Source organism: Cheilinus undulatus, linkage group 17, assembly GCF_018320785.1.
Source record: "Cheilinus undulatus linkage group 17, ASM1832078v1, whole genome shotgun sequence".
Classification (NCBI taxonomy): Eukaryota; Metazoa; Chordata; class Actinopteri; order Labriformes; family Labridae; genus Cheilinus; species Cheilinus undulatus.
This window is the reverse complement of record NC_054881.1, coordinates 29,274,353-29,418,531: the sequence shown is the minus strand read 5'-3', so window position 1 is coordinate 29,418,531 and position 144,179 is coordinate 29,274,353. Positions and strand designations below refer to the sequence as shown.

General features: G+C 38.4%; 4 protein-coding genes across 11 annotated transcripts; 1 reads left to right on the top strand and 3 right to left on the bottom strand.

Annotated features, from left to right (window-relative positions):
- The first annotated feature begins 61,372 nt into the window (after positions 1–61,372).
- Positions 61,373–63,214, top strand: si:dkey-242g16.2 (uncharacterized protein LOC336380 homolog). The gene is made up of 2 exons (XM_041810321.1): positions 61,373–61,503; positions 62,185–63,214. The coding sequence occupies exons 1-2, from the start codon at positions 61,490–61,492 to the stop codon at positions 63,212–63,214; spliced, it is 1,044 nt and encodes a 347-aa protein (XP_041666255.1). The 5' UTR covers positions 61,373–61,489.
- Positions 63,215–71,081: 7,867 nt separating this feature from the next.
- Positions 71,082–72,256, bottom strand: LOC121525524 (phospholipase A2-like). Its single transcript, XM_041811562.1, has 4 exons — positions 72,121–72,256; positions 71,900–72,047; positions 71,670–71,803; positions 71,082–71,400 (listed from the first exon to the last, which is right to left on the bottom strand). The coding sequence occupies exons 1-4, from the start codon at positions 72,167–72,169 to the stop codon at positions 71,282–71,284; spliced, it is 450 nt and encodes a 149-aa protein (XP_041667496.1). The 5' UTR covers positions 72,170–72,256; the 3' UTR covers positions 71,082–71,281.
- Positions 72,257–75,072: 2,816 nt separating this feature from the next.
- On the bottom strand, positions 75,073–83,534 carry prkab1a (protein kinase, AMP-activated, beta 1 non-catalytic subunit, a). 8 transcript variants are annotated; one of them, XM_041811319.1, is made up of 8 exons: positions 83,438–83,534; positions 81,914–82,095; positions 81,621–81,790; positions 81,189–81,282; positions 78,838–78,952; positions 78,422–78,555; positions 78,080–78,148; positions 75,073–76,914 (listed from the first exon to the last, which is right to left on the bottom strand). In XM_041811319.1, the coding sequence occupies exons 2-8, from the start codon at positions 82,061–82,063 to the stop codon at positions 76,837–76,839; spliced, it is 810 nt and encodes a 269-aa protein (XP_041667253.1). In that variant the 5' UTR covers positions 82,064–82,095; positions 83,438–83,534; the 3' UTR covers positions 75,073–76,836. The 8 variants fall into 8 exon arrangements, with proteins under 8 accessions (XP_041667253.1, XP_041667248.1, XP_041667251.1 ...); XM_041811314.1 differs by having other exon boundaries at positions 82,756–83,528; XM_041811317.1 differs by having other exon boundaries at positions 83,085–83,528.
- An 11,469-nt stretch (positions 83,535–95,003) lies between these two features.
- phf24 (PHD finger protein 24) lies at positions 95,004–143,787 on the bottom strand. Its single transcript, XM_041811448.1, has 8 exons — positions 143,518–143,787; positions 121,905–122,323; positions 118,203–118,388; positions 112,304–112,382; positions 109,971–110,173; positions 107,492–107,652; positions 99,441–99,518; positions 95,004–96,390 (listed from the first exon to the last, which is right to left on the bottom strand). Exons 2-8 carry the CDS (start codon positions 122,319–122,321, stop codon positions 96,294–96,296), a joined length of 1,221 nt encoding a protein of 406 aa, XP_041667382.1. The 5' UTR covers positions 122,322–122,323; positions 143,518–143,787; the 3' UTR covers positions 95,004–96,293.
- Positions 143,788–144,179: the final 392 nt, after the last annotated feature.

Below are 144,179 nucleotides of genomic sequence, written 5' to 3'. Positions count from 1 at the left end.
AGAGTGCATAGCACAGAGTCTAGCTCTATTGTAAAGGTATCAACATGGTTTTTAGCCACTTTCATCAGTTTGACCTAGGGGTTTAACGGTTTACAAAGGTCCCTGTTTGGTTTGTCCCTCATATTTGGGGTCACAGTTCAGTTTGGGATGGGTTTAAAAACATAAAACTATTTTTATCCAACAAATTGTGAAGTCCTCTGATATTTATCACTGATTAAATCAAGCAGCCATTATAAACTAATATGATTTCTTTGTAGTTAAATACTGATTTTATTTCTGTGACTGGTCACAGATGGTGACAATTATACGACATAATATGAAAATTGAGAGCTATACCGTGTGAATTTATCACATTAAAAATAAAATTAAGGTTTAACTGGGGCTGATTTTGAACTAGACTAAGAAAGACAGACGTGGTAGGCTACGTTGATCTCATTTTGATGTAGGCTATATCCCAAATTTTTGCAAACAGATAACAACCACATAGCGATCTTTTTAAAGATTAGCTAAAGAAATGAAACACTGAGTAGGCCTGCAGAGGAACAACTGATCTAAAGCCTCATATTAACAAAACTTTTCCATGTTCATTCAGTTCACATCCCTCACTGATGAACCAGGCTGATGTGTGCCTGCAGGCTCTGCTTTGTCTACTTGAAACCATTATAAATGAATAAAATAAAAGTAATCGATGTATGACCACATATCAATGTCAGTGGTCTGCAGTGTCTTTAGGAAACAGTACAGATCTCTGTCCAGTCCAAATGTCCCTTATTTAAAAACACATATTAGTCTTTTTTTCCCATTTTCATCTGTTCCTCAAAGAGCAGACAGCCGCTTTGCCACTCAGCCTGGCTGAGCAGTCGTGTCGCACACTGAAAGTGACATCATTCCATACCCTCAATAAGAAGCAAACCAGAAATAACGGCCTAATATCTCCTGATTTGAAAAATATAAATAAACAGATCATAAAATGCAAATCAAAATACATGCATATAAGAGAAATGTATCATACATGATTTATGAAATGTGCAATGACACCTTTGGTGGTAAAGAGGCAGTGCAGTGGATACAGACTAGCTCAAGCAAACACAGATTTAAGTGCTTAAATACACACATTAAGCTGCTATTCTCTACTTCTACAGGTCTGTGCATAGTCTTTAAAATGTAACAGCATCTGTAAGGTCTTCAATTTTGGCTTTTGCATCCAGATGCTTGTTAAAAACAGCGGGGAGATGAGGAGAGAGAGAAGGAGCCGGCCAGTCTCGCTTCCCTGCTTCTCTTTTCTTCTTTGTGTGTTTTGTTTTGCCAGCTTCTCTCTCTTCTTTACTGGTTGTTTAATAGAGGTTAGCAAACACTGGGGAACATAGCTACTCAGATTGGCAGGGAAACATCACATTTGTTTTCTTTTTTTTTTTTTTTTCTAAGGTTAGGACGTATTCATCAGTGGCATTCTTCCTCCTTTTGTATTAAAGTCAGCATTGTTCTAAAAAGAGCCACTTTAGCTCTAAAGGCACACAACACATGACTGTCCATTCACTATTATGCCATTGCTCATTTTTACCACCGTGTAAACAAATGCTATGCTGCATGCTGTCATATAGCAATGTGACCACATTTTTTTCTACTGGGAACACAAGTCAACCAGTTATTCAATCTTTTTGACAAGTTTGAATAGTCATCACAAGGTTTGCTGTTGAGCAGGCTGAGACCACATCTGTGTGGGGATATCTGCTTTATTTGGAGTCAATGTAAAATTGGTTGTCATTATCATTTAGGTGGGATTTGCCTCACAAAGAAAAAAACAGGGTATGAAGAGGACAACACTGATCAAATTAAATATTGTCACTATGTTTTTTAAACAAAAGTCATGACAGCTATTTTTCACTGCCAGTGAAAATCTAAGTTAGCGTAAAGACTTCATGAAGTCCTTTGGTGCATTTTGAGTTAATACATGTCCAAGGGACTCTATTTTACCTCTCAAAGGCTCCTTGCTACTTTCTGAGTGTTAGGTTTGGACTTACAGTGCAATGCATTTGTGACTGATTGAAGTACAAGCATTTAGAAAACTCCTCACAAATATGCAAAGTTATTTGCTTTATCTTCATGAGTCACTGGGTGTCAATTATTGAGATAACACTGGTCTGAAGGAACTTTTATCTCCCTGTTTCAGCTGTTTTTAGCACTACAAGTCCCCTGTGGCAATGATTAAAAAATGAAGCTTTTGTTGATATTTGTTCATTTTCTCCCTTTGATAATCAATGAAAGCCTGGAGCATCCCTACGACAATGTTGATTCACTCATGGACAAGAGGCAGTGTCAAAATATCCACCAGCTCATCATTTGATCACACCTCTGACCTAAAAAGTCTACCAAATGTATCATTTATGCATGTCTTTTCATGTATTTATCTTTTTCCATCAAAAATTAACAGAGGGAATGCAAACTGCATCCATGAGCCTAACAGTAAAGAAGTTGATTTGCTTTTAATCACATTTGAGTGAAAATGAAAACCGTATTTACCAGATCATTGTTTTTCACATGAAAGCCAATTCAGGAGTCTGTAGTGGTACACATTTTCTATTTCATGTCTTTCACTGAGAGCAGACCATTTCATCACTTATTTAGCTTGTTTCTGGTTCAGCATCTGTCCATCTCCCCCTGTCTCTTATCTCTCTCCCTGGGTGTGCTTGCAAGTTTGAGTGTGTGCATCGGAGCGGCTGTGATTCACCAAAAGTTGTCTTTCATTTAGTGCCCTTTTTATTTATTCTATGGCTGCCTTGTTCTGGAAATTCACTGCTGTCGGGGCTTGTGAGTCCCTGGTGAAATGTTTTTTTTTATCTATTTTTTTTTATTCCAAAGTCAAAAACAAACTCAATATCCTAGCTTGGAAGGAGGGTTGAACTCGTGTTAAGATTACCTCTTTAACTCTTTCAGCACAACCAATCCATGTTTTAACATCTTGATGCTTTTACCTAGTGAGAACAACAAATGAAATAGCTGTGTTAAACACAGCCCTAAATATAACATTCTTTATCCAACAAAGGTGGTAAAATGACCATATCATCATTCATCAGACACAGACAAACAGCATGTACCTGCAAAAGCATTAACATGAGAATGTAGGTCAGTAACTGGGTCTTGTAAACTATAAAAGTAGGAGATGGTTGCCTTTTTCTGGAGCTGTGAATGGATGTTAGCCCACACATTGACACTGAAAGTGGCCAAGAGATGTTCAAGGGCTTTATTAATGTTTTTGAAGTATGCAAGGAGGACATTGTTTCTTTTTCAAGAGATAAAATATGGTTCAACAAGCTTGTTTACAGTCTCAGGGGAGGTAGAACTGATGGTGTCTGACTTAATTACTAAAAGTGTATGCAGGACAATAAAAATATACTTGCATTACATTTATTTCCACACTCCATTTCCATTTTAATGTCTTCTAGACCATTCATATAAATTAATTAAAACACATTTTAGATGTGGCATTGTGTCTTTTTTTTTCACCAACAATCTCCCTGTTGCTGTGGTGCAACATTTATGATTGTTTCATGTCCATATCACCAAACTGCCACACACAAATGTATTAGACCACCTGTCATATTTGTGTCAGAGACCATCCAGCATCATGAAGTGCTTTAATGCGGACTCTTTCATTATCAGTGAGCTCGCCAAGATTTACCATTTTGAACAGGAATGAGGAATTTCAAACTGAATTCACCTTTTTTAACCAAATTAGAGCCGGCTCACTGGGCTTCTCTGTGTTATCAAGCATAACATTCAACCACTAAAACTCATTTTTCTGTTCAGGAATGAAAGTAAATAACTATTATTTGACATATTAATCAAGAAATAATAATGTGCTTTGCTATTTTTTCATTCTTTTTTTTTTTTTTTTGTAAATCAGTAAATTTGAGAATTCATGGATAACAATAATAATTATATTTTAGAGTTAAAAATATCATCTGGGTTAAAGAGCTTCTACATATTGGTGTATTAACCATTGCAGAAACATAAAAAATGATTTTGGTAATTACCAATGCTGTTAATTTAGGGCAGCTGTGGCATAAACCTTACTTTGGGTGGTGGTCTAATAAATCTGTTAAGCACTGTATATCTTTTGAAAATGTTCTGGAATTTTAAATTGAATTTTATAATTAAAATTTAGGCTCTATAATAAAGTTTCATTGAAATATTTAAGAACTACTTGAAGAAATGTGGGGTATTTTTATGACAAATATTTAAAAGATGATTGATATATTTTAACAGGTTTGGTAGTTTCTTTGAAATTTTAGGAAATTTGTGTTGAAATTGAACCTCAATTTTTTGTCAAAATTAATTCCTGTTAAAAGACAAAGCTGATGTTTTAAAAGTTAGGTCAGGTTCTAATTATCCCAGGTAAGTGGAAGAAACTAAAAATGCATTCCAAACAAAACCTCAGGTCTCAAGAGGTTAACATATACACTGTTTATGCTAAACCCAGCATAAAATGTAAGGGGATTTGTGTATGGCAGACTATTTCTTTGTTGTAATGTTTCTGGGCAATAAATCTTTTACAGTTGGAAAGTCTGTTTATTTCCCCTTTGAATGAAGCCACGTATGCAAGGAACATGCATTTGTGGGATGAGCAGCAGAGCTGAGTATGTGGGTTGTGCCCATAAATATTTGTCAGATCTTCTCTTCCATGCCAAACAGCTTATTTTACTGTCACTATTGACTGTTGTTTTGGTACCCCCAGGTGCTGACAATCAATTACCTAATCTGCACATGTTATGTTCAGCAATGAGTCCAGATTCACCTCTTGGGTGAGTTCAGTTACATCATATTTGACTTGCTTGGGACTGGTTCACGCCAAAAATGCAAGGGAATTTCCTCCCCAGCCCAATCCTGGTTCCACATAACAGTTCTTCTTCTTCTTCAACGGATCACAGGAAAATCTGTCAAGATCATTTTAAGTACCCTCCGAGAACTGTGCCTTTTCTTTTTGGTCAGGAGACAAAATCTGGTTGAAAATCAGCACAATTATATGGTAGTGTCTTCCAGGCTTTAGTTAAAATACTATTCAAATGCTGAAACTGTGAGGGAAACACCTGTTAAGTATAATTAAACAAGGCAGCATATTTGTATATTATGTGTTTCAGGTCAGGTCAGTGAAATGACTACTGCTGATGTAAATAAAATGCCATCATTATGAGTTCAGAGGTAACGTCAAGATAAGAAAGTTTAAATACCAGTGAGAAACTTAGATAGTTTCTTTAGAGGTGGTATTTAATTGTTTGCTGAGCAATATAAAATAGCTGAATTTGTTGCATAATATGACTGAGTTGGTGTTCTGTGACTATTTTTTTTTTTTACTATTTTCTCAATTTCATGAATCATCAAATTGTTGAATTGTCCTTTCTATAGGATACAAGCTGCATTGTTCCTTTGCACGTTTTTGTGCTGCTCTCCAGAGCAAAGAAAGTGCTCTTTCTATCTGGTTATGCTGCTTCTTCCAGCAAAAAATACAAATGGTGCATCCCTCTATTTCTTAATGTGAAGGTCAAAATGGTTAAAGTTTTTTTTTTTTTTTTTTTTTTTTTTTTTAACTAAAATGAATTGTATAACTATTAATCTATATGCTCTTGTACTGGACTGTTTCAGAACCAGACACACAAATATGCAGACATACAAACACACCCACACACACACAAAGATGGACAGAAAAAATGAGCCCTGGGACCCTGCTGCAGGAAGAGATCCACTGTGCTCCCCTTTCATTGCGCCCGAGTGTTCCTCCAACCTGTCTCCTGTCACAACACTTATTTACCAAGGGAGAAATTGCACCTGAAAGATCTTCCAAAACAAAGCCAAGAAGAGCCCATGGGTGGCAAGAGACAATAATAACAGGGGGGAAAATGAAAGAGATACAGTGAAAGAGGGAGCAGAAGGGGCTGGGGTGGAGAAAGCAGGAACAGAATTGGCACAGGGAGACAAAAACAGCTTGGGAGGCAGTGCAGCGGAGATGCTCCCAGACCCCTGGGGATGGGCAAACTCAGCACCATCCTAATTTTCATTTCTCGGTGTGCAACCCCAGATGATTAGGGTGTAATGATGGTTATTCTAATTGGCCCTTTGCTTCCACAGTTTCACATGATCACACGGGCTTAGAGGAACATTAGCATACACACATGAAATGACACTGATAATTCTCCAGCAAACATTACTACAGGCTCTCACACCTTAGAGGTCAGGATGTTAGAAAACACTGTTAGGAAAATTGTTCTCCAGGGAAACCTTTAATAAAATTAATTGAAAATGTATGTTTTCCATGAAAAAAAAAAATCCTGCCTTTAGGATTCACTGTAAAAACAACTCAGAGGAGCCAAGGGTCGTACATTTTACTGAACTGCTTCAGTCGAGTCCTTGTAGGTGTAATTTGTCTCTTTTCCCATGACCATATCTGCAAGGCCAGATTAATCTCATTCATTTTTTTGTGAATTCTTTTTTGCCAGGCTATTTAAACCATCTAGTTCAACAACTAGCAAAAATACATTTAAAAAAAAAAATCATTTAGTTAAAATTGTTGTCTGAAAATTCAGGTTGGCCTGGCGGGTACTGTCAAACAGTAGTGTGTGAGGGATTTCAAAATGAAGGCATAGCTTAGACATGAGGGCATAGATGTATGTTTTGACTTTCTATAAATCTGATTGGATATTTGATCAACCAATTCATGTATCAGTTTACACCAATATGGTTACACCCATATAACGCTCTACTTTCCAAAATGGACAAGAAATTAGAAATTAATGATCAAGCAATGATTCAGTAGGTCACGAACCAGTATGAGGATCAAGTATTGTAATCAGTCCTTCGTTTAATGTCTCTGTACTGTGAAATCCAAAATCTGTGTCTTAACATACTACAGAACGTTGGAATAAGGTTGCTGTAAACATGTGAATTTTGGATTTTAGATCATCAGTACATTTTTTTGACTCTGTCCTGGCTTGGTTTGATTTGGGTAATACAAATTTAGCAGCCTATGTGATCACGGGGCGGTATGGGGAATTACCCCACCCCAGGCCCCTGGGCCATAAGCCTTGGAGGCCCCCCAACAACCACCCCATCACACACCACCCGTCCCTTCCACCACACATATGTTGCACAGATAACTGTATGAATTGCAGCCTGTGGTAATACTTGTAGTTTATACAGGATTTACACACAAAGGTTGAGGTTGTGATCAGAGACTGCAGCTGTTGATCACAACCTTCAAGACAACACCTGTACCTGATCTGCCGTACAGGATTTACTCATGTTTGCAGTGATACTGTCCTTGGCTAGCCGTAACATCATCAGTAGTAAATAATGCACACACAGCTAGCAGGAATGGAGTGGAAAAGAAGTACCCACTTCTTAATAGGTTAGGCCTGGCTACACTCCTTTTTCTGCCACATCCTACCTGTGTTAGGTAGAGTTTTTTCTGCAGGATCATCGATCAAGACAAAATAGATATAAGCTCTGGACAAAGTGTGGCTCTTTAAAAGCTGCAACCTGAATTTAAGAGGATCTTTCAACAAACTAAGCCCATACAAGTAATGAAATAAGCCAGACTAAAAGTATTAACCTTCTAGGGAACATTTTTATGACATTATTAAATGCTGAGGAGTTTGTCCACTTACTGGGTTTATTTAAAGCTCTAATGCTTTTACATGCCAAAGATTTGGAATGCATGCTGTGTCACTTTTCAATGCTTCCACTTTAAGTTTAAATGTGGGATGCTGCCTTTTTAGTTACTATGCACCAATAATATCTAGCTTTTATCTTGGCTTTGTGACTATGACACAGTGTCATGTGAGATCTACATTTTAGAAAGCTTACGAATGTTTTTATAGATGGTGAAAAAAATTAAGAGTTTTTCAACATTGGATTCTTACTTTTAAAACATTAATACTTCTGCTATCCTTAAAGTGCCTTTAATAACATTTGATTCAGAGGATCAATGTGATTGATTATTGAAAGTCAGCGGGATGTTTGGGATATTTTCCTCTCACTATGAGATCAACAATTGCATAAAACCGCGTTAAATACAGTATGAGACAGTAACTTTTAGTGTCATCAGTCAGTCACACCTCCTAGCCTCTTTAACATCACTGATCAGACTGGAACAGTCCCTCTGTTGTCTTTTCGTCCACTAAATCATTTCACTCTCTAATGTCAGATTGGCATGCATGTCAATATTATGGGCAGATCCACTAGGATTATTTGCGCAGACTTTAGCATTATTTTAGTTTTTAAAAATAAAATATGATAAAATCAAAGGCAGGATGACACAGTAGGCTGGGCTAGGAGGCCCCCCTAGAGGTCGGAGGCCCTCGGGCACAATCAGCCCGGTGGTAAATCTGTGGCTGCCCCACCCCCTTAATGCTACGATATAAAATCACGCTGCTGCTCATCTTGATAGTCTGTTGTTAGCTGATGTCACTGCCTTCACTGAAAGTTAAGAGCCAGCTACACGCTGTGATTTTGTTCATTGTGAGGTACATTTCCCAAATGTATCAGCCATGGTGGCCTGCAGGTCATTTAAACTATCATGACATAAATTGAATCCCTAATTTCTGTCTCTCTGCTCTGGCACAGAGCCAGGCAGCTGTACCCTGGTCATAGTTCACTGTAAGGTCAGGGGGAAGGCTAATTGCTGGAGTGCTTGTCTATTTTTCACTTGAACCAGATGCAGCATGATCAAACATCTTACCTGCTGAAGGCATGTTTTAATATTACTCCTGTCTTTAGTCCTGGATAATTAACAGAAGAGGGCTGTGACTGTCTCTCTCCAAGAGGTCACGGTTCAATTCCTCCCAATTACTCAGAAAATGAACTTTAATATAACAAGGGTTGAAAACAAACTGAGAAAATTAAACAAGGCTCTAAACTGTCTGCCTGTCATTACATAAATGTGATTGTGTCTCTGGCAGCTTTAGAAGAGAGTTGTAACATAACAGAATAGCAGACAGATGATTCCTCCATTCAGGTTGAAGCTTTTTTTTTTTTTTTTTTGAGAGGATTATATTTCTTGTGAGTGTGAGTGAGTTACTGCTTGCAAAAAGTAACTGAGTTTGTAACTGAGTTACTGCTTTGTAAAAGTCACTAGTTACTTTAAAAAGTAACTTAGACGTTACTTTTTTTACTTCAATCCTCGTTATTGTACACATCACATTAGTTTGTGTTGGGAGAGGAAATAACTCTAATGCCATATAACATTGTAGCCATTATCATTATGTTGGAAAGTGGTGAAACAATAGAACTCAGTAGAAATGTTTCTCAACTTTTGACACTGTTTAAGAAGTCTAAAACAGCTGTACTCTATTGACAGTGTGCAGTTTAAATCCCAGCTGCTCTCTAAATGCCTTTCTGCACGGCAGTCCTATCTCTCCTCTTATCTCTTTTTCCTCATTATTTCTCTGAAGGCAGCGGACTCTACAGCTGATCTCAGAAACATGTCTTTAACAGCATACCTTGCTATCAGTCTGTTAAATGCTGCCTTGGTGGCGCACTCTGCAGTGGGCAGTGATTTAAATCCAGCCTTGGTTGTTTGGATGGAGTGGCTCCTCCTTGGTCTGCTGGGCTAACGTGAGCTGTACCTGGGTTAGTGGTGTTAGTAGCATCGGGCTCTCTGGAAACTAGCTTAGCTGAAGTGTGTGTGCTACTCGATACCTTTGTTAGGTTGGAATAACTGTTCTTGGTGGTGGACAAGTTTACTTCCCGGTTTTACTTCCTCCTTTATCCAGAGGAGGGAAAAATAATGCTTGTTTTACCAAGACAAAGATATTACGCTTGAGTGCTTAGCCATGACGTGTGTGCGCGTTTCAGTGCCTGTGTTTGTTTGTTTCTGCAGCGGCTGTTCTCCACCAGAGGATGTGCTTAGGGTCCCGTCACGTCGTCCGCCAAACCGGATGTTTTCTAACCTTCATCAATGAGTTGTCAGTTGTAAAAGTAATGAGTAACGTCTGATTTAAATCTCAGTAATTGTAACGGCGTTAATGATTTTAAAAAGAAACTTGTTACACTACTAGTTACCATAAAAAGTACAGAGTTACTGTAACGCATTACTTAATAATGCGTTACTCCCAACACTGCCTTTCTGTATTGAATTATAAAGAACTACAAAGTGTAATCCATTTTTTATTGTTCAGTATTTTACAGCCTTGATTATTTTTAGAAATAAATGATATGATCTGTGATCTTCTCTTATAGTCCACATTGTATTGTTTGGTCTTCCTGCTGTATTGAGCTTGATTACACACTTGCAGGCTTGCCTGAAAGGGTCTTATTGTCCATTGATTTTGTTTCTGATAATGGCCAACCCCAAGTCATCTATTCTGAAATGTGAAAGGTTGTGGATACTGGTACCAAAACATGTCATAAAAAAGAAAGAAAAAGACAAACAGCAAGGTACTGTGGATCAATTCAGCTGGACAGATACTTATTGGTCCTCTAGGATTTCTGATGGGGATGTTGTCTGACTCTGCCTCTCTGAAAAATCTGATACATTCTGAGAAAAACCCTGTTGTCAACATTTGCAGTAAGGTATTCTCTGCATATTCAGTTTTCTTTCCACCTAGCATGTAAAAAATCACAGCCACAGGCGAGTAGAAATGCTGGATTGTTGACGAGCGGCACACAGAGTCAAGTTAATCCCACACCTACAATCATTAGAGCACAGTGTCATATGGAAGTATGCACTAAACTTAATGGATACTAGTTTTACCATGTGCACTCATGCAGTTGATGCACTCTCTTGGGAGCTTGTTACACCAAATGCTGTATAGCCATGCACATATGCAGTGACTGGCTGTGCAGATATTTGGCTGTTTTTTATTCAGGCTACTGTTTTTCTCCAGTACACTGCATTGTTTTCAGGAGCAGCTGCTTTTCTGGGTTCACTGCTTTCCAATGATGTAGCCCAGAACACATCACCCATGAAAGAGGGAGCCGAAGTTGGCACTGCCAAAGGATGCCGAGTAGGCGCTGGGCTCGGGAGCTGGGACTCATCTCTGTGATGTTCTAGAGGCCTCCCAGTCCTTCATCATGCACAGGGGATGAAACCCCGGCAGACTGATGGGAAAGGAAGGCTATCATCAGAGGATGCATTTCATTTCCATAAAGATGACTTTGTTTCCTAATTAATCTCCTGGCTCCGTCTCCCCGCTTTGCTCCTGTCACTTCCTCAGAGTGAAACATGGCCGGCAATTTGTTAAATCAATTATTCCGGGGAAGAAGCAGGGCTTTCGGCGAGCCGGTCCTCACAAAAGTGCTTATACACACTCACTGACATGGAGATATATATGAGACAGCAGAGGGACCCTGATTGTGGAGATGCAGACTGGCCTTCAAGTAAAAAGGTGGAGAGCATTGTTGGAGTCTGAGATCTGGGGAATAAGAGAGAGAGACAGTTTGTCCTTGTTGACATGGCAGAAAGCTTTATAAACACTTGGCTGACGAGGACTCTCCTTGGCCTTATGCCCTGAACTCCTGCAGAAAAACAGGACTACTGAACCCCGGGGGACAAGATACACAGTGAGAGAGGGAGGCAGGAGGAGTGAGGGCGATGTGACAGAGAGGAACATGAGCAGGGAAAGAGAGGAGGCAACAGGGAAAAGATGGATTTCACAGGGGAGAAGAATCAGAGTCAGTGATAAAAGTAGAAGGAAATCCTTTCCCTCTTGTTACATCTACATCAATAAAGGCTAAATCCTGACATTCTTCATTTTATTCAAGGCTTTCAGATCATTAAAATGTTGGTTTACACTAAACTTGTTAAAACCTGACATGCTGATGCTGCACGGGAGCAGATGAGGCTTAGGCTTAAAACAAAAACAACAAAACACATTTTAGATCCAGTTTGACTTGTCTATGATCTACAGGTCCCCAAAACAGAAGCATTATTCATTTCAGGGTGAGACAAGAGACAGCGGATTGGTTCCAAATGAAAAAGCTGACTTTCAAATAGGAAGACAAACAGAGAGGGACCTGATGGTGGCGTCGGCTTTTTCTGGCTGTATTAGGGCGAAGAGGAATAGCATGGCAGGATGTGTTTAAATCAGAGCGCTCTATCTTGTAGGGGGACACATTTCATTAAGCCCAGCAGCTGGGGCCATGGCTCCATGCGTCCACACATCTATCATACAAATCCATCAGGCCCGTCTCCATCCTGCACTGACAGCATGTGTGTGATAGAAGCCCGTCCTCTTGATCAGACGACTCACTGACTGCCTGCACTTATTCATTTCCACTTCCATCTTCCCCTGTCTCTGTTAAGATTTCTTATTTGTGCTCTCCCTCTCTCTCTCTCTCCCTTTCTTTCTATGGAGTACTCGTTCCCCCTTTCATCCACCTTTGTCCTTCATTTCTCTTAGCCCAATTCTTTTAAGGGGGACAGATGTTACCCAACTCCAAATGGATTCTGAACCCTGCTGTTTGGTCTCTGTTTCATTTCATTCTCTCATGTGTCTCCTATCTTTTATTTCTTTTTTATATCAAGTGAAAATAGTTATATATTGATACAGTTATGATATTAAACTAAAAGTCCAGGGTCTTCCAGTCTTTATATTATGTACAGTGGCAGAGAAAAGTATGTGAACCCTTTGAAATGATCTAGTTTTCTGCATTAATTGGTCATCAGTTGTGATTTGATCTGCATCTAGGCCTAAGTGTGGACAAACACAATGTACCTAACCAAATGCTACACAGATGGTTGTAATATTTTACATCTCAATTGAACACAGCCATTAAACATTCACAGTGCTGCTGGGAAAAGTAAATGAACCCTTCGGCTGATCCAAAAAAGAATTGGAGTCAGGAGTTAACACACCTGAAGTCAAATCAATTTAATGAGATTTGAATTCAGTTCAATTTAAAACACTTTAATTGTGATGCTATGACGCATGAGCAGGTGCTGTGTGAAGCTCTCTGTCAGGATGGATCCAGTGGGATTTTAAAGGAATGACGGAGCAAGAGGCTCGCAATACTAAACAATTTGCCACATTCTATGAATTTTCGTAGTGAAGGCAAATAAAAACGCCTCGGACTCTGTGTGCAACGTCCGAGCCTGTGACATTTTTTGGATTACAGACCCGAAAAAACGCATCAAAAAATAACAGACTGAGTGTGTAAAGACCTTTAGTCTGTGACTGTTGAGTTGCCATCAGAGTAACTCACTCACCAGTCCACAATTAGACAAACTGTCCACAAAATGAGACGATGCAGTACAATCGCTACACTCTCTAGAGGTGGGCGCCCAGCCAGGTTGACACTAAGGGCACAAACTGGTGTTTTTAAAAAAAGACCCCTAGAATAACAGCTAAAGGCTTAAAGAAACCATTGGAACAAGTCAACATCTCTGTTCATTTTTCTACCATATGCAAAAGATGAACAGGTGTGATGTCCATGGCAGGACACCATAGAGGCAGCAGCTGCTTGTCAAAAAAAGATCACTGCATGCCTGAAGTTTGGCAGGAAGCACCTTGACACTCTACAAGGCTACTGGAAAAATGTTTTGCGAACTGATGAAATCAAGGTTGAATTGTCTGGGAAGAACATGCAGCACCACTTATGGTGTAAAAAGGGTACTGCATACTAACATAAGAACATCATCCTCACAGTGAAGTGTGAAGGGCCTGGGCCGTCATCGACAGGAAAATGAATCCTCAAGTTTATCAAGTTATCCTACAGATTAATGTCAGGGTAGCTGCAACAAGCTGAAGCTCATAAGTTAGGTGATGCTGCAGGACAATGACGACAAACATTGAGATAATCTAACACAGCATAGCTTCAAATAAAGGAAAATTTACCTTTTGGAGTGGCCCAGTCAGAACCCAGACCTGAATCCTACAGAGGAAAGACGTAAAGAGAACTTATACACTTACACGTATACCAAAAATGAAAATTATTCAATTACTCATTCCACTTGTGAGTTATTATAAATAACAGTTTGCCTTGAATGTGTGGACTCTACTGTCATTCTACAGCTGAGTTTAACTGGCTTTAAGTTGAATGGTTAAGTAAATGAAAATATAAAGGCTTTTTTAATTATTGTAATTATTGTAGTATTTTTGAAAATGTATTGTAGAGCTGGAAATTTGTACTAGCTACAACTTTAATAATTGCAAAGCCCACATTTGTAATGTAAAAATGAAGTTACATATAACCCCTCTCTTGAAGACCATTTGAATTACTGCATTTTGTCTCCTTCTTCTTCTTCATCTCCATATTTCTTTTTATCTTTGCACCAGTGTCTGATCCCCAGTTTCTGCCTGATCTATCTGCAGCTCTCTGCTGTGCTCAGCAGCATGGCTGTAATCGGAATACGTAATGCAGTCTGAAGGGGAAAAGTAGCCAATTAGGGGGCTCTGGTCTGTGAGCACTGGGGTGAGGGGTCACAGTGTAGCTTGCTGTCACGAGGTTGCTCTTTCTGGCAGTGTACCAAAACAATATGAGCCACAGAGATTGTAAAAGCCTGATATATACTGCCATGACTTTGCATATGAAAGACATTTTGTGCATCAAACACTTGAACTTCAAACTACTTATAAATGCTGTTGCTAATGAACTATTAGGATCCTACAAACCAGTAATGAAGACACTTATGGAAACATTATGGTAAATGAATAGACACTGGTGTTTTTAACTAGCAGCTATTAATGATTTTTCCCATTTCATCTACTGAACTTCACTCTACTAAAACATACAGAATGTGAAACATTTTCTTTTACACATGCATGACCGTGCATGACACATGACCGTAAAAACTTGTCTCTGGACTTCCAGCTACTAAGGCCGGCCTTACACCTGATGACTTTTCCTCCAAATTCAAAGACGCAGACAAAATTCCAAAGTTGCAGCTCGCTCCTGTTGTCTTAGTTGTTAGGCTTAAGGTGGTCATAAGACTCGATTTTAGCCATTTTAAGGTGGTCTTTCTTCAGTCTTGGTGTTACGGCAATATCAAATGTGTTTGATATTGACATAAGTCTTAAGCTGGTAATATGCAAATTGTGTTTCTCAGTGGCGCATCCATCATCCATGACCAATAGAAGCCAGTGTTATGCGTGAGCACATTAATTCACTTAATTCTTCAAAATATGAACATGAGTGTAGATCAATCTAGAGTTCTGAATGTCCACGCAGGGCTCAAAAGATTAAAAAAAAGTCTGCTAAGAGCTGCAGTCAGATCTCTGCACCTATGTGTTTGTGTGCCTTGTCTGTCAGTTCATTCCAGGCTGGCATGACAGGTACGGTAAACCGCCACTTGGATTTTCAAAGTAAAAGCCAGATCAGATTATTTCCATGGTGAGACAACTCTTGTTTCCATATGGTACTTTTTTTCTGAAGTGTTTCCAAGATAGTTCCTTTGTTGTCGCAAACATGCAAAGTTGCTTCTGTGTTTAACTTTCCTTTCATTTCTACTCAATGGAAATGATTCAAAAACATCAGATTATAAGAAATATTAACTAAAATGCAATCTCCATCTCCTTCTACATCTTGTTCTCTGATCAAAAGATGCTGTTGTGAATTTCCATCAGATGCATGATGGAAAATAATCTCAAAAGGAATCATATTCTAGTCTTGTAAAAACAGAAAGTAAGGAAATTTGTGTTCGGTACATTATTTCTTTGTTGTAACAATGCTTCTTGGCAATAAATTTATACTGTTGGAAAGCCTGTTTATTACCCTTTCAAATGGTACCACATTTGTAAGGAACATGCATTTGGGGGATGAGCAGCAGGGCTGAGTGTGTGGGTTTCGCCCATGAAAAATGTGCCAAATCTTCTCTGCCAATGCCGAACAACTTATTCTGCCATTGACTCTTGTTTGGTGTTTGGTGGATTGGATGCTTGAAGTTTGAAGAAACAAGACATACTGACAATTTACCACTTTATTCATTTAACAAACAGGAGCCTCAGTAGCGTGTGGAACAACCATACACAGCCACAACAGCCTGGCACCTCCTCCTCATGCTGGTCACCAACCTGGTCACACACTGCTGGGGGATGGCATCCCATTCTTCATCCAGCATTTGTCGCAAGTCAGCCAACGTGGTTGTGTTGGTCACTATGGCATGAACAGCACGCCCAAGCTGATCCTACAAGTGTTCAACAGGGTAAAGTTCAGGACTGGGAGGCCATTCCATCCTCTCCACTTCCAAATTCTGGAGGTAGTCTCTGATAAAGCCCGCTCTGTGGGGTGAGTGTTGTCATCTTGGAGGATAGAGTTCTTGCTGACAGGGTGAGAAAACAGTATTCTTGGGGCATTGTCTTCTTGGGACGCCCACTTCGCGGCCTGCCTCTGACATTCCCGTTACATGGAACTTGGCCTTCAGTTTGGAGATGGTACTGGGGTTCATTCCAAACAATCCCACAACTTGGTTTTGCGGAACATCAGCTTGAAGTTGCCCAACCGACGGGCCCTATCCAGATCAGTCAAACGTGGCATGCCGATTCTTGAAACATTAAGAGAGGCCTGTGGCAGTGGCATCTACTGACCACTGTAGCAGGGCCCATGTTCACAGGTGCTGCCAGTCAGGCACCTGATTGGCTGTGCCTGGGGGTACCAGAAGCTCAAAACAAGAGTCAATAGCAACAGCAAAATAAGCTGTTTTGCATTGGCAGAGAAGATTTGGCACATTTTTCATGAGCGCAACCCACATACTCAGCTCTGCTGCTCAGCCCACAAATGCATGATCCTTATCAAATGTGGCATCATTTAAAAGGTTAATAAACAGATTTTTCAACGGTATAAGATTTATTACCAAGAAGCATTGTTACAGCAAAGAAAAAATGTACCAAACACAAATTTCCTTACTTTTTGTTTTAAGTTTAGTTAGTGACCACCAGTCTTTGCAAAATCTCAGTCTGAGACTAAAAACTCAACAGCTTGCCAATAAATTGTCTTTAGATATGAGAGGGTTTCAGGTGTCAGTCTTTTTAGTCTTTAAAGAGTTTTAGAAAAGTCCTCTAGTGTAAGGCCGGCATTAGATGGTGTGCCTCTTCACTCCTCTAGACTCTGGGACATTGTTTTCCAAATAAAATATGAATTTTACTTTCATCTGAAACTGGGCCAAACAGCAAGAGTCTTTTTCTCTCCTTAGCCCAAGTAAAATGCTTCTGATGTTGTCTCGGGTTCAGGAGTGGTTTAAAGGCAGAAGACTGACACTAAGAATGTGTGCCCATTTGTGCATGGTGGCTGGCCATACACCTAACGACTGTTCCTCTGATTTCAAAGTCGCAGACAAAATTCCAAACATTGTTTCAGCACTACCACTTCCATGCTTTGTTGTGGATGTTATGCATGGTGCTCAAAGATGTTCTCTTTTTTGTCTGCAGACATAGACTCTGTGATTTGAACCAAATAGTTCAAACTTGCTTTTGTCAGTCTTGAATGATAGATAGATAGACAGACGGACTCTCTTGGTTCTGTACGCACACTGATCACTCACCTCTCTTCTACTCTCATGAACGAGAGCAGTAAAATGTCATTTTCTGCTTTTTCAATGTTTTGATTCTCGGTATGAACCTGCTAGCCACCAGTTGGTAAAATAGGTTTGGGCATGAAAATCTGCAGACTGGTGTTCCCCTCAATTCTCAAAAAAAAAAAAAACAAAAAAAAAAACAAACAAACAAAAAAAAAAAAGAAGTCTGTGTTTATAGCAATGTTGACAACTTCAGATACATATCATAAATATCTTAGAGAAATATGTCTGCATGTGTGGCAATGTCAGAGTCAAACTGAAAAGAGCTGTAGCCAGCAGAACACCAGGGAACCATTCATCCTCTCATTTTTGATCACGTGCCCCAGTAGAAACTCTGTAACTCAGGCACACTTTACATTCCTGTGTTCAATATTTTAAAGAATTTTAATTTTCTTTAAAGTTAAAGGCTGCATCCCTTCCTGGTATTAATTAGTGAAAATTCATGTGCAGCATATTGTGTACAAATCAATTTTTAAATAGCAGTATTTCATGTGTGGGGTAAGTGACTGAACTCTTAAAAATTTCCTTATTTCTTGTCTTTTGTTGTAGTTTAGTTACAACGTGACATGGAGTCAGCTAGAAGGTGTTAATAAAAGGTATGTAAGAAAACAGGAAGTAAAGAGCCCCAATCACAAGACAGTACAAAAAAAAAAACAAAATAAATGATGGCTTTAATATTGTTTAAATGTGAATATTGTTTGACATTGAAACACTGGGTATTTGGATGGGGCTGCAGCTAGGTCATTTTTGAGAAGTGTTAAACAAGGGCCAAAAAAAGCCAGAGATTTTTTCCCCACTCAAGCCCAGTCAAAAAATGAGTAGCAGGATATAGAAACAAAAAAACCTACAATAAAAATTAACCATCTTCCCTAAGAATCAATGAAGAGTCCTGATAAATAATCATGATCTCAATAATGAGATCCACTATAGTACAGCCCTACTAGTAGGAATCAACTGCAGTATCTTGTGCATCTAGGTCAAACTGCACAAGTTTTGTGTCACCTTTCGTGCATGGTTGAATTCATTTAATCTGCAACCTGACCCATCTCTCTGGCTTTTCTGCCCTGCTGCTCGGCTCTCGTTTACCTCTGGGTCACAGAGGTTAAAGTTGAAGTCAGATTCAGACTCCCTTTTTTCCACCGTGTAATCCCTGACCGTCTGTGGCCCGATTCCTTGTGAGCGGCAGATGTGAAGCTCATCTCAGACAGCCCCGACACGCTCTCTGCCTCCATCTGTCTCCAAACATGTCTGCCCGGTGAGCCGCTGTATCGCTGTAGTGCTTTATGAGGAGGATGGGGTTTTAGTGATCTTGAGCCAATCAGAGGATAAAACACAGCATCAACACCCCGAGGGTGAGGGCTATGGGTAAGCTTCCTGCTGAAAACTAAAGTGATCAGTGTTTTGAGGATTGAATTAAACATTTTAAAACAGTGTGGAAGAGATATCAGAGTGTTTTAACTAAAAGTAAACAACCAAGGATTTCATACCTCAGAGGATAACAATGAAGTGGTGGTTTATCTGCAGCTATTATGAGTAATCTTATTTAAATAAAGGCCTCCACAGTTCATTTCATGTACAACCAAATAACCTACCTCTGGTTGGATGCCATCATAAAATGTTAAATTGAAATTGCATGCATAAATACCTCTGTTGTGCTCTTATTTCTCTCTCTGTCCTCCTCTCAGTAGAGCCCTGACAGTGTTTGTGCCCTGATCTCAAAGGAAGCTTTGCCAAAATAACAGCATTGAATAACAAGTTTGAAATAATTCTATTTAATCACTAATAATTTGTGAGATTGTATATTAAAGCACCTCTGATTGCATTACCATGGTTTTGTTTTATTGGCTATTTGTTCAACAATTGTTACAGAAGACCGGACTTAAAAACAGCAGGTTTAGGGTCAAGGTCTTTTTTTTTAATCAGAATAGGAAATAAAGAAAGCTATTGCAGCCTCCACCGCTTGATTTATTCAAAATCGTGTTTATTGAAATGGCATACTAAAAAATTAGTGTTTTTCCCCTGTCTACCCTTTAAATTGTAAGAAATTTGAGGTATAAGAAAGCTTAAATTTAGATCACCCAATCACAGAATAAAACCTCCAAATTTACGTATCTGTGGTATAATAGATGTAGTCTACACAATCTGCCTCTGGTTTGAAAAGCCTGCACATGACAGCCACGTGAGGACTCTATCTCTTCATTTTTCTCCTATCTGGCGCTCTCAGTGACTCTCTCAGCCCGAATGAATCATTATCTTTCTCCCTCCCTCTCTCCTCAGCTCATGCTGGGGCAGTATTATAAGACTACGTTGCCCTTTCAGAGAGGATAACAAAATCCCCACTGGAGATGCTTGAGTAAATGACCGTGGGAAATGGGTGTACTTTAGAACACAGTGATACTCGGTCCACGTGGAGGGGGAAGCCTTTGCAGGCTAAATCCTGTCATCTGTTGCCTGGTGTTTACCCCTGGCACCATATCGCTCTAGATCTAAAATCCTAACTATCCTCAAAACCTCATGACAGACGCTAATCCCCAGCCGTGCACACTCTCCGCTCTCCACTAAGGGAGGCATTATGGCGGGAGTGAGTGATTTCATTTCCCCTGAATCTATGCAAATATTCTTTGTGTCCAATATTATCATGCATACATTCTGCCTTTATCCTCAAGTCTTAATTTTACACATGGCCATACATTTCAGTTTTCGTCACCGACAAGCTTGTTTGTAGGGTTTTATGGAACAGCAGGGTGCTGCTACATGTAGCACCACATGCTGTAAGCTGCTGTAATTGTGGTTAAACAATAAACTGTGAAAAAACATGATAATGGGAACATGATAATCTGTAAGTGGTGAGGTCATTCTGTTTTCTACATACAGGACCTGAGCAGAGAAAAAAGAGTGAGCAGTGATAGAATATACCCTTGGGGCTGGTACGACTCATTTCTGCCAGATATATCTCAATGGATCTTGCCTTGGTGAAAAAAAAGAAAAAAAAAAACGTCTGATAGAAAAGGGGAAACACAGTATGCGCGACAGAAAGTGACTGTAAACACAGAGATGTGGAATTGTTGAGGCTGAAAACAAGTCTGCAGATGAAAAGATGCATTCAGCATTTGCACAAAATTCTATGGCGTTGTCAGAAGCAATGCCAAAGCATGAAAGCAATTGTCATCGAAGGCAAGACAGGCGAAGAAGTGCTCTCAGTTTAAGGCTGTGTGCTATCTCAGATGGCACAACAGGGCAATGCTTTTGGATTTAATAAGGCAATTGAAATAATGACAGTGAACCAGAAATAGAAGAGGGAAAGCTGTTTTTTTATATATCACTTTCAGAAATAGGCTTAAGGATAAGACAGGGAACTGAGTTCAGGCGGCAGAGTCAGATATAATTTCTACAATTAGGTTGTGTTCTGTACTAGGCTCAATTTTTATTCAGACATGAGAGGAAATCAAGATAAGTAGCCCACAAAGAAATTACTCATAAGGAGCGATTCCTGTTCCATGGCGGAACAGTTTTATGGTCACAGGGGCTGAAGAAATGAACGTGTATGGGGAAAATAAATGTGTCTCCTGACATAGATATCTTTAGCAGTCTGACTAAGAGCTGGAGTTAAGGCTCTCTCTGTGCTGCTGACCTCAGGGGAGAATGATGCACATGAACTAAAGAAGAACTAACTTTGTGAAAAAGAAATCACTTTCTGCTCAGCCCAAAATACTGTAGAATTCCATGTGTTCATAATGATAACATTTTATTGAAGAAGACAAAATATCAGGGGGTTTAAATTTTATTTTTTATTTATTTTATTATTTCAATTCTATACTCTTATATTACTGCTATATTCTATACTGTTAACCATTAAAGATCCTGTAAAGTAAAAATAAATCTGTATTTAGGTTTTTCGTATGATGGATCACTGTGTTATGAACCCTCAGGTCAAATTTCACTCACATAAAGCATCTCCAAGTTTTTAAAATTAAGCTTCAAATCATGAAAAATGAGGCAGTAAAATCTGCTCCAGGATAGTGTGGGCGTGTCGGTTGAATGAGCTGAAACCACGCCCACTCAGGACACATGTAGTCAGCAGCATTAACCCCCTCACTCATGGTGTCATGCTTGGAAAAATATTTTCCCCTAAAAACATGAACCAATAAACAAAACATGCATAACTATAACTTTGCAATGAAACATGAACATTATAGAACGGTACAAGAGTACAAGAATGAATTCCTTTGCACAAAATGAAGCAGAAGTCCCTGCTCCAGGTGACTGCTTCCTTCCACAATATTGTAGTGTTAGAGGGGTGGGGTCATTCTCTACTGTGGGCTCATGACATCGTGAGCCCACATACTGGCCCCGCCCACATGAAACCAAGCCAGGAAAGAGATGAAATGGCCTAAATCCAGAATTCAGTCTCATGTAGATCTCAGAGTTTTCACATGTTTACAGCAACCAGATTCCAACATTTCTAGAGTGTTAAGACAAAAACTTTGGATTTCACTTTACAGGGTCTTTAAAGAGTTGATGAATCAGCATTTATTTTTTTAGACATTACCAGTTTTGCCCTCAGTGTGTTATGAAGAGTAATATTCCTTTTAAAGTTATGTTGTCCCTTGTTGAAGTATACGTATGTTTTTATATGAAACCAATGAAAAGAGGGTCCATCTGACAAAGGACAAATTTATTAGCCCCCCTATGAAAGTTTAATTTTATTAAGTATTTCCCAAAGGCAGTTAAACAGAACAAGGAGGGTTTTTTTACAAAGCTTATATTAACATCATAGTTTCATTTGACTTTGTATAAAAAAACAAAAAAAAAAAAACTACCTTAAAATACCAAATCATATCCGGGTCCTAATCTGCCATCGGGTGTAGCAGTACATTTTGATAAGTAACCACCGGGTCCAAATAAATGCTGAGTGTAATTTATTTAATGCTCAGGTATGTGACTTTCAGTGAGAACCATACAGGATAAACTTTCAACTCCCCCTCCATTCTTGTTCTTCTCTGTGTTTGACTCATGGTTTGACTGTTTGAGCTCCGTAGCACCGCCCCTCTCCTTGCATACCTCCTTGGGGATGAAAATGTCCACTGAATTGAATACTGATGGTGGCAAAGCGCTCGTGGAGTGAGTTTGCTCTGCTTTTCCACTGAAATCAATGGCTGAACCACAGGCAAGAAAACACTTCATCTCATCATGAACAAATTCTACACAGGACTGAACACTGCTGTATTTCCACCATTGAATCAGCGTCTCACTGAGCTGAGATACGGAAGCTAAAGAGGACAATAGGAATGCTCCCTCTGACCTGAGCCTGATTGGCTGTGAGTACTAGCCTCCTTGTTCTTCCCAGCTACAGTTCTATACTGATTTTAATTTGATATATTTGTAAAACATACATTTTATAATAGATTATGTAACCCAGACTATTTTCTGTATTTTACAAAATCACAGATGTTCCCTAAAAGCATCTCAGATTTACAAGTGTCCTTGATAGCACCCCTTGTCCATTTTAAAGATTAAAAAGTCACTTTAGTGGAGCTGGCAATGAATTTGGTTACCTTGTTGGAGACTGTCACTGGCAGAAACTTCACGGGTGTTTTCTCACCTTCATCCGAATTTCCTGGTGAGTCAGCTGCTGAAGCTAGCTTAATAGCATATAAACTTCATAGTCAAACACGTAATGTTCTATTTAATTTAATTTTTAAGGGTAAAATAGTTATAAACATCTGGGTAGTGGTGTGTGCTTAATATGCTAGTCATGTTTAACCAGTGTTGGGAGGAACGCGTTACTAAGTAGCTGACGTGTTACAGTAACTCTGTTACCTTTTATGGTAACTAGTAGTGTAACGCATTCCTTTTTAAATCATTAACACTGTTACAATTGCTGAAAATTAAAATCACAAGTTACCTGTTATTTTTACAGCCGACAACTTGTTGATGAAGGTTAGAAAACATCCAGTTCGGCGGACGACATGACAGGACTGAAGTACATCAGCATCCTGTGAGAGAGAATAGCCTCTGCGGACACACAAAAACAAACACAGGCACTGAACCGTGCACACACCTCATGGTTGAGCACTCAAGCATGAGCTCTGTCTTGGAAACACCAGCATTGCTTTTACCTCCTCGGGATAAATGTCGACAAAGAACAGGGAAGTAAACTTTCCCACCGCCAAGAACAGTTATTCCAACTTTACGAAGTATTGAGTTAAACACACGCTACAGTTTAGCTAGTTTCCAGACAGCTGGATGCTACAAACACCACTAACCCAGGTACAGCTCACGTTAGCCTGGCAGACCAGGGAGGGGCCACTCCATGTAAACAACCACGACTGGATTTTAAATCACTGCCAGCTGCACACTGTGTGCCCTCTGCAGCACTAACGGACTAATAGCAAGGTATGTTGTTAAAGAAACACTGATATAAGCTATAGAGTCTGCTGCCTTTAGAGAAATAATGAGAAAAACAGATAAGAGGAAAGAGGACTGTGATGCAGTAAGAAATTTAGAGAGCAGCTGGGATTTAATCTGTACTCTGTCAATACAGTACAGCTATTTTAGAATTATTAAACAGTGTGCAAATGCTTTAACAGTGACAAAAATTGAAAGACATTTCTACTGAGTTCCATTGTTTCACCACTTTCCAACATATTAATGATGGCTTCAATAGAGTTTTAATGAAAATAGAGTTGTTCCCTGTCGCACTGCCACAACAACACACATGGATGTGATGTATAGGCTACAATGAGGATTGAAGAAAAAAAGCAACGCCTGAGTTACTTTTCAAAGTAACGAGTTACTTTTACAAAGCAGTAATTCAGTTACTAACTCAGTTGCTTTTTGCAAGCAGTAACTAGTAACTGTAACCAGTTACTATTTTTCAGTAACTTTCCCAACACTGTTTAGCCATGTTGTGTTGTATTTTGTTTCTGCGGTCTACGACTATGTGCTAAGCTAATTGCTATGATGCTATCTGTCTCTTTAGCTGTGGTTAAGCTAATAGAGGAGTACTGATGATGTAAACTAAATTGAGATGTAAATATTAGAGCCTGACCGATATGGGATTTCTGGGGCTGATGCCGATGCTGATACTGTGGGCTAAAAAAGCCGATATCCGATATATCGGCTGATATCCGATATATTGGCCAATAAGTTAATAGCTGCTGCCTACCTGCCAGAGCTTACCCCTGGAACTTCCCTGGACTTAAATATGAGAAGCTTAGCAGTAGGCATGTACTAGGAACAGTGCAGTATGGCAGGATTGTTTTTTGTTTGTTTGTTTGTTTGTTTGTTTGTTTTTTGTAGAAAATGAAAAAAGTGGCATGTGAGCTGTTGAGGGTTGTCCTCACCTAAAACTACTCAACCAAAGTGAAAAGAGGCTACATATCAAAGCACAATATCTGCAAAGAGGAACAGAGGCTGCAAAGCTAGCTGCTCATGTTTGCCATGCTCTACAGAGTATCTCAGACTCACATCATACTCCCTGACACAATGATGAATTTGACTGTTTTGAAAGTATTTACTCCACTTTAGACTAGTTGGTTAAATGCAGTATAAATATGGAAATAGATGCCAGGGAACATCCTTAGTTTCTAGCAACTTAAGGGTTACTAATAGGGTTAAATGACAGTTTTTTTCACTTAGAAAACATGAAAGCAACCTTTGAAGGATAGATATTGAAACCTAAGACATTTTGATTAGTATAATTTCATTTTTGCAACAACGGTATAATTCACAAGTGATCAACCCCACAGGTTGTTTTTTGTCTTTGTCTGAATAAAATTTCTTTTTTGTACATAAAGGGACATTGTTTTCATACTGAAAACACAACTGTGTTAAGAAAAATATTGAAGCTAACTATTCAGTATGTTTCCTTCTGCAGACATCAGTTTCTTGTGGGTTTTCTGGAGGTCATACTGCTTCTCATAGTGCTGGCTATTACAAATCTCCTTAACAACCTGATGGACTGAAGATCCTGAAAGTGAACTTATCTGTTTTACTTACTTTACTTACTTACTTTACTTACTTTATTCACCCCCCTCCATGAGAGCCGGCATGGAGGGGGGTGGCTCTGGGATGCTGGAGATCACTGTTCAGCCCTCTGGAGGTGTCGTGGGACTAACTGGACGAAACACTGACGAAGGAGGGTTCCCACTTGACAACCCCTGCGAAGTGCAGGTTTCTTTCTACCCATGGGTCTGTACGGTTGACTTGCAGAGGCAAATAGTAATGGATTAGGGATTTCTTCACTGAGCGCTGATCCTCTTTATAGGGCACAAGTATCTTGTGTTTCTTTCAAATTACAGCTGAATTTAGACATGTTTAGATACTGGGATCTATAATATTTGATCCAGAATAATTTATCTTGATCTATCCTTCTTTATCCTTGCCAAGGATAAGCCCCTCCACCCTGTATTAAGGATGTAAATGTAAAAAGATGTAAATAAGAAAATGTACACAAATCCTAAATTGACGCACATAAACTGGGTACCACATACATTATAAAGGATCTGGATCATTTAATATGTGAATCTATAGGCCTCTAAAGAGGAGCGTGAATGGATGTTTGTCTCTACATGTCAGTTCTGTTATTGACTTGCCACCAGTCCATGGCGTCAGTACCTCGCGTCTTGCCTGATGACAGCTGGGATCAGCTACAGCCACCCCCCACCCTGAAGGGGGTCAGCTGTAGAGATAATAGATGGATGGATGGAAGTTGTCTAAGAAATAAGCTCAGTTGAAGTTAACAGCAGCTTTGTTGGCCCTGAAGCCCTCCAAAAGTGTGGGAGTGATAGATTTTTATTTGAACGCTGTGCTTTATGTGTTTTTAATGATTGTTAATGCTGCTGTTTTGGAGAAGAGAGGAAGCACTTTGCTTGAGGTAAAGATCCTAAGAACCATAAAGGCTCAAAAACCTGACCTTTAGCGTAGAACAGCCCAGCTTTCATCCTCTCAGGACTTCCTATGATTACCAAGAAGTAGCAGAGAAACAAAGGTTGATAATGTGAACTGCTCTTTTCATTGTTTTAATTTTTTTGTATTTTTTTTCCTTAAAGACTGGGCATTTTTTATTTTGTATTATCTACAAATAGAGTAGTTTTGCAGTCAGCTACAAGTCACCAGTTAACAAGCTCACTAATCAAACCAATACACCAGGGGTGTAATGTTTATGTACAGAGGAAAACATTGAAACTAAGTACATACGTTCTGACCATTAGTGTTTAGTCTTGGCTGATCTAATCCTACTGTTGATTAGTGATGTTAATTTTATGTTGAAGTTAGTTATTGTAACATCTTCCTGTATTTTCACTGCTCCTTTTAAAAAATATGAACAAAAAATTGCTTCCTAAGCCATTTGCTATGAATTTTTCCAAAAGCGTCACAGGGTTATTGAAAAGTGTGAGTAAGAGGTTACAGAGAATCCAACTGCTCCCACACAAATGTTGTGTCCTTACCAAACAGTCAGCTATTCATGCAAATATAGGGAGTTTACCAGTAGTATATGTCATTGAAGGATCTTAAGACAGATTGGCCATCACAGCTAGTGATTTGCTTGACTTCAGATTTTTCAGCTCTCAGGAATAAGTGAATGAAGCAAATGGCACATTGAACTAATTCACCGGCATTCGAAGATCCTAAAAAAGACCAGTGCCCTCTGTAAACTGTAAATGTGCGCTGTCCTTATGGCTCACCAAATCTTCCAAAAAGTCTTGTTGATGGATGTTTTTACACTGATTGTGTGTTTTTTCTTGTGTTGAGCTGTCATATCTGTTAACTGTTTAAGCATTCATGCTTTTACACAAAGTTATTTGAATTTAATCTAAATTTAAATGAATTCATTAACTGAGCAGAAAACCAAAGTTTTTGTTTCAAGTGACAATTTCACATAATGAGGGAGAAAAGCATTTTAAAGCTCACCTCCTAGTAATCCTAGAATACTTTGTGAGTAGCCAGCACTGTAAATCCAGTGAAGCACTTTTAACAACTTTTTGCTCTCTTTTCAAATTCATCCTTAAAACCAAAATGTTGGTCAATTTTAAGTAAATACAATGTATGAAATGCAGGGTTTTCTTTAAAGGAATCCAAAGTTCAAAGAAGAGGTGAACTGCAAAGTTCAGGTGTGTCAAACCTGTCGTCTGTGAAAACAACAAGATGGGGAGAGCAGGAGGAGCGCGCAAGCCTGGGTGACAGAGAGAGAAGCTGATAGGTAGCTTAAACCTGTGGCTGTTCTCTGTATTCCTGCGGTAATCTACAAGAAATTAAACTAAAATGCAGCCAGCATTTGAATAGCGGAAAATCTCCATCAGCTGCTCAAACTCATCATATTAGCTGCTGTTGCTGCTGTATAGTAATCCTCCTCAGTCTTGGACAGAGTGATAAAAACTCTTAAACCTTGTTGTGAGTCCCGTTAGTTAAAATATCAATCCATCGTTGAAGTCTGCATTAATATCAGTGATATAACGCTGATTAGTGAGTTAAACAAGGTGGTATATGGTAAAATTATGATGTGTTTAAAGACATCTCAGACTTTAGAGTATTGAAGGGGGGACAAAGTTAATACCTTTTTATGATGTGTTTAAAAGTCTTGGGAGAAAATGGAATTTAAGGTTTTAGTGAGAAATCTGAATAAATCCAGTAATTTTAAAGGAGGAATATTTAATATAAGATAGATGTAAAGCAAGAGTTCCATTAAAAACATGTCTAATTTTTCTATCCTAAATACACAAATAATCCTGTTATAATATTAATAAAATTACCAATTAGGAGTGTGATCGCTAAGGAGTATTCATAAGAGTTTCAGTATTAATAAAAATCAATGATCCTCATCCTGGACTGGGATGTTTTTCAGTTTTTAACAACCAAAACTATGAAGGGTGATCAGGACTAAAATGTGACTAAAACTAAAAGTATTTTTGTCTAAAGACTAAAACTAAAAACGGTTGCTAAAATTAACATGGTCTCTAAGGCTACTCCACCATGGGGTCGTAGATGTTTGGTTTTGTTTGTGCACAACTGTTGTAAACAGCTGCTCTAGTCCTTTAAATTAAAAAGTTGAAGAAATTCCTGCATTAATAAAACATATCAGTGTAACCCACCTGGAAAGCTGGAATATCTTAAAAATGATTAATAATTTAATTTAATTTTGCTGTAGTTTTTAGGTAGTGGGGACATGACTAAAACTCGAGCACGGGCAATGGGGACTCAACTTGGACTTGGACTCATGTAAAGGGGACTCAACTCGGACTCACTATACACTGCTCAACTGAACTCCTGTTTACAAAGGGTCTGCCGGATGATGATGACTCAATAAATTCATTTCTGGGGGCTGATAGTTCGTCATGGCGTAACAACACTCTTACTTATCACATTTAATTGCATATCATTACAGGGCTTTATTATAATAATATATAACTGTTGTTGTCACTGCAATTCAACAGTAGAGGAAATATATGGGCAACATAGTTCTAAAACTAGAATTCCCATTCAGTTCACATTCTGTAGCGAAGCTTTCATCTCTGAAATGCATAGCTCCCCATTTTCCTGCGGGAGCTCACACTTATATAGGATCAACAGTTCCATACAGGCTAAGAAACAAGATCCACCTGCACTCTGATGCAACAAATGCCAGATTGAAATTTCTCAGAGACTCTTTTTTTCTACGTTTCCCTCCACACATTTCCATTACTTTGAGTGCTTTCTTATCCAAGTACTATAGAGGATGAAATACAGGAAGCAGTGTTCAAATTGGCACAGGATTGCTTGGAAAGAAAGGGGCAATGAACCAAACCATGAATGCCATGATTCAGGAATCAGATCATCAAACAAATGTTGTACTCATACAAAAGCTGAATGGCCGTAAGTTGTTTATAGATCTGTACTTGAATAGGTAGGGTTGTACACCAAATGAGAGATTCTGCCACCAAACCAATAATCGGTAACAGATGCAGTGAGGCCTCCTGGCTCTCTGCCCGTATCAGACCCCCTCTAAAGCCTCCTCAGGGGGCGTTTAATGGAACAACAGCTGTGCTGACGCTATTTCTCATTTAACTCACTTAGAGGCTGCCTTCTTATCACAGCCTGAGAACAAAAACACCAGGTCGCCCTTCCAGCTCTTCCCTCTTTCTCTACAGCTCCCTAAAGTGATTGTAAACTTTTAAAATTTAATTGTGGTTCTGGAGAATTGCTCTGAGAATTTGATCGAAGCCCCCGCTAGAAAGTAAATCTGCCAGTTTCCTTGGAGCAAAGCTCCCCCTGGCCGACCACCATCCCTGAACACAGCCACCACAGGAACACTGAGCACTTCTCACACATAATCATACACACGCCCAAGAGGGCACTCTAATATAATTAGGTACAAACCAATTATTCAAGCAATCAGTCTCAGTTTGATGATGTGTCAACACTCCTTGTCAGTCCCATTTCCCAAACTGTTCTAGAGATGCATCACTAATTTGGTATTTATACTCAGCATCCATAAAACCTTACACTCACTCCTCAATTTTAATCATTGTAGTTCGGAAATCAAAAGCGAGGAAACTGTTGACAAGAGGTCAGAAGTCGAGTTATGAAATATTACAAAGCGTGAATTTAAATGAGCCACTCTGCAGGCTATCCTCTCGCAGTAAATGCCTTAAATTGACCTCTTAAATGCATATTGCCATCTTATCATTGTGGGTGAGGAAGCTGTGCAGTTTTAAAGCAGGGCAGAAATTTAAGAGAAGAAAGAGTCAAGGCTTAGACCTGGGAAGAGGGAAGTCAGCTGTCGGTGATATATTGTAATGTACTAGTCAAAGAACAAATAATATTTAAAACAAAATGCAGCAAGCAGAGCTGGGATACAGTTCAAACTATTTTTCTTTTCCGTTATTTTTAAGAGGTTTATAGTCAATGCTTAAGATTTTTTGTCTGTTTTTTAACATTTTTTATTCATTAAGTAACTTAATGTGTTATTGCTACTCAATAGAGATTAAAAAAAATACAGGAAAGCTTTTTTAACGCTTTTACTTGAAACTTTGGCCGATCTTTTGAGATGTAACACAAAAATTCCGAGTACATCCCTGTAGGAGAGCTCCTGAACTTCTGAGCTCTTGCATTTTAAAAGCTTTTCTGCATCACATTAACATTTGAAGTACCGACACCTTAATGTAGAGTATAATGACAGTAAAACAAAACTTTAGATCCTAGTAAGTTCACAACTTTCCAATGTTGACACCCGAGCACAGGTTAATCCTTGGGTTAGCAGCATTTTGTGATACCATATTGAATGAGATGGTACTGCTTTATGCCGTTCTGTACAGGATTGAAGTCAGAGGTCAGCTGTCTGCAGATAAGAGTCTTGCTCAAGGACACAAGAAGGGGATGAAGCTATATAGAAAGGAGTGAGACAGGTAAATACATTTTTAACACGAACTGCATTCCAGTGTTTTTTTCTTCTCTCCATTTGTAGCTATGTTTCAGTTTAACTTTTTCTCTGGTGCTGTTGGAGAGTCAGCCTGTCTGCAGTACAACTATGACATGACATATGACATTTATTTGACATATTATTTAACCAGCCTCAATCCAAAAAGCCAATGCCAGTGTGCTAACAAGCTAATCAAGCAAACTGTAAGCAACTGTTAGCACAGTTATGTCAACATGGCAAATTATGTCTCCATCTGCTTACTATCATGGCTGTCTTGTTGGAAATGAGTGTAAAAATATGTCTGCAGTAGTTACAACAAGGGCTGAACGATTTGCAAAAATAATCAAATTGCAATTTTTTTTCCTAAATATTGTGATTGCGGTTTAATATGTGATTCTTTTTGGTTAATCTTGTGTGTGTTTTGACAAATATAAGCAATAAATAATTTCATTAATAAGACCATGTGTATTGAAAACAATGAAATTGTTTCCGAAGCAATGAAGCCATAGTAGCATGAATCTGACAATGGGGGCGCAACAAGCTTTAAGCTATAAAGGAGGTAACTGGGGTGGAGGAGGTGAAGCTGGCTACCAGCTGATCACAGCTTGGGTATGACTTTTGTGAACTAACACTAGGCTTCATCACTTTTAGATAGAATGAGCTAACTATTTTGGCTTGTATTGCAAATGTGATGTCACTTGCTTTGTTTAAGGGCATTATCATTTTTATGTCACTCATTTTGATTAAGAAAAACATACATAAAACACAAAAAGAAGGATTTTTGTAAACCATTACAAAAAAATTGACACTTAATGGTTTGCATAACCATATAAAATCTCTGCTGCAAAAAAAATTGATTTATTAAACTGTTTTTTTGACACATTTCAAGTTAAAAAAATATTGCAACCTCTGCAATTTGAAAATTGCAGCAGGCCATATTGTGATTTAATTTGCGATTAATTGCCCAGCCCTAGTTACAACCTTGAATATTTTACAAGCCACATGTTTGTGACCTGCTTTCTGTGAGCCTGGCCAATTATATCTTGCAAGCTTACTGCAGCTGACTCCCTCTAATGATGATGTTTATGAAAGCATTCCAGCAAGCCATGTAAACTTCTGTTTACATTCTATCCAACTAGGAAGTTATTAGCCCTGAAATAGGTTGCTTTTGAATCTCTCTTTGAAAGCATCCTCTTTCTCCAAGCATCGCATAACTCACCTGTCCTGATTTAGGAGCTAAGATCTTTTAAAAAGTTGTATCAAAGATTAAAATGTAAACCGACGAAAAGCAGCCAAAGTAAGCTTGTTGGAGTATGCTTGGTAACTTTTTTCAAACGAAGCACAGAACATGTTGACATCTGCTCTGGAACAAAGGTTGTTGGCTTTGTTAAGTAGCAGCCAGTTGTGTAGCCTTTCACAACAACTTTCAACAAGGTCACGTTGCATGCAGTCACTAGAGCTTTATTTTTTTTTTTTCTTGTGAAGAAACACCAGCACTGTCATCTGTTAAAGTGACAAGAGCACAGGATGACATATTTGTGCATATCATGGTGGGACTGTTGGGGGGAGTTAAAGCAGCTAGATGACATCAAATGGTCTTCCTAAGCCTTTTGCATTTTAGATTCTCATATGAAGTATAGGCAATGTTTGCAGCGTCTTCGCTGATAACATTTTAGGCAAGGCAAGGCAAGTTTATTTGTATAAACTTGCCCTGCTTTGCCTTTTAGACTACTTGCTGTTTAACTTCGTGTTCATGTATGTGACCTTACTTGACTGTGTACTGGAGGATAACTCTAGAGGGCCCAAGCTATATACAACCGCCCAAAGTGGAGGATTTAAACTAAAGAAATGCAACATTCAAAGAGGTTACTATGTGTTTGGTAAATTTTTGATTCTTTACATCAACATTAGAAAATTACAACTTGTACAAAATAAAGCAGCACGTGTTGTACTTTGCTGTGGAACAAGGACAAATATTTGTAAAATGCATGTAAGTCTCTGTTGGCTGGATGTTAAGAACAGACTGACATATTTGCTGATGGTATTCATCAGAAATATAATTACAAAAAAGATGCCAAACATCTTTTATAAAAAAATTATCTTTTAATTCTGAGACACATAAGTACTCAACTCAACAGGCTGCTGGTTATTTTATCTTACCCAGATCACTTTCTCAACGTACAGCAATATACAGAGCTATGATGGAGTGGAATGCCCTTCCATATTATGTTACACAACAAAAAAAAACATGCCAAATTTTGAAATAAAGCTAAGAGTTTATTACTCTACTCATAATTTCATCCATTAGTGCTCCCCGAGAAACTGTAGGGGTACCACTTGGGCCCATATTATTATATTATCATATTATGTCGTATTATATTATATTATCACTTATGGTGTTGCTCCAATTTAAATAATTATGTATGCTTTTGTTTTCTGTTCTTAGTGTTGGGTCATGGCATCTTTTGTGTGTGACATGATATATGTGTTGCGATGATTCAATTTAGGAGCTTGTAATTTTGGATTTCAGTGTCCGTCTTGAGTGTTATGTGTGTATTGGTATACTAGTGTGTGTCCTTATATGTATTTTCTTCTGTATGTAGTTTGTGTCACTCATGGAAATTGAAAGACCCCAGGAAGAATAGCTGCTGCCTTGCAAAAGCTAATGGGGATCTAAATAAACAAACAAACAAACATTTTGCATTTCTATTCCTCTAGCTAGTATCTTTTCATGAGCCGTGGCAGGTACCAGAGTGACTCCAACAAGCCACTTTGGCCATTGGAATTTGTCAGTGTCACAAGCTATGTTTCACGTTAACCATGCTTGTTTATTAGTGCCAGTGTTTGTGATTTAGATTCTTGTTGCAGTGAGGCAGATCTGCACATACAAGTGTCATATGTCCCCCAAAGTAACTGCAAAGTGGCTCAGTCTCTTTCAGCATTTGTTCATCTTCAAACAGCGGCAAGGACGCTCAAGGACGTGTTGGTAGTGCAGACTTGAGGCTTCACTCTTTTGAGGGAAAAACACAGACATACCTTCACCTCCTGCTTTAAAGCTCCTCTTTACTCATGGAGGACCATCTTGCAGCGCTGTTTCTGTGTATGTGCGTGCTCTCACTGTGTGTGTCTCTGTCACTCACATGAGCCAGGGGTGTGCACTATACTGAAATATTATTTGAAGGGGTGTAATGGTTCACAGAGGTCATGGTTTGGTTTGTACCTTAGTTTTGGGGTCATGGTTTGGTACGGGTTTGGTTCATTGGTAAGAAAAGAAAAGTCCAAGATTTATAATTCTAGATGCCACTCACTATTTTTTTTTCTTTTACTAGTGTAAGCGCAGCTAAAACTATTTTTTACATGTCTGAAATATACATTTCAATCAATCAATCAATCCTTTGTTCTATACAGTGTTATTTAGAACTATCAGTGATGGTTCATACAGCCTGTGATATATTAAGCATAAGGTTTAAAGAGGGAAAACATATTTGATTATATATTATATTTTAACACAGAAAACAGCCTAAAATCTGCTGATTTGAAATATTTAAAATAAATGTTGCAACAGAGTCTGAGCAGAGCATATAACGCACATTTGTCGTTGGTGTTTTCTACTTATACCTGTTAAGGTTTCGCCTTTAAATGTATTTTCAGCGGTAATATCTCCGAACCTCTCTGCTCTCACATCCTGAGTCTTTTTAAAAGCTGTGCTGAGATGAGGAGAGGGAGAAAAATGCAGCGGGTCCCGCTGCTGTGCCTCCCATGCAGTAGGAGCCGGGAGTCAACTTTTCTTCTTCGTGTGTTTTCATATGCCCACTGCTACTTCCTCTGCTGCCCTGGTGATTTAGCAAGCACCACTGCCACCAAGATTGGCGGGTAAATACTGTCCCATTTCTTTTTCATTTTAATGGTTGGATGTATTTGTCGTGGGACTACGTGCACCAAATTGTGACGGCGCAGGATGAATACAAAAATCGGTACAGCCCTAATTATTTGGTAATATTCCCTTAGTATTAAATGTTTATGGAGGAACACATAAATGTTAACACTTCCATATTAATCAAACATTATTAAAACATTTGGCACTCATATAGTTTCAAGGGATATTAGGAATTTGCTTTTTATTGATAATTAACTGATATAAAGAAGATCAGAATACTTAAATACAAGGCAGCGTGAAACTGAGGCAGAGGGAGAAGAGTCTGTAACTGATAACTTAGGGGTCAATGAGAATTCAGCTGAAAACAGTCATTAAAGTTTGTTTAAATCCTTTCAAAAGGTGCTGCGACTTCATTTTGCCCTGCCAATGAGCAACTTAATAAAAATTGGCCCACAACCCTTTTTGGGTCCAGATCCTAAGTTCAGGACAGGTTGTTCTAAAGGATAGGGATTTTGTCGAGGGTGTGACTGTTCTGACTGCAAGCAGGCAAGATGTAGCCATTAGCTAGGAAGCCACTGGTACTTTGTAGCTTCACATCTTTGTACATGTCTAGGTTGACATCTCCAATGTGATGACTGCCATCTATCAATTTTAAACATGCACTCCAGAAACCAATGGGAGACAATCACTGAGACCACGTCAATGTTTAGTGCAATGTATATGCAGATTATGAAGGCTATTCTCAGATTAAATTAAACTGAATCTGGCATTATGCTCATGGTTGTTTCCAATTCTTTGAAAAGAAGAAAATAAATCAGGATTTTGGAAATGCTTTGACCAAAAAAAAAAAAAATAAATCAAGTTGCTGACACAGACAGAGCATTGACATGCCACACCAGCAGTACAGGTGAAATGACAGTAGCTCCTCAGCCTTTTTGCACTACATTGTGGAGCCCTTCTATCAATTTAAATGGCTCAACCCCCTGCATCACCCATAAACCCCCTCAGCTCTCACATACACATATTCATACACACACTCACTCAGACCATCTCATAACCCATGCCCCTTTTGCCATTTCTCATTCCATTAAACCTTGAATTATTCAAAGCAGATGAAATTGATTTCTTGATAGTTTAATCGCAAATCAAAACCGAACCTTGGGCCCAGTTCGTTCCCTCAGGGCAATTTTTGACAATCAAATATTCATGGAGAAATGAAATGTTAGCAGATCATTTTTGCCTCAGGCTGATTAGGCAGACACAATGAAATTCAGATGGAGAAAGAAGGAGGCATGGAATTAACTTACGCCAATAGAAAAATTGAAAATGAGATATGATTTTCAGACTTGATTCTAGGATCCAGGGAGACTCCCTTCAAAGAAGCCTTGCCCCTTCCTCTTTTATCAAGCCAATTTGCTGTGAAGAGTTGCTTAACCCAGAATTCAATACATGTGAATCCAGCTTTGATTTACTTTGTTGAAACCCTTAGCTTTTATCAAAGGAATGATTAACAACAGTTTAAAAAAAGTAATTGAATTAGTGTTCAGTTTTAAAATGTTGGCTAGAGAAGTGCTTTAATATGGGAAAGAGCAAATACTCAGCAAGTTCTTCCCTGGAGAGTTTCCCTCTTCGTGACCTGCCACTGACCCCATTCCTAGCCTCAACTTCAGGATTAAACCTCATGTGACTCAGACCTTTATACATTATTCACTATAGTCTGTTGGCTACACTAGGCCACTCAAATAAAGATGAGATTTATCAGGAATGACAAAAAACTATTCTGGCCTGAATTTCAACTGCATATAGTATTTAGTAGTGCATCATACACTTGAAAGCATTTAATACAAGTTTTGCCATAAAATTATAAACTAATGAGTACAGGAACATCATTAGATTACATGTGCTTTTATTGGAGGCTCTCTTCCACAAACTTAAAAAAAAACACATGACCCCGACTCTCTTCTTTGCTCCCACAGTCCATCACAGAAGATTAAAAAATGTGCTCCAAAGCATAGAAAAAGTTGTAAGTAGGCCTGAAGTTGAGATTTTTTATTTTACTTTTTTTTGTTTCCAAGGTTAAAAAAGAATAGCTTTTCCACTCAACTAAAAGTTAAGCACCACTTTGTTGCACAAAAACTTTCTGAAGTAACAACAGTGCAGATTCCAATCGCAGAGTTAACTTCCTTATAAATTTGTATGCGTGTTCTTCAAGGCCAGAAACAGAGGGTGTTTCAGTGAGACTCATCTGTTGATTGCAAAAGTTGCAGATGTTCATTCTTATTTCATATGACTTGAGGGTAGACACACATGCATGCAAAACAACAAAAAATGGGGAAAAAGACAACTCTAAACACATGAAAAAAGTAGGAAACATTTTCCCACAGTTTGCAAATGCAGTACTTCTTCACCTTAACATAAGAATTATTTATTCAGAAAATATAAATGATTTCAAAACTGTCAGACCTTTTTGTTTACTGTAAAATACCATTTATTTGTCTCAATCCCTGAGCAGACCAGGCGTTTATTTGGGACCAGGCGGCAATTTGGAATAGGTGTTTAATTCTTTTCTCATAAAAATCTTGCTTAGCAAAAATTGGAAAAATATGGTAAATTTAATCAAAGTATTTATTAACACCAGTATGAATATCACCTTTACATTTTTAAGACAAGATTACAGTACCATAGTTATACTTTTGTCTTCTTCTGTCAACTCAACACTCTCTAAACACTTTAAATACTGGTAAGGAACTAAACAAACACAAAGTTGACGACAGACAGTTTAAAGTTAATGTCATACTTTTTATTTTTTCGCTGCACCAGGACATGGCACTGCTGTCTCACTTGAGAAAACCAGCAAGGGACGGGGGTGCCGCAGCCAATGAGGAGGCTAGTGCTCACAGCCAATCAGGCTCAGGTCAGAGGGAGCGTTCCTATTGGCCGCTGTAGCTTCCATATCTCAGCTCAGTGAGAAGTTGAATCAATGGCGGTGTTCGGTCCTGTGTAGAATTTGTTCGTGATGAGATGAAGTGTTTTCTTGCCGGTGATTCGGCCATTGATTTCAGTGGAAAAGCAGAGCAAAATCACTCCACGAGTGCTTTGCCACCGTCAGTATTCAATTCAGCAGACATTCTCATCCGCGAGGAGGCACGTAAAGAGAGGGGCGGAGCTATGGAGCTCAAACAGGGAGAAGAACAGGATGGAGGGGGAGTTGGGAGTTGATTCTATATGGTTCTCATCTCAGTCATATATCGGCGCTTTAAATAATTACACCCGGCATTTATTTGGAACAGGCATTTATTTGTCAAAATGTACTGCCACACCTGGCAGTTAATTGGGACCTGGGGATTATTTGGTATTTTACAATATCTCTATGATCATATTTGAAAACATATCTACTTGAAAACATATGAACAAATCAAAGTAGTAGATAGAAGTGAATGTTAACTGCTCTTTAATTTAAAGAACAAAATGTAGATTTTTTTTTTGCTGAAATGCTTTGCTCATGGTGGATCAGTGTTAGGTCTCTTTAAACAAGATAAAAAAGAGCATGGTCTTCTCAACCACTATCTCAAAATATTATAATATCACTAAACACCAGTCCAAAACAAGCTTTTATAATATAGAAATGTTGACCTTTGGGAAAATTATGCTCCTTTGTGCACTCAGTATTTGGTCGGAGCTCCCTTTGTACAAATTACTGCATGTATATGATGTGGCCAATCCGTCTGTGGCACTGCTGGGTTGTTATGAACCACAGGTTGCTTTGATAACAGCCTTCAGCTTGTCAGTGTTGAATTTGGTGTCTTTTTTTTCTCTTGACATTTCCCCAGAGATTCTTTAAGGGGTTCAGGTCAGGCCAGTTGGCTGGCCTATAAAGCGCAGTATCACCATGGTCGGCAGTTCCTGGTAGTTTCAGCTTCACTGTTGGCAGGTGCCAAGTCCTGCAAGAAAAGGAAAATCAGTATCTCTGTAAAGCTTCTTAGCAGATGGAGGCATGAAGTGCTCCAAAATCTCCTGGTAGACTGCTGACAGCGGTTACTCTGGACTTGATAAAGCAGAGTGGACCAACACTAGCAGATTGCATGGCACCCCAAACTATCACTGACCGTGGAAACTGAAAACACTAGACTGTAAGCAGTTTGGATTTTGTGTCTCTCTGATCTTCCTCCAGACTCTGGGGCCCTGATTTACAAATGAATTCAAAATTTAGTTTAATCTGAAAACAAGAGATCTTTTTCTCCTTAGCCCATGTGAGATGATTATAATGTTGTCTTTGGTTCAGGACAGGGGCTTGACACTAAGAACACAATGCTTGTATTCCATTTCCTGGACGTGGTGGCTCTTAGTCCACTGACTCCAGCTTCAGTCCACTACTTGTGAAGCACCCTTAAGTTCTTGAACCTGCTTTGAGTGACAAGTCTCTGAAGGATGAGCTCATCCCTGTTACTTTAGCACATTTTCTTACCACACCTCTCCCTTCCAGCAGACTTTCCTTGAATACAGCCTCTGAGAACAGCACTCTCCAGCACTCACCTTCTGTGACTTACCCTCCTTGTGAAGGGTGTCAGTGATGGTCCTCAGGACAAAAGCCAAGTCGGCAGTCTTCCCCATGATTGCAGTTGTATGTACTAAACCAGAAAGCAAGAATAGAGGCTCGGAAAACCTTAAATTGGACTTTTCCACAATATTCTAATATTTTGAGCTAGTGGATTTTAGATTTTTGTGAGCTGTAAGCTGTAATCATCAAGACTAAAACCAAAAATTACTTGGAATATTTCACTTTGAGATGAATCTAGAGCTGATAAAAGTATAACCTTTTCTAATAAATCACAGGAACAATATGAACTTTTATATTGGGATCATTGGGGAATGGGAAAGCAGAGAATCATCCCAGTGACTCACCATCAGTCTTGGTATCTTTTGTTTCTGTTTCAGTTGAGAACCCCCTGGTGGTGGAATTTACATACCTCTGAGGAGCTACATAAGACATATTTAGGAAATATCACAGTGATGTTGAGTGATACTGTACTGAATATCGTCACTGCTGTGATTCCATTGTAGGCATAAGCTGGCAGGCCAAGTGCCAAAGATAATTATAGCAGAGACACTATCCAGTACATCTTTACCTCTTGTGTGATATTACTTTTAAATATCAATTCCACAAACAGCAAATAGAAGTAATATCAGCCACAGATTATCTTTAACTACACTAACTCAGCTACTTCCACAATTTAACCAAACTGGATGGTTGGCTTGCAGCCCTTACTTTCTACTTTCATGCTACAGTGCTTACAAAAAGTATTCACCCCTTGAATGTTTTTCGTGACCTTTATATATCAGTTTTTACAAAAAAAAAAAAAAGAAAAAACCCAAAAAGAAGACTAGTGAAAGAGGCCACCAAGACACCCATGACTACCCAGAAGGTGTTACAAGTTCAGCAGCTGAGATTGGAAAGTCTGCATACAAACTGGGTCTGATGAAGTAACACTTCATCTATGAACCTATCAGTGTCCAGAGTGAACACTGTGAACAGTTACTTCGTCACTGAAGCAATGTTTTAGTGTTTAAGGCCTGCTCATAGATTTATAGAATCTATTTTATTTATAGAATGACATAAGCATTGTTTGTGGCGTAGTGATACATTTTGTGAAAAGTCCCAGCGATGATGTTTTCCTTTATCATCACACACAGGATGCCTCTTTGGAATACACATTCAGAACTAAGACTTGCTTAATGGAAAACTGAGTATTATTTATGGTATATCTCTTTAAAAAGGTTGCTTACTTTACTTGTTTTATTCTAGTGAATACTGAATCAGCCCCATCACCCTTTATTTTTCAAAGAGCAGACGAAATGTAAGTATGTGCTAAGGTGCTTATTAAATGAATGAATTACCTTTCCATTAGCAAACACAAGGAACCCAGGTAAAACTGGAATTACATCTAAGATGTGATTCATGGATGATTAGTCCATTTTAGATTCCTGGAATGGCACAAAAAGTCTGTGGGAATCAATATTCTTTCCTCAGATTTAGAAATTGAGAGCGAGTGATAAAGGTGATGAACGAGGCTACAAAGAATAAAAGGGCAAGATCAAACGGCATCACAGGGAATGAGGAAGTGAGGAGGAATTTTTAATACACTTCTGCTTGGCTAATTCATTCCCCATCTTTTTCAGCATAAAACTGTTCCATCTTAAAAAGGGCTGTATCTTCTCAAACTGAAGGATGGCTTACTCACATTGACATGGAGAGCAGCAACATCAGATGAATTAGTCTGACAGATTGCATTACTGTGTAGAACATACTTGTGTCCAGCTGCTTACATCTCTCTGCAACATCCCTCTCATCTGCCCCAGGGGTTATATTATAAGATTTACAGTATCACAATAATTGCTATAATTTTCATCTTGAGGATAGAAATAACTTGTTTCTATATGTTAAAGGAGCCACAAAACTCTTCATTAACCAGTATGGTTTTATAAAATAAAACACAAACAAGTAATAGTAAAGAAACATGTATGTAAGTGAAACAAGATGTCTTTTGTCCCTTTGGTTATATCATAGAGATAACCACTTATTCTATGCAAGTCCCCTTGAAATAAATACAATATTTAATTAAGACCATTCAATTTCCCCTCAGCATGAGGCTTTTGTGATGTAAGGTCCTTCAATAATGCAAAAATCTACAGGACCTTTGTAAGAACCTGCCATACAAAGCCTGTGGGATCATGACATGCATTAAAGGAAATAAGCTATCCCAAAGTGCCCTCTCCAAGGTCAACATACTGTATCATGCAACTGCAAATAGGCTGAAATGAGCAGTGGCACTTGAGACTTTTACACTCTTCTCAGTGCTTTGTGGGATGAGAATGCATTATTAATAGTATGTCCCACATGGGGACTTCCTTTCATGCAATAAATATTGTACGTGCATCCCTACTGCTGCATGTATGCACAGTGAAGCAGCAGTGGAGAATGATATGAATGCACTCGAGACTATGTATTCTACTCTATAGCACCAGGGGCAATGTCCCATACTTTTCCTCACTATCATACACGCGACACGCTCTGAGGTGCATGATTTTCTATTTGCATTATAGATTAATGCTCAGTCTATAAAATTAATATTTCCTTTTATGGTTCTGAAAGCAAAAGAAGACTCAAAGTACAATTATTACAATTTGAAAAAATCTGTTCTTCCTAAATGAGAAAATTTAGGAAATACAAAAGGGTTTGTTAAAGGCTAAGGAGCCCTATTGCCACCTAAAGTGCAAGTCCTGGTAAAGGACTAACAACCAGTTTAAGTTCTCAACAGCATATATCATTTGTTGATATTTTATCCAAGGTTACAGAAGTGCTTGCGTTTGTGGAAAGTGTTTCACGAGGCCCTATCAACTGATTGAGTCGAAGCCAAAGCCACAAACTCACCTGTGGGCTGCAGGCCAGTGCCGTTCTGCTGTTCATTATGAAGAAGGTACAGTGTTGCTTTTATTGTGCTGTGTTTTGTGCAGGAACTTAATGATGCAAAATGGACAAGAGGCTTTTGTAACTGTTTTGGCTGATACACTACTGCCATCAAGTGGAGCTGTGAGAGACTGCATGTAAAGGACAGTAGTTTCACTTTGGGTCAAACAAGTGAACACAAAGGACAAGAAGCATGACAGGGGTTGGGATATTTTTCACTTTAACTTTTGTTTGGAAGAATTTAACATTCAGCAAGACACAGAACATTAAAGTACATATGTTAATTAACAAAAATAAGGGCATCCTGCTGCAAAAGAAAATCTGCCCTTCCCTAGTCTTCAGCTTCCATCAAGATGCATCTAAAATTCATGGTTGAAAGCTGTAAAGGTTTGTAACTTTCACCTGGATTCACCTGACCGCTCCATTACCTGCCCAGCTGTGAAAGTACACCCAGTAGAAAATATTTCGCTGCTCACATCTGTTAAGTGAAATGGTGCTGCAATTTGCAAATTGGGACACATCTGGTTTTGGGATATAGCTGACCTTTAAATGAACTAAGCTCTCCTGATGAATAACTATTAAAGTTGTTCTCTTTTAGAATGGACAGGGCGATGTCTTGGTGGTATCAGCTTTCAAAGGCTGTGTTTTATCCTGCAATGTATTGAATTTATCAGGAGAGGGCTGTCTTCTAGGTAATGAAATCTGTAAAACCTTTGCAGTATAAAAGAAAATACAATAGGGACAGTGATAAGTAAAAGGTCAGATCAACTCATCAATCCTCAAAACCTGATAAGGAGCAGTTTAAGACCATTTCACTTCACTCAGATAAAAAAAACTAAGTTCAGATACAGTGCATGAGCATGTAACCTGCCAAAAAATTTGATTGGGCAAATGCCACGAGTGCTGAAGAATCATGGTGTGTGGCATGAAGAGAGGATGTGACATGTGCCTCATAAATCTATGGCTAAGTTCAAACACGTGACAGCGACAGTTGCACAGGTGACGAGTTCACTGGCATTAAAATCTAACATTTTAAAATGCAAGTAAACCCCCAGCTCAGAGCTATCTGCCCACTTCAGACTTTTGAAAAATGCACAAAAAAAGGCATAGTTTGGTACTGAGAGGAGGGAGGGGAAAAGGATGGGGTTTCCAGATGAGGCAGGAGTGATAGTGATGTCCCATCTGCTGCCTCAAAGCGATCTTCTGAGGTGGAGGTTTTTTCCCCTCCAGAGTTCCCTGAAGCAGGCTGTAGTGTGGTGGTGGACCATAGTGGTCCTGAACACTACCAGGTGCAGGAGAGGATGGGAGTGGCCTTTGAATGGTAAAGTTGGTTAGAGGCGGTAACATTCAACATTTGTATATAAATACAACCTCTTTAATGTGTAATGCTGAGATAATTGATGTGCTCGCGTATTAACAATAATAGACTGGATTTTTATAGCAGAAGAGTTTAAGTATCTCGGGGTCTTGTTCACGAGTAGGGGAAGAATGGAATAAGAGATCGACAGGTAGATCAGTGCGGCGTCGGCAGTGATGCGGTCTCTACAAACTCTGTCGTGGTGAAGAAAGAGCTGAGTCAAATGGCAAAGCTCTTGATTTACCAGTCGACCTACGTTCCTACCCTCACCTATGGTCATGAGTTGTGGGTTGTGACCGAAAGAACGAGATCACGGATATAGGCAGCTGAAATGAGTTTCCTCCGTAAGGTTTCTGTTCTGTCCCTTAGAGACAGGGTGAGAAGCTTGGCCATCCAGGAGAGACTCGGAGTAGAGCCGCTGCTCCTCCATGTTGAGAGGAGCCAGATGAGGTGGCTCGGGCACCTGGTTTGGGTGAGGTGCTCCAGGCAAGTCTCACTGGGAGGAGGCCCCGGGGAAGACCCAGGACACGCCGGAGAGACTATGTCGCTTGGCTGGCCTGGGAATGCCTTGGGATCCCCCGGGAAGAGCTGGACAAAGTGGTCAGAGAGAGGGAAGTCTGGGCTTCCCTGCTTAGGCTGCTATCCCCGCAATCTCGGATAAGCGGAAGAAGATGGATGGATGGATGGATGGTGGTCCAAGGACAGAGCCTTGAGGCACACCTTGGTTTACAAGGGTTGGGGAGAGCAGGACATGCCAATGGTGACAAACTGTTTTCTGTAAGAGAGGTAGGGCTGAAACCAGGAGAGAGCTGTTCAAGCAATGCCTAGGTAGTTGGATAGGCAGTTGAGGAGGACGGTGTGGAAGACTGTGTCAGGCTTTTGCATTACCAAAAATCCTAACCTTTTCGCAACTCATCCCACATGTTGGAGATATTGTTCAGATGGTACATGGTCAACTGTATGTCTTGCTTTGAATGTGTAGATACCACCATTTTAAGTGGACCTTTGGACTTAAGCTTGTATAGCCTTTTTGTAGTCAAAGCGCTTTTACACCACAGGTCACGCCTACCCATCCACACCCTTTCACCTTTTTCACTACATCCATATACTGATGACGCATTGGCCTTCATGGCCCCTGCAGCTACATGTTGATGTGACCAATAAGGAAAGACACTTACCCCAATTTGCTATGAGTTGTCTGATGACTAGAAAAGTGCGATACAAACTCAAGTCCATTTACCATTTCCACACACCAAGGCTTTCAGAACTGAGATCTTCATGTATAACATAAATATGTGAACAGCCTTAAGGTCAGAGTTAATGACTTTAAATGTTTCCCAGTGGAAAAATGGATGTGCCATTGTCCTTGGCATGGATGTTACTTTAGCTGCTGTATTGTAGAAAGAGCTTTAATACCACTGTAAGCCAAAAATATACTGTACAGCATAGTGTGTGTTAAATCTGCCAGAAATGAAGCTCTGCTCTAAATATCCTGAAAAGTAGCTCATTTAGTGACTTGTGTTTTACCATAACATTATAGGAGTGAATAATTTTGCTGTTTTCCATTCTAAAGCGAGGGCGGGTATATAGATATGTTTCATATCTATATGATGGTACATTATTTATTAGATACACTACATTATACATCATACATTAGTGTACTTACAAATGGCTCTAGGGAATTTCATTTATGCATCACTCTTCACAGTTCCACTGCTCCACATATGAACTTTAGGGAAGCTTATGCCGGATGTGTGGATGTGTGTACATGATTCAAAAGTAAAAGAGAATGCAGGCATATGGGTTCACCAAAGGTTCCTTTGTATAGAAACTCATTAACATAAGAAAGCTTGTTTTTGATTTACATCAGTATTTAAGGAGAGCCTCTCTAGATATAACATGCATTTCCTGTTTTATTTCATATATATGTTCACATGATATAATTACCTTTGAGTCCGTGGCTACATGTCAGGCTTTCTACCCATCAGTTTTCCTGTTACTGATTTAATTCTTTTAAAGAGATTCATAGCACAGAAATAAAGGTGTCAGAACATCCATCTGCAGTCTTCCCTCTCTGCTCTGCTGACTTTATTTTAATGCATGCACATAAAACTTTAACAGTTGAGATTTTTTGAAAAATGACATTATTCCAGTTCATCTTGAAATTATTCCATTTTTCCATGAATGCCTCAACAAGCATACAACACTTTTTGTCTCATTCTCAATTCAATTTAGGCAATATTTCAACAAAGCAATGTTTGCTCATTTAGGTGCCAATAAGAGGTTTCTGTTGGAAGGTCAGAGACATTTTAATGGATGCCTGATAACAGGCATTTTCCTACATTTTAGACATGTTTGATTCATATGATTTAGAGTTTGACAAGCACTAATTGCTGTGCATTAAGATTTCCATTTTGTCTTTCTCCAAAAACCTCCACATTTACTGCAAGCTTGATTGTTTCACCTTATATTGGATATACTAATAAGTCCTTTTCATACAGTTCTGTGCTAAATCTATCAACTTTCTTCTACCAGTTTGAAGAAGATGTCACTTTAAAGTCACACATAATGGTATGCACCGTACACTGAGAAAAATTAATCCAGGCAAAAGTAATTATCTGTGATATCAACAATAAAAATCCACTTTTCTAGGTTTACACAAATACACCTAAATATCAGAAGAAATCATTTCATTTTGTTTTTAAAAAATAATAATAATTTTATTTATATAGCACTTTTAAAAACAGTTGTTTACAAGGTGCTTTACACAGCAAGAGCAAGAGAGTGTAATATTTTTTTCCTAATCAAGAATAATTCAGGTAATGTAAGCAAACCTTCCTAATTTTATCCACATAACTAAGCCTGATCTTGTTATTTTACTCATTTCTATTCTGTATTTCAAAACTACAAAATACTACATTACCCATGAATCAGCGTCCCCTGTGGTACATTGTGGGTATTTTCAAATTAGTGATAAATAGCTTTTCTAACAGTTAGGAATAGCTGAACTGATGACTGAGGACATTGCAATCATGGTGGATCAGATTGGTAGAATTCAAATCTGGGGATATGGAGGCAGAGTTTCCCATGGTGCTCTGGGGCAGAGGGTTTATGTGTGTTTGGATGTGTTTAAATGTGTTCATGTGAGTTTAGAAGATATATGTTGAACAGAGATCACTGCTGGGAATCCATTGCTAACGTTTCTGATAGATTATTGTTGTTTTTGATGTTCAACACTTTTACACCATGAGTGAAGAGAGAACTTCCTGGAAATAAGTTTGACTGTTTTGACTTCAGCTAGTTGAGACAACCTCAATAAACTGGTAAAACTGAGAAAATGTTAAGCAACATGTATCTTCTACTTCAAGAGTAAAGTATGTGTGTACTGGAAGGGAAACAAGAATAACACAAGCTTAAGTTATTTCTATAACTCAGATGTAGAAAAAAGTTCGTGTTGCACATTGAATGTATTTCAAATGACATGTATTTCTAAGAAAAACAAAGTAATTCAAAACAACACTAATTACGTTCAATCTACCAAAAATATTTTAACAAATGTTACTTAGACATTTTGTTCTTGAACTAATAAAAATTAGTTGTTTTTACAAAGGTTAATCTGGTTAATCTACATGAAAAAAACATGCAAAGTGTTGCCTAAGTTTTTCAGATTAGGCTGGATTTAAACAAACAAACAAACAAACAAAAAAACTGAGAAAGCAGATCCAGATCCCTCCTATAAGAAACACATCTAACCGTTGGATAACACAGAAATTTGAACTCAAAAAACCCGACCTCGATATCGGGGTGAAAAGTTCCTAATTACATTTACTCAAAATACTGTGATTAAGTAGTTGTTTTATTTCATGTACTTGTACTTTTGAGTAAATTTTACTTAAGTAAATATTAGCATAGTAGCATGCATGTCAATATGAGGGAGCAACACACTTTATGCTATAAAGGAGGAGGCTGGGGTGGTGGAGGTTAAGCTTTGCCAGCAGCAGCAGTTATTAATACATCAGCATTAATGCAAGATGGGATCAGTGAGAAGTATGTCATGCATGAATACACCCCTATGTTGAGAGAAAGATCTGTGATTGGCTGTGGAAGCTGGGAGCTGATAACTGGGATCAGCTGTGAACAGAAATAGGAATGCCTGTTAAGAACGGTCATCGGGTTTCCCCATAAAATATACAAAATTGTCTGTCGACTGTGACCATTTAGTTAGTCCATTGACCCACATACTGTATGACCTTAAAAATCTCAAAAATGGTGCATAAGTTTCAGTCCTAATAGGTGAGGTGCTATGATGACCCAGCACAAAACCTGGAGGTTTTAAAACTTTTGTGTCAGATATGTGATGAAAGACAGGTTGGCATGTTCTAGTACTACATCCTGTTGCAGCTCCTACAACTGCAGAGTCTCAGGTGTCCTTGCTGTTGCTTTGACCCATACTGAAGACACTAAAGCACCCCCTGGCAGAAGCCACAGGAGCTAAAACCCACAGCTGCGCTTATCTCTGCACCACTCCTGTTTGAGCCTTGGATTGCAGCCTGGTAGTGAAAACATGGCAGAAAGCACAAATCTCTCGCTTCAATACCCCCATTGAGCCAGCTGCAAAATAGATTTAATATTTCAGATCTTGATTTCACTAATCGTTAGAAACCAGCCACTCAGCTATTGTGGGAGTGCAACAGTGCAAATCTCACCAGTCAATCTTGATTCGCCATCTCCTATTCAGCTAAAAAATGATGTGCAGGCAGTTGCTATTTTATTCAGTCTGCTGAATGTAACATGCCATGAACAGATTATATCTGTCAGATTGCAGTGATCATCACTAAGCTTTACATTTTTATGACAGAATGGTATCATGAGATCTTAGATCATAGGTTTCCTGACCCCAAGGAAGACGTTGATTATATTTTATGTCAGCGTGAAAATCTGCCTCCAATGACTTAAAACTCCCTTGGCATAAATATTAAATCAAAGTGTATGATAAGCTATATTTCATGTCTGAAGAAAATAATGAAGTTCTAAGCAATAGAGCCCTCTTCTTTTTGTTTTCATATTCCATTGCCTGAGTGAAACTACAATATCTTAAAGGCTGATATCATTATGAAGTTGATAGCAATGTCTCCTAGTTTTACATTACACTTCTTCTAATGGGATATACAGTGTATTCAGAGAGTTTTTTCAGTCTTGTTATGTTGCAGCTTGATGCTACAATTGTTTGTTTGTTTTTTTTTTCTCTCTCATTAATCTACACCTAGTACCCCAAAATGACAAAGTGCAAACAGAATTTTAGACATTTTTGCCATTTTATTAGAAATAAAAGAACTGAAATATCACATCGATACAAGCATCCTTTACTCAGTACTTCGTTGAAGCACCTTTGGCAGCAATCACAGCCTGGAGAACAAACAAGCTTTACACACCTGGGTGGGGGGATTTTCTGCCATTCTACTTTGCAAATCCTCTCAAGTTTAGCCATGCTGGATGGAGACCATTGGTGGTCAGCCATTTTCAGTTCTCTCCAGATATGTTCAATAGGGTTCAAGTTAGGCCTAAAGGTAAAGTTAGGCCTATGGCCTAAAGTTGATATGCCGATATATTTTTGCTATATCCCGATACACGGTATACACAATATTTTCGTAAATTTAATCTAAGTAGCTGTATGATGTTAAATTCAGCCCTAAAATTGTATGACAGTGTGTAAAATGTTGGCATGCTGAGTGAAAGCATTTCTTATTTGCATAAAATATGTATTTTTGAGAATTTTTGTAATATTGAGAAAATTGTGCTTTATGGTGCAGCCCTACTCAGCAGGGCTACTGTCATAGACTCAACATTTCAAACAAGTAAATAAGCATTTCAAAGCACCAGTCTTTCCTAAATGGCACAGTACTAAAATCTGTAAACAAAACAAGCCACCAAAAGTGACCCACCCATCACCACACTGCCTTCAGCTTGCCCTAGAAATCCAGGTAGTAATGGTCATAAATTTTACGGTTCAAACACGTGAGTCAAGGAAAGATAAATGACTCAGCACAACTCGCATAGTCTTTAAGAAACTCAGTTAATCAGAAGTCACCAGTGACAAATCCACATCCTTACAGTTTCTGATTTGATCTCTTCACACGCAATAAGGAATACTGGGATGCTGTCTCATAAATTTAAATATTATGAAAATTTCTGTATTTAACTTTTTCACAACAATCTGACTCTTCTTACAAAATCACTGACAATTCAAACACATGTTCCAAGAATTACAGTGGTCATAGCTTTCAGTCTGACTTGTGCATAGGCTTGGAGGGCAAAAAGAGTTTAGGACAGTGGCAGCTACCAGTGACCATGTGGAGCTGCTGCTCAGACTTTTTAATCATTTTAATTCAGAACTTGATCACTGAACTGTTTATGTGTCAGGCTGTGTCAACAAAAAGCACAGAAAGCATTATATATGTTGCTGTTTGAGTGAATAATGCTGGTGTTTGACAAGTGAAGGGCAAGTAATTCTTCCCCATCAAAGTATAGAGGGATGTTGATTAGCTAACTTTAGCTAGTTAGCACTACTTATGGAAAGTATCAGATCACTGTAGCATTTTGATTTCAATCTGCTATTTGCCCCACTCTGAGTTTTATTTTTGTCAGATGGGTTTCTGAAGAAGTATTACTCAGCCTTGAGTCTTCATTGGGGAATGCATACAGCTGAACACCAGCTGGCTTTCAGTTTAAAAAAAATAATAATAATTTGTGATAAGAACTGTCACTGTCAAAAACCAGTCCTCCTTTCTTTAGCCCTTTAATGAAATAAAACCTGATGTTGGCTGACATCTGAAGCATTAACCCTGATAGCTTTGTGTTCTTCCAAACAAATCACTAACCTGACACGCCAGATGGGTTAGTTTCATGCATCCATCTGGAGAACCTTCAATACTAAGCATTTAGGAAAGGGCAGAGGATTTTGAAAAAAACTCAGTGTGACTGGATGAACGTTCTGTCTGTCACATTTTTGTGGGCCAATCAGAGCAACAAAACACATGACGTAGCCGTGACCGAGGTGCACGTGCGCAGCTACCAAGAAATAAGGTGAACCATGGTGACTCTAGACATGTCAGTACTTGACTTTTGTTATTTTTGAAAGGAAAAACAACTCAATGCTGTTCTTCATTCTTCTTTTAATGAAGAAATGTTGTCAAGTTCTGATGAAACTAGCGTAACTTCAGCAGCATCCACGTTAGTCTCTCTGCCATAATTGCGCCAGCCTCTTGTTGCTGCTTGCACACGTCATGACTGCGCCGCGCCTTAAAGTACTGCCCCTCGTCGCTGATTGGTAACAGGCATATCCATCTGCTTTGCAAGGTTAACAAATCACTGCATTGCTCTAAACTTAAACACCCTGATCACACACAACTCAAACACATCCAAAGATGAAACATAACTAATGACAAAGACGAGGAGTTACTAGAAACAAGTTATGCCAGGTGATTAAATATGCCCTGTTGATACTTTTATTGCAGGCAGAAGAGAACATCACATGCTAAAATACTGACCTATCTTTGCAGTATGATTAGAAAAATCAAGATGAAAAACTTCCAGCCATAATCGACGTATAGCTACATTTATTCATAGCAGAGATCTTCAAGGATGAAAACTTGCCTTGAAGCTATTCAATAGTCTTCTGAGTTTAATTTTCCCCAACTGTGAGTGAAAAGTTAAACATTGTTTATTGGACTTTGTGGACATTTCTTTTAATATCAGATTTATTTATTCATCTAAAAACATGTGACACACGTCACAGTGGTTGAAGAAGATATGTTAGAAGATATGGACATTCTCAGCAAAATTAGTATAATTTGCAGGTTATTTTCTGTTGTATTAAGCAATTTAACTACATTCAATCATTAGAAATTAACAAATGTGTTAATGTGAACTGTATTTTTTCTTTAGTCTGAGGATGCTTCTTGTTTTTTTGAAATCATGATTATAACACAGAGCCCTTGAAAAGCATTTTACTGAAAATTTCTGGGAACATACAAATGCACATGGGATTTCTTTCAATAGCTAAAGCTCAGTATGTGATAAATAAGAAATTCAGGAAGGCAATTTATTTGGGACAATAAATCAAGTTCTCAACGCATTTGCTGCTTTAGTGTTTTAAACATCTCAATGACTTAGAAATATACATCTTTTTTTCTGTTACATATACAGACTGCAGTAAGCCGTCCCCTCAGTGAAAAGGAGTCCTCCCCTCTCTTTCCACAGGAGGGTGCTCCTCCCTCATCCCTTCTGGCTGTACAGGAAGTCAGCAGAAATGAAGATGGAGGTCCTTCAGGGTGCTATCTTGAGTGAGTATAGGCTGGTAATAGGGTTACAGTGTGCAATTTGCTGCTTCATCCCTGCAAGCTTACATCAGCCTCTCTCATCATTCTTCCTGAAAGAAGAATCCTAATCGTTTACCCAGCAGAAATACAGTTTGGGCTTTGAAGATGTTATCCCCCCCCCAAAAAAAATGAAGTTTTGGCTTTGAAGATCCAATTGTTATAACTATATTAATTTATTTTCCAGAATGAAAATAACTCTTAAAAAGTGGCTGAGGCATTTTTGAATCTAAATTCAAACTTCAAATGTATTTGAACAGCCTATCTGTAGAGCAAATTTGCAACAGTTTAAGTAGTTTTTATTTTAAGATGATAAATATATTTTTAAAAAATATAATAATGATAATAATATATTAATTTCTGAAGAATTTGAATCAAGAATCCAAAAGCAGACCAGTTCAATCTTTAGGTTTCATTTTCTGTCTTAACTTTTACTTCTTTGTAATCTCATAACTACCACTTTTTCCATTAAAATGCTACTATAAACTTTAAATAGGCCTCAACCTATCTCTCAGTACAAACAACATTAGCAAAAGACAACAATTTTGAGACTGATCATTTCTGCAGAAGGATTTTTTATCCTTATGTTGGACCACAAAGCCGTAATGGCTTGACAGAGGTGGCTTCTTTGACATTAATTTTGTCATTAAGCCAAGTTATTATTATTATTTACCTATAAATTTATTCCGAATAACAGTTGACTCTTCACTAAGCCCCTCCCTGAAGCAGCCGTTGTCTAATCCTACTTTAACAGCTGGACACTATTCATGGGAGGCCTGTCAAGCTTTCAACAGAAGCTAGTATGCTGAGGCTATGTGCTCATGGGACCAGACGATACGATACCAAAGGTAAAGAAGGAGGAGCTGAACTTTTCATCTTCCCAGAGCTGAAAACCGCTGAAGGACGGATAATGGATATCAGATATAAATACAACAGTGGAGGACTTCATGAACAGCAGAGGCTGTTTAGTTCAGCTACTATGGGCTAACGCAGCGATTTTATTTATTTATTTTCAAATCCAAGTCACACATAAGTTCAAGCCAAAATCTCTAGGCACACCATCTTCATATACATGCAAAGTTTTCTCTGTATCTTCAGTCACCGTTTGTAGTAATACTGCATTGCTGTTCAAATTCGCAATGCTACACCATTTGGGAACACCCAAATAAGACTAATACATGCTAAAATGTATATTTTTGTAGTGTACATTATCAGCCTTATTTCCAGCTGTTCATGAAAGCAATCTGCTGTAGCAAAAATGAAACTTTTTGCTCCCCATACACACTTTTTCATTGCCTGTGAGCATGCTTAGGAGGCTTCTTGTAGGTGACATCATGAAAGTTCGGAATAAAAGCAGCAGCATTGGACCCTTTCACAATATTGTAAAGCGACAAGAGTAAACTTTGAAACAGGAAAATCGACACACCAGTTGATGTATTCAGCGATTATGGACGCAGTACTGCTGCACGTCTCCGCATGCAAATGAAAGTGCCCAAGGGGGAAGAGATAGAGAGGCTGCCAATAATGAATCATGGATGGTGTGTCTCTTTTGGATGTATAAAACGATTAAAATCAAAAGAACATGAAAAGTTTGCCTTTTTTCCATCAAATTTACAATGCTACAGTGATTGGTTGTTAACGTCAGTGCACTCAGTTTGCGTTTATTTTTGATGTGATTAATGAATTGCTATTTTTGTGTGATTAATCAATCAAAATTAACACGTCATTTTGACAGCACTAATGATAATAATTATAATATGATGTAGTCATTCACAACACATGAACAATAACACATAGCCTTAGCTCTCAGGTAGCCTGCTAGCACTAGCTACTATAATACAGCAGCTTACAATAGCCAAGTATCATCCTCCACAGAAAACAATAACAAATTGTTGCAACAAATAGCTGACCAACAGTCTTTAAATGTTAGACACAACATCACAACATTTATCATGGTGTTGTCCTCTTGTAGCTTGCTCATCCCATAGCTGAAGTTAGGTTTACAGCTGCTGCTTCGAGTTGGAACAGCCACAATGCCCTGAGCAAGTACACATACCTCCAGCTACGTGAAATTATGCTCATAAGATCCGTGTTGTTCTATATGACGTGTTTCTGCGTTGAATATTGTTCCACTTTATCTGAGAATCACTCATAGGTTTCTCTGTCTTTAAAGTTCCCCTACAACTTTCGTCACAGCCCCAGGATCAGTTTCCTGATAGTCACAGTGTGGCAGTGTCCTGATGGCCATAGTCTCATCTGATTGGTTAATTTTTTTTTCCCCGCTATAAGAGATGCCAGTTTCAGCTGGCTTTCCCTGTGAAAGAACCTAAGTAGTTTACAGCCACTGTAGTTGCATGTAACATTTAGAAGAATGCTTCTTCAGTTACTATAAAATTAGAAATCAGGAACATTAGGGATGACAGCATTGGAGCAGAATAATACCCTTAACTCTCTCACAATGTGTTTTATTTACATGACATCAGTCTAAAAAGTGGGGAACCATGGCTTCCCTTGGCTTCCAGAGGAAAATACCTCTGCCAACCAACCAGCTAATCTGATTTTTTGCAAACTATAGTCCTTCATTGTTTAAAAGATGACTGTGGATCAGTAAGTAGAGTCTGCATCTTTCAACCGCTCCTGCAGTAACATGTAGATGTGTCTCAACATGACCTGCACCCATGCATCAGTGACGTTGAAAGAGAAGCTAAGTGTGATCTGGAACAATATAAAGCCTGTGAGTCTTTGACTTGGAGTTGTCAGACAACTAGAGAAGCAGGATATACCTTTTGTTTGAGACCTGGTTTTGGTTGGCAAGCTCTCTAAGGCACACCTTTTCAGTGTGAATGTTTTCACAGTTGTTAAACATGTAATCATGCTGTTCAACATGCAGGTATTTCAAGTCACGTGAAGGCTTGCGTAGCAAAGTAGGGCAGTCTTGAGTCATCTCATAAAATTCAGCAGATCTTGTGGTAGGATAAACAGCAATAAATGATGGTGAATAAAGCGATAAAACGTGACTGTGTTGTAATATTGCTTTGAATTTCAAGTGAAAGACTAAACATTCATATTCTCATTAGCTGGGTTATCAGTATGATCGTGTTTTGGAACTGTATTTGCTGATTGTAATTACAGCTCTAAGGCTGTAAAAGTGCATTTCTTACTGCTTCTATCAGCATTCAGTGGAACAAATGGGAAAAAAAAAGACTTAAACCATTGCTAATATCACTGCCAAATATTTTCATACTGTAAGTTTATACATGTAAACTGAGGCACGATTGGTTTTGTCCTGTAAGCATAACCTCAGACAGCTCCCTGCTGTATAAGAGCAAATGGCTCAGTTAATCTACACCCATAAAGTGTTATAGACACATTAGCGACAGGAGGTGTGTTTATAAGGCAAAGGGAGTGTATGTACTATCCTTCCAGTGTGTAAAGTCCCTCCTTAAAGCTGCTGTAATGAACCTATTGTAATGACAAACTTCACAATGAGATTAGGAAGAGAAAGAAAGAACAGTAACAGCTGCAGACAGACAGATAGTTGCCTCGAAACTGCGTTTAATGATGCATGCTCTCTGACTACGTGAGCTCATTGAACATCTGCATGGAGCAGACAACAGTCAGTGAGTATGCATCATGACTTTTGGCAGCAAGTTCTGACTGGAAGCTGTCATTACAGACCCATTTATGGTATCACACACTTTACTTGCTTCTTTACCGGAAATGTTGTGCATGTGAGGTAAACAAAAATCCAGCATCAAGATAAGAGAATGGGACAGATAACGAGCCAAGCCTTTAAAACAAAATAAAATGATTTAGATGAACGAATACAGCATTTCATATGGCAGAATCTGACAAAAAAGTTTATAAAGTGTGTGTGGTTAATAAGAAAATATCATCTTCATAATGATATACTCCACTGTGAAGATTAATTATGAAGTTGATTATGTCAGTGTTTTTAAGTAGTGGAAATACATTTTTGAGTACTCAAATTAAAATATATTATTTACTCTACAATCTCTGATGAGTTAATAGAAATAAAAACATTAGGGATAACTGGTAACATAAAATTCTAAGTAACTGAAAAAAACAGTTTTGTTTAGTAGCAGGTATTTAAACATTTTGAGTTAGATCAGCTCAACAACTCATACATTTATATGGGTTATTGTAACTCTCTTTTCAATTAAACTACACTGTGGAAACTTTATTACACTTAAAAGTTCTGCTTAAATCCAACTCAAAACAGCATTTTTAAGTATTTTTCTTAAAGCTATGTGTTCTTCACCAACTGCAGTTTTGCAGTGTTTCACTTTGGTCTTGAACACTAATGCCACTTTATGCCAACTTCAGTGACTTCAAGTGACAATAACCGAAAGATGCACACTGAACCAGGAAGTCCTCATCCATCATGTTCAGCATACTATCCAGACAATGTTGTGGTTGCTCCCCATAGGTGGTACTCCTCTGAGTCAGTGGCCCAGTCTAAATGTCCACACTCACACACTCGCTGACTTTGAGGCGTGTTCCTGCTAAAGTCTGTGATGGCTTAGGGCACCATCAAATCATAAAGTCCATGAGAGATCTCTCGCAGACTTTTTGAGCCCTTCATGCACGTGAGTTGGCACATCTACCAAATTACCCATAGTTCATAGCATTGTAATCTATGACATGGATTCCCTGGTGGACACTTTAGTAGCAAAGTGAAAAGAGAAATATGCCTATGGGCGAGGCATGCTTGTTTTTATCTCTGTGAAATGCTGTCAACAAAATGCACTCTGTAACATATCAGGCTGAGTCAATTAGGCCCACTTATAGGTTTGAGGAGATGATTGAGATTTAATGAGTGACTTCACTCATGGCGCAAAAGTGTTTAATGCTCAAAGGCATTCAGGGAAAACGCTGCAGATTAAGGAAAGATTTTCAAATAATTTTTTGCAATCACAAAAAATACTTTGAAGTGATTGAGTACTTTTCATTTGAAGAAGAAATCCTATCAATTCAGTAAAGTTGCAGTGGAATAACTGTTTTGGATTTAAATGTTAACAATGTTTTTTTTTTTTTTTTTCCCCTTACAAATTCCAACTGCTCAGGCTTACAATGAGAGACTGAAAGGTGCACTTTGCCCAGATTCTCTTCCACAGAGTTAAATCCTTGTCATGTTGAGGATCTTCTTTTGATTTTCTGGTAGACTAGATGCAGCCAAGGCACATTGCTGCCCTCCACAAGTCTTTAGCACTGGTAAGTCAGCACCTTGAAGTCAACTCAACATCCAATGAAGATAACAGCTTTCATGTCATTCCCAGCTGCAAAGTGACATAAGTGAAGTCTTTTTGATTCCAGTTGCTTGCATGATGGTTTTCTCATTTTGAGGATGGTCCCCCAACCAGGACTTAGCTAAGTGAGTTAGGAACTTCAATCATGGTGCAAAAGTCTAATGCTCAAAAGCATTCTGGGAAAACTCTGTTGATCAAGGAATGATTGTCAAATAATTTGAGTAGAATGGTAAAAAACACTTAGTGTGATGGATACAGGTTACTTAAACCTAAAAATATGTTCAATCAACTCATAAAATTAGAGCTGAAATAGGTATTCTGTCTTCTAAGTTGACAACCTTCTACCGTTTGTTCTTACAGTGTGTACACTAGATGTGAATTACTCTCAATGAGGGGGGTAATCTTTGTTATCAAATGATAAAAAGGGAAGTATTAATTTCTGCAATTTTGCCAAACTAATTTCATGACTTGTTAAACAGTTGGGTGGTCATGTGTTTAAGTTTAAAGACATAGATCTGCTTCTTTCAATTTCTAGCATATTTTGAATATTCCTGTGTAACAGTCTTTTTTTCATGAACTTAACTGACAACCATCCCATGATAATTTATCCTTAAAAAATATCAAAGGACAAAATGCTGACATGCATTCTGTACAGTACTGAAATAACCAAGGGGTTCTTTGGACTTGTAGGGATACTGGATTGCAGTCAATGCAACAAACCTGCAGATGGATACTCTGACAGCAGTGGAATACATGTGCAAAGACTTATTCAAAGCTCACCTCACATCAACTTGCCTCGCCTCAACTCACCTCACATGGGAAAGTCTACAAGGGCACATCAGGTTGTTGTTTTCTGCCTGCATAAACAATGAACTCTTCATGACTCTTGGCGCTGCTTTCTCTGAACAGGAAAACAATCTTTATGCATACAGCACATAGACTCAGTGCCTGTGAGGAAATACACACCATTAGGTGTCTAAATACGACTTGTTTTGATTTAAAAGGTTAGCTTAAGTGTTGACATTAGTGCTTTACACAAACAGTAGCATGCCATGATTTTACAGTATGACCACAGAGATACAAGATATGATAATCCTGCATAGAGAGAAGATACACGTCAGTGACGGAGCCAGAGGAACCTGCAGATGCTTGTTTCAGGTTGGAATATTAAACATATTCATGAAAGATTGTGTTTACTTCATAGAGCATGACTGTTTTAACCCTTAAACTGTTCCTGTATCTGCCTTTGGCTGCTCCTATAGAAAGAAAGCTGATGTGAGTTTCAATCACTTGTTGAATTGTGTCCAACATACATACAGTGAAAGGATTTGTCTGCCAGAGGTAGTGTGAGGAAAACTCCCAAACTGGTCACAACTTGAATTTGAGCCCTGCAATTTAGATATTTTACTTTCCAAGAAGAAAAAATGTTAATCCTTTAATCTGCACAACAGCTCCTAGCCAACATTCATGCACATGTGGGTCTGGCTCAGTTGGTTGCAAGTGTCCCACATACAGAGGTGAAGTTCTTGATGCATCATCCTCAGGTCTGACTCATGGTATCTGTCCTTAGATACATGTCTATGTCACTTTCTCCTCCTCACACTTTCCTTCCCTCCAAAACCAGGCATTTTTCCTAAAACACAAAAGGCAAAAAGGAAAGGAATTATCAATTATATATTAGTCAAATAAATCAATCAACACAGAGGAGAATAACAGACAAGGACTGATTGCAAACTCATGTCCCAGGAGCTATGGTTTAAAAAAAAAAAACAAAGAATGAAGAAAAAAAAAAAACAATACTGCAAATTTTAAAAGACACCCAAAATAAATGTAGAACAATGTGCTAAACACTAGTAAACAAATTTGTCAATTTGAAATGCTTACTTCTAAAAGCTATATTGTAACTGTTTAATGGTTTTTACTTAAGGAACACTTCATTTTGTGTATTTTTTACTTGGCATTTTTATTCTGTGCTTCTTTTCCCACTTAAATAAGGTGCCACCAAGGTTATAATATTAACCAAAGGGGCTCAACATAAGGGAAGGAAAGGAAAAAAAAGACATGTGATCTCTGACCTTGAAATGCCTGCTCAAACAAACTTGTAGTAGAAAGTCACTGACTAAGTGGGCAACATCACTCATGGTGCAAAAGTGTCTAGCAACACTTAAAGACCCTGTAAAATAAAAATAAATCTGTATTTAGGTTTGTTGTATGATAGATAACTGTGTTTTCTCCAAGTTTATAAAATTAAACTTCAAATCATGAAAAATGAGGCAGTAAAATCTGCTCCAGGATGGTGTGGGCATGTCTGTTGAATGAGTTGAAACCATGCCCACTCAGGACACGTGTAGTCTGCAGCATTAACCCCCTCACTCATGGTGTCATACTTGGAAAAATATTTTCCCCTAAAAACATGAACCAATAAACAAAACATGCATAACCATAACTTTGCAATGAAACATGAACATTATAGAACGGCACAAGAGTACAAGACTGAATTCCTTTGCACAAAATGAACCAGAAGTCCCTGCTCCAGGTGACTGCTTCCTTCCACAATATTGTAGTGTTAGAGGAGCCGGGTCATTCTCTACTGTGGGCTCATGACATCGTGAGCCCATATACTGGCCCCGCCCACATGAAACCAAGCCAGGAAAGAGATGAAATGGCCTAAATCCAGAATTCAGTCTCATGTAGATCTCAGAGTTTTCACATGTTTACAGCAACCATATTCCAACATTTCTAGAGTGTTAAGACAAAAACTTTGGATTTCACTTTACAGGGTCTTTAAACCGGGAGTACACTGCAAAACCAAACAAGCTGAAAATATTCACAGTTTTTGCTGATACTAATTATGTCAAAGTTTTTAAGTGGTGGAAATTCCTTTAGTGATCATTTCTCGGCCATTTATGTTTGGTTAACTTGTTTTTTTTCCCACTTAAACTATACCATGGAGACTTAAAAATTATGTTTAAATCCAACTCAAGACATGTTTAAGTATTTTTCTTAAAATGAAGCATTGTTCAGCCACTGCAATTTGAGGAACATGAAACTTTATGAAAAATATATGTTGTTTTGATTTGGATGTAATCAGAATCATTAAGCGTAAGAGAGTTTCCACAGTGTGGTTGAACTTAAAAAAGTTAAGTTAACCCAACATAAATGTTTGAATAAAATTGAATTGATTTAGCTAAAAATGGCTACGTACCTGCTACTAAGCAAAACGGCTTATTCAGTTAAATTTTGTGTAATCTTTTACCTCTAATGTGTTGATTTTTGTTAACTCATTGGAGGTTGTAGTGTAAATAGCATATTTCAAGTTTAGTCTAATCAAAAAGGTATTTCCACTTCTTAGAAACACTGATGTCATAAGTTTAAACTAATTCTTTGAGTATTTTTAACTTGCTCAGTTTTACAGTGCAGCAGAGCACTCTGGGCTTTGGAAGTTCTACAATATTTATTTAGAATTATATCTTATTTTCTTAGTCTGTTAATTGATTTATACATTTTCATATTCTGTTTTAGTTTCAGGATTACCTTTCTACTATTTTATCCTTTTGTTTTAGCATTTTTATTGTGGTTTTTTTAGTGTTTTATATCATTATTTGTTTTATCTTACTGTAGTTTATTTTATTGTAGCCTGGCTGCTGGAGATCATCAGTGAATGTTCCCTTTCAGTTCATCACACCAAAAGATGCCTTTGTCTGCAAGAGTGAATCATAATGTCAGTTGTGAAAAGTGGAAAGGCTTAAAAGGGGGAAAAATGCTGAGATTTGAATTTAACTCTGATGGAGACAATTTTAATAGAAATGTTCAACCTTTCTTTATAGTCTTTATTTCTTATGGGTTTTAATGTGCACAGTTTATGATTTGAGTCTGGTTCTCAGTGAATAAAAGCCTTGGTATGTCCAGCAGATGTGTGATTCACTTTCTGTCAACATTACCTCAGGGGCAGGACAGAAACAGAGTACTTTCACTTCATTGGCTGAACTCTGCTTCTATGCAAATATGGTGTCTGAGAAAGTTCGGCCTTATTTCTGAACCTTGCACATAAGCTCTGTGAGAGAGTGGCAGCTCAGAGCATCAAATCTTTTCTCATCATGAAGACCACTCATTTTTGGGGGGGGAATAGCTGACATCCAGGTAAAGCGGCTGTTTTATTAAACCTGATCCTGCCTGTAGATTCATCTATGTCTACTGCAGCCATCTGACAAGGACAGGAGACTCAAAGTAGCTCTACAGTTTGAAAATGCATTGCACAAGGTAAGTTCCTGTTCTAAATGAATTCATTTTAATGTGTATTTACCTGAGCTACTGGTTTAACACAACACTTTAGAAGAGGATGATAGGATAGCTTAATAAGTGTGCCACTAAATGAAAACAATGATGTTTAAAATGTATTCATTTATTGATTATGATATATCTCAATGTGCTTTTTAAATGTATAATATATTTTCAATAATTCCTTTTTGGATTTATATGCCCGTTTCTCCCATAAAATTATTGTGTTTTTTTCCTCATGCTAATGTTTTTTTATACTGCATAATTTTATTAGGTTTTAATCTGTTTTTCACAAGATTAATTCCTCTGACATGACATTTTTGAATTAATTGATTAGAGTAATCCTTAGATTTCAGTTTGTGAAAATGTAGATTTATCATCAAATATTTATACATAAACACATTTGGAATAACTCAGCAAATTACCAACGAACTTACTTAAACAGCAGATATTATTAAATATACAAACAAATAAAAACAAACAAAGTGAACATGAATAAAAAGGGAACAAAAATACATTCATAAATAAAGGTAATATCAAATCAAAAATGAGAAATAAAGGAATTCCTTACAATAAAAAACAAAGAATATAGTCATGGGTATACATTTCTATCACTTAATTACTGAAAGTTTACATTTTATGTTTTTGTTTCTCCCTTCTCAGAGTTCTCAGTGCCCTTGGGAGTCACCCCCAGCCAGGTGTGATACCTGTTGACCTGGTCATGTGTCTGAGCCTCAGCCAGCATCAGCCTCTGTATGAGCTGCTGTCTAACGCTTCTCTGAGACCAGCACAGCAAAGCTGTCAGCCAGCTCACCGTCTGCAGAGAGCTGTCAGCCTCCGCTCCTTACGCCGCTCCCCCTCTCACCGCCATGCCTCACCTTCAGTTCTGCCCTCCTCCCAAGTGTCTTCAGGGCCACGGAGCTGTTTCCGCAGAGACAGCAGCGGTCAGACAAAGAAGCGTGTGGTGTTTGCAGATGCTAAAGGACTGGCCCTCACTGCTGTGCACCTTTTTATCCCAGACTCCTCTTTCCCTACTTCAACTCTTGTGAAGAAACCTGTCCCAGTCAGATTCCAAGGCCAACAGTCGCCCTTAAACAAACTTTCGCAGCAGTCACCTTCAAACAAACTGCAGAGCTACAAGCTGAGGCTGGGTTTCCCTCAGCCAGTTCTGGACATTTCTATAGCACGCTTAAGAGAGATGCGTGTACAATTACAAAGCTGCCACATTTCAGAAAACTCACTGAGTGGCAGAGTGCGTGTCTCCCATGTCAGTACTGAAAAGGCTGTGCATGTAAGGGTGACCTTTGACTCTTGGCGCAACCATCATGACATTCCCTGCGTGTTCCTGCAGCAGCAGCGTTTTAATAGTTCAGAGGTGGATGTGTTTGCCTTTGACTTAAACTTACCCAAGAACATAGATCCAGGGGAAAGAATCGAGTTCTGTGTGTGCCTCAGAACTGAAGCAACAACACATTGGGATGACAATGATGGACAGAATTACAGGGTTTACATCGAAAAAGACAGAGCTCATGCTAACAAGGACAATGCTAACTGTTATTACTCTACGCTGTCTAAATATCAGCCAACATCTTGGCCTTCACATGTGTCCCTCAGTATGAAGAACTATGCTGACCCCCAGAGTAGCTTGTCAAGCAGGGTCCAGGGGATTGGGATGCTGCATTCAGATAGTTAATTGGTGCGGGATGCCAAAACAGAGCTATGTGAATATGTAAATAATGTGAACATTGTAGTTTATATATGCTGGAAACAACTTTTTTCCTGAAAGTTAAGTTTGAGCTTTTGTATTATCAGGTGAAAGAAAATTACCCACCTGAGTTAAACCACCCTGCTAAAATGTGAATAAAACATACCACGTTTTATTGCTGCAAGTAAGGCCTGAGTAAACCTTTTACTTCAAAGTTAACTTTCCATTCTCCTATTCTGACTCTTTTAAGCTGTGGTTGATAAAAATATAGGGGTGTTAAACATTGTTGAGCAGAATGTGTTTCTGGTCATGTGATCACAACACTAGCAGGGTAAATTAATTGTGTTCAAACTAACTTCTCTGGTTACAACCAACCCTGTTGATGTTTTGATTAACCCCTTCTATCGGATAGGTTATACCATTACATTTCAGTCTCATTTGGCCCATTTTTTCAAAAAGAGGTTGAACAAAAAATACAATATCCAGTGGTAACTTGAAGCTGAGATGTGTTTGTTGGTCAAATAACAATAGAATTTTTGGGACTCAAATACTTTTAACATTATCAAAAAAGTGTTAGATTGTGCCCCACTCTCCTTACCGTTCATCTATTAAGAAAGATGTTAACTTCAGTAGAAGTTAATTATTGAACACACTGTAAAAACTGCCAGTAGGGTGCTCTCAGTCAAAACAATAAATGAATAATAAATGATGGCGAGTAGTGAGAAGCACTGTTCAGCTTGTCCATCCCCACCCATCTCTCCCCACCTCCACTCATGACTCGTTTTTAACTGAGGACTCTAAACACCAGCACTTTTAAAGCTCTAAACAGTGCACTTCCTGGTTTGTGCTGCAAGTGATCCAAGAAAGCTTATGCAGCATAAACTCCCAAAAAATGGCAGAGAATAATTGTGGTGAATTACAACTAAGCAGCACAAAACATGAAGCGGCAACAGAAGGGCAGGACCACTTCATAAAAGTAGTTTCTAATGCTACATCCAGTGTTTCCATGGTGTCGATAAACAAGTCATATCTGTTATGGTGGTTTTGTCTCTACAGCTTCTGTAGGCTTATAACAATTACATAATTAAGAATTTTCTTGTGTTGAAAAATCTTGGAAATATTAGGTGTAATGTAAGAAATCAGTCTTCACTTGGGGCGAGCAGATGGTTGAGGGGTCAAGGTGCGCACCATGTATGCAGGCGGCCTGTGGCCCTTTGCCGCATGTCTCTCCCCTCTCTCATCCCTGCTTCTGAGTCTATCCACTGTCCTCCGCTGTCTAATAAAGGCATGAAAAGGCCCAAAAAGAAATCAGTCTTCACTCTTATAGTGCTCCAGAAGAACATAAATTTATGTAAGTCAAGAACTTTTCACTATGAAAGTATCTTTGGCAGAGACATGCGTTTTGGCTGGTTATTCACTAAACTCTAAAAAACAGCAAACTGCTGCTTATAGATAGTCTGCAGTCCATCTTATCATAAGAGTAGGGTTTGGCTGGATTCTTCTTTTTTAGGTTCATAAATAGACTGGCTAAATCTGGTATGCATTGGTTTGATAATGTTAACAGAAATAACATTTAACAAAGGTTAAAGGTTTCAGTAATCACTTTTTCAACTTAATGCCCTTGTTAAAAAATATGTTTAAAAAAACAATGATTAATGACTAACAGGTTAAAAGAGCTCTGCTGAGATACTACTGTAGTGCAACATGTATGTGTCATAGAGTCAACACAAGGACCCTGCAGGGAAACTGGGAATATGAGACGTGTTTTTTGAGAGAAGCTCAAGCATGAAATGATCCTATCTAAAGAACCTTTTGAACTTTTAGCCTGTAACCTTTTGTCTGAGCACAGAGAAGGCACAAATCTGTTTTCTTTGCTTGTGGTGTGATTTCACAGGCATTATTTCTCTTGGCTTAGGCTCAGATCCCAGTGTGCCTTTTCATAAGTTACATCATGCATACCAGACAAAGTATGTCAACAAACAGACAACTCTCCTGGGCAAAGTGGCTCATGTGATTTGCATAGGAGGGCCTGTTCCAGACACTTCCTCACCTGATGTAAAAAGGGGAAGAACACGCTTGAAGTTGTCTCTAGTTATCAACATGATCAGTTTGGCGAAATAGTAACTATGGCAACATCAAGGCTGGCATGTGCTCAGGAGACTGTATAGGCTTATGTTTATAGGCAAGGGTGGAGTCAGCATTAGATACTGTGCCGGCCAAGGTGATAAATCCCTGTCTGCTTCTCATTTTCCACTCCCTCTTAGTCACATTTCAGTTAGACTTGTTTTTCTTTTTATTTCCTCAGGCATGAATCTCACCTGCACTACAATCTGATTAGACACATTGCATGTGAGTGCTCGGCACATGTAGCAGGTTAACACACTTAAAACAAGGAAGCCTGGCTTATTAATAAGACTCAACAGGAAAAGCTGGACAGAACCCCAGAACAAGACTTAATCCCAACTACAAGAAACTGTACAATGTAAGTTTTCAAATGAAAGTAGGTCTTCTATAAAATTCCAATAATGAGTCCTTCAAAGGAGAGCCTGCAACCACAACTATAACCACATAAAAATCTTAACAACAAATACAAAGCTTTATTGAAGTTTATGTTCTATATGGACAAGTACTGGCCAGTCATTCTTGTGAAAACATATATTTAATTAATTTGGTAAGTTTTATTCAGAAAAAACTCTTATAGAAAACATCATCACTTTAATTACGTAAACACAAAGTTATTATAAGAAGCATAATAGGGTCAATTGTAGGCTAATTGTTGGGCTGTATACCCCATAATTGCAATGTACATGGCAGGAAGCAGAGCTGCATGGTGGTGCAGTGCTTCAATGCTTTTTTTCTCACAGCCAGAAGTTTTCTGGCTCAAATCTCTGTTGGACAGGGCCTTTCTGAATCTGTATCAGGTTCTTCGGGTTCCTCCTATTGTCCAAAGACATGCTTGTCAGGTTAACTGGTGACTTTTAATTGTTGGTAGGTGTGAATGTGAGCATGACTGGTTGTTTGCCTCTTTATGTAAGCCCTGTGACTGACAGGGTGACCTGTAACAGGGTCTCTCTCAAACTATGCCAGCCCCCAACAACCCTCAGCAGGATTATTTTTTCAAGATAATGGATAGATGGAAAGAGTCAAACCAAATACTTACATTTACTATCCTAGACCTATATCCCTCCTTCCATAATCCCTGTCTACATTTATACTGTCCTATCAAGTTAAAAAGTTAATAAAATAGTAGTCCCACAATTAATGTAGCATCTGGGTAATTTAACCCCCAGAAATCCAGATTAAAAAAAAGTCAAAAAGCATCTATTCAGGCAAACCCAGAACAAACTGAATGCTGTGTCTGAACCATTTGGAGTAAAAATTAAATTCAAGGCATCTATTGAAAGATAACACTTAGAGGTGCTTCTGTTATAGAGTAATATAACCATAACCATTTTTTCCCTGTCTGAATTTGTTGTGAAACAGAGGCCTGTAGATGACTGCAGCTGGAAGGTATTAGCTGGAAATCTCAAATGGACTAACGCATAAAGCGTTAGTCCATTGTCCATTGTCCTAGTTTAGGTTCAATAATGATAATAGAACAGAAAATGAGCGTTTTACCCACTTTAAGGCTTGTATGCACATCTGTGTACACTGAGTTTTTTAAGTCCAGTTGCAAATTCTCAATTGAGTTGAGGTCTGGCTTTGACTCAGCCACTCCAGAACATTCTGGCCACTTGTCTGATTTCAAGAAAGCATTATTTTTGAATTTTTTGCTTGGCTGCTTGGCCATAGAGTCTCCCACATGCCTTTTGGTGAACTCTAGTTGAGATTAGTGAATTGTCTTCAACAGTGGCTTTCTCTTCGCCACTCTCCCATAAAGCTTTGACTGGTAAAGATCCTGGGCAACAGTTGTTATATAAAGTCTCTACCATCGCAGCTGCTGAAACTTGTAACTCCTTCAGAGTAGTCATGGGTGTCTTGGTGGCCTCTCTCACTAGTCTCCTTCTTGCACAGTCACTCAGTTTGTGAGGACAGCCAGATCTAGGCAGACTTACACATGTGACATATTCATTCCATGCCTTGATGATGTATTTAACTGAACTTTGGGGGATGTTCAGTACTTTAGAAAATTTTGTATTCATTCTCTGAGTGATACTTTTCAATAACCTTTTGTCCAAGTAGCTTAGAGTGTTCTTTTGTCTTCATGGTGTAATAGTAGCCAGGCATACTGATTAACCAGTGACTGGACCTTCAAGACTCAGTTGTTTTTATATTACAATCAGTTAAGGCACATTCACTGCTCTCAGGTGATCCCCATTTCACTAATTGTGTGACTACTAGCATCAATTGGCTGGACCCCTATCAAAATAGGTCAGTCCCTTTAAAGGGGTTGAATATTTATGCAGTCACTTATTAATTTTACCTTTTTTTTGTCTTAGCTTAATAGGCTTTGCTTTGTAGAAAACTGTTTTGACTTTGACATTAAAGAGGGTTTTTGTAAATGTTGTTTGTTAACAAAGCCAAATTATATTGTTAGCCTCATAGCGTAATTGCCAAAGTCTTTCTTTTTTTTTTTTTTTTGCAAAATTGTGATAACTGTCTAACACTACTGTCCCAACGCTACTGGTTCATTGTGCCTTATTGCTGTATCCTCCAATCAATCAGAGTGCTTGTTACAGTCCATAACCACTATATGCCTGAGTTTTGATTAATTAATTTTTGTCTATTAAGTCACTTTTATTTGTTATGTAGTCATTATTGGGACTTTTCTTTTTTAAGAAACTTGTTTACACATCTGGTAGAACTTCTGACAGTATAAATTTAAAAAATCCTATGTGTTTGGAAAATATATGTTTTTTTCTTTTTTTCTGAAAACCTTAAAATATGACTTATGTAATTATGCTTTGGGCTACTATGTACCTTGACTGATTTATAAAATCAGAAAAAAGTAAAACATCAAAGGGGTTGAATACTTTTTATAGGCATTTTAACAATCAGTATCACTGCCACAGAAATAGAGGGACAGATATGATAGGGTGCAATTTTGCAATTATGTGCATACATATTGATCTTAAGAAAAAGAATAAAATGAAGTTTTACGGTGGAGAAATAAATACATAAATTCTACATGTACATAACCTGCACTCATGTTTACATTACTAGAGCTATTGCTTACAAATTTTACTCTTCTTATGTAACTAGCTTCATGCAGAGTCATTGTATGGTTGGGGGCTGCTGGTAACATTACAGGCAGGCACCACCCTTCAACTCAGGCCCTCATTGGCTATTGTAGGCTCTAGACAGAGTAAGGACAGTCACTACTGATCAAATAAGGTGTTAATCTGATGGTCAGAAGTTGGTAGTCATTTTTCTATATGGCAATGCTAATGATTGCGTGGAAAAACATACAGTTAACTATTGAGAGCAACAGCAAATGCATTCAAATTATACAGCACTAGTCCATGGACCTTTATACATGCAATCATGTTTTTGAACTAAATATTTGATAGGATTTAGATTGTGGGGGCTCTGTCTGTGCATCAGGACTATTTTTTGATAGAATACGATGCTTCTAAAGGTGAGCAGTTGCAATTTAGGTTATGTCTTTATGGCACAATGTACAAGAAACTTTTTTTACAACTTCGGTATTCAGACAGAGAAGTTATTCATTGTCAATGGGACTGGAAGACTGTCTGTAATTCTCCCCTCAACTCCATCTCCATAGTTTGTTGCTTGGGAGGCTGAAAGTCTGTTTAAGGCAGTGTTTTCATTGTGTCGACTGCTGCAGGTTTTCTACAAAAGACGGTGTCAGTAACCCAATAGGTAACGACATCACTCAGACTTTGTCAAATATTTATGCAGTTAAAGAGTTAAACACTGTCGCACAAAACTACTCAATGCCAGCATCAATAGTAAAGAGCAGTGAACATCAAGTGGCAGCCCGAGGGTCACCACAGCTTCCAACTTGACCCCCAGAAAATATATATGAACTGTGTTATTTAGAGTATATTTTAAAGATAAATAAATAACTTTGAACACTTTTATTTGGAATTACTTAACATTTGATCGGTTTTACTGTAATCCACCTGTCAGCAAAAATACTGCTTGCTGTATTGTTTTTGCACTGAATTTGTGTAGCTGAAAATCGCTTCAGGTGAAACAGATCTGACTCTGTAATGACTGATATGTTGCCTGCGCCTTAGCCTGTCTCCATAAGAGTGAGAACAAAGTGTAAGTTCTTGTCAAGCATTAAGATTTATTGTTTCACATGCTGATCTCTTCTAATGTCATGTTTTATGCATGCCATTGTTTAATGTCATTTTTTTTCTTTACAGTCTAAATAAATACCTTTAACCTAACAAACTTCCAGTCTTTTTGGTTTTTTTGTTTTTTTGTTTTTTTGTTTGTTTGTTTTTTGTTTTGTTTGTTTTTTTTGCATAGTCATCAAACTTAAATGTTTTTGGAACATCCAAATATATATATATATGATGACACTGACGACTCATTCAGGAGGTCACAAAAGAATCCAGAATAACATCTAAAGCCCTGCAGGCCTCACTTGACTGATCCATGACCCCTGATTAAAGTAAGTTCCCTGTGACACACTTCTCAGTGCTTATATTGAAAAAGATAACACAGAAGACATGTCCCACTTTGCTGTTAGAAATCACAGTTTATTTGCTGTTATTTGTCAGTTGTAGCTGGTGGTGCTGCAAACATGTCCGAATATGTGTATTTCTCTGTGCAGTCAACAGTGTGATGCTTTGATAAAGCTCCAGGATGGATTGCGTAAATAAGTCAAAGCTTTAATGCTTCTCTTTTTGTGTTGTAGGCTGATCATTGCACTACGCAGCTGCAAGCAGACATTCTGAGCTCATATGCAGTTGTTGGGGGGGGCTTTTCAATGCAAACTGGCCTTATTTCATTAAGCTTCTAACAGTCAGGGTAAACATAGAAAAGACTAGCCTACTGTCTGTAGGAGCTGACAGAAGTAGGCTGCAGTTTTAATGAAGCATGAAGTTTTCAGAGATCAGGAGACAGTTCCACCTCTGTATGACTTTTAAATGAATAATGAAAAATGATGTGTAAATAATGGCAGTAAATATTACTTTGGCATTGCTATTATGAAGGCGCCTACATTGAAACAAATGCCTAAATGTGATGATACACCTGTTCCACAATCCCTGATTAAAGTTAGCTCTCTTTAAAGCACATTTCCATGCTCATGAGATAACACAGGAGGTGGGTCACACATTGCTGTTAGAAATCACAGTTTATTGGCTGTTATTTTGTTGGCTGTCCTAAAACTTTAAATAAGTCAAAAGGCACAGCTTTAATGCTCCTCTTATTGTGTTGTAGGCCAATCACTGCACATATGCACCAGCGGGCAGATACTGAGCTTTCCATGCAAATTGGCCTTATTGCATTATGTATCTAATGATGAGGTTGGTTGCTTTAATTAAATGCATTGTCTGTTAGCATAGGCAACTGACTGAAATAGTGTTCAAAAAACTGTGAAAAACTGTTTTACATACCAACATTTTCAATCATTGTGGAGCAGAGTAATTGCCCATCCACATATTCAGATAAACTTTGAGTTAAACAAGTGACACTCAAAAAAAGAATGAAATGTGTTGCTCTATTTCAAGGGGAATTCGCATTAAATGCAAATGTGTTACAAAACACAGAGGGGCAGATAACAGAAAATATCAAATGATGCATTTATGTTTTACAGTACTTCTGATTTCAGTCTGCAGACTCAGACAGAAAAGGTAGCATCTAGTGCCCTCTATGGTATCTTTAGTAGAGTTACCACTGTACAATCAGCCAAAGGTAAAGAACAGGTGATGACAGATGCAGAATTAACAGTGTTTATTCTCAGGAGAACATTTTCACAATTACTTCCTCTCTTGGATGGACAAAGGGGATGTTATTAAAATCTTTTTAACAAAACAGAACTCATGACTTTGAACAAACTGTTTTTTCTAATTTTTGAAAACCTAAAGTAATTCAGAACAAAGAATGAATTCCTAATTTGATACTATAGTTTGGCTTTTACTGACACTGGTCACTGGGCAGATGCTCATGCTCTGGGATCCAAGGAGATCTGCCAAAACACTCGGCGGCCTTCCTGTCACACTCACAGATGAACATCTCACATTCGTTGTTGTCTTCTGTAGCGAACAATTAGAAAGAGCTCAATGAAAAAAAAAAAACTTTAAAGGCAGCAGAAGTTTCTTATTTTGATTGTCTTCTTCAATAAAAAGTCATTAAAACACATCTGAGCTGTACTTTACCCAACTGCTATGGTATTAACCCAAGACATTAACAGTAGTCCAGTAAGGGTTAGGGTTCGGGTTAGGGTAAAACACATGCTAGTGCAGTTTTGATCAGGGATTTAAATTTCTAAGATCAAGTTTATGGAGAGGTTGTTAGCACTTACTGCCACAGGTGACCTTCCTGTTTGCCTCGTCACAGCTGTAGTCGTAGAATTCAGTGTAAGGATTGTCAAGGATGGGCCAGCACTCATCATGCTGCATGGCATCAGTGTAACACTGGTCATGGACTTGACAGCACCTACCGGTATAAGGTCAAACAAGACAGATTTTTAAATTAATGGTTTGTTTTTTTCCTTCAGTGTCATTTAAAGGAAGAAAGTCACTGAATTGTGACCTATCCAGATCATCCACAGGTGTGCCAGAGCCTCCTTTTCCACAGTAGCAGCCATAGTCAGCATAGTCCAAAACAGGCCAGCTGTCAGGCATCACACACAAGATCATATTTCTGAACTGGTTGAGTGCCTTGTAGTCCAAGGACTGGGCTGAAATAGTAAGAAAGCACAATCAGAAAAGTCCACACGTGCAGATGAATAGTTGTGGTTATGCTATACTCACCCAGAGAGAGGCTCAAAGCCACAAGAAGCAGAGTCTGGAGGGTTCTCATCCTGTAAGGTGACCAGCAGTCAAACAGTAGCACTCACCCATGCATCATGTTCTCTTCTTATATTTCAATTCAGGGACCTTGTGACTTGTTCTATCAGCTGTTCATGATACCAGAGGTCACAGGAGTCTTAATGCACATACAGATTATCACACACACCTCCACATGTAAAACGAAAAAAAACTCCCACACTATTTTTAACTTCTGAGAACTCTGTGAACCTTGAGTTCAGTCGTTAATATGTTTGATTTTCCTATCTGGAGTTACTCAACCCTGGAGATGGGCATCTGGGAAATATATGATGACAAAGAACCAATACGACTCATTCAGAAAGTTATGTATTCATTCCTTTTTTATTACTTCTGCTCTGTGTGGAAGAACCTAACTGGCTTTCACACAGCCTAATACTGTATTTCACTGCAGCTAGAACCATTTGAGAGAATGGAGATGCCAGGCTTACCTTCCAACACCAGCAGCTGACCTGTATTTCATTTGAGACAGACTGAGGAAAAAAATCAAATCTGTTGCCAGTTCAATGAAACCCGATGGAATATATGAGTGAATCATCAGACGATATAGATGGCAAGGAGGAATCTTTATTCGGTGTAAACTTGGTATACATTTCCTGGAAATATCTCTTTTTCAGAGTGATTAGAAGAAGAAATTGAGCATCCACATTTTATTATGCCTGCATGATAGCCAAGACTAGAGGCATTATGCTTTTAGTCCATTTGTCCAGGCCACTAGGGAAAAGACAATATTATGGTGTAAAAGTGTCTGTTTGCTACATCATAGTCATTCCTACAGTTGAAAAAGATGCAATTGAAATGGACTATAATAGTGACTGCTCAGATAGAGAGTACCAAGGCAAAACAGGCCATTGCCTGCTAGACTGCTGAATGATAAAGTAGAAATGACCTATCTGGAGGATGAGGAAGATTTTAACTTGACAAGTCCAGACCTACTCCCAGACCCTCTCTACAGTTATTTAATTGTTTTATGAGACTGTGAAATACAGTAATTGCATTGTTGTCGTTGTTGGTTCGTTTTAGTATGCATTGCTGTGGTATCTTTATGTATCTAATAACATTTTGGAAACAATTGTAACCATTCCTAGTTATAATATGCTACACGTTAGTTTTATCTTGATTATTTATGTGTAAATAGGTCAAATTGAAGAAACTGTGTAGATTTCGACTATGCAGTTTCCCACTGGCAACAATTGTAGTATATAACCTACATTTTCATTAACATAACCAACATGAAATGAAAAAAATCATGGATATTATGTGTTAGGGAGGAAAATTTTTGGGATAAACGGGTTAAGGGATGATTGTCAAATAGTTTTAGAACAACCACAAAAATACATTTTCAACTTATCTAACTTCCACTTTTCAGTTTTATTAGATAAAAAAATGCACTTCTAGAGAGATTAGTCTATCTTCCTTATAACGTAGTCGATTTCCACATGTGATTCATTTACTGAGTCAACTTCACTCAACCTCTGGGAAAACTCTGCAGATTAAGCAAACATCCAAGCAATCCTGAAGTCCAACCTGTGCTCATAGTTCTACATTAATGGAACAATTCTCAATTTCAAGTTGAAATAGCCCATAAAAGTACCCCACTGCCACTAAAGCACAAAACTAGATTAGATTTGTGCAAAATAATAAATAACTTCCACAAATACTCAAATACTATTTTTGGAGTGTGTGCATGGATTTAAGAATATCCTGTACATCTGTAAATTCATATCTATTTTTTTCAATCTTGTTTCTCAGATATTGTGACTTTTTAGGTCTGTCATATTCAATAAACATTGCAAAACATGCTTACAATAATATCTGAGATTGCTGTAAAATTATGATATTAATTACCTATGCTGATGCTTTGAACATCGTATGTCCTCATGACATTTGTTTTTGTCTATTTGGTATTTTAATATCCACAACATTCAAGAGATTAAAACTTAAAAATGTTATTGGTGATTGATGCTGGTCTTTATTATAGGGTATAGTCTTTATTATAATATCAAAGATTGATGCTTGTCTGTTTTAGGCCACAACTGAGTACGGCCTAGACCTGCCCTCTTTGTAAAGTGTCTTGAGATAACTTCAGGTTGAATTGGTGCTTTACAAACTATTACGGATTGATTCATTAGTTATGTCTTGTTTCCTAGTTCATCATAGAATCAATTGGTACAGTCAACAATTTTTTGTTCAGTCAATCAAACTTTGTTTAGTTCCTATCTATAACTAAAGTTATATCAAGACAGTTTACAAAGAGGGCATGTCTAGCCGGTACTTTTTTGTTTCGGTAATTGGAAGCTACAGCCTTCGCTCTGTGACTCAGGCACAGGATTTACTTTTGCTCTCTGTGCCCAAAGTCCGTGGGTAAAAGAGTTTCAGGTATGCTGCTCCTGCAGCCTGGAATCTTCTACAGGAAAATGCATGTCTTAAAGAGCTGGTCTCTTTAAATTGTTTTAACAGTAGATTGAAGGCATCGGAGGAAGATGTATCAGGATGTAGGTGCTTTGACTGATGACTTTCTGATCTGTGACTTGGGATTGGTTGATCTGTGCTTTGTAGTGTTTTTATGTTTAATGTTCTGTGTTTGTGACTCTGTGAATGTGCTACTTGTCTTGGCCAGGACATTCTTGTAAATGAGATTCATAATCTCAATGAGGCTTTCCTGGTTAAATAAATCTAAATAAATAAAAAATAAATTAAAACGTATTCTACAGCAGACACAACAGTATGGGAGAAATGGCTTGCCATTGCCTTTAACACATGAACATCCAAATATCTGAATGGTACAGACAGGTCACACTTTGGACTGCATCTGTGATAAAAAACAGTGTTTGTCCACCTTGTTGACCAAGAGAATTAAAGACTCAACCACACGTACATTTTCAAATTCATGTTTAATACAAATGTTTCTCAAAAAGGAAACTGTCTGAACACCAGCTTGGTTCAAATGATCAGCAACATTTTAAATGACACTGCAATTCATTTTAAATACAAGTATTTTTAGCATAAATACATTTAATATAATAATTATGACAAATCAGTGAAGCAGCCTTCTGCTGAAGAAATTGTCAGCCGCTACTGGCCTATAGCTTAAAACAAAAATAGATACATCATTGTGTCATTTGTTCATCAAAATTGCACCTTAACATAGGTGTGAATGAATCACTGATGTGAATAAATGCTACATGATTATTCATGAACTAAATGCACATGGACCAGTAAATATACCTTTTTGGGGAAAAAAGAAAAACTTCCAGAACTGCTCCAACTTGTAATCCTGTGCTGGTCCCTTCATTTGCTCATTTGTGCTCCAACTTTTCAAGCCAGTGTTTAATTCAAGCTTTACTGACCAAAAAATAGGTGACAATTTATCTGTTGTCTTTAATGTCAACTATGAGCTCATCTTAACAAGAAATCACTGCCATTAAGATTGACATTATTCCAAAGAACAACCAACAACTTCATATTGGCTTAACCATCTGCTGTAACGCTTAAATTACTCTCTTGTAATGTCAGTATAAAGAACACTTAATCTGTTTAGACCTTTAAAGGATCAGATTAATTCTCATGATTCATTACTGCGAGCAAACATACACTGTATGCATACTCTACTCTCCACATAAATGTTAACCATTCTAGTGCAAAACTAGTAAAGCATTTATTAATAAGGCCAGATTATTCTAAAAACTAAAATATTTGTGTTTTATCAATAATAAGCTTGGCTTAACACCCCATAATAATCTGCCGAAAAAAGTCCCTCTCAAGTCTTAAAGGAAATTGTTTTGACCACAAGATTGAATCTAAATATTTATTTTTAAAAAAAGGTGGAGTATTTGACACAAAATTAATTACATCATAAACCACGTAGAAAAAAATATACATCACCAAATACTTCACATATTACAGAAACTGATTATTGTGCGCTTTGTGATTATAAATAAACTTGAATTCTCAAGATAAAGATACAAATGAAAACAGTGGAGAACTACTTCAGTGCTTTTTCTATTCTTGGACCTTTTATATTCACAGTCTTGATCGTGTCGCTGCTGTCCCCTTTACCACTGAAATGGTTTAAGGACTTTCAGTCTGATTTCACCTGGACCAAACCCTTTCCAGCACATTTATGGCTGTTTTTATCTGAGACATTGAGTTCTACCTTACTACTGCCTATTTCTACAAAGCAAAGGTGTGTAGTTCTAAATGGCAAGCAGTGAACAAATAAAGGCAGAATATGCAGGGTTGGGGTTACTGAGTGAGTTTATCATCCTCAAGGGATGAGTATAACACCTGGGCATACACTGAGTGTACAAGATATATTCCAGATCCTCTGGATGGAGATGGATAGATTGAAGATTCGCATTAAGATGACTGGACTTCACAAGTTGGGATTAAAAAAATGCAAATTCCCATGCATTAAATTACAGGACACTGTAGTACAAGTCAAGAATGAAGTCATTTAAATGACCTCTAAAACAGATTTGTACCACTTCAAGTCATGACATAGATTCTTCAGCAGGTTTAACTCATGACCTGGATTTGCCTTCTTTCTCCATGATAGGGAGGGGGGAAAGCTGGGCTGATATATTGTACACTCAGTGTACAGTAAACCAACTTGGACAGGATTATAATGTCTCTCTTCATTCAGATAGGCTTGTATAGTAAAGTAGTAACATACTTCTTCTTGTATCGATGTGTTGCACTGAGCACCATCACTCCATCCTGTGAAAGGAGAAGATAACACAGAAAAGTGCTTTTTTTAAATATCCATTTTCTTAAGAACAATGACTAAATGCTTAAATCTAAGATAAAAGTGGGCTAAGAATAACAATGGTATCAGTCAAAACATGTGCAGTAAATATAGAGTTAACTGCAGAGATTAGTGGGAAGTCCACCCACTAATCTCTACAATATGCAGCAGCTCTACTTACAAATCCCAAACAACAATGAGGCAATATAGTGTTCCTCTCCTATATTCCTGTTCTTATTTTCATAGAAAGATGTATCTGTTGTTAGTATAGCAGTTGCAATGGAGCAGAGTTAACTGCTGTTCAGCAAATACGCATGACAAAATATCACCAAGACTTGACATATTACATTTAATACTTTGTTCAAAGGTTTTTCCAGCCACTTATTGTGACCAGTCTTTCAACAATCTGATTTATCACCTGATAACACAGGAGGTTAGAATTAGAACTAATTTAAATTCTAGCACCAAACAAGGAAAATTAGAAACTGAAGATCTGGCAACTGTTTAAAATAAACCTTAAATATTTGAAACCTGTCCTTAAAAATACTTTAACCAGTGAACAATACTGAAAGCACAGCAGTTGCATCATTGTTAGATGGAGGTCCATACCACATATTTTTTTAATAAAATGTCCTCTGTGTAATTGTTTCATCAAAGCTACAAAGCTCAGCCATATTTACCTCTGCATCACTTGAAGAGTAAATAACTGGCTATCTGACAAGGTGCAAAATGATGTAGAAAATAATGTGTCTTTTTACGAGAATCAAAGTGTGTACTCTTCATGTGGGTTGTCTTTTTCCAGCTAAATCATCCACTGTGGTTGCTATTTTAACATTACAGCTTGTTTTTCCAATAATAATGTGTGAAAAGAGGCAATTATCTGCAGTTCAGCTCCCCTTTTGCCAGCTTGTTATCATTGTCCGCACTCAATAGATACAATGTGTTCTGCAAGCCATGTGAAAGCTTACAAGCAGCTGCAGCAGCTCACAGTTGGTATTAAAAATGCTAACAAAGCTGGTCATTTCTCAAGTGTCACCATGGAAATTTTCCCACACCTCAGCAGCCACATGGTGTGTAAAAAAGGAAAAAGCAAACACATTTGTGTGTGGGTGCGAAGCAATTAATGTAGGGCCTTACCTTAATTGAAAGAGCATAGAGGTGGTTAAGCATGACATGGTTGGGCTCAGGTAGTAATGCAGGATCACACTATGTAGGAGGAAAACAGATTGTTTACATCTTTCTATGAGACACATTCACTGTGCATATATCTAAGGCTTTTAAATATATTTCCTGGCTAATCTAATAAATTCACTTTAAAATAACTGATGGTGTTGGGTTTGGTAAAATTTACTTTGACGGGTTACAGACAGCACCAATGATAAGGCATATGTGTGCAAGTAAGAGGACATTTTGAAGAAATACACATCAACACAACTATGAGTGAGAAAAGCTTCATGAGGCTGCCTCACAGCTACTTACAGAAATCCCAGTGTCTTTGTTGAGGATAACCTGAAGTAGGTGAGGCGGGAGTATGGGTGGAGACTTAAACTTCTCTTCTTGCTTAGGAACATAAGCGTCCTGATGATACGGCCCTGGAGGAGAACTGGAGAGGTCTGATAACAAGGAAACAGAAGAGTTTGACAGAGCTTTAAAAAAGAACAGCTTTTCATTTTAAAGTATGTTCAATGACCTGTTTAAAATCCAGATTTCTTTTCACACACAAGAAGTGAAAAGTGTGTTCCTTATGATCTCAAAGAACATGACTGACTTTTTACTGTGATGTGACTGAAGTGACCAGTGATTAAATATTGAGGAGTATTTTTGTACACTTTTCTTTTACACCTTAAAAAGACATCAAACAGGACTGATGCTAAAATGCTATTATAAGCACTTACCTGACATGTCAGAGCACTTCTGAGAGTCTACCATTAGAGCATCAAACACCTCAAAGTCAGTTTTCTTCACCTGGATGATGTTGTTGACTGTCCCCATCTGGCTTGTTACAACAGGCTGTAAGGAAATATAAGAAAATCATATTAAATTAAAGTGTGGGATCAACTGTGGGATCTGTGTTAACAGTAAACTAGGGCAATAATGCCTGTACAATCATCAGTCGACTCCTGGATTTCCACTGTGTCCTCAACAAATCACAATTTTTTTTTTTACCAAAGTTTTATACAACAGACCACGTTTTCACTCTGAGCACTGGTTATAAAACAAATCAACAAAAGCCAATTATTTCCCTGCTTTGTTGATTTTAAAAGTGTTGACTCTATTTGGCACAAGGATCTTCTGTACAGGCTTTCACAACATGGGATTAGGGTGAAAAAAGTATGACATTATCATGTCAGTGTACACAGACAACAAGTGTGCTCTAAAGAGTAGCAAGAGACATACAGATTTCGTTTGAATTCGCATTGAACCATCATTACAGAAATCTGCAGCATCCCCCTGTTAGACTCTGAGGATCTGGTGCTCCTCTCTCCAGCTCAGGAAGGTCTACAGCACACCTGGGCTCTGACAGTCAGTCTAACCAAATCCAAAATTATGATTTTCCAAAAGGTAAACACATCCCAGCTCCACCCATCTAAATTCACTCTAATAACAGTTAAAACTGAACAAACTAAAACTACACTACCCTTGGCCTTAACATCAGCACCACAGGTAACTTTCATAACGCTGTGAATGACCTGAAAGACAAGGCAAGACAGCAGGTTGCAAGGTCTGGTGTCCACTCACTGACCAAGACTTACAAAATGGAACAAACATCTGATCGAGACTCTGCTTCTGTTAATCCATCTCCTATGTCCAACCTAAAACACCAATAATGCATGCAGAGCAGAACAAGGATGATATACCTCACTCATCACAAAAACAACAAAAAAAAGCATTTCAATTTCATATTCTTCTAAAAGAAAACAAGCCCCACATGCTCTATAACAAAGCCCTGACCTTCAGAGAGACTGATAATAGCTTCCCCCTCTGACAGCTTGTACAGAGACTCTGTTCACCTGCAGTCCTCAGACACAAAGCCAACCAGCTTAAACCAAATATTTCATCAACAAAAAAGAAAACTATTTAACTCGCTGGCCAGAAACGCTAAAAAATAAAGCAAACTGGAGTGCTATTTGTCCCTTGATAGGGAATATACAGATACTTAGGCACTGTGAATGATCCACAGCTGAGGAAATGTTTGACCAGACTTACTGAACACAACCCCGCCATTAAGAGAGTATGCCACTGACAAAGCTGGATCTCTAAGATCTCTAAAAGAAAAGACTGTGAGCCTACTGCAGCCAACAGCAGGTGGAATCATAGCCACACTTTCTAACCACCTGCACGTTGTACAATGACATCAGGGACAAGTTCTGTTCACTTTTCACCAGCAAATAAAGAAATTCCCCAGTACGAACAACGAACAGAAACTTCCATATCGGCTGGGTGAAATCTGTGGTTGTTGAACATGTTTGTAAAACTTCGGGCTGCAGCCTGTTTTAAAACAAGATCAATACATCTGGGATTTCTTAGTTAATTTGATTCTAATACCATTTAAACCTTTTGCTTATTTTTAATGTGACAAATTATCATGGTACAGCTTGCAACATTCATATTATGTTGTATACACCGTTATAGACTACATATATTCACAGATTAACGTACCGTTACAACTCAAAAACATAGTTAAGCTGTAGTAAATAAAACAGCACTTTTCAGCTGAAAAAAAGATGTTTACTACTTATTCACTACTGATTTCTGTCACTCATCCTTTCTACAACTCAGCGGCTTGAATGGCAGACTTTACAACCCACCCACCAAGTGAGGGTACAGGTGTCTGTGGAAATGCAAACTATTTTAAGGTTTAGCGTACTGGACCATACCTAACCATACTCAATGAAACAGGACCACTTGATGGACATGCGGCTGGATGAACAATGATAGAACACATAATACATACTTTTATTTATTTTTATTTTCTTTTACAAAATTCGCTCACTGCTATTAAGTTAACACAACGTGAAGTGTACGGTAAATACGGTACGGTAAGGCAAACATAAACTTTAAATATACTCTTGTGCATAAAACCATAGGCAGAGGAAATTTCTGTTCAGAATATACAAAGACTTTGATGGCCTGTGCATGAAGTACTAGACAAAATCATAAATGCAATACCATTCCTGGCTTCATGGTGACCTGACTAAAAAGCTTGCGCAACAAAAGATTGCATAATGTGAGAATAATTACCAACCTCAGCAGGGTCATGGGTCCACTGGCCATCCACATAAAACTTGTACTGGTGCTCCCCTTCAGGTAGATCGACAATGGCAACAAAGGTGTTCTGACTTTTAAAGATAACAAGAGAGAGGGTTTGGAACAAAGGCAAGTTAACATAGTACTTTCCTTTGAGTCTATGACCTAGTCAATTACACGTATGCCCTCTAACTACTTAGCTGAATTTAAATAGCCTGACTCACAGACACTAGGAAATAAAACAGAGTTTGACCTTCAATAAGGCTTTTTATTCATGAATTGGTCTCTTTAACATTCTGAAAAACTGTATGTGAGTTGTAAAAGCCAATACATGGGGAGCAGCAAATTACTTTTTATTAATTTAGAATTATAACAAACAGTGACAAGGCACTGAAAAACCACAATCCTTCAGCATTTAACATGTCCTTACCTTCTTATAAGGGGAATCTTGTTGGCCCAGTTATTGAAGGATCCAGAGAGGAAAACCTCTTTGCCATCTCCAGTCCAGCGAAATACTGTTGGCCGATCTAAAGTTGGCCCTTTGTCATCTGCTTCTAAGTCTTGTTGCCATGCAAGGAACTCTTCTTTCTCTAAAGGAGCCTGCAATACCCATCAAACATCTATCATCAATTTACCTCATGTATAAAGGCTGACCATATTTCATTTTGGTAAATGACAATTTGTAAATTGTACGCTATAAAAAAAAAAAAAAAAAAAACTTACTTTCATGTCTTCACCATGAAAAATATCTGCATCCTCTGGACTGTCCATCAGGATCTTTGGCCTCTCTCCCTCCTTGTTTCCCCGGCTGTCCCTCCGCTGAGCCTTCTCCCCCTGGCCCATGGCAGCCCTCTCACTGCTTGTATTCCCCATGGCTTTGTCTTCTTGTATGGAAGTAAAGGTCACTGTAAGGAGTTTAAAAGCAAATCCCAAAACCAGAAAAGCCTTTACAGTATCTGACTTTTTTTTTAAAATAAGAACTCTAATCATTAATAGCTGTCATGTACACCAAAAGTTGGTTTAAAAAAGTCTATCACTGAAGTATGATAAACTACTCTACACCATGAACACTAAGCTCCTGTGTACAATGATTAACAATGATTGCAAAAGCAAATTAGATAACTCAATGTACAGGTAACAAAGTATAAGCAGCAGGGGTCCAAGGCTTGAACAGGCAATTTGCATATATACACATACACTAGGGTGTAAATAATGACTTAATGGGAAGGAAAAAGCAGTAGAAAGAAGAACATTTTGAACAGACCTCTGTGCATGAGATATATACTGTAGATGACACTCTTAACTGAAGCTCGGAATTACCATTGCTTGACATTAAATGATTTACCCACTTCTGAAAGCAGAACAACCCCGTGTTTAGGTACTTTTAAAAGTTATTTTCACTAAAGAATAAACTGAAGTTTAAAGAGCCTTTTCATTGAAGTACAATTCATAATATTACATGCACATTTTGATAGAGATATTACTAATGCAGCAGGAAAATGCACTTCCATAAGGACGTAAGATAACACAACCTTGTAAAATAAAGGCACACAGTAATGGATTACTTATTTTCCGGATGTTTGAAGCCAGTTCAAACTTGATAGTATGTTGCCAAGTGACCTGCAACCGACAGACGTAACATTGCAAATTATAGGCAAATTTGACCACAGTTTGACATGTGTTGTTGAAACTCAGCGACATGGCTAGGTTAAAGAGAAAAACCAGTCTATAACTTGCGATGGCTGACGTTTATTCCCTTTTGAGCGAATAATGGCTCTGTCGTTATTGATGAAGAACGGATCAAAACTAACGTAACGTTATACGAAGTTGTTATACATATAACGATACGATGGACCTGATAATAACATCACTGATGCTGCTGATATTAACCTACCAAACACAGTGCCCCTCATCCAAGCTAACGTCCCATTAGCCTGTCCCGAAACCGTCGTTCAAGAATAGAATTTCATTTCTGACGTTTGAGGGGTTGTATCTCTTTTCGAGCAAATAAATTGGGTACAGGGTACTAATTTAGCTCAAACCCCTGGTACCTGAGTGCTAATTACAGCAGCTAACTAATCTCCATTGCTAATGTTAGATAGCAGTTAGCATGACTGTGACGTGTAGCCGGTTGGATGTCCGGTCAACCAAACAGTGCTAATGACTGCAGCATATAAAAGCTACCAATTTAAACACTGAAAGAACAGACTAAGGGCAGTAATACGTAGCAGTCATTCTGCTTTTTACCTGAGAAGTGTCTGCCTTCGTGGATGTATCTGTTAGCTCAAGAAACCCATTTAGAGAGAGCAGAAACAAAACATTTCGTCATGCTAAACAAACCCGCCCCCCACCGGTGGGCACATGCGCAGTAGATTTGATATAGTAAGCACAATTTTCGAAGCAACTGGATAACAAACCCACTATCTCTCTTTAATTAAATCAGTCATTTATCATCTTCGTATAAATAATACGTGATGAAATGCCACAACACAGGTAAAGTATATATGACTATTAGTGAAGTTAATATTATTATTAATTGCTTTAAAGCCCCCCCAATGGAGGATGTAGTTTTAGATACTCAACACTAGATGGAGTCAAGCGCAGTGAAATGGTTTTTCAAGTATGAAAAAGGTAGATCAACGTATTTTGTGAAGAGGAAGAACCAAAGTGTAAGCCTTGGGTTCTGATTTTATATAACACAAAAAAATCTTTCAGCACAACTGAAAAGCTTCAATATTTACCCCCAATATGTAAAACTGGCTAAAAGGGTTTCAAAAGCTGTCCTAACTAGAATATCTCGAGTTCAAAGGTAAAATGTGATAGTTGTTCAGTTTTATGTAAGATAAATTGTTGTTTTCTATTTTAAGATGTAAATGTCGCACTATATTTTAAATATTTAGCTATCACTATGCAAAAATAACGCCATTTTTTGTATGCTACATCTTCATCAGCATGAACTAAATTATGATTCTAATAGCCTGCAGTAGCCTTCAGTTGTTCATTTGATAATGAAAAACAGCACAGCAGATATAGCCATCTAATAGTCTGTATTACATTTTGTTGTTTTCTGGTTTACATGTCTATATCCATATCTATCTTTCTGCATTTCCCCTCTCTCTCATCCTGTCCAGCTGGGGTGAATGAGTTTTCAACTTCAGACGAGGTAAAGTCTACCAGTCAGAACAATTTTTTAAATTTATGTCAAATGTTGCCATATGCTTCCTTCTCTGGGTCTCTGTTTAAGTAAAGAGACCAGCCTACCTTCCCTTTGTAAAGTGCCTTTTTGCTAGGAGAAGGCCCTAAACAAATAAATATTGATCGGCTGATGATTTATGAAAAACTTAACATTTAGTCTGTGCAGCAATAAGTTTTTCTTAAACCAGCAATTGGCCGCATGTCTTTACTCAGGTCACCTTCAAGATGGCCCTTTTTGTACGCTGTGCTTGTGCCTAAATTTTCCCACTCCATAGAGAGGGAAATGATGCAGCAAATCACTAATCATTACGATCTGCAGCTCATTATGACTGAAGGGCAGCATCAGACCACAGGTACTGTGGTAAATGTGTGTAATTTGAACAAACTTCAGATTATGATAATCAGTATCAGCTGTAATCTTCCAATCCAGTTGTACCAGCAGTGTGGCATGGACAGCATGCTTTATCAAAGCTCCGCAAGAGACACACTTAAGCAATCATTGATGTCATTAGGTACAGGTGTGCTTAACCAACTTAAAGTAAGTCCTTCTCTCAATGTAAATATTATAAAGCATTTTCAAGGTCTTACTCAAAACAAGTAGGATACTTTGAATTGTTTTTCCTCTGTTGTTATGTGTATTGCCTACCTTAGCTGCTCTAACATAATGGGGAATCTTTCCCTCCAGAATCTTTAGTTCTTGCACCTTGATGGAAACAGTTCAGCATCTTGTAACAGCAGGCAATTTTCTTTTGCAAAAGCCATGCCGAACTGCAATAGTGCTGAGGAATTTCTATTCATCCTTGTTTTGTCCCTTTGCACTGATCTCTTAACTACACCAATTATTTCAACCTAAAGTTGGACACAGATTTAATCGAGCTAATGATGTTCACCCCCAAACAGCACTGATCATCCTCCAGACACAGGGGGCAGGCAGCAACGGATGCTGGAGGTTTTGGAACATAACAAGGATCTACATTAAAAAAGTGTCCAGCAGAGACATGTGAACTGAGGGAAGGCTATATTTTATTAGACCATTTAAAAGCAGAGGGATACACAGTTAATGGGGCTTTAGCCAGAATGTCACAGCAGACACAGCCCCAAATTATAAGCATGGACACGGCTGATAGCTGTACACAGATTTCAGCACATGCTGAGTGCTCAATTACAAAGATTTAATTTTCCCTTCACAGCCTTCATGCCTTGCAATAACTCTCCAGAATTATTGGTTTCTCCTCAGATGGCGTCTTATCAACAGAAAGAGTGAAATGTATTGTCTGAAGCAACAATTTACATGCGTTTTTTTCATGCAGGTGAAAGAAAAACGACCTCACAAGAGCTATATTTCATCACATTTAAGTTTTTACAAACCAGAAGCCAGAGCATGTTACACGACTGTCCTGAAACCAGACGTCTGTAATTGGCTCACGTCAGCTTAGGAGACTGAGTGGGCTCCAGTGAAGGAGCAGGCCTGGCGGGTGGAGGTGGGATGTGATGTTTCTGCCTGCTCTTGTGGGTGGATTTAAAAATGGTTTGGTGATACAGAGTTGAATGGTATGGCAGGTTGTTAGTTCTGATGGATATGAAATCAGATGACAATGGTAAAGCTAAGGCTGAGATTGGGCTGGGTATTATCGGTAATGTCGTTTTAAAAGACTACAAAATATAGTTTTTTATATCTACTTTATTTCCTTCCTAATATCAATCATATCAATCCATGTAAGTAAATGTTTCAATGATGTTTATTTTTGAATATTTTAGTAGACTTTTTTTAGAAAAAAAGAAGACAACATGACTATCAGCTGAAAAGCATTTGAACCATAAAAACCCTAGCTAAAGCTCACACACATCTCTTGAACTGTCATGAGAAATCCTGTATTGGCAAACAGACCTCCTGATGAACTCTGCGATGTGAGTGATGGACTGACATTTTATCTTTGCTCCACTCTGGCATCACTCCCCAAGAGCAATGACCAGTCTGCCACTTTTGTTTACCAGTTCCCCTCCCTGCTGAGTGAAGCCATCACAGACACTGCATCACACCTCAGCCAGCAGCTGGCCCTGTTATAACTCTCTGTAGGACAAGCCAGATAACCTTTATACTGAGCTTCTCTGGATTACACATGGGAGATGATGACTCAGACTCACACTTGTTGCCTTGGCACTTGTACAGGCTCACATCTGTGCATGCAACACACTCCACACACCTGTATGTGTGCACTTGTTTATCTGAGATTCATTACCAAAATTAATTAAATTGCAATGCAGTAATGCAAATACTACAGGATCACCTTTTACCCAATAGGACTGTGTGTTTCTTTCTTTCTTTCTTTCTTTCTTTCTTTCTTTCTTTCTTTAATACCATACATAGGCAAGGCCACACATAAGAGAGGATAAAGGGGATAACTTTCCGTGTTCCAGACAAACTGGAGCCCGTGGAAGTCCGCAAAATCATGGTCCTTTGTAAATTTGCGCTAACCATATTTTATTTTTAACTTGAATAATCAGTCTTATCTAAGCAAAAAAATGTGACTTTTTTTATTTATGCTGTCATACAAGATAAATTACATTTTTACTGGAGATGTATACAACGTGGAAGGGCACACTGAACTTAATCCATGAATCGCAAAAATGTCAGGATGCCAGAAGATAAAGTTGAAGAAACTGAGACAACAATGGAAAATACTAAGTTAATTATTAAAGAGACAAAAATAGGCAACCAAAAAATGCAAAAATGGGTTAAAAGTGGCAAAAATGGGCGGTAATTGGGAAAACAGTGCCAGAAATGATTCAAAAGAGACAGAAATGTGTTAAAATGGCAAATAAGTCAAAGAATTGGCGGAAAAACGCCAAAAATGATTCCAAAGTGGCAAAAAATGGGTAAAATACAGCAGAAATGGGATATAACACATTATAGTATATAGTATATAGTACTGAGAATGCTGCAATAAAAGGGGTTATAGTGGCAAAAAATGGGCAAAAAAGGCCAAAAAGTGGCAAAAAGGGTGTTAAGTGGCAAAACATTGCAGATTTAAAAAAAAAAATGGTAGAAATTGGCTAAAATGGCAAATAAGTTTGGGGGGGGCAAATGTTTTAAAAGTGGCAAAAATGGCTATTATTATTATAAACTATTATAAAAATTGAATAAAGGATTCACATAGAAGTGGCAAAAATGGATAAGTGGCAAAATAGTGAAACTGGACAAAATTTGGCAAAAAATGTTTGAAAGTTGCAAAAAAGTGGGGAGAAGGAGAAAAGCAACAACAATGGGTTTAAAGGGGCAAAAGGAAATGGCAAAAATGGTTGGAAAATGTGGTAAAAAGGGGTTAAAAAGTAGCATGAGTAAGAATTCCAACATCAGAACCCAAGAACAGCTTCACACACTCTTTTCCAAGATGAGGTTACTGTTAGCCAGGAGTAATACTAGTGATCCAACACACTTGCATTCATGTCATCAATAAATCAAAGCTGTTGAGGGCCGTTCCCTGGGTTTTCAATGGCCCAGCCAATTCTGTGGGCAGCCTGTACACAGGTATTTAAGTTATATGAAGATTTTGAAAGGTTTGTCCCCAAGATCATTTGCTTCTAAGAGAATAAAAACCAAATGGCATGGTACAGATATTTATTTTTCTTAGAAAAGCTGAATATTAAGGGTTGCATAGAGGAGCAGTGGGTTGCACTGCCAACTCACAGCAAGGTCTACTGGAGAATTGAGATTGCCTTTAGAAGTGAATGTGAGCATGTTTGATTTTCTCTGAATATCAGTTCTGTGATTGACTGACAGCCAGTCCATAATGCATCAGGAGGATGGATGAAAGAAGGCTGAGTACTGCCAACTGTTTTTAAAAAGCTTACTAAAAAAACATAAACCCTTTCGAGTATAACGCAGCAAAGTGTGTAGGATTGATTTGAGACTAAAGTGGCCATGTTTATTGTGATGCATCAACATGCAGTCTAACAATATCCGTTCATTAATTATTTTTAAACACTGAGAAACATGGCATGATTTAACATTTTTTGTCGTTGTATTTATTGACTTTTATGCCTTTGTAATCCTTTAAAAAATTTGAGGTAATCTTGAAAACAAAGTAAGTATTATTTCATCATTTAATTCATCTTAATTCTTCTTTAAATGAAGTTTCACATTTCTTGCTTGGCCAGTTGGCCATTTATTTTGTCAGCATTTGCTATGATTAATTTAAGCTATAAATTAACTGGAAGAACAAACGTTAGTCATACTCAACACTGCCACCATCATACTTACAGCTTTGCTGTACAAACACTTTGTGCTCCTTACATGCTAAATTGTCAATTGACTGCTAACATAATGACCTTCTAGTCTGCCAGCCCATCAAGGCAGTTTAATTAACATATTAACAGTTATAAACTGAGCTGAACATTACAGAGGCTGACATGCAAATTAACTGCTCATGATTTAAAGTTCATTCAACCTCACTCACATAGTGATCGGGAGGCCTTTTGTAGCAATTCAAGTATCTGTATCTTGACCAAGGACACCTTGATTTGCTGAATGGAGAGGCAGCAGGATGACTGATTGAAATCAATATACCAGTTGACATTTCAGTGTAGATACATATCCAAGGCTAAGTTTTACATTCGTATGTAATAAAAAAAATCATTTTTAGCATAGAAACCACATATGAATAATAAAATAAACAATAGAACGGAATGGTGCAAACCCAGAACAGGCTAAATGGTGCTGCATTTACTTAACAGTGCCGCTTGGATGTTTTACCCTTTTATTGATTTTATGAATCAATCATGGTCAATATAATTTCTTTCTTTTTTTTTTTTTTTGAAAAAACACCTCTTTTTAATGTCAATGTCAAAACAGATTTCTACAAATTAATTTCAATTAAAATAATAACAATAATATGTAAAATAATAATATTCACTCCCTTTAAAGTGACTAACCAAATTTAATAGAGGTCCAGCCAATTGTCACTATGTTGTGGCAAGTGATTGTAGTTTAAAGACACCTGTGTCTGCAAGATCCAGTCACTGGTTAAACAACATTCCTGGCTGCCATTACACCATGAAGGAAAAAAAAACACTCCAAGCAACTCAGAGAAAAGGTTACTGAAAAGTATAAGTCAGGGAATGGATACAAAGAAGGTTCCAAGGCACTGAACATCCACTGGAGTTCAGTGAAATCCATCATCAAGAAATGGAAGGAATATGGCACATGTGTAAATCTGCCTAGATCACACCATCCTCACAAACTGAGTTACAAGCTTCAGTCGCTGAGATGGGAGAGACTTTGCATAAAACAGCTGTTGCTCGGGACCTTCATCAGTCAAAGTTAAATGGAATGTTGAAGAAAAAATATTAAATTTGGACTAGAACTTGCCAAAAGGCATGTAGGAGTTCATGTTCGAGTGGGAGCAAGTTCTTTGACCTGATGAGATGGCGCTTTTGACCATCAGACAAGGCGCTATGTTTGGCAGCCACCAAACACTGCACATCGCCATGAAAGCATCATCCCCATTGTGAAGCATGGTGGCAACAGCATCATGCTGTGGGGATGCTTCTTGGCAGCCAGCCCTGGAAGGCTTGTAAAGTTAGAGGGTATGAATGAATGCAGCAAATATAAGAAAATCCTGGAGGACAATCTTATTCAGTCTGCAGAAGAGTTATGACTTGGAAGAAGATTTATTTTCCAGCAAGACAGTGACCTGAAGCACGTAGGGAAAGCTACACAGAAATGGTTAAAACACAACAAGGTGAATGTTCTGGAGTGGCTGAGTCAAAGCCCAGACCTCAGTCCAATATAGAAATTGTGGCTGTACTTGAAAAGGGCTGTTCACACCCAATCCCTGTGCAACCTGACAGAGCTGGAGCGGTTTTGCAAAAAAGAATGGAATAAAATTGTGGTGTCCAGATGTGCAAGTCTGACTGAGACCTATCCACACAGAGTCAGTGATGTGATTGCAGCCAAAAATGCATCTACTAAACACATACTTTAAGGGGTTTAATATTTATGCTGTCACTTATTTTACATTACATTTATTTGTTTGACATTTCTTACCCAGTAGAAATCTGTTTTCACTTTGGCCATCAAGAGGTTTTTGCCCTTTTATTGTAAAAAGTAAAAACAAAAAGCCAAATTATATTGACCATGATTAATTTATGAAATGGGTTAAAAGCCTAACACATCCATGAGGGTTAATACTTTTTATAGGCACAGTATATATAGTGCAAATTTTTGTTTCACCCTGTCAAGTTTGCCAGGCTTTTGTTGAAAGACATAAGGTCTTAATTATAAGCTGAAAGTCTCAAAAGACTTGAAGGCAGCATCACAGAGCTTAAAGCTATCTTTCCCATCAGCCCAGTATTTGTGAGGCTACTTGGGCGAGACCACATTGGACTAATTCAGAGCTCAAGTTTCACATTTGACTCAGAATTTAAAGTAGCAATTAGCCGGGTCAAGATCACCATCATTGAATCAGTTATGAAACAATTACATAACATCCTCATCTAAACGATTCCCCTCCCACACACGCTCCCTCATTCTTTGTGTCCTTTTATCTCTGCTTCCTGTTTTGTTTCTGAGTCTTTATCTTTCCACAGCATGTCTCTGTCTCCCCCATGCTCACCATTTGACCCTCAGTTAAACATTCACGGAGATGCTGCTGCTGGACTCTGTGGGTTCTATTTCTGCTTTTACTGATGGATAAAAAAGAAACACAAGCTCCAGGGCACTACAGGCTTCATGGCTGCACTGTCTGACTACAAGAAGTATGTTTTCTTATTTTACTTTTAAGATATTGGCAATGAGAATGTTTCAAACCACTATTTCTATCCCACCCTACAAACCTGAAGAGTGAGTATGAGAGGCAATCCTTTTCATTTTAATGGCCAACAGGAGTCCAATGAGAGTGAGAGATCCAATGTTCCATTCTCTGGATTTAAGTTTAATCAAACCCTCATCTGACTATGCCTGTGCTACAGCCTACTTGACATCCATTCTATATATTAAAGATAGAGTGGGTAAGGTATTCAGGAAAGCCCTTGTCCATTGTTGAACTTTTTCAGTGTATTTAAAAATTACTTTTCTGGTCATATGTTCTGCTCTAGCCACTTAGAGTAAAAAGCATTAGGAAATCAAATTGAGGGAGCTTTTAACTGGCTGCATTTTAAGCAGGTGTAATTTAAATGCTTCTTTACATCTATCTGTAATTGAAGGTTCACTGATCTCCACCCCGAGTGACCTTTAAAGTTTTCCACCTAGGTAAGCACGCAGTCCACCATGACACATATTCAGGTACCATGACAGTGTTTGCGCATTGTAACAAGACATAGTTACAATTTTACATTTGAATTGAACAAAAGCCCTTAAAATTACCTTAACATTTTATCAAATGAGATGTTTTCTGATTTGTATATCATATGCAGATGAGGACAAAATTTTGGCTCCCTATGAAAATTTGAATTTATCCCCAGTGCTGTTAACTAGAGCACAGTATTTTCATCACAACTATTCCAAACATCATGGAGTTATTTTGGATGTATACGTTATTTTACTTTGGATACAGAAACAAAGTTATTTCACAAAAACTTCCAGGGTCTAAATTATTAGTCCCCCTAGTGTTAATAGTCAGTTGTGTCTCCTTTTTGCTGGATAACAGCCTGCTGTCATTTGTTGTAGTTTTCAACAAGTCTCAGACACGTCTCCTGAGGAATCCCAGCCCATTCTTCCTTGGCAAATGTCTCAAGTTCCTTCAGATTTGATTGCCTTCTGGCATTGACCTTGGCCCTCAGTTCACCCCACAGATTTTCAATGAGATTCAATTCAGGGCTTTGTGCAGGCCTGTCAATAATGTTCACTTTGGTCTTCTGGAAGTTCCTCACCAGTAGCCATGTATGTTTTGGGTTGTTGTCATGTTGGAAGATAAAACGGTGACTCAGACCCAGTTTTGCTGCTGACTGCTTGAGTTTTTCTTCAAAATGTTCACATATTCTTTTGTTATGAATCTTCCCACCCTCACAAGATTACCAGTTCCATGCACACTGAAGCATCTCCACAGCATATTACCCCCACTCTCATGTTTCACTGTGGGGACGGTGTTCTTTATGTTATACACCTCTCCCTTCTTCCTCCAGACATAAGCAACATCCCTGTGACCAACGGGCTCTAGTTTGGTCTCACCTGACCAGTATGAATAATCCTGCTCCACGTTGTCCTTAGTGTACTTCAGTCTGGCTTGAAGGTGTCTCTTCTGCAGAAGTGGAGCTCTTGTGCAGACCTCTTGTGTCTTGGCAGTTGTTCTGAGGTCTTTAGACACATCTCTCACTGGTTTTCTTTCCAGAGTCTCTATAATCGTTCTCTTTCAGGCTTGTTCTAGTCTGTGTGGCTCTCTTTGAATTTCTTGATAAAACTTCTCACTCCAGTTCTTCACACTTGGAATTGCCAAGATTAATGTATATCCTTGTCCTAGACTTTGTTTTTTGGGAAATAATTTTGTTTCTGTGTGCAAGTGAAATAATGTAAGCATCCAAAATAAAACTGGGATGTTTGGTAAAGCTGTTAAAAATGTTTTACTTTGTGTAACAGCACTTTGAAAATACTGGAGGGTGGGGGCCCTTATTTTTCCTATTCTGTATGTAGATTAATCATTTATACCCTCAAACTGATATTGGCTTTCTATCTATGTTTAATTTATCCAGTTTATTGGCTTGATAACTGCACATATATTTGACTATAAGCATGACCTCCACAATAAAAAGTAGCAGTGGTGTAGCAACTAAAAAGCTTTTAATATTTGAGTATTTGAGGATGGATTAGAAACTGGGGTGCCTGTGGATCACTTGGAGAGTTGGTCTTTACTTCAAGAAAGGGGATTTAGATCCCTAGCTCCTGAAGTCATATGTTGTAGACCTTATAGGCAACACACTTATCCCCAAATTGCTCCCAGTGTAGCATCAGTTGCTTGCAAATGTGTATGAGTGGGACAAGTTCATACCCATGGACATTTCCAACACATGCTCTGCCATCATTGTTAATGTAGGGTGAACAGGTGAAGAGCTTTGAGTTGTCAGAAGACTAGAAAAAGCACTTTACACGTTCACTGACAATAACTAGTGAAATTTGGTCCAGAGTTATTGCAGCATAAAAGTGACCATGCTTGCAGTAAAAACACAGGATAGTTTTCAATCTTGCACTGGTATTTTTACAGAGTCCCACAAAAAAGAGGAGGACCTGTTTAGGATAAGCATCAAACAACAAAAGGTATAGTCTTAATTATTCGTTTTTTGTTGGACACCATGTTTGGTGGATACCAAACACTGCACCATCCCAACTGTGAAGCGTGGTGGTGGCAGCATCATGCTGTGGGGACGCTTCTCGGCAGCTGGACCTTGAAGGCTCATAAAGGTAGAGGGTAAAATGAGTGTGGTAAAATATTGGAAAATCGTCTTAATATGTATTCACCAGCCACTTTGTTAGGAACACTTTGCTAGAGCCAGGTTGGACCACCTTTTGCCTTCAGAACTGCCATCATTCTTCATGGCATAGTTTCAACAAGGTGTTGGAAACATTCTTCAGACATTTTGATCCATATTGACATGATAGCATTATGACTGTTACTACAGATTTGTTGGCTGTACATCCATGATGTGAATCTCCTATTCCACCACACCTCAAAGGTGCTCTGTTGGATTCAGATCTGGTGACTGTGGAAGCCACTGGAGTACAGTGAACTCATTGTCATGTTTTCCACCACCAGCCTGAACCGTTAATACAAGGCAGGATGGATCTTGGTTCCTGTTGTCTATGCAAAATTCTGACCTGAACATCTGAATGTCACAGCTGAAATCAGGTCTCATCAGCCTGGTAATGTTTTTCCAGTCTCCTATTGTCCAATTTTGATGAGTCTGGGCAAATTCTAGCCTCAGTTTCCTTTTTTAGCCAACAGGAGTGGCAGCTGGTCTTGTCTTCTGCTGCTGAAGTCCAAGTTCAACATGTTGTGTGTTCAGAGATGGTATTCTGCATAACTTGGTTGTGATGAGTGGTCATTTGAGTGACTGTTGTCTTTCAATCATCTCAAAACCAGTCTGCCCATTGTACTCTGACCTCTGAAATCAACAAGGCATTTTATCCACACAGTTGCAGCTCACTGGATATTTTCCCTTTTTTGGACCATTCTCTGTAGACCCTAGAGATGGTTGTGTGTGAAAATCCCAGTAGATCAGCAGTTTCTGAAATACTCAGACCAGCCTGTCTGGAACCAACAACCATGCCATGTTCAAAGTCACTGATATCCCCTTTCCTCCCCATTCATTCGGTAGAAACTTCAGCAAGTCGTCATGACCACGTCTACATGCCTAAATGCATTGAGTTGGAGCCATGTGATTGGCTGATTGGCTTTTTGCATTTGAACAGGTGTGCCTAATAAAGTGGTCAGTGAGTGTATATCTTATTTTGTCATAAAAATCAAACTTACAGAAAACTTTGTCAGTGGTTTAAATCATGTCAAAAACTGTTAATGTATTAGCCTTTTTTCTTCATCAGTATATTGCTTTAATAAAATGACACACAACCACGAGAGTGAAGGAGAGTAAACGCCATGCATTTATTTCAGCATTGTGACATATCCCTCAGACCATTACTATTCATTCTTTGTTCACATCTGGCAGAACCTTTAATACATAGCATCAACACTACATGAAGTTCTACTGTTACAGCATGTTTCCAGTGATTCTATGAGGAGTTTTATGTGCATTTAAATTATATTAACTGTAACATGATAGACTTCCAACCATATCTGTTAAAGTGGTTCAGCACATTGACAAGGAACAATGTTTGCACCATTTCCCTTCCATATATCATTACAGTGATTATGTCATACAGTAGTCCATCTACAGCTCATTCCCTGAGTGCAAATAATGACACCAGAACAAGACGGAGGATGTTTCCACCTTGTCTATGAGCAGCTCTGAGTACAACAGGGACAAAATGTACTATATGGCAGTATATACACATCAATGAATGAGTTAGCTTTCATTAACATTCACTTCACATCCGTTTTCACAGTTAGTACTTGAGAGGAACATAGATTCTTGAATGAGAATGGGGAAAAAAGAGGATATATCAGAGGATACAAGAATAAATACTGCTTTTAATGCGTAATAATAATTTATACTGATATGAGTAGCAGTTCTCATATAATATGTATGCAGATAGCTTACCATTTCTGTTTGGTATATGTTCTGATAATGGCAGCTGCAGGGTTCATCTCCTTCCAGAAGCCTAACCAATCATCTAACAGTACAAACAATGACTTTACATGTGCCTCTGTGTAGTGTGAATAACATTAGCAATGGCAAATAACACAGTCCTATTACAGAAGCATGTAACTATTTTGAGGACAGGATGAGGCCAAAGAAATGAATACTTGAAATAATAATAATAATGTATCACGCTAAGGTACCCACATGGAGAGGCGTGTTATTAAGTTAGAGGGGCACAGAGTGCAGTACTTGTCATAAATACAGGGTGTGAGCTTGTCTGATAGTGTACATGATTTTTTTCTCTCAGAACTTTCAAATCTGACTGACTATTTATGAGTAGGTGGTTGTCTTCTTTGTCCTATCTCTCACATATTTTTTGGAAGCCGTCAGATTGTGGAATTTGGTCCTGTGACAGCTGCTGTCACTTTTGTTGTGTGTATCAGTCAGAGCGTGTGTGTTGTCAGTGTTGTGAGTTAAAGGTAACAGAGGTGGAGAGATTCTGTTGATGGCTTGATCTGCTGTCTCTTAGTGCTTTATCCAGTTCACTCAGTGGCTGTCCCTACGTCATCGTGCGTCTAACTTCCTCTGCTCATCTGTAGACTATAGGGTTCACCCTCTACGTCTCTCCTTCTCTCTGCAGGGTGCAGTGGCGGCTCCTGGACTATAGAGGCAGACGGACGTGCATGGCAGAACTATTGGGCCGTGCAGCCAGAATATAGATGGCGCTCTCCCTTAAAAAGTCTGCCCAGGTCACTGGCCTGTAGAATAGAGAGAGTTTATTACTTACAAGTCAAAACAAACTGATGCAATCTAGCATATGAAAAAGAGTGGGAATAAAGTTTCAAACTGAGGAAAATGTAGAGGTACCGAAGAATACAACACTGAAAAGGAGAAATGTCAATAGTGAATATGATTTTTGTGTAACAATAGCTTGTGTTTTTTTCTTTTGTCAGTTTTATTTTTCATTTTTATTATTTTGTTGCCTCTATAGCCAAAGCCTCAGTGGCTTAGATCTCTATTGTTGTGAATGAGCAATTAAAAATTCATCAATAGGTCTCATTATTGCACTTTGTACCATGATATATTGTATTAAAAACTGCATTAAACTATTATACTGAACTGATCTGAGTTATTATATTTTAGTGAATTGAATTGAAATTTGAAAAGTGGTACAAAATATTGGTTAAATATGGCAAAATGTGGCATAAAATGTCAAAAAGGGCTATTTGTGGCAAAAATAGGAAGTAAAAATGGTGAAAAGCAGTTTAAAGTGGCGAAGAATAAGTTATCAGTGGCAAAAACAGGTTAAAAGTGCCAAAAATAATGGAAATAAGTCTTGAAAATTGGTTAAGAAGTTACAAAAAATTGGTTAAAAATGGTAAAAATAGGTTTAAAGAGGCAATAAAGGGACAAAGCAGAAAATTTGGATGAACAGAAAGGAAAGGACAGGAAAAAGTGTCAGAAATGGTCAGCAAAAATGGTATAAAAAGGTTATAATGTGGTCAAATGGGTTAAAAGATGCACAAAATTGGCTAAAAATGGAAAAACAAAAATTTGATAAAGTAGTGAAAAAGGTTAAAAGTAGCTAAGAATGGCTTAAAGCGACAAAAATAGGTTTAATGTAGAAACAAATGTGGCAAATATGGAAACAGTGATGAAAAGTTTCAAAAAGTGGCACTAATAAATAATTTGAACATCAGAACCCAGTAATAGCTTGATACACTCTGCAGTTCCAAAATGAGGTACCTGTAAGCCAGGATGCTGCATCAATGCTACTGAACACAGATAAACTGATACTATCAGTAAATCAAAACTGGGGAGGGACCATTCTCTGAGTTTTTCAGGGGCCCAGCCAATTGGCATTTTGCAATGGGCACTAGAGGAAAGAGAGATGAGCACTGTTATGACCCTCCATGCTAATATGCAGTTGATGCCCTTCACTTTGGGATCATTTGGGGTTGGGGTAAAATTGAAAGAGTGGGATTTGGAATCATTACACACTAACAACTCTCCTCACAACTGTGGTCTCGCCATCTGTGTTTTGGATAAGCGACAATCCAAAATTGAAAGAGTGAGAGAGTGCAGAATAACATCTCCCTTCTCTCATTCATTAACAGAAGAGATAAAGCAGAGCTTGTATCCCTTTTCCTCTTCCTCGCTGTCCGATCAGCTGCAGATACGCACAGGTGACGGACCTGACCTTGATATGTAATGGGAGAGCAAAGAGAGATTGTTCACTTGTTTATTGATCATGAACAGCCTGCTGAAAATCCTAAAAAAACAAAATAGGAACACTGTGGCACACACTGTCTATTGGAAACTCTAGTGAACAGCATGTGTATAAAACATGAAGACAATGCCAGCTGCAAAACGTGACGGGGAATACAACACATTTTTGCATGGTATTTAGAAACAAAAATTCAGCGTGTGATTTCATTGCTGCTACCATACACACACTCAGAAATGTTGGTGAATTTGTTTACATTGACTTCGTTTATCCTGTGCAAATGAATCTCACCAAACGCTGAAGTCATCAGGTAATTCATAAATTGACACAGGTTAACAGATAATAGTAATCCTGTGTGAATAGTAAATCTTGACTGTCTCTAAAATAGTGCCTTATATTGATTAACATATGAAACTATACAGTACTTTGGATTTACAACAAAGACATTCTTTCTCTTTAAGCTCACAGCGTCTAAGATCCGCTATTTGTTATAACAAACTTTGACTTTATTCTCAAAATTTCCACTTTGTTCTCAAAATTGTATGTCAACTTTATTCTCAAAATTTTGACTTTATACTCAGATTCTGCCTTTATCCTGGACATTTGAACTTTATTCTTGCCATTTCAACTTTAATCTCCAGCTATATGATGTAGCTGTGTTACGAGCTAAGACCCGTTACTAAAGCTTTATGATTTTGCAGGAGCAAAAGGGTTGTTCAAAACGGTGTTGAAGATGAAAAGAGCTGAAAGGCTATATGCAGAAGTTTATATATGAGCCTTATTTGTCCGTCACAGCTGTCAAGCATATAATAACCCAGCCATAAGAGAAGGTATTATCTTACACATAAGCCATCTTATAGTACAATACAACCATCAAGCTGTACAAATTACTCAACATCAGAATAGTCAGCGTATGGCTTCTGTTTAGCTTCATTTGCTTCACTATGCCTTGAAAATTCATTTATAAAAACATTGTTTGTCAGACCTCGTTCAAAGCATGTTAATGCTAATTAGTATTCAACTTAATAAGACTCTCTTGTGTAGCTCTCTGTAATTGTGGTTTCCTGTGGATGGCTGACTGAAGAGCTGGTGCATTAGCCTCAATTATTGCAAATTCTTGTAATGGGGCATGAAGAAAAGTCTCAGAAGTAATGATATGCCAAAGAGGATTTGTCTCCATTATCTGGCTACAGATAGAAAGTGAGTTCCAGGTCATTTGAAGGGGCAAAGAAGTCGTCAATGCTGTAGCCTTGTTGCAATGATTCACTTAAAATACGTCTCATTGTTTTTTATCAATGAATATCCATTGCCTTTGCACAATGGAGGCCTCTGCCAGGTCACAAGAGTCATAGGTATGCTGGTTCAGGGGAAAGGTCTGGCTCATTCTAACAGGGTGGACAGAGTTATGCAAATTGTTCTGCTGAAAGGAAGCTGCAAGCAAAGCCTTTTAGAGGTAAAAGCCAGAGAGGAGAGAGTTTCCACACACTGGTGTTTACCGCAAGGCTGTTTTATTATTGGGTAGTGTTCAGTGACACTGCCCACCACCTTAGATGAACTCAAGGTAATTAAGAGAGGACAAACCTGCTTTCATCGGTCTTGCTTTGTTCACTGCCAGAGCTGGCTGGACTGCTCTCACATATGGGGCCAACATGACTTATACTGCAACAGACAAATAAAAGGAAAACACACAGAAAATTATTAGTTATTCAGCTCCAGTACCAATCAGGACAGGACATATCATTTTCTTAGGCTAACAAAAAAAGGGAAAAATGATTAATTTATTTTATTCAAAAAATGAAACTGACCAGCTAATGACTTGCAGTGTTTTCCTAAAAAATACTTCTCTGCCAGAAAGATTTTAGATTTGAGAAAATGAATTTGCTAAATTATGAAAGGATTTCAAGAACACAGTTGTTAAAAGCATTAGATTTGCATGAATTCCCAAGTATTTAGGGCAATTGGCTATTTAGGGCAAAGTACTCTGTAAAAACAAACAGTAGTAGGTTGTTAAAAAACATGGAGTTGTTCTTACTTAAAAATTCAAAATAGCTATTTCAGCTCTATTTTTCTAAGTTGATAAAACACATTTTTAGCTTTACATATAGAGTACTCTGTCATTCAAAGTGTTTTTTTGTTTGTTTGTTTGTTTGTTTGTTTGTTTTTTCAGTTTTTTTGTCGTTGTACTCAAATTATTTGACAACCATCCCCTCATCTGTATCATAAAGACTTAGACTACATGATTTTTTGGTTGTTCATGACAGCTACAAAAATCTTAATCTCTCAGACTAGCCAAACTACAAGAGTGATCCCAACCAGTGACTCTAACACTTTGGGAAAAAACAACAAACAAGAAACAATTATGGACTGGGCTATGGATAAAAATTATGGCTGTATCAAGAAGAGAGCCATATGGACTGGCTCTCCTTCAGATAGAACTTATGATATGCATGCAATAACGTATATAAGATTAAATTAAATGTACACATTAGTCTCCCAGAGGGAGAAAAAGTGGGGACTCTGGTAAACGATGATGCAAAGATAAGGAGCAAGTGCTCTCCTATTGGTAGGCATCAGGATTCACACCGTTGGTGTCAGGTCATAATGACAAAAAAAAATCTCATACATGCTAGTTTTCGAGTCATGGTCTTGGATGCGTGGTTAATTATGTAACACTACAAGACCAGCTTGAAATAAGTAAATCTAATTTTGTAAGCTTCTTTTGTTAAAAATACAAGACAGTGTGATTTTTTTCCTAAACAAGAGTAATATTTAGGTAATGTAAGCCAATCTTCCAAAGTTCATCCACATAACTAAGCCTGACTTTGTTACCTTTACTCAGTTTCATTCTGTGTTTCAAAACTACAAAATACTACATTATCCATGAATAAATGGCCCATGTGATGCATTGTGGGTATTTCAATTTAGTGAAAAATGGCTTTTCTAACAATCAGGAATAGATGAACTGCTAACTAAAGACATGGCAGTGATGATTCATCAGATTGGTGGAAACAAATCTGGGGAGAGTGTTCATATGTGTTTAGATATATTTAAATGTGATCAGGTTAGTTTAGATGTTGAATGTTGTACAGAGATCACTGCTGGGATTCCTTTGTTCATCTCTCTGATTGATTATTGTTGATTTTGATGGTCAACACTTTTGCACCATGAGCGAAAAGAGTACTTCCTGAAAATGAGTTTGACTGCCTGTGTTCAAGATACATATAGTTGAAAAGTTAACCATTCTCTGATAAATTGAGTGATGAGGTGTGGGGGAAAAATTCAGATACTTACTGTGCAGGCATTGTTAAAGGTGGTGGTGATGAATACTACTAGTGGGTGGGAATCACAAACCATACTATTCAAATTATTGTGTTAGGCTGCAATGAACGTATGAGTCAGTGTCTCAAGCTGAGTTCAACTGAAATTACACGTATTTCAAAGAAAAAATAAAGTTAAACAAAGATTTGTCTTGTTGAATCTACTTGAAAATGTAACTAAATTTCTTTTTGAGTTTTTAGTTCTTGAACTAAAACAGAGGAGTAGTTTTGGGCTGAAAATGTTTATCAGTGTAGTCAGGCCAGAATCTGTCTAAATCGATATAGTCTGAGCTTGAATTTAGGAAAAGTTGCAATAGATGAAGAATATGTAGCGTTACAAAAATACTTAAACATGTTGTTTTGAGTTGGATTGAGTGTAGGAAAATTTCTTCAGTAAAGCTGAAGCTGAGCTTTTAACCCAACATAAATGTACAAGTAAATTTGAAATGATATCACTTTAAATGGCTACGTACCAGCTACTAATCAAATTCTGTTTTTCAATTACTTCAATTTAAAACTGTATTTCAACTTCTTAAAAACTTCATCATGATCAGTTTCAGTAAATCTTTTAAGTGTGTTTAAGTTATTTGGTTTTACAGTGTAGCATGCTGTTATTTTCATACAGCTGATATGACACCACAGTGAGTTTTAACTTTCATATCCTGATTCCTTTACCTTCATTGAAACAACTGTCATCTGTCTGTGGTTGTGACTTCCATCAGACATCTCTGCATCATCTTTCAGCATCAGTTTGATTATGTTCAATTCCCAATTGTCAGTCTAGTAAAGGAGGCAGAAGATGAGTGCAAAATACCTCAATATGCTACCTGATTTGAACTCCCTGATTGATGCCTCATTTAAAGCTCCATTTCACTCTGACTGCAGGCTCTGAATGTCTGTAATTCAGAAATCAAATAGAGACGACATTTCTGACTCATTTGATATTTGCTTTTTTTGATGAGCTTGAGTGAAGCTGCATTTTAGAGTTAGGTGTGGACCTGATATGCACAGTGCACACTCCAAACAGTCTGCTCTAAAGCATCCTCTTAAAGTGATAAGTGAGGCTTTTAAAGATTAGTTCCCCAAAGAGAACAAAAAGCTTTCTTTTGATCCCTATCATAAGAGGCCAGCCGGAATCTTATTCACGCTTCCTTATAGCAAGACCTGATCACATTAAGGACTCCCATTCTAAATATCAAACATCATTTGAAGATGTGCGTGGCTGCAATTGCTGCATGATTGTAAACAGATCCAGTGGCAGGTCATGAGGGCTCTTACTTTCTTAGGGCAAGGACTATATTCAGAGTCTAAAATAATCTATATTGAGGGGTCGTCTGAGAATACTTGTGCTCAAGGATGTTGAAATGAGGAAAAGGAGACAAGCCATGCAGTGCTGAGTCACACTCACCCACAATTTATAGGAGAGCAGAGTCCCATGAGTCTGTGGGGAATGCCATGGTTGAATAGGTGAGAGGATAATATGGTGAAGCAGATGAGGTTATACGCAGTAATGAATGCATGCACATGCAGAGATACACAACACATAAGAGAGGTGAAAAGTACATCCAAGACAGTGTAGATCTTCCTCTTTAAAGCAGGACTTTCCCTTGGGATTGATATTTTCTTTGCATGATGAGATCTGAACACTTATTCAACAAAAATGCACAATCATAATGTCACACAAATACACAGTGAGCACAAACAAATGTAACCTCATCAGAGTCAATCAGAGCTTATTTTCCTCTCATTATCACCCTGATGAGGTCTGCCTGGGAGTGTACAGCTGAGCAGAAAGATTTTATCTGATATCTTTCTTACTATCAAACATTGAAACATGGTGATTTCTGCCATAAATATTGTTAAATATCAAGATTTGTGGATGACACTATGAAAACAGCTGCTCAGTGCAATTCAGTCCAATAATCATCCAGAAAAACAGCTTTCTGATTATTATTTTGTTAAGATTTTATCAAAGAGGAGCTGATTCATGTCCACAGTTACTTTTCAGGCTGTTCTTTATGATGGAGTTTCACCAGATTGCGTTATAAAGTCTCTCCTTTGATCCAATATCAACAAAGGCTCTGTAAAGGTAAGCACTAGTCCAGGCTTGTTGTGTTACCTCCACTATATTCTGTACAAGTTATTGTGGCTACACCCTGTAGCCATTGCAGGTGTTTCATGTTGACTGATCTCAACACAAAACGCAAACAGCCCTGTGCAGAGAGTCTGCCTGAGGAGCCTCTAAAAATCAGTCCCAAGCGAGTTCCAAGCAAAGGCAACCAGCACCATCAATAACACCGAGATATCAATATCAACACTTTTTATCCTCAGCATGTATCAACAATGATAAGTACCCAGGGCATGAGTAGGAGCACAGAATACATTTAAAATATATATTTTTTTGTCTCAAATAAGATAAGAAACAAGCATTTTTTGTTGATTCTTGATTGGCATGTATCATATTTCACATTGTGAAAGGACAAAGACAATATTGCACAAACTCTTTTATGTAAATTCATTGCGATCAGCTGTTGTTTGAACATTGCATTCTGCCGCATAGAGCATTTCTTTTCATTATTTAGTGATCTTCAAATGCCAAAAACTCCCCTGCAGTTTGAACAGCATTAATAAACTCCAGTTGTCATGCAATACACAGGGACTCCTGTCAAAGATTCACAGTTTCATTCTAATCAAATTCACACACATGTTCTTTCAGTGTTGGTGGCGTTGGTAATGGTGGTGGTGGTGGTGGGGGGGGTCTCAGGAGGCATGACATGATATAAATGATTTTATTTTAGGTTTTATATCGATGGTAAGGGTCAGTAATGATGTCTACAGTATAAACTAAAGAGCAAAGAACCTGTTGGTAATAGGAAAAATTGATGAATTTGCTTTATGATAGCACAACAACAGAACTTGTTGAAACAGGGAATTTTACTGACTTTTACGTGATGCATTTACACATCAGCCAATACTGAAATTAAGCAGGCCTTTTTATTATCAGTAATTTTACTAATACTGAAGTATATATCAGGGATGTTATAAACTTAGCACAAAAGGTAAGGACAGTTGTGTTTAGTAGATCATTTTGTTGTAGTAACAATAATTACTCCATCTTATACTGTCTTGAAAAGTCTGTTTTGTTTTCCCTTTTAAATTGTACCACATTTGTAAAGAAGATGCATTTGTGGGATGAGCAGCAGAGCAGAAGAATTTGCTATATCTTCTCTGTCAATGCCAAACAGATTATTCTGCCTGTGACTCTTGTTTGCTGGATTAGATGATTGCAGTCTGAAGAAACAAGACATATTGGTAATTTGATCATTTATTCATATAACAAACAGGAGCCTCAGTAACGTGTGGAAGAACCATACACAGCCACAACAGCCTGGCACCTCCTCCTCATGCTGGTCACCAGCCTGTTAACACACTTCTGTGGGATGGAATCCCATCTTCAACCAGAATTTGTTGCAAGTCAGCCCATGTGGTTGTGTTGGTCACTCTGGCACAAACAGCATGACCAAGCTGATCCCAAAAGTGCTCAATAAAGTTTAGGTCAGGACTGCTAGCAGCCCTATGAGACCAGAGGTTGGCTGCATGCTGTCTGTTCTGGATTTTCTGGGCAGAGTGTTTCAGCCATATCATCTTGCAAACCTTGACTGCAAATCTGTACAAGACAGCCTACAGTTCCTAAGTACTGACAGGGTGAGGAGACAGTCTTCTTGGATCCTCCACTTTGCAGCATGTCTCTGACATCCCCTGTTATGTGGAACTTGGCCTTCAGTTTGGAGATGGTACAAGGGCTCATGCCAAATAGTGCTGCAGCTTGGTTTTGTAGAACATCAGGTTGAAGTTGCCCTATTGCACGGGCCATACTCAGATCAGTTAAACGTGGCATAGCGGTATTTGGAGCAGACACCAACTGACCACTGCCCATGCTCATATGTGTTACGAGAAGCTCAAAACCAGAATCAATAACAAGAGCAAAATAAGATGTTTGGCACTGGCAGAATTGCCAAGAAGCATCATTATAACAAAGAAATAATCAACAAAACACAAATTTCCTTTTTTTGTGCTAAGTTTATCATTAAGGCCTGTACATTGCTACTTTTTACAAAACATCCATTAATGGGTAGAAAACAATAAAGCTAGATGAGGCTTTCTGATGCATTACATTTCGTTATAAAGGCATTCTTTTCATAAAAGTGGTCAGATGTTCCCTCTTGTTGTTTAAATGCACATGGAAGAAAGGTCATATTTACTTTTGAAGTCCCACCTCTCAGGTTTTAATCTTAGTGCTTGATACTTTGAGTAACTTTTAATGTATTACTTTTACCTGAGCAGATTAATTGTCCAGTAGGCTTGCCTGCTTGGGTATATTTTAATCAGAGTAACCATGCTTCTACTTGAGTACAATAGTCTTGTGCTCTTTCCACCTTGGAAGGAAAAATTTGGCTGTTATCATTCAAAAATGAAGCCAAAAAACTGTTACATTTTCAGGATTTTTTTTTTTTTTTTTTTGATGTGTGAAAACCCTCATAAATAACGAATTTAATTTTGAGTTTATATCAGATGTCTCACAAGCTTAAAGATGCTTTTGGGGTTGTGCTTCACAAAACTGAACTTTAGTTGACGCAGAAACCTGAAGGGTCATGGCTGTGGTTTCTGATTTCCATACACTGGCCACAGGCGATTTGAATAATAGATCCTTACACCAGTGCAGAAACAAACCATAAAAACATAATGGTTTAACTCCAGTGTTGATGCTGGTCCATGCCATGTTTCATATGCCATCATCTTTGGAGACCACTGCATTTATTTTGTTTGCTTTTTTTAATAATGAACATTATCTTTCTTTTCATCATCTTGAAATTCAAGAGTATAAGCTTACAATTGATCTTCAGGTAATCAGCGAATGTCCACATAGCTTGTGCCGTTTTTTTTTTTCCAAAAAATGCAGACAGTGAACTGATTTCTGTTTTTGTAACTCTTTTGTGCAAACATAATCGCTTTAATTTACTTTATTGTGACGATGAAGCAAAAACTGCTGAATGGTTGCCTTACTGACTCACAGTACAGCTTGTCAGAGTGCAGTGAGAAAATACAATTAGTTGATTGGCTCAGACTGTGATTTAAAGTCTGTCCATTTAAAGAAAACCTGCCAGTGTAGATTTACTCAACAGAAGAAGTGCGGATTCATCAACATGCCATTTTAGTGAAATGATTAGCTATCGCTAAACCTGCAATAACTCTTCTTTTCATTTGGTTGTTTTAGTAAAGAAAATGTCCATCATTTAATTAACTTTTGTTTGTCTTTATCAACACAGAAGATTGAAATCAGATTTTTTATCTGCCTAATGCTTCCACATGTTGACCACTGAGTTTCTAGCTTTGTCATTCTGTTTGGAGCATTATAACAGTTAAGTTACTGGAAGCAGCTAATAAAGAGGGTGATATCATGCAGATGATAATTATCCATGTCTTTATGAAAAAATACAGCAAATTTCTCATCCCACTTTGAATTTAAATATAAACAAATAAAAAAGAACCATGAGCAACATATCTAATTATAAAGGTTTTCAGTGTAAGACAGACATGTATGTTAATGTAGATATCTGCAGCTTTTACAAAGACAGTGATTGAATGCTATTATGATGGTTTAATGTTGGTTTGAATCATTCCAAGTCCTAGAGGTAAGTCCTCATGTTTCAAAGTTAAGGATAAAAGTCTAGTTCAGCATCACCATACTTTAAAACCTGTAACAAAATTATTTTTCAGTCTCACGGGCAGTAGCGATGATCTGAACAGAAACTTTTAGCAGAAACACATTTTGCATGTTTCTAATTTTGGCTCCTGCTTGTTTACAGCCAGGGAGAAAACTCTGACTGAACCAGTTTTCTTTCGTCAAACACTGATGCTTAAAACCCTTTTTTTTTTTTTTTTTTTTAGTCAAACATCATTTGATATTCTGGGCAAATAAAGCAATATGTAATCTGTAAATGAAATGGACACTTTTACAGTGGAATCTTAACAAGAGGAAGCATATGTAATGGGAGGAGAACGCTGCTTGTTATCTTGCTTCCAGTCTTCCTTTTCACTGTCTCTATTCCCTACACAGAAAAACCTTTTTTGCCTTCTGCCAGCTGCAGTTTGCATACTGATGAGATCCTGAGTCTTCAAAATCCTTCACGACTTGTACATAGACATTTGCTTTTTATCTCAGTCTAGACTTTGAGTACTTCTGTTTAGCCAAACTAATATTTGAATTTTTTATGCCCTGCTCCATATCTACAAGCTCACTTTTGATGTGCTTACCTCACATTGCAAGACTGTGAGTCTTTGTTGAGCTTGTGGAACCAGGACTGCTGGGCCTGGCGGCATTCGGCCCTTGTGATCACTCCATCTTTTTCCAGACCCTTGAACACTGACCGTGCTGTGTCTCTCTCCTTGGCAGTCAACAGACGCACCAGTGAGTTCTAGGGGAAAAAAAAAAAAAGTCATAAGATTTTTTAAGACAAACATGAAAATGTCCAAAGGAAAAATGATCGCTATGGTCCTTGTTGTTATAATGCACCTATCAGTGGGTTTTAGTCAGCTCTAATATACCACAGATTTGGGCAGAGCAGGTCAAAACTTGACAAAGCAGAACCCTGAGTAAGTTTACAAGAGTAAAAAAGTGCTTTCTAATCTAAAATCCTTTTCTTTGGAAGTCCTTCACTCCAATTCTCCAAATTTGTTGAGATTTCCAAACTCCTGGCTCAGCGACAGTTAACCAAGAAGACATTTTAGCAAAATTATTGATCACTCTTGTTTAGCTATCTCCAGTTCTCAGTGCCAACAGGCAACATATGCAGGCTTTGTAGTATTCCAAACCAAAAAAATGTATCACAATGATCTGAGATCATATACTAACAAACTATAGAAAGTAGGTATTAACAATTGTCATTTTAAACATTCAGCACTCAATAATTTTGATAACTTTTTGTGCTTGGTGGATCTTAGACTCTCTAGTGTCGGAGATTGCACAGACACTCCAACACTTCTAATGTTGGCCGGTACATACACACATGGACAAAATTGTTGGTACCCCTCTGCTTATGAAAGAAAACCCCACAGTGGTCACAGAAATAACTTGAATCTGACAAAAGTGATAATAAATAAAAATTCATTGAAAATTAACCAATGAAAATCAGACATTGTTTTTGAACTGTGGTTCAACAGAATTATTTTAAAAAACAAACTCATGAAAGGCCTGGACAAAAATGATGGTACCCCTAGAAAAGATTGAAAATAATGTGACCATAGGGACATGTTCAACCAAGGTGTGTCCTCTAATTAGCATCACAGGTGTCTACAAACTTGTAATCAGTCAGTCGGCCTATTTAAAGGGTGACAAGTAGTCACTGTGCTGTTTGGTGACATGGTGTGTACCACACTAAACATGGGCCAGAGGAAGCAAAGGAGAGAGTTGTCTCAGGAGATTAGAAAGAAAATTATAGACAAGCATGTTAAAGGTAAAGGCTGTAAGACCATCTCCAAGCAGCTTGATGTTCCTGTGACTACAGCAGCACATATTATTCAGAAATTTAAGATCCACAGGACTATAGCCAACCTCCCTGGACATGGCCGCAGGAGGAAAATTGATGACAAATGGAAGAGACGGATAATACAAATGGTAACAAAAGAGCCCAGAACAACCTCCAAAGACATTAGAGTTGAACTCCAAGGTCAAGGTACATCAGTGTCAGATCACACCATCCGTTGCTGTTTGAGCCAAAGTGGACTTCATGGGAGACGACCAAAGAGGACACCACTGTTGCAAACAAATCATAAAAATTTGCCAAACTGCATGTTGACAAGCCAAAAACTTCTGGGAGAATGTCCTATGGACAGACGAGACAAAACTGGAACTTTTTGGCAAGGCACATCAGCTCTATGTTCACAGACACAAAAATGAAGCATACCAAGAAAAGAACACTGTCCCCACTATGAAACATGGAGGAGGCTCTGTTATGTTCTGGGGCTGCTTTGCTGCATCTGGCACAGGGTGTCTTGAATCTGTGCAGGGTACAATGAAATCTCAAGACTCTCAAGGTATTCTAGAGAGAAATGTGCTGCCCAGTGTCAGAAAGCTTGGTCTCAGTCGCAGGTCATGGGTCTTGCAACAGGATAATGACCCAAAACACACAGCTAAAAACACCCAAGAATGGCTAAGAGCAAAACATTGGACTATTCTGAAGTGGCCTTCTATGAGCCCTGATCTAAATCCTACTGAACATCTGTGGAAGGAGCTGAAACATGCCGTCTGGAGAAGGCACCCTTCAAACCTGAGACAACTGGAGCAGTTTGCTCATGAGGAGTGGGCCAAAATACCTGCTGAGAGGTGCAGAAGTTTCACTGAAAGATACAGAAATCGTTTGATTGCAGTGATTGCCTCAAAAGGTTGTGCAACAAAATATTAAGTTAAGGGTACCATCCTTTTTGTCCAGGCCTGTTCACGAGTTTGTTTTTTTAAATAATTCTGTTGAACCACAATTTAAAAGCAATGTCTGATCTTCATTGTTTAATTTTCATTGAATTTTTATTTATTATCACTTTTGTCAGATTCAAATTATTTCTGTGACCATTGCGGGTTTTTCTTTCATTAACAGAGGGGTACCAATAATTTTGTCCACGTGTGTATAACTGGCAGGTTTCTAGAGGGTGTTTCAAAATTCTCTTTGCACCATTAGTCTAAACTGTTTTGTAGTTTTGTATTGGAAATGTAACTAGTTTCTTTCTTATTTTACATTACCTCTGTGCGGAGCTTCCTCAACACTGCAAGAGACTCGAAGTAGAGGAAGTCCGGCCACTCGATGTGACCCTTCTTATCAGGATCCAGTGCTGCAAACTGGGCCAAGACTTCCTCTTCCTGCTCATCAGTCAGGTCCTTATCGAATTGCTGCTTGGATGCAAAATGGCGGTACTGCAGCAGCTCATCTGACACCAGGCATGACTCTACAGCAGCAAGGAACAATTCATCACATCAGACCTAATTAGTCATAGAGTAGTTTTCCAGTTATAATTAACTAACAATGACTCATTCTCTGCAAAGTCAAGACCACCTCCTACTGCCTGTATCCAATCCAGGCTGCAGAAAAATACCACACATTTGGAGGTATACTCTGGTGAGCACAAATACTTTAATAACTCTCACTGGGCAATGTGATTAAAAATTCAAGGGGAACAAACATAAGTATGCTGTAGACTTCTCTCTAAGGCTAAATACATTTCTGACCAATATTCATCAACGTGTTTTCTCTGGAGGACTGAAAGTTTATGGGCCTGAGTGATGAGGAGAGAATGGATTGTCACAGGTGCTTAACTATAAAAAAGGTGCAGTATAAAGTAAAAAGCAAGTCTCTGAAGAAATACATCAAGCCATTGTGGAAACTAATGTACAACAGCAAGACAGATGGTCTGGGTAAAAAAGGAAAAATAGTCTGCATTTTTCAAGTGCAGTGGCATCAGGTGCTCATGTGAGTGCAAGGAAGGTTGAATAAAGAGGGGACAAAATGAGGCTAAGTATGGCTTATAGACATTTAAAAAAAGACCAAGAGTCTGAGCCATGCAGCTCAGTGAGGCTGCACAGTGTGGAATCAGCAGGGCTCATAGCTAAATGCTAGCAGTCTGCTGCTTACGAGGATGATTCCAACATAGATGCAGAAATGTTAACTGTATATGAACACGCTGTCATTGAATATAACATTTAACACAACTAAGGCAGAGTAGGTTGTCATTATCATTAGGGGTGTAACGGATCACAGAGAAAGAATCCTAGATTTATGACTCTGGATGTGCCTCACTTATCATTATTATCTTTCTTTTATTAACAGTAGTGTACCTAATACCTTTTTACATGTTCCAAATTTACATGTGTTTAAAACTGTCAGTGATAGTACAGCCTGTGATATATCAAACAGGGGACAAAAAAGAGGAAAACAGAACAAGCAAAACAGAAAACAGCTTCTTCTGATATGAAAAATTACAAATATATACAACAAATTATGCAAATAAAAATATGTGCTTTTCAGAGCAGTGTGTCATATTTCTGATTTATAAAGTGTGCTGTAACACAGCACAGCGGTGGTTATTTGTGCAAAATCCTGACTACATCAGTGAAGGACCCTAGACTAACTCATAAAAACATAGGATGGGATGTCGCAATGCAGTCTGAGCAGAGCGCCTAAAAACACATTTGTCGTCGAGGTTCTCTAATTCTACCAGTCTATGTTTAGTCTTTGGAATGTATTAGCAGCGATAATGTCTTCTACTCTCTCCACTTTCACATCTGGAGGCTTTTTTTTAAAACGGCATGGAGATGAGGAGAGGGAGGAAAGGGGAGCGGGTCTCACTGCTCTGCCTCTTTTGCAGCGGGAAGCAGTGTTGCCAAATCCCCTGTAAGGAAAGTTGCTATTGGCTGTCCTAAAAACTGCTAGAAGTTGCTAAATGACTAGTTACTGGCAAAAGTGACTCAGAAGAAACACTCTGGCAGAGTTACATAGGTGTTTTTTAATTTGTTATTGTGTTCAGTTTAGACTGGGACATTATGAATTAGCCAGCTACATGTTTATCTTATGTCCCAGAGAGTCACACGCACAGTGGACGAGTTGAGCAAGTGGCTAAGGCTGTGTGAGTCAAATGCAGTGATTTATTTTAATGCTGTAATTCATTTTAGACAAATAATTTTTTACACTGTAAGCCAGGGCAGGATCAGCCACCGGCAGCTTTGCAGTGTTGACGTGGAGGGGTAAGGCTGCTCTGACTACAGAGGCCACCTGTGAATGCTTTAGCTTGGGGAGGGGCCTGCGACTGCACTTGCTGCTCATTGAGAAGAGTGACAACCATACGTACTTTCACATCAGAGTCTACAAAAGTCTCCAATAACACCAGAAAAAGTTGCTAGATTTTTAGAAAGCAAAATTTTAATGATCCACAATGGTACTATTGACACCAAGCCTTAGATGTTATATTCAGCTATTTTAATCTGAACCAAAGAGCTGAACTGACTCTTGAATAAGCACTGACAGTACAGTTTCCTGCACTCTTCAGTTAAATATAGCCTGTAACCTTGAGTCAGTGACTCACCTGGGATGATCTTGCACTGTTTAAAGGTTTCCATAAGGCTGTACATCTCCTCCTCTGTTAGAAGTAGATTCAGATTATCCTGCAGAGAAGGGTGAGATGAGGGGAGAGAATTAGACTTGATAAAATAATTCAGCCTCACAGCATTTCTTTTAAAGTCAAGTGGTGTTTTACTTCATGCACAATAAGTGAGTTGGCTCTCATTGTATGGAATGAGCCCCATTTGAGACAAGAATTAGATCATGAATCCATTTACTCTGTTTCCAAAGTAATTCACATGAAATGCAGTTATATCCTACTCTTGTATCATTAGCAGAGAACAGAAGGACAAAAGGGGGATTTCCTTTTCATTTTAAACCTACAGATTGTACAGATTGCCCTGTGGCAGGGTATTTGATTATTACTGATTTAAAGGGGAGAAAAAGGATATTAAAAGTGCATTCCTACCTAAGATTAAAACAGCATTATCAAATTGACTGTTAGTGTATACATTTGTAGTGTGTTGATAAAAAAGAGGCGCTCAGAAGCTGTTCATTCGAATAAACAGATGTCTGATGTAAAACATTTGCAATTTATACATTCTGTTTAGTACGGTGCTGACATCAAAAAATCAACAGGCAAGGAAGATCACACGAGACACTTTTACAGATATACATTATCTTAAATATCATGTCATTATCTAACAGAAAAGTGCCATGATTCAGTCCTTATGTTCCCTATAGGGGTGGTGGCTGAAAGGGAATTCAAATCAGTTTACATGGTTTCTAAATGTTGTTGTGATTTGTCAGGGATTCATTAATCCACGATGAAACCACCTACATTTGTCAACAGATGAAAAATAATGGAATTGGTCATAACAAAAAAGATAATCATAAGCAGATTTGTCAATATCAATACAAGAGTGAGATCATTTTAAATTTCCATTTCCCAGATATCAACAATAAAGAAGGTGTATACAATAGTATTATGACCAGAGTAATAAGAAGCAGTAACATAATAAGACCAGACACTGGGTTTTCCATATAAATAATTCTTGGAGTTTATTAAAGCTCTGTTTCTTTTTCTCTCTACACAGTGTCCTCGAGTGAACTCTGCAGACTTTTCTCCGTAGAAAAATTTGATTCCCCCTCTAACAAACATGGGCACATGCCCTCATTATATGATCCGCTGGGAGCTGAACATATGTGCTAACAAGCAGCATGGTGTCTTCCTGCATTTCTTCAAACTGTCATCAAGATCACAGCCACTCCCAATGCCTTGCTGCCCCAATGTCTGCAGCATTTACAGATAAAGAGTGTGTACTGTATGTGGAAGTAATTACTCAGTCCTTCCAGCTAATATCTGCAAGTGCTCGTCTTACTTGATAATACGGAACATCTAAGTGGAAATGCGTAGGACTTTCATTTCCTTACTTTATCAATAAATTAACTTGTGCACTGAATTATTCAGTATTAACCTATAGGTTTTAGCCTTAAGTGTCCATGCCAAGATCAAGGAAATGTAAAAAATGAAATTCTGATGGGATATTAAACTCACACCCTGTCTGAAAAGCACAAAAATAAAAATGTTTGGAATCAATCTGGGACACTCTGTCCTTGGTGCAATTTTGAAACGATCATTTTTAACAGAGTGGAACCATTATAATAAAACGCCTAAGGAGAATGAAAGCTATCACCACAGTGCAGCCAACGGCTTTAACAGAAAAAAAATAAAATAAATCCATGTTTTCTTCCACGTGCTAAACTGTCCCTTTAGTATCTGCTTTCTCCAGTTGTACAATCACAGTTCTGCTCTATTTTTAAAGTCTGTATATCTTCCATGTGATAAATACTGATATTAATAGAAGCCATTGTTTTTGCCTATATCTTTATAATAATAGTCTTGAAACTGTGCGTTTCCTGCCTCTCATGCACAGCATGTTTCATCATTATCTCAAAATGTAGCACAGCACTCTTAGCCTCTGGTTGATTCTAGTGTGTTCAGGTCCTTTTCATCTGCTCATTGCATCATATTTTCAAAGTTATCTTTGTTGCCCTTCTATACTATATATCATATTGTTTTATGCTCAAAGTAAGTACATTTCCCCATTGTGCTGCATCTTATAAATCTTTTAATTAAATTCTATTTGCGCAGGAATTAAGAAACAATCCATCCACTCATTGTGACTGTTGGCCCTAAAATCAACATGACCCCTCCACAAAACCCCAAAAACACACATAATAGATACTGCTCCCTTTGATTGTTCTGTGTCAGCCATGCTCCATGTGCATGTGACATCTGCAATATCATGATCATAAAGTGTAACCCCTTGTAATAACCGCCTCCAAAGCAATGAAACATTCCATCTGCTAAGGATGCTATAATTATATTGTTGTGTCAAAAATTAGCACCCTTAGAAAAGATTTAAGGGTTTATAAAACACAATGTGACAGCATCTGCAAAATAACTGCTCTTTGAGGCTCAAAAAGCCCCTTGGGGATGAGGTGTAATAATACATCTTGTTCTGACTGCTTATAAATAGATACTTCACGCTGCCCTTTTAGAACAATAACTCTGTTGATCATGTGTTCAAACAGAAAAGCCAAATTTAGACTGGTAAACGGAAAACTTTTATAGATTTCAAAGCATGAATTCAAATGCTGACACAACCAAGGCTAAAGAGTGGATGATGTGACAAGTGCCATTTATCAGGTAACATAAAACATAACTTAATATATAATAATGAAATGTAAGATATAGTACTGTTTAAAACCAACATCTGCATTGACTAACATCCCCTTTCATGTGTGTAGAGCCTATTTGTCTCTATTAGCTTGTTTCTGCTCTGATAAGCCTATTCACATTCCTTCCAGAAACATCTTGCAATGAAAAAGCAGAGGAAATAAAAGAAGAGTGACGCATGGACTTTTATCACCACGGTGGACACAAATTGAACTAAAATGGATTCCTTTCTTGCTCTGTCATTGAAAAACCTTGCATGTATGTATGGGATCTTAATGCACTTTTAAGACATACTCCTCAACTTTGAACTTAGCATGACCCTTGGGCTGTCAGCAACAAGCATAGATACAGTGCTTTAAGGAAGGGTCACACTTCATGAATCCTTCTCCGTCTGATTGGATGCTATTGAGCCATACATGCAGCATTCTGCTTTGAAGACTGACTGTAGACCTACTTTCAATGGAACTCAGTCTGTCTGCTGGCAGCAGTCCCCAATGCATGTGTGAAATTAAATGTCAGATACACAGAAGGGGGGATTTGTAACAGCTGACTGATGTGTGCTAACAAAAAGCTGGTTTTCCCGCCCTCACTAGAATTCACAATTTAAAAAGAGATTTCCTCTCTCTTTTCCTCTCTGAATTGTCTCCTTCCACCCCCATTCCTTTCACTCACCGAAGGAGCCAGCCGGAAACAGAGGACCCTTCAGTGTCCTCGCTCAGATTGTGTGAAAACGGCCCCCCCTCTAAGCGCAAATTTGGCAAGGGATTTTGCTTCTCAGGGCTGGCGAAAGACAGCAAAGCACCTCTCCATTCTGTAGGGTCCTTCAGCAAAAGCCCTCTTCAGCTGTTTATGCTTGAATTATAACAGATTGCTTCATGCCTCCAATAAAATGGTGATCACCAGAGGGGGCATCAGTTATGGCAATGCGCCTTGAATTTCTAGTTGCTGGGTATTTGTGTCATTGTTTAAAAAACACTAAAACTCTTCTTTGAAAGATAAAATTAAATCTTTTCTATGTTAACACTGCTGGATTCAGTGAATCTGCACTGAAAAATTACAAGAGGGTAAAGAAATTGTTGTCATGGTAGGCAGAGTCACTGCAATTCTAGTTTTAGAAAATGCATAGCGGTGTCATGAAATAATGGAAAGGAAGAAATACATGTCTTTAATTCAGAAGAAAAGAGTTGTGTTTTGGTATGTTTTTTCAAAGGGATTTTAGATCTTTAGCTACTATGATGTCTGTAGAAATGTTTGGAATATTAATGTTAAGATCACAAACGCACAACAGTAGCAAATACTGTGTGCATCATATCAGATAGCCTGCATGAATCAGGACTCATCACTGAACAATCAGGCATCTGATTGTCTGCACCTGGAGATACGAGAAGCTCAAAACAAGAGTCAATAGCAACAGCAGAATCAGCTGTTTTTACTGGCATAGAGGATTTGGCAGAATTTCTTGGGTGCAACCCACACACTCAGCTCTGCTGCTCATCCCACAAATGCATGTTCTTATATGTTTCCACATATTTTTCATGAACTTAAAGTATCCTGCTAATCACATTTCCTCTTTTTATAACTGAAATAACATTATAAAGCTAGCTACTTCTCAAAGAAAGCCAGTGATCCTATTTTGTTCACGCCCTGAATCATTACAAACAGGAAGACAGAGCAATCTTTTAAAGACTACAGACCCATTGTGATCACTATAGATAACCAATTATATTCCATCTAATGTGTTACATGTAATGTACCACAAGGTTTGATTTCAGGTCCATTTTATTTCCTATTTCTTTGCTCCCCCTTGGCAACATTATCCATTATCCACAACCTTTCTTTCCATTGCTATGCTGATGACACAAAGATATACCTGGTGACCACAAAAGTCGTCTGTTACCTGTCTCAACGATATCAAATGTTGGATGGCCCAGTTTTCTTCAGTTACATGAATCAAAGTCAGAAATTATACTGTTCAGTCACCAACGTGTGCAGAAACAGAACTTTTATGTTAGTTTAGTTTCATGCATCACTGATCAAAACCCTCTTTCTGCTTTGTGTACTTAAAATCAGGTACTTAGAAACCGCATTTCTGGCCACATAACAATGTCTACTGGCTATTCTGTTAGGCAGCCATGTCTCTGAATCTCCTAATACTCAGGCCTTGTCCACATGAAAACAATATATTTCCATTTTAAAACGTTTTCTGTAAACACCGGATAATTTCAGGAAATGTCCGCGTAAGCACGGAACCACTGAAAAAAACTGCAGTATAGTACATGCCAAGCCAGTAAATGGTGCTGTAACACTTCCACGGAAATGCACCAAAAAGAGAGAAGAAGTTCACAGAACAAGCGAATAAAGCACGAGCACAACCCTGAAATCTGCCATTGCTGTTTTGGTTTGACCAATGCATGCAGCTCAAGTAGGCTATGCTATGTGTGATGTAATCATTTCAAGAAAGATGCAGTTGGCTGCCCCCACGGAGACAAAACTGTAGGTGTATACAGATTTGTGCACTCTGGGACCTGGTTTCAAAAAGTAGCGTTTATGGCCTCCCAAAATGCAGTTTCCATTTGGATGAAACATGTCCAGTGGAAAGGTGACATTGGGTGCATACCCTCTATCGGTTGGTGTATGGTTATTCTAATGGTAAATTCAATGATTGGTTTTGTTTTTTGTATTGGTCATAGTTAGCCAAGATGGTTTTGTGACCAGAAAAATATTATTCTGTAAAGTTTTTGATACCAGGTAGCTCAGCAGTTGTCTAGTCAAAGTGACTGACGTCTTCTTAACAGGTTGTCAAAATGTTCCAGTGAAACTTTGAAGAATGCCTTATCTGGACTTCCAGCAGTGCAAGCTGTGACAGCGCACTTGTCTGGAGTATTGAGCTGTCAACATTGTGTGTTGTCAGTTAGATGTTGAAAACCCTGGGAGCTGTTAGTCATTACCAGCAGAAATCACTTTTTAGATTCAATCAATAATGTAGCTCCACATGTAGATGTCATTAAGGGTGAACTCAGGGGACATTTTAACTCATAACATAATTTTATTAATGTCCACACAAGATTAGCCAGTTTGATTTCATGGTGAAAAAAATAAAAGGCAACACATGAGTTTGCGTAACACTTGGCCATTTTTTAGCATACATCAATGCATTTACATTTGAGCTGTGAAGACTTACACAATAGTAGCAGCTCCATCCAGTAACAGTGTGGGCTGTATCTCTCATCTCTTGCAGGGCCTCGGCACGCAGATAGCCCAGCTCCCTCAGGCAGCCGTCGTGGAACACCCGAGTACAGATCCTGCAAGGATACAGGTCATCGGCCGTCCACACCTCACACACGTCACACATCTCGTCACTCGGGGGCTGAGGCAAAAACAAAGATGTCTTTTAGATGATGTCAAGATCAGCTTTGTGAACCTGATCTGTTATCATGCTTTGTCATCACAAACATGAAAACAAGCACTGCATTATCTCCTGTCCATCAAAGCTCTGAATAATAGACCAGGAGGAAAGAAAAGGCAGCAGTCCATCAGTAGCAGGAGTGTGGTTTGATGTGGGACTGGTATTGCATAATGTATAAGCAGGTGATGTTCTTTACCCAGTCTTGGTTTATCAAAAAGGCTCAGTCTTGGACATATTCTCTGCCCTTGTCTAACACGTGTTCATAGTCTGTCATGCTTAAACTTCTCTGTAGACTGCATTCATAGCCATGATATGTTAACGCTAGAGAGGAATGCTGGGCTGGATAACCACACAAACTCTGAGTTTCTATCCTTGGTACCTTTATATCTTTATTTCAGTGGCAAAGCGGTGGGTTCAGAGCTGCAGACTCATCTCACACTTGTAATTTCCCAAGTCACAACTTATCCTGGAGTTATGGCCCACCTCTTGTGACCTGATGGCTCCATTTACAACAAGCTTTTGTGCATCAGAGTCCCATTCAAAATGCAGTCTGAGCCTTCAACAGGGACTCAAACAGGCAGACATGTTCATTCATCAACTTCTAACATGAAGGAATTAATTTGAAAGTGAAGACTTCAAAAAGTAAACCTCAAGGCTTAATGTTTCATTATACCACACCATCTTCACAGTATTCATGTTTATGACAACCTGCTGATTTCTGCTGCTCAGAAACATGGCAGAACATAAAGAGAATGGTTTTCTGAACTAGATTAAATTTGAATTAAAAAAGTGGGTTATAAACATTGTGTGTCCAATGTCTCAGAAGCATGATGCTTTCTTTGATTACATCTGCTTAAGATATATTAAGTGGAGATTTGATGCTGAGTTTCTGATTTCTAATGATGTAAATGTAAGCTCATTAAGTTGTCTTGGTTTAAATGTTTCTTGCTTGGACTACAAACAGTGAATTAAAAGTCTTGGAACAAAATGTTGATGACTCAAAACTCCCATAACCTATGGGTTAAAAAGGAGAACACAAGAGTTGATTTAAATCTACAACAGACACTGACTGCTCAAGTTTTGGGGGCATCTTACAGGAATTTCAGATTTATTTATGTTTGTTTGAAGTGGAGAATTTCCTCTCTCCAGATCCTATCTTTCACATGAACATCTGGATGAACAACTAAGCATCATCAGCATAAAAGTATTTGCAAGTACGTATATTGTTGAGATAAATGGAGATTCTTCAACCTGGGACCAACGTTTATCCCTTGCGACATGTCACATTTGCCAAAAAAACAACAGAAACTTGCTGTATGCTAATAGAAAACTTAATGGTCTGGTTTGGTTGAACACAGTTTGGTAATGTTCGATACAATAAAGCTTGATATTGTTGGGTTTCCAAAGACACCCATAGCCTCACTCCTCTTTAAAGTACTGCTTCAGACGCTGTTTAGGCATCGGTACCGGCACCATATAAAAAGTATTAGAAAAACCCAAATGACACCTTTCCCAAAGTTCATGCTAATGGCATTTCCAGGCATCTGTTTCCCTATTTAAATAAACAGCTATGTACATTGCAATTAACTGTTTAGTCTAAAGAGAAGAACATACTTAGAAAACAATCCAATTCACCACAGGGTCATTGTGTCAGCAGGTAAGATGTAGGAGTGATACACTGTGTATAGCATGGCTAACATTAGCAGCTAGCTCCACCAGCCTTTGTTCCTCTTTGCAGATTAATATCGTGCTTTGATATGTGGCCTCTTTTCACTTCTATTGAGTAGTCGTACATGAGTATCTCCCTTCACAGTGCATATACCACTTTATTTTCATTTTAGTTTAAAACACTGTCATACCACTAACCCATAAATGTAAAGCTAACTTGAAATACGAACTTAACCATCCAAGTGTTTGATAGCGTGCATCCCTAGCTCACACAACCCCTCTGTGATGCAACCTGAAACATTTTCTTGTTTCTAAGTGTGCTACCAAGTTCCCTCTGCACCCCCCTTCACCAATAATGCCCAGAAAGGTCTGCACTAACAGCTGACAGGTATTGGTTTTTCAGGGCCGATATCAATATCGAAAGTCTTAACATGGCAAAAGTAAATCTGCATGTTAGAAAATTAAAGGAAATAAACAATTTAGCACTAGCATTGGCAACATGAGAAACAGCACAGACCAGCACAGTAGCAGCAGAAAACAGGAAGTACTGCCATACATGCACTGTGTCAGTGCCACCCAGGCCTCAGTAATGATTGGTTGGTTGTTGTGTGACATCAAGACAGTCAGATAGCATTGTGGGCAGGATATTAGGTGAGACATTAGATTAGTGAAAGCCAAAGTAACACACCACTGAATTTACTGATTTTGGCTAATAGTTGGTGAAATAAAATGCTGCAACCAATAATCAGCTAAATGCCAAATACTGGTATCAGTAATCAACCAGGCCATTAATCGGTCTACCCCTAGTCTGCACCTCTTAGGTAGTCCATCAGGTAGTACTACGAGCTGACATTATTTGCAAATTTAAAGACAGTCCTGGAATTGATTCCTTGAAATCAAAGGGATTTTTTGGCCAGTTCCAGGTTTGTGTTATCACAGCTTTCACACAATCAGCAAACTGCAGTGTGTCTGTTGTGTGTGTAGACAAAAAGGCAGGATAGTATGATTTGCTTATTTTCCAATCTTTCATAATGGAAACACAAATTAATGCGTAACTTTCCGTACAAAACTGAACTGGACCACTCAGTGGAAATGACCTATTACTGTGCAATATGCCAGATGGAAGGAAAACTTGTATACCATCTCTGATGATGCTTCTGTCCATGAAATCATATTTAGTCTTTTAAAAATTCACAAATATAGCTGTTATTTTTGTAAGGCAGTCTTATTTTATCCTCTGTCTCTTGTTCAAGTGCAGGACTGAAAGTACACCAAGTCTACAGGTGATGTTTACTTTTTGCAAAATGAGAAACCGACGGTGTCAGTGCTCCTGTGAACTCTATCTGTCTCTCTGTTAGTCAGCATCACCCTGGATATGGTCACTCTCAGCTCTCTCAGGCAGCCAAAGCAGCCCGCCCACAGGATGCACTCTGTGAAGTGTCCTTATGCACAACAACACTCACCTCACAAATAGTGCTGTGAATAAAAAAGTACACTTCAGACTCATACTTTCTCACCTTCAACAAGGGTGTTTAGATAAAGCTCAAGAATCCTTTCTCAGCTTGACTGAACTGCTTTATCATAATGCCTAACTTGAAGGAGGAGAAGAGATAATACGCTGCTGTTGCCATGGAGATTCTTTGACATCTTGCACACATCTCTCTAATCCCAGGGCTTAGGGATTTAAAGAGTCTGCTTTGTCAAAGTAGAAGGTATTCTTGTATATTCCTGCTTCAAATAAACCGTAGTTCATTAATTCCAAATGACAGAGGCTAAGACCAACAACCTACTTAAGCTATAACATCCTACCTGTTCTTTCTTTTCCAGCTCGATGTCTACAGGCTGGTCATCGTCTGCTTCTCTTTTGGGCCTCACATAAGCAGGCGGTGTGAGCTGATGGGTCTTGTCAAGATCTTCAGGCTCCACTCCTTTCCCATCTCGTAACCTTGACCAAGCCTCCTGGTTGACCTTACACTCATCTCTTGCTGGCGCTGAGGCCTGCTGGGATGTTGATGGTCCTGCGTTATTGTCTGTTTCTTCTTTTTCCGCCTCCTCTGTGTTCTTCTCGTCAGGACTGCCTGAAGGTTTGGCTTCGGACTTCTCTGCTTCTTCTTCTGCCTGTTTGGCTATGGCACGATCCTTAAGGCCTGCTTGGAAAGCGGAGACGACGGCATTGCATTTCTGCACCTTCTCCACCTGCTGCTTCTTTGACATAAGCACTCCCATGGCTGTAGACAAAAGGAGACATAAAGACACAGAGAACAGTTAGACTGGGATTTGACAGTCATCAAAATGTGCTTCCTATTTTGCTAGATCATCACGGCAAAATGAGGCAGAGAGAACAAAAAAATCTGATATTCAGAAATGTCAATGTCCATATGGGACCATTACATTACTCAAAGAGGCTGAATGAGGAATATGGAACTAGCTCAGTTAATGTTTCAGCTCCATTAAAGTCAATGCCCCATAATAATGCTATTTGTGGTGCTATTACTTAGTCTTTTTACTATTTTAAGCTTATTCTCTGATGTCTTGTTTGGATAGATCCGAAGGAATGCTGGCAAGAATTTCTGCCAATTTTATGGAGCATATAAAATGGTAAAAAATAAACAGAATTCAAAGCCTTAACTATGATTGATTTTATATATTAGAAGTTGAACAAATACAGTGTTTCTGTGAATAAGTCTCTGGTGTAGTAAATCAGAAAAGGACAGTTGTCTTTCATGACTATCTGCCTACGAAAATGATCCAGGAAAGACAAAGTGCTTTGCTGGTCTCTAAGGACACTCGACCTTTCCTTCCTCTCATGATCAGCTTCTAAACCCCCAAGACAAATGAAAAGTCAGTGATCATGACCTGCTCTGCAGCTGGTTTGGTGTGTAGTGTTAGTTTCTGTGGTGACATACAGTGCCTATAAAAAAATATTCACCCCCTTGAATGTTTTACCCTTTTATTAATTTTATTATTATACTTCATTCTTCTTTGCAAACATGCTTGAGTTCTGTCAGGTTGAATGGAGATCGGGCATGAACAGCCCTTTTTAAGTGCAGCCACAAATTCTCTATTGGATTGAGGTCTGTGCTTTGACTCAGCCACTCCAGAACATTCACCTTGTAGTCTTTAAACCATTTCTGTGAAGCTTTTGCTGTATGCTTTGGGTCATTGTCTCGCTGGAAAATTAATCTTCTTTCCTACATTTTGCTTCATTCATGTTACCATGTACCTTTACAAGCCTTCCGGGGCCAGCTACGAAGAAGCATCCCTACAACATGATGTTGCCACGCAGGGATGGTGAAACACAGAATCTTGTCTGATGTCCAAAAAGCACTTTTTTGGTCTCTTCAGACCAAAGTCTCCCACATGCCTTTTGGTGAACTCAGATTTAATATAAGTTTTCGTTGAGTGTAGCTGTCTCTTCGCCACTCTCCTATAAAGTTTTGACCAGGCAACAGTTGTATGCAGTCTCTCCCATCTCAGCTGCTGAGGCTTGTAACTCCTTCAAAGTAGCCATAGGTGTGTTGGTGATCTCACTCACTAGTCTCCGTCTTGCACTGTCACTCAGTTTCTGAGAATGGTCTGATCAAGACAGATTTACATACGTTCCATATTTTTTCCATTTCTGGATGATGTATTTAACTGAACTCAGCGAGGATGTTCAGTACCTTGGATATTTTTTTTTGATCCACGCCTTGACTAATACTTTTCAATAACCTTTTCTCTGAGTTGTTTGGAGTGTTCTTTTGCCTTCATGGTGTAATGGTAGCCAGGAACACCGATTAACCAGTGACCAGTCCTTCCAGATACAGGTTTCTTTATACAATCACTTGAGACACATTGACTACCCTCAGATGATCCACATTTCGCTCAGTGTGACAGTACTAGCACCATTTGGCTGGACCTCTGCTGAATTAGGTCAGTCACTTTAAAAGGGGTGAATATTCATACAGTCACATATTTGACCTTTTATTTTTTTGTTTAGTTGACATAACTTTGTAGAAATCTGTTTTCACTTTGACATTTAAAAGTTCTTATTTTGTAAAGAAGACTACATTTTCAAACATCCAGAATCTGTAATTCTGCTCCAAACCCACATGTGAGAGCTCTTGTAATTGGACTTTAATCAGTGCATTTTTCAACACCATGTGTGCCTCTGCAGATGGAGAAACCATGTCTCCCAAGATCAACCAAACTTAATTTAAAAAATATATGACACTATCCATCACAAAACACAAGGACTGCATCGGTGTAATAGAACTTATTTATCCCAATAACTTCTTTACATCACAGAAGTTGAAACAGTGCCACAGACAGCATGTACCCACTGTTTGTTTGACTTATTTTCACAGAGCTTTGTATGTCAGCATTTCCACCATGTGCAGCTGACAAGACACTTGCAGTGAGCTCAAAACACACCATGTTCATCATCTTCTACTTTATAAAGAAGGCTGGAGGCTAACTCCCCTGGAGCTCTTTCAAAATGCCATTTCCCTCTTCTTTATGCCAGTTTGCCAAGCTGGCCTTACATGGCAGGTCCTGTCAGTTTGATAAGCTGGGCTAGCTTTGCAGCAACCATATGCCAAGACTGATTGACACATGTACAGACAAATCAGTATTGAACTTTCACTCACAATGCATTAGTGATGTTTTCCTTTTGGTTAAAGCAGTGACAGGCTTGGCATTGACATTGACTGATGTATGTACAGACAAATCACTTTTGCAAGCATGTTGTATTCTTTTGCCATTTTAATGGTTAAAAAGGAGACAGGCACTGTTTAAATCACAGCATATTAGTGTTTTATAGACTAGGAATCTGGAAACAGGATGATCCCAGTCAAGCAGGGACACCTGTGAAAGGTGTACTAACATTTATTCTTTAAGATGGAAGAAACACAAGGAAGGAAATAGTGAGGAGTTGCTGCAGTCACACAGAGATGAGATCATCACCTGGTGACAATCTTTACTCTCTTTTCACCTCATACATCTTTATGTACTCACTGAGCACCTTGGGCCCTTTCGATTCTCCCTTATCTCATTCTTTCAGTGACAACGTCCCTGAACTCCCATCCTCATTACTTATAAATGCCACTCCTGTTCCCATATTTCTCTAGGCTCAGTTGTAGTATTTCATTACACAGTTCACTCCCCAGGATGATGTTGACATTGAACATGAGATTTTTGGCTTTGATTATTCAAGGGAGAAATAAATACCTGCGACTGTAAGAGTGCAGGTTCCTACTTTAAAACAAATACAAACCATAAAACATATTTTCCATACACCAGGTATGAGATGTCAATCCCAAATAGGACTTTAAAGACCTTGTAATCTGGTCAGATGAGAAATTGTGCCTGTTACTTTATACAAAAATGTTCCTTGCAATAAGGAGAAAAGGATACCACATGTATTAGTCTAGATATCTATACTATGCTCTCCTTTCCCTATGGCTCTGTGGCTGAGGAGAATGTCCTGAATCCCATACTACTCTTTCTAAGACATTAAGTTATTATGACATCAGAACAAAATTAGCATGATCTGAGATTTGAATGTTCTTTAATCTGATGTCTTGAATCATTAGTGTTCAATTTTAGGAGGATTTTCAGTTTTATGCCCATTCTGGTGTTTGTTATCTTATTTCCAGAACCAAATTGTCTTAATTGGTGAGGGATCTGTGCTGCTGCATCCTTCCACTCAAAGGTCAAACATTTCACTCAGTGGACCAACAGAACACATCACCTGTTTTCTGTCTGGTAAATTAACTTCAGAAATATTGCCAGAAGGCCAGATTTGCTAAGAGTTCAGAGAATCCCCATAGGGGATATGTGTGTATGAAATGTGGGCTTCTTTATAATGATACCACAGTAGAATTCTCATAAGCTGCATCAATCACCTCGACCTGCTGAGTTCAGCTAGTTTGTCTCCTCAATTCTGCCTGTTCACCAAATGAAATGACTTCAGATTAGATAAAATATGATAAGCTTTATTGGCTCCTCAGATGATTATTAGCTGCAATCTCCCTGCAGGTTTTCAATGAGTTTTTGAGTCTGAGCAATTGTCTACAAAGTCAGGGTGTTTTTAATATAAAATGTAGAAAGAGAAAGCTACTCAGTATGAGATGTGGATAGGGATACACAAAGTAGTGCTGGGGGATTAATGAAGTTATATTATTGGCTTCCAGTAATCATTAAAACAAGACAATAGAGAACAAGGAATTTCTGTTCCACTTGTTGCACTGATTTGCTTCCAAAGATTTTGTCTTGTGTGGTAAATGAAGTTCACTCTCCCTGCCTTTACAGCACTGCGTATGCTCTTACTCTCCCACCACACTAGCTCTCATCTTACCACTTTAATCAGCGGTGTGTTTGTGCGTCTGTTTGTTTCAATTTGCACACCATACCAGTGCTCCAAGGCTATATTGACACTGCAGTTAAAAGGGACCTGAATCTGATTTTTTTGCTCACATGTGACTCGTATCTGATTTTTTTTCTAACAGTGTGAACAGCACAAGTCACATTGAATCTCACCTTTTTAAATCAGAATCAGGCCACTTTCTAATGTGATTCTAAATCAAATATGTACAGTATCTGATCTTTTGGAAGTTGACTGCAGTGTGAACAGGCAAACAAAAAAAATTAGATCTGAGAAAAGATCAGAGTTAAGCATTAAGGCCTGCAGCTACTGAATATAGTCTAATTGTCCTTGATACCTCTAAGAAGACTTATTGAGTGTACTAGTTTGAAACGGGTGCAACGAAACATAAATGTGTACAGAAAATCCAGGATTGTTGCACCTTACGCTTCAGTTTGCCCCAGTCCCCTATTTACGAGCCATTACCTCACTACCCCTGTATGACACATATGTTCACACAATATCAAGAAGAGACAGCCTTTGCTCTCAAACACACACTCTTAATGAAACTACACCTAGCTCCTGATTCTGACTTTTTCATTATAACTGAGAGAGAAAGAGACAGAGTGGGAAAATAACTGGTCTTTGTTGAAACACGCCCACAAGGAAATGTATTTGGATGAGATGATACACCTGCTCCACGATCCCCAATCAAAGTAAGCTCCCTTTCAAGCTGTTCTCAGTGCTCATATCAAACAAGACAATACAGGAGATGTGATCCACATTGGTGTTATAAATCACAGTGTATTTGCTTTAATGCTCCACTTATTATGTTGTTAGCCAATCACTGCACATGCACTCTGTAGTGCAGAGATGCTGAGCCACTATGCAGTTATCTAGGGAGAAAACACCCTTTTCTATGCAGATTGGTCATATTACATTAAGCATCTACAGATGAGGACAGTAATAGCACAGCATTAATAGAGTAAAGATCAGCCAACCAGCTGTGAGAGCTGACGGAAGTGCGCTGCTGTTTTGATGACATATAAACCTTTCAAAATTCAGGAAACAGTTCCACCTCTGTATGACTTATAAAACAATGATGATAATTGAAGTGCAAATTAATTCAGTAAATATTACTTGGACTTTGCTATCATTAAGCCATAACCAGGAGTTAAATCAGTCAGAGGCTCCCAGCTGCTTTTTAGCCACGTGTGACACCTTTATGCATATTCTGGATATGTAACATAGAATGTCAGAATCCCTGCAGGGTGCAGGTGGGATTTGTCACACCTGTTATGGGTGTGGGCAGGAGTGGATGGGAACAGGATTAAGAAAAGCATCCCAGGCAGGGCTCTAATTTCAATTAAAGTGAAGAGCAGAGGGAGCCAGGGCATGCGCTCTAGTTTATTTGAAAGCAAGAACACAGAATCCCTTTGACTTTGATGGTATGAACTTTGAACAATGCAAAATATCTTGCAGAACCTGTTGCATGATTGTGTCTGACTTTGATACAGCACAAAAAATGTATTCGATAATTTGGAATTCATACCCTTGCAGTGCTAATAAAAAACATGATCTCAGTGTCCACCAATATTGTAGTAATTAGGACTTTACCATAATTATACTCTTTACAAAGGTCTGATGACAAGATTGGGATGTGAGTTTTAAAGTCCACTCCATTTCAAGCTAACTACATCACAAGTGGAAAATTCCTATTGATGGATTTCTCTTATGGAAGCCACCATATAAGCTTCATTCAATAGCAATAATGACATTTGAATTGTTAAAAAGTAAATTTTTTAAGCTGTTTTTTTTTTTTTTTTGTAATTGAACAGATATATATCATATATAGATATCATCATGTTGAATTGTATTAATGCAAAAATATAAACATGATTTTTAAAACAGAACTGTTTTCTATTGACCTTGAGCTAGCATCTGCAAGAACAGGAGCAAAACTCTCCATTAAGTGTTTCCTTGTAATACATAATTCATAATCAAGTTAAATAAATCCTTTTATCATAAGATGCAGTTCAAAGTGCAGCAGGGTAAGAAAAAAAGGTGCAGAACCTGACTTACTTCTAATAATTACTTCAGTGAGACACAAATGTGAATTCAATTACTGAAAAAAAAGGTGCCTGTCATGGATTCAAGTTGATTACATGGTACTTATGGACATGTGTCTTAGCACTCAAATGCAATCCCATCCATCCACGCTGCTCATAAGTGCTTGTGTGAAATTTGATCGCATTTATCCAAAGTAAAATGGGAGTAATTCCCTCTCTCTTCCTCCCAGGCTTAGGCTCTAATAGCCTGCCGGGCCTTATGTGCTCATGGTGTCTGTGGAGTGGTGCTTCATAGACTGTGGAAGACACAGCACTCAGGTTACACTGTCTGTTGCTTCATGCATTTCAGTCACCCCAAAAAAGATAAAACAATAAAAAAATAACAAGACCAAACCTTAGTAATGATGAAATACAACATTAGGGGTGTCCCTTTTTCCTAGTCAACTGGTTTTCTAGTACTTTTTTGTCTTATTTTGTGCATTGATCCATTTTATATTGAAAACAAGAAATGGAACCATTCATCATGTAGACTTGATTTTAGAATGTATTTTATAATAGGACTTGACTAATCTTTTTTCTTGCTCATTAAGTTGCCATTATAGTGACATAAAGATATTATACAGAACAATAAAAATGCAAAAGGACTTAATAACATATCACTTTCAGTATTCTTCTTGCCTTTGATGGTAACAGTATTATATCATGGTATAGCAAAATTAAAGAGAGATAATGCTTTAAAATCCAAATTCACATGTCCCCTTAAAACAAGCCTTTGATGACATAAGCCAGGGAGCACAAGCAAAGTCTCTTGATGTTCACTTCTTTCTGCGCTCCAAGTTTTATGTTGCATTTCTGAGTTAAGCTGACATGTGTTAAACTGCTAATGACTTGAGCACTTTACCTGACGAGGGTGTTCACAATAAAAGCATAAGAAATAAACAATTGCAAACTTTTATTGTTAAGAACTAGGCTAAGTAGAGTGTTTATCATTGATTTTGCTTAGCATTGGCTGCTATACCTGCGAGTTTATGCAGCTACAGTTTACAGTTGCTTCTCTGACCTTGTTCAACTTTGCAGCCTGGATCTTGACTTACATCATTGACTAAAAAAAAGAAAGCCATACATTAAAGCACATCTTTAAATGGTTGTTTAAGCCGTTGTAAGATGAACAGCTGCAGCATTGGGCTCAAGACAAACCAAGACCAGCCAAAGCAGCACGCAGCTCGTGCTAATGCCCCAGGCAGGCTGGCATAGACAACACACTGACTTTGTTGTGGTAATTATAACCATCAAACTTGAGATGAGAAAACAACGGTTTTTACTGTTAACTGTGCTTAGTTACAATGCTAGAGCAAAACGTGCTAATAACAGGACTCAGCCTGAGCTGTCTGTCACAAATTCCGCCGCCCCGCCAACTGTGGGAGCGGATATGCTTCAGGAGCGCATCACAGCACAAGGTATGCATTTGAACTGGTGATGACACTGTTGCAAAAACCCATTCCATGGCAGAAATTTTACCAGTGACGGTCTTAATACCGGTTTAATACCAGCAGCTGCTGGCAAAGATTGAACTTCCCTTTTTTGGGGACCATCTTTAACTTGTTTTTCACTTTATTAATGTAGAATAATAGGAAACCAAAATTATTTGAAAGCCATTTGAGCTGCTGTTGCCCCATGGAGCTTTAAACTGGTGTGGATCTGAGTGGCATGGCCCACCTTAAATTACCAGGCTCCTTCATGCATGCACTATGGAGATTTAGTGTGCGTCATTTATTTTCAGAATTGAATTTAAGTATTAATAAGTTGATATTTAGACCAAGATAGGCAATGAGTCAGGATTTATTTATAGAAAACAGACAAATCAACAAACATTTAACACTCGCCTGTAGCTGACAGATGGGTGGTTCAATGAGGCTCTTTTAAAAGAATTGTTGAATATTCGACTGTTGAAGTCATCTCTATGCAATGTAGTTCAATATATCAAAATCAAAGTAAATTACAGTAAATTTGTTTTTGTTTGATTTTGTTTCATGCAAAATAATCAGAGGCTGAGTCAATACATGTGTGCAGGTGCAGTCAGGTGCATTGTAGTCCTCTGTGAACAGGTAGGCTGTTATTTTTAAGCCCTTAGATGCATTTGAACTGTTTTTTTTTTTTTTTTTTTTTTGTGGGGTCCTGATGCACGTTCATGCTCCAAAATAGTAAAAGTTAAGTGTTCTCCAAAATACAAACACTCACTAAAAGATCACTTAACTATGCTGCTGGTGGATTCTATTGTTGCACAGTGTAAATGTGAATTTGATTTGGTGCTGTGAGTTGTAAAGAAAGAGAAAAACATTTAATGTGTTGAAAGAAAGCATTCAGTTACTGGTCAGAAAAACAGCTTTTTACACAGTTTATGTATACTGACTGCCAAGCTTTATTCTGTGAGAAAATCGAGCACACCTAATTGTCCTCCTCAAGGGCAACCACTTTATTTCAAAGGTCAGTCCTCCTTGTTCCAGCACCCTCCTGCAGTCTAATAAATTACACAGACATGTTGAGAATATACAATGATTGAACCACACTTTTGTAAACCTGTTGAACACTGCAGAGACTGTTTTCCTATCCATGGGGATGAATATCAACTCCATGGGTTGTCCTTTAGCATAGATTAGCTAAGGCTGAAAGGTCCTGCTCTGTTTTTCTAAAGTAGGACAGATTTGGGTTGGTTTTTGTAGAAAATAAAAATTCTGAATCAAAAATGTATTTTTTTAGGAGCATCTCTTTCCAAACATCATATATAAATACCAGTACACAGTAATTTTCCACATGCCTGTCTAACATAACATTTGAAAGATATTTTTCCTTTTAAAGGGGAAAAGGAACCAGACAGCGAAAAAGGTTGGAGTGTAACTAAGATTCCTCAGCACGAATCCAACCAGTGACATTGCAGTAAACGTATAAAGTTGTATTTTATCTTTACATCCTATTTTGCAGAAATTGTACTTATGTGGGTAGCAGTGTTGATTCTTAAAGGATATCTTTTTGTGATTTTTATACCTTTATTTCGAGACTAGGATGACAGATAGAGTCAGAGGGGATGAGAGAGTGGGTTGAGGCATGCAGGAAAAAGGCCACAGGTCTGACCTGGGCAATGACTACTGGGCCATCTGTGCCCCAGCAGCGTTAATTTTGATGGATATTTTTTATTCTCAGGCTTGGTCTTAAGAATAGAATGTGCATTAGTTTTAATTACATTTTAATCATGTTTACCCTTTATAGTTTTAGTCTGGTTTTAGTCAACAAAAATAAAAAACAAAAAAAAAAGTCCAGTTTTATTCCATAAAAGTAAATATAGTCAAAACTTCAAGACATAACATTTATTCTCTTTCTCTTGAATTTGGAGCCAAATCATCAGTACTTAAAAAGCCTGGGATTGCTGCTTTTTACTGCTGTCATACAGAAGAGCAACAGTTATGAAGATATTTTGATAGATTTGCCCACAGTGGAGGATTATCAGGGATTCTGAATGTCTGATAAAAACTACAATTTTGGTCTCATTTTAGTCTCCTTGCCAATATCTAAACTTACATTCTGTCAGTCATCAAAGACCTATTTTTAACTAGTCTTTTTCATGGAAATAAAGGTAGTAGATGAACATTTTCATTCTTAGTTTTAGTCAACAAAAATTAACATAGGTGTTTGCTCATTTTCTTTCTGCAGCCACTCAACTGAGTAGCTAGCTCTGTTCTGCAACATTTCTGGTTTTACATTAAATAACTAATCTAAATTAGCACATGAAGTATAAGGAAATTTGTAGTTGGTAGAATATTTAGTTGTTGCGTCTTGGCAATCAACTTTACCATTGGAAAGCCTGTTTATTTCTCCAAGAAGACAATGCCCCAACAGAGCAGGGTTTATCAGACACTACCTCCAGAGTATGGGAGTGAAGAGGATGGAATGGCCCTCCAGCAGTATTCACCTCAACCGAATTGACCACTTCTCGGATCAGCTTGGGCATGCTGTTTATGTCAGAGTGACCAACACAACCGCAGTGGCGGACTTATGAAAAATACTGGTTGAAGAATGGGGTGCCATCCCATAGCAGGCTGGTGACCAGCATGAGGAGGAGGTGCCAGGCTGTTGTGGCTGTGTATGGGTATTCCACATGCTACTGAGGCTCCTGTTTGTTCAATGAATAAATTGTTAAATTGCCAAAATGTGTTGTTTCTTCAGACTTCAATCATCCAGTCCACCAAACACCAAACAAGAGTCAACGGCAGAATAAGCTATTCGGCACTATAGCAAATTTTTCATTGTTGTACCCCATATCCTCAGCTCTGCTGCTCATCCCACAAATGCATGTTCCTTACAAATGTGACGCCATTTAAAAGGGAAATAAACAGGTTTTCCAACAGTGTAAGATTTATTACCAAGAAGTATTGTTACAACAAAGATAATATCTACCAAATAGAGATGTTTCAATAACAAATTTCTTTCCTGATACCCAATACCAGAGTGTTGGGTATTGGCTGATACCAAGTACTGATCCAATACAGGTGTAAACTTTCTGAACCAACTGTGCAGTGAAGACTATCAAATCCTCTGTCTTTGACCCAGAGACACTTAAAGTTGTTTTTCTGCTGATTATTTTGAGCTTTACTGCTAAATACTCAAAAACCAATAACACAGGGGCCTGCATCGCAGGATCCTTCTTTCACTCCATTATGCTCTATTCAGACAGTGTTGGACATGATGATGGAACAGCCTGCCATTGGTTGACAGACCCTCACAAAGAGAAAACAATATGACAGTTAGCATTGAAGCTAGCAGTAATAAATAATAGGAAATGGATTCGAACTGGATTAAAAATGTTCAGTATTGGGCCTGCTGTGCTGGTGTCGAGAGACTCAAAAAAGTCACCTGAGTTACAGTCTGGCTAGAAATGCTGTCATAAGAGTCTTAAAGGCATGGGTAGCATCAGTGGGACAACCTAACAGCTCTAGCTGCAAGAGGAAAAACAAGTGGCAACGATTTATGGTTCAAAAGTTATTCAGCTTCAAATAAGACAGAGACAGAGAATAATTGTCCTGCAGCGTCCAAACTTTGCTGCAGTGTGTCTCTTAGGTCTTGAGAATTGATTTCTGGTTTATGCTCACATTTAGCATGAAGCAAAATATCAAGGAAAAGAAAGCGGTATCAGATCAGTGCATAAAATGTATACTTGCCTATACCATTTTGAGCAGTATTTACTGGTACCAGACTCAGAACATTTCTACTACCAAACGAAAATAACCTTACCTTTGTGCTAGGTTCAGTTAGGTTGTAAGTTAAGTTGTGTCACTGATTGGTTGCAGCATGTAAGGTTAATTTTCACTTGTAATGCATTGCAGTTAAACTAACCAAAGTATTATTGTAGATGTGATGTTTTCACCTTATTTGACCACTCAGTGAAAAGCATTTTTTTAAATGCAATGTCTCTTACTGTGCTGTGTCTTGTTGTTTATTGTCTCTGTCGAGGCTAACAGCTGAAAGTAACTTCCATCAACTGCCATTAATCCTCAAAAAGCCTTAAAGTTTATGCAAAATATGACAGCATTCTGATGTGAAAGCATTAGCTGATAGCATTAGACTATACCCTTAATCCACAGCCTGTGTAGCAATGTTACAGTGTTACAATGTCATTTAGCAGACGCTTTTCTTCAAAGCGACGTACATTCGAGAGTGTAGCATGATAACACTGACATTTTTTGGTAAATTCATAAGCAATAACATGAGGTGATGCAATGGTATGCTAATGCTGGATGGAAGAAATCATCTCTGAGGAAAATAAAAGCACAAGTATCATCATACATTTCTGAGGGATTTCATCCGCTAAAACCCTCTGCACCTCCTGATTCATCTAGTTATACCACCCTTCAAACTGATAAACCATGACAACAATGTTTTACAGGAGACTTTACACCTTCAAGATGTCAGGTTTATGATGCAAGCTGTAATTCAAGAGGACTAGAGCCACTGTAGCTGGTGTAACACCTTAAATAAGTATCGTGAAAACTCCATCAGAACTAATAACTTACACTCAACCTAAGGTGTTTGTTAGTTGACATGGTAGAATGTGAAAAGAAAGCGAGACCATTCCACAAAAAAAACCAAAGGGATCATCGCTTATGAGGGGACAAAGATGGGCAAAGATCACAAACCCTTCATAAGTCAGGACCTATGATGAAGACTACAGGGGGAATAGAGAAATATACTTTTTCTTATTGTAAGCCATCCCATTGCTGTAAAATCAATCCACACAAAGCCACAAATGAATGTCTGTATATCATTTCATGTCAGTCCATCAAGTGCTTCATTAGTCTAGACCAGCATGGCAGCATTGTGGAGATAGCACAGACAGAAAGACAAGAAAGCTCAGGCTTGGGTTCTGTCTGATCCACTTGATAGATACAGCTTTCTCTAGACAGAGGCTCATAAACATCTCATTCTGTCAACAGTTTTTGGTGATCAGAGTAGCTACAGGATGGCTCACAGTAATTATTATAGGGACATAATTATCCACTCAAGTGACCTTTGCGTTCTAGCTCAGAGCAGCGCTGGCATGGACAGCCTTTAGATGCCAGAGATGCCTGCGAGGACCAGCTCATAAACTACCACCTCTTTCGTATGAACCCCAGGAAAAATAAAGAGCTTGAGTTTGTTGATACATTGGTAAAATGCTGCTACCCAGCTAGATTCTCAATTACTGTGCAGTGCAGATAATGGATCGTTCCATTTAAATGAGATAAACAACAATGAACAAATTGTTCTTTAATGGCCAACAAAGTGAATGGGCTTCACAAACGGTGGGGGCAAAGTAAGATGCAGAACAATAAACCGAGAGCTATTAAAAGCCCCAAGGTCATTGTATACTCCATCAAATCAATCCCAGCTGTAATAGGCACAAATTTACTTTATTATCCTTTGAAAGTCAAGCACTCATATCTTTTACTCCAAACATCATCCCTCCTCTGGAGCACAAAAGATGTATTCATAGATCAGAGAAGGAAAAAGGGGAACAAGGGTTTGCATTCTTCAAACAGAGCTCTAAGTGAGGCAGGACATATCTGAGCGCACAGAAGACCTTGTCATTTTCAGGTTACCTTATGAATTTTAAATAAGGGCTTCATGTTTTTTTTCCTCCTCCATGCACATTTCGATTCTGACACAAATGGGTCAGTGCCTGGCTTTGATACCGCACTTTATTACATAGTGCTGAGAAACCTGCCACTCGGTTGCCTTGCAAGTCTGTGATTCCAAAGCTTTTGACCACAAACTCGTCAAACTGTGCAGCCTTTTTCCTGGATGACTGGCAGTAATGTTTGCGAGGCAATGCATGTACATCACGCTCACCAGAGAGATTGCTGATGTGTTTTCTATAAATTTGAAACAGCACTCTACTGAGTATCTAAAGCAAAGACATGGATACCTTTTGATGAAAGCACACACATGCCAGTCAAAGTGTTAATTACAACTTAGCTTCTACTTTTGTAGTTTTAGATAGCATTCCTTTGTGAGGGCTATTATAACATTGTATCCACCAAATAATTTGCTGAAATCTGCCTGAAAAATGCCAATGTGGAATAAGAAATACAAGCAGTTACCCTTTATACACATGCTTATCCACACTGCTGCCGAGAATAAATGCAAATTAAAAGACAGGAAGAATGACTTTTCTTAATAAAATTTTAAAGTACAGTTTTATCAGTAACAGGATATGTAATTTATTATTATTATTATTATTATTATTATTATTATTATTACTACTACTACTACTACTATTATTTAGCTTACATGACAGGTAATATTTACTCTCTAATACAAGTTGGGGTTGGCTTGTGCAGTTTGATTTGGGGCTTATATAGCTGAGTTTGCAGTTTGTAAACACACCGCTCAGGTATGCAAAATAATAATTGCAAGTGGTTGTCTTATAAATATATACCCTACTGTGCCACTGAATGCTTGTTCCCATTGTCTTTGTTGGCTGAGATCACATATATATTGAGAGATTAGATCAGTGGGGAAATGATATCCAGACTGTCATATGCTGCTTTCCAAGCTTGCAAATGTTAGAAACTTAATATTCCAAATTGTAATGTGAGTCATCATTCAGGGACTCCTGCTGCATTCCATATTTCTCGGAAGTCTGGGAATGATTTCACACCCAAGTTGAAAGTGTTCTATTTGCTATGACCACGTAAGACAAAGTGGAAGAGCTGGAAAAAAATGGACTTTGTTGAAACACGCCCACAAGGAAACGTATTTAGACGAGATGATACACCTGCATAAACATGTTTGAAAATGGGTCTGCCTCTACGTATCACACAGCAGGTTAGCCATGATGCTTTGTTTTTAAGCTCCACAAAAAAGTGCTTGCACTGAATCTTTGTAATTAAGGCACAGCTTTAATGCTCCCTTTTTTGTGTTGTTGGTCTACCACTGCATATATGCACCAGTGAGCGAAAACGCTGAGCCATTATGCAGTAATTTGGTGATAAAAACCCTTTCCGTGCAAATTGGCCTTATGGCATTAAGCATCTGATAACAAGGATGGCAATAGCTCTACATAAATAGAGTAAAGATTGGCCTACTGTCTGTGAGAGCTGATGGACATATGCTGCAGTTTTTATGACACACAGTCTTTCCAGAGATCAGGAAACACTTCCACCACTGTATGACTTAGAAATTAATGATGATGAATGATGTGTACATAAGGGTGGTTAATATTACTTTGACATTTTTATACTAAGCCATAACCAGGAATTAAATCAGTCTCAAACTCCAAACTGCTTTTTTTATCTGTGTGACATTATGCATGACAAGGCTGTGGTTGTTTTTTTGGAGGTTTCCCTCATTCACAAAGGAAACATAATCAGCTGCCTAAGTGAACAGATCAATATTCCCTTAATTAAATGCACTGTCTGTTATTCTCAATATTTAACATGGACTGTCAGAACCTGTACGGTTTTAGGCAGGTTTGACACACCTGTTGCAGGTGTAGCTGGGACTGTAGGGCAGAAATGGTCAGAGTTGTCATAATAATGTCTCACAGAACAGAGTGTCTACTTTCAATGCCACATGCCTAGCTCAGGCTAATGCTAAAGGTATACTTTGACATTTACACTCTATTTGGGTATGGCTCAAAACTCCCTCTGTGTTTGTCGTTCTCAGCTCTATGTTCACACTGACAGGAAAGTTCTTCCTTTAGCTTGTTTATATGTCACTCACAAGCTTAAATTGTTACAATCATTGTTTTAGAGGCACAATGGCAAAGCTTTGTTGCAAGAGAGCAAATGAAATACAACCAACAGACTTACTAAAAAAAAGGAAATACTTAACCCTGTCTAAAAAACCTCATAAGAACCTAATCAACTTTGGCCATCTGTTCTATAAGTTGCATATATTATCCCTTTAAGCTACAGCTAGAAGTAGAAATAGGAGGCCTTGCTGCATCCAAACAGTTACCTGACATGTATGCTAAGCTATACTGGATTTCTTTTAATCATATTTTTACTGCTGGTACATAATGAAGAAAACAATTTGTTTAATTCTATTTGAAGATACTTCTTAAATACACTTTCTTAATGCTGCCTATTGAAAAAAAATGTCCATATATTCTTATAAAATGAAATATAATTACATACCTTATGTTGTTTCTTTAAATACCTATATAAATACTGTACTTTAACTGTTGGCTTTTGGCTTGTCTGATCATTTGTAATCATTCCCACAATTCAGTGATGTAACATTTCCATATTCAAACACTGTTATACCTGGAGACAGACAAATGTAGAAAGACCAAACACTACTTATGATGAACAGCTCATTTTTCTTCAAATGTCAAATGTTTAAAAATTGATGCCACTAAGGCACAACTGTACACAAAATTTATCCTCAGTATCCCATCTGAGGGCAATTCTAGTTGAGTAGGATGGGATAAAACTCCCTCAGGCTTGACGTTCAGAGGGCTCCAGTAGGAGCAGCTGCCTCGGCTGCTCTGCTCTGCTTCCAGGACCTCTCTGAATGATTTAAAGCTTCTGGATAAAAAAAGAACTGGACCAAAGGAGGCAAAAAGAGGGCCACTCCTTCGGGCTGAACCTGACATATGGCAGAGAAGATGTGACTGTGTCAGGTTAAAGTGCAACAGAATATTGTTAATATGAGGTAGTATATCAGAAATGCATTACTTTTTAAGTACTTTACTCTAGATGATGATAAAGTCATCTATATTTAAAAGAGAAACTCTAGTTTTTAAAGATCAATTTTGTTCCCTATTCTGTGAAAACTTTTTAATAATTACACTTCACGAGTCGTTTAAACATTCTAGGATCAATTAGCATTCATTTTCTTGATTCATGTAAGCAACTGAGTGTAAAAAGCTCTTGGATGATGGAGCTCTCAGGAGCATCTCGGTTTAATTAATTATTGATAATTTTGGGGGGAGGTGGCACTGAAGTGCTCTTTTTTCCCTGCTCCTTCGAGTAATGCTTTGTAGTCAGTCCACACCTCACTCCTTCAGTTTTCATGTCAGTCAAAACACTCTTCTTTGTCCTAAACTGGTCATTCTGTGAATGCTGTGATCAACAAAGGAGGAAAAGGTTATCTATAGCCCAACCACTGGCAAGGGCTGAGTAAATTATTCTTTAATAGGAAATTAATCTTAGTTTGAATTGGATGTGTTTTCTCATGTAAGCAGCACTATGTTAGAGGCCAGTGGGGACAGCTTAAGGTCTATATTAGTATTCAGTCCTCTGCTGCCAAAGTGTCACCATGGGGATGTTATTGAGATCTACAGGAGCTCATATAACAGCCATTTATCAGTCTATGGGAAATAGTCCACCACTATAAAGATATATATGTGTGTGTGTGTGTGTGTGTCAGCAGTTACTCACTGTTGCCTATTCTCTCAGCTGGAATATTTTTTATAACTAGGTCTAACATAGATCTTTTTCTCTTAATGGTAGCAGGTGTCATTGAGGATATTGATTTAAGATGTTGCACAAGGCAACTCTAATTACCTCACAGATTAGCAGGTTCTGGATTTCAGGCTTTATTGATTCACTTCAAAAGAGACTGTAATCAAGTCTGCCATCAAAAGACAAAAACACAGATAACTCGGCTTTTGATTGGATGTTTTCTCCAATGGGAGCTTAGCAAAAATAGCAAGAATAAAGTAATTTTTCAGGTACAATGAATGCTTTCAATAGTATCATTTTATTTATTCCCCATCATCATTACCAGTAAGATTAGTGACTGAAATCAGTCATTCTTGTGATACCAAGCATATCAGCAATCAATGTTCTTTATAACTTGGGGGATATCAAGTGCTCCAAATAAAATACTGAAAGTATTGACAAAAATAGATTTTTTTTTCTTGATCCTTTAAACCTGGGTTGGGAATTGCAGTTTACCATTGCAATACAAAATTTTATACTATACAATATAATACAATACAATACGATATGATATGATACGATACACTACAATAAACACGATATGCTAAGATACGATACGATACACTAAGATACAATACGATACGCTAAGATACAATACGATATGACCAGAAAGATGAAGTCCATAAGCGAAATATCTTGACCTGGTGGAGGAATGCAGAGCCCAAGGATGGAAGGCCTGTTACAAACCCATTGATGTGGGCTGCAGGCCATTCTCTCCATTCAACACTTGGCCTTCTGGGTTGCAAGAGAGACGAGCCACCAGAAACATCCTAGAAGCCACAGAAAAAGCTTTGAGGGGGCTGTGGATCAGGAGGGGTGAGCCATGGCACACAGATACTAGGACACAAGCCCGAATCTGATCAGCCCCAGCTGAGTTACTCAGGTGAAGGAATGATGATCTAAGACAGGGGTTCTCAAACTTTTGAGGGCTAGGGACCCTTTACAGGGCAGAAAATTTTCAAAGGACCCCCACAATAACCCTCATGCTGATTAAACATGTGTTAACTGCCATCTATACTCCTAGATGATGTATTTTAAACTCTTCAACCTAAAAACAAGCTCTTGTCCAATTGAGTGTGGCTTCTTACTTTTTGTGATCCATTGATCAGCCAAATAAGAAGTCCACTGTGCTTTTTCTGAAGTTGTGGTCAGGTTCACCATTCGTGTGTTCTGGCAGATGTATTCCTCACCCTTTCGTCAAAAAAAAAAAAAAAAAAATCTTTTGTTTTGTCCTTAAACTCTGCATGCTTTGTTATCAGAGGACGCTTAGCTTGGTGGGCTTTATGGCTTCACATGACGACACACAACACATTTTGGTCTTCCATCGCTGTTCTCCATAAAATCAAACTCAAGATAGCTGTAATCACATTTTCTCAGTTTAGCTGGTTTGGGCCTAGCATCACTTAAGTGGACAAGCTTAAATAAAAATCCATTGTAGCTAGCTGGTCCTGCACACCAAATGCATCCTGAGCAAAGTGACTGATGCAGGATGAGTGATAGATTTACATATGTCACAATCATATCTGAGTTTTTATTGGCTCAAAGCTGACTTATATGGGAGTCATTGGTTCAGTATGGTTGTTTTATGATGCTGTGGTCCCTATATGCATTTATTTGCTTTTGAATGACATGGCATTAATTTAATGATTTATTCTAAAATATTTTGTGAACCCCCAGGGGTCCCTGGACCCCAGTTTGGGAACTACTGATCTAAAAGCCAAAACACCCTGTGGCCCTTGGTTCATCACTGATGATGTGTTCCATGTTCCCCTGATGATATTCAAGGAATATTTCTGATGCTACACAGCAACAAGACTTCTGGTTCTAATACCTAATTAGACAGGGCCATTGTGTATAAGGTGTGCATGGTATCCTGAGCATGAGTAGGTTCTCTCCAGGTACTCTGGTTTCTTCCCACAGTCCAAAGAAAAAGTTAGTTGGTGGCTGTGTAAGTGTAAATGTAAATGTCTGTTTCTACATGTCAACACTGCAATTTGGATTTACCCCAACTTTAGCCAGATGACATCTGGGATTGGCCTCAACCCTGAATGGAACAAGTGGTTAAGATAATGGATGGATGGATGGATGATACAATACGATACAATTCGATACGATACGATATGAATGATAGTGTGCACTAAATGGTTAATAGCAGTCTAGGGTTAATGTGTTCATTTAATGCAAATTATTTCCTCTAACTCTTCATCCTTTCACTTCCATATACTGCTGTCCAACTTTACTGCACAACTGATGACTTTTCAACTGTTTCCCAACCATTTTTCCTTTAAGCCCCCTCTACATGTAAACACAACTACAAATTAGCAGGGAAATTTGTTTAGAGTGTCATGTATTTTTCTCAAAATATTGATATGAGATACCAGCAGGACCATATTTGTATCATATGAGTCATGATGACAACATAGTATTGGCCGCTTGTCTTACTAGTGGCCAGATAAGGATATGTTACATTCATATGTTACATTCATTTCCAATCCAAACTTTGATTTATTTTTGCTTTTTACCTCACATCACTATAGATCATTAGATAAACCCATTTTAAAGCACACTTGTCCAACATCATGTCTTGTATTCACATTTTTATGTCATTAAAAAGATACAAATTTCTCTCTGGCTTTCCTTGCATGTTATGTGTACTGTATGATCCCTTCCCAGAGCTCTTGGATGTCACTGTTATGTGCTGATTAGAATCCCAACCAGCCCTCCTTTTCATTCCTAGTTTCAGAAGGGTTGGGGGGGGTAGATTTTTTCAATGGAAGCCCCACAAAGCATGCCTTTTCATGGGGATGAATCCCCCTCTAGCTGCAGATCTCACCCACAGACCAGGGAAGCAAAGACCTAGAACTAATTACACTAACGAGTTCACCCTGATTCCTGTAATAGTGAGTAAGTGGAATCATTAACAGCCATTTAAAGCACGCAGATGAACGTGCCCGAGGACACACAGGGGCAAAAAATATCTAACAGAGCTGAATATTATCTACTTCCCCTCTCTGCAAATTCCAAGTATTTTAGTGAAAGAAACACACTGTTATGTGCATAAGACAACAACTCTCCCCTGACATTTTGCTGCCTCCTCTCCACTCCTCCTGCTTGAGCATCAGCAAAACATTCTCTACAAAAAAGCATGATATGCTCAAGGCTCAATAAGTCCTTACGGGGGTTTGTGAATGGACAAACAGGAAAAAAAAGTGCCTGAATGGAGGAGGAATTTAAATCTCAATGCATCGTTAGGCTGGAGACATCACGTTGGCATTCAGGCGCTGCCAGGCAGAGAGCCAGTGCCAGCCAAACGCTCTGAGAGTGTCTGACAATAACCACAGAGCAGGCAGCTCAGGCTGCAGGGATCTGTCACAGGCTGAGGAGCAGGACTCGCTCCAAGGTTAACACTGAAATTGGCTTGTTTGAGGACCTACATACATTGGCTAAAAGATAACAACAGTAGGGGCTGTAAACAAAGACTGATGGAAGGCTTAATGGACAGCAGTGCTCTCCTATGGGACAGTTCTGGGGGAAGTGGACAGCAGCTGAGGAGAGAGAAACTACTTATGTCTGCAGCAGATAGGAGCATCAATTTAGACTCATCCAGCCATGCCATTAGTTGCAGAATCTCTCAATGATACAACTCGCTGTAAGGTTGCAGGAGAAGCAGCTGCCTTAACCGTTTCTCAAAGAGATCTACAACAACTAGTCCTCAGAACTCCAATTTGCGCTTTTTATATCCCACGATGCGCTGTTATGAAACGAGAGACAAAAACAGAAAGCAATTTGAACTCTTGTAGTTTTCTAACAACCGCGACGCGCATCCACACCCATGTGGATGCTGACCTAAATATTCTCCCATACATGCATCAGTAATGAGGCTTCCCAGCATCATCCACCTTCATGCGTCCCGCCATGGCTCATGTTTGCAGCATGACCAATAGAAAATGAAGGTAGAACAGCGCAGGAAAATGCATGACAGTTTTCAGTTTGTTATGTAACATCAGAGAAATCCAAACATGTGGACTCACCGTAAAGAGTAAAGGGATGGTTCTCTCACTTTATCCTCTCTGTCTCAAGCCCGGCCGTCCAGCATGGCAAGACTTTGCTCGAATGAAGTATGTGCGCCTTTCCTGGCCAGTCAGTAGCCCCGCAGAGAGATGAATGGCACAGCAGTTTATTATTCTTTCCGCCACACAGTCCACAAGAGAGAATTTACAGTCGGAAGCAGTTTCTCCCCCTTGGCAGGAATTGAGACTTCTTCAAGTGCCGTGGACAGCTCCGGTGCTGAAATCTTTCTCCTTTTCTCCCCCCCCCCTCTCTCTCTCTCCCTCTCTCACTCTGTCTCTGTCTCTCCACCCTCCCAGCTACTCCCTCGGCGTCTGAGAAGACAAACGTTGAGGCAGGAGGGGACTCTGCATGCTCGCGGGCGGACACTGAAGTTAGATCACGGATTTATAACCATCATTTTTGCAGCCCCCTCCCCCTCTTGAGATCACGGTGAGTTTTGGTCGTGATAAGTTGTAGGCTACTCAGTCAAACCTGCAGCGTCTTGATTGGCCGGGACCACTGGGACTCTGCAGATCTGAAAACAAAGCGTCGGAAAGATGCTTCCTCAGCAGCCAATTATGTAACACAGAAATTCAAACGTAACAGTTTGGAGTGCGGGTGCAGCTGGAAGGTTTCAACCCAG

Excerpts from the sequence above, each read along its gene's own strand:
- LOC121525524 (XM_041811562.1), bottom strand. The coding sequence starts at position 72,169 with ATGAGAACCCTCCAGACTCTGCTTCTTGTGGCTTTGAGCCTCTCTCTG. Across the intron at positions 71,804-71,899 it reads CCTGTGGATGATCTGGATAG|GTGCTGTCAAGTCCATGACC; the intron begins GTCACAATTCAG and ends TTATACCGGTAG. Across the intron at positions 71,401-71,669 it reads CAGGAAGGTCACCTGTGGCA|AAGACAACAACGAATGTGAG; the intron begins GTAAGTGCTAAC and ends TGTTCGCTACAG.
- prkab1a (XM_041811314.1), bottom strand. The coding sequence starts at position 82,891 with ATGTCGCTGAGTTTCAACAACACATGTCAAACTGTGGTCAAATTTGCC. Across the intron at positions 81,791-81,913 it reads TTCATGGTGAAGACATGAAA|GCTCCTTTAGAGAAAGAAGA; the intron begins GTAAGTTTTTTT and ends TGGGTATTGCAG. Across the intron at positions 81,283-81,620 it reads AAGATTCCCCTTATAAGAAG|TCAGAACACCTTTGTTGCCA; the intron begins GTAAGGACATGT and ends TATCTTTAAAAG.
- phf24 (XM_041811448.1), bottom strand. The coding sequence starts at position 122,321 with ATGGGAGTGCTTATGTCAAAGAAGCAGCAGGTGGAGAAGGTGCAGAAA. Across the intron at positions 118,389-121,904 it reads AGCTGGAAAAGAAAGAACAG|CCCCCGAGTGACGAGATGTG; the intron begins GTAGGATGTTAT and ends TTTTTGCCTCAG. Across the intron at positions 107,653-109,970 it reads TGAGGAAGCTCCGCACAGAG|AACTCACTGGTGCGTCTGTT; the intron begins GTAATGTAAAAT and ends TTTTTCCCCTAG.